Genomic DNA, 110018 nt, shown 5'->3' on the forward strand with positions numbered 1-110018 from the left:
GAAAAATATAGAGTATATAATCATTAATTAATTCTTGTTTATGTCATTACAGTAATTGACCGTGGTTCATGGTGCATTCAGTAATGTTTCAACAGTTTCAACTTTGATTGAAAAATTATTAGTAAATGCTAAAATAAATACATTTACAATTAATAAATAATTAATAAAAGATTCATTAAAGGTGGTGATATTCATGTTTTCTTTTTATACTGTATAGTGAGTTATTTAGCTGTTTCGCCTTAATCTGAAATGCCCTGCAAACTACAGCTACCTATATGCCACATGAGACTTCAGTATGGAATTAGCAGACCATCTCTAGTGCTAGCCTTTTGAATTTAATCTACCCACATTTGGCGCTTGGTGGGTGTTAATTTCGGACCCTGATCAGATTCCTTTTTGACTCATCCTTACAACTTAGCTGTATTTTTTGTTATAAAGGCTTAAATGACAAATAAAGTTTTGAACCAAACTCTACAATACACAATACTGTGTTGTCTAGCAGAAATATTTTTTCTATGTAGCCACAGTATGCAGTTTTAACTTCCTGTTTGTTTTTAATTCTTTAGATGTCTTACAATAATCAATGAAATTTGGAGTATGTCCTTGACAAAAATAGCGATGTTATGCCTGTGAACGTATTGTTGTTTTAATAGCCCTGCATTCAGCCCTGCGTGTCTCGGTTTAATGAGAAGAAAATCCATCACATTTGCATCAAAGGAGGAGCTTCAGTTACTGAATAGTCCTAAACAATGAACTGTGGAAATGTTTCAATTTCAAAATGTTTCAAAATGTTGTGTTTGTCTTTGAGTTTTCCATTTACAAATCCATTTTGCTGATGTATGTTTATTTTCTAGTGGCAATAATATTTATAATTTTAATTTGTACATTTTGTATTTTATAGTAAATTTGTATCATACAATTGTATTTTACTATATGCATTTAAATTTACTTGTGATATTTCCTGTTTAAACTGTGTGAGTGCATAAATACACATTTGCACATGTAAAGTAAAAAAAATTAAATTTACTCTTAAGTTAGTGACTTTTTGGTTTAAAGTATCTTAATTGTAGCCCTACATGGGTCTGATTTTGAAACTACTCAAAACACACTTGATTTAGTAGCATTGAATCCTGCAGTAGATAAAGCTTGATTTTTCAATGTTGATATAATGTAATTAATTAGATTTATATAATTAAACTATTGAAATTATGTTGAATAAACATTGGTTTCATATCCATCTTGATTGATTTTTCAGCATTGAAATAACATTACACTGTAAAAAAAAATCTGTAGAAATTGCAGCTGGGTTGCCGGTAACTTACCGTAGATTTAAATTTATGTTATTTACTGGCAAGAGTTTGTTCAAAGTTAAATACATTTTAAATATTAACAAGTCTTTATCTTTACAGAATAAAAAAATACAATATCAGCCCCATGCAAAGCATTCTGGGAACCAGAAATCATCATCAACCTTTTTCTTTTTTTTTGCTTCAGATTTTGTTTCACAGAATGTTTTCCTTGATGCTGTCTTTTTAGTTTTACTCAGTAAAAACAAAGACTTGTAAATGCTTAATGTTAATTTAACTTTGAACAAAATGTTGCCAGTAAATAACATAAATTTAAATCTACGGTAAGTTACCGGCAACCCAGCTGCAATGACCCTGTAATTTCTACGGAATTTTTTTACAGTGTATTCTTGGGTGCATACCTGATGAAAAAAACAATGTAATAATAATAATAATGCATTTTATTTATATTGCGCTTTTCTTATACCCAAACCGCTACATCAAGTGTAAAACAAAAGTAAATACATTAAAATACATACAAAAATAAGAATGCAACAATAAAAATTAAATAAAATACAACCAGTTTCACCAATCAAGACACCTATACCATCATAAAAAGATGGGTTTTTAATTGCTTTTTTTGTAATGTAAAATTTTTATGTTGATTCAATGATAATTTGGTTGATGCATTTACATCATTTCAATGTTGATTAATTGTTGGTCTGCTATCTGGTACATGTTACTGCCAAAAGTATATAACAGAAAGGACACCACATACTAGATGCAGAGCAAATACTCGGTCAATCAGGAAATTATATTTTTTTTATTGTGTTTTTGAAGGAAACTGGGTTAACAGGTAGAATATAAATATAATTTAAAAAAATTAAATGGGTAGTTACTCTGGTCCACAGTCCAGTATAGATGACGGTAATGCACCTTAACGTTGGATGCCACTTGCCATAAAACATAAAGAAGAAGAAGATTTTGGTTTCCGAAACAGTGGAGCATGCATAGACATTATATATGTAGACACCTCATGACGTGCTGAAACGCATCAAGCGTCAGCGCCATATTGGATGGGTCTCCTCACTGTACGCTAGCACCAGAGTCAATGGGAGTTAACGGAAGGAAAGCCATACTATGGCCGTATTTTGTGCAGCTTACGGTTGCAATAACCGGCGCAGTATTGATTCCAGATCACATGAGATTACATTTCACAAGTAAGATTGAACTATCATTTTGGTTATTTTACGTTATTATTTATAATATTATGTCAATGTTCAGCAGGAACTGGTACTCTCTCTCATGATCTCTCTCTGTTTTTTCTTCACATTTGAAGGTTTCCCAGTGATACAGGCATGAGGAGGCAATGGGAAGTTGCTATAAAACGGGAGGGTTTTGTTGTGACAGAGTCGTCAAAGCTCTGTAGCAAAGAGTATAGAAGAACAATAGGGGAAACTCTGATTTGTTTTTAGCAACAGCCACTAGATGGCGCTTCAGAAGCGCGGCCGCTATTTGGAATGAAAATTCTCACAGCCAATTCATTCTCAATTCGCTCATATTAAAATTAATTTAATACCTAATTACATAAAATACCTAATTACGTAAAAATTACATAAAAATTGGGTACTAAAGTACTTTTTAAGTAAAAGTAAAAAAAGTAGACGTTTAATGTATTTAAATATAAACCAAAAACTTGAAATTATGAAATGTAGTGGAGTAAAAATCATGATAATATGCTTTGGAATATAAGTTTTCCAAAGAAAAACACTGATAAAATACAGATACTTGAAAATTTACTGTTATGTAGAAAGTAAAATACTTAAGTAGTGTCTGCCTCTATCAATATGCCATACTTAAAGAGCATAATACAAAGTATTTTAGCATGAAAGCAGTATTTTTTAATGTGTGACAGCGTCATGTATCATAACTAAATCTCTGCCGCTTATAACAACTCAAACCATGTGATAATCCGGTAAAAAGTAGAGGAGTTATGATTATTCCTCTTTAGAAATGAATGCAAGGGAGCGCACTGGAGACCCATCCAAGATGGCGGTTGTTCTCATTTTGGATGTTAATTGTCGTCATTTAGCCCTGTCCTTTATTTAGACGTTCGTTAGTCAGGCCTTACACATTCGAGTTAAGTTACGTGCTCGAACTGTTGAAAGAACGTATAAACTATGACAAAGGATAAAAAGCGTAAATCTAACTTGGTGCAAATGTTACTGTGGACTTCGACTCGTGCTTGGAACTCAGTTGTTCCTCTGCCTGAAACTCCGATAAAGGAACCAGCGCACAAAAAAGGCAAAAACGTTGATGATGATGATGAAGATCTGCATTCCCCTTTAGCCATGATGATAATAACATCACTCAAGTCTGTCATCAATGAAAGAGCCGACATCCTCGATAAAGGCATCGAAGAGGTTAAGGTCTCTGTCGAATTTCTGACAGAAGAAATTAAAGATGTAAAGGGGCGTGTGAAACGAGTGGATAAACGGATCACAAATGCTGAAAAACGAATCTGTGAATTGGAGAATAAAGTACAGGATCTCTCCAGATACAAAAGAAGATGGAATCTACGTCTCTACGGTTTACCTGAACAACCAGGAGAAAACATCAGGCAGAAGGTTCTGGATATATGCGATGCGGTTGTCCCAGCTTTTGCTGGTAAGTCTCACGAGCTGATTGATGTGGTACACCGTTTGGGAAAAGTAAGGAGCGACGGCACTCTCCCATCTGGTCCAAAAAAACCTCGTGGAGTTATTCTTCAGTTCTCAATGCGTTATTTTCGGGATGCGCTCTGGAAAGCTGCAAAAAACTCTCCTTATCTTGCTACTGATCACTTGCGTTTTGCAGAAGACTTGTCGCCCGAGGATCGCGTGCAGCGTAATAAACTTTGGCCACTTGTCGAGAAAGCCCGGCAGCAAGGGAACCGCGCCTACTTCGTTGGTCCAAAGGCTTACGTTGATGGCAAAGAACTTCTTTTGCAAGACATGGAGGTCGCTGATTGATTTGATTTAGATGGTGTTGCTAGTGGCATTGCTCTGCCTTTGTCGTCAAGGTCTTTGACTTAAGTTACAGCTTTTATTGTGATTTTCGACTTAAATTACAGCCTTTGTCATGGTTTTTGACTTAAAAGACGGCTCTCAATTTTCAAAATCCACATTGAAAGGTTAACAGTTTATTAGAAAGGAAGGGAAAGAAAAAAGGGAAGAGAGAAAAAATATCTATGTTATTATTATTATTTTATTATTATTTACTCATTTTTTCGTTCTCTCTCTCTCGATTTGACCCTAATCTATTTGTTTACGAGTAATCTTCTATTTACAGGTTGTCATGGTCTGACTCACTTGTTACAGTTCTGGTATTATATTGTTCTAATGTTTCCTAAACTTTCTGTTTGCTCAATTAATGCACGTGGGTTACGTAATGATGTAAAACGTAAAGCTATCTTTTTGTATGCTAAATCTCTTAGCTCTGATTTTTGTTTCATACAAGAGTCTCATGCAAACTCAAGTGATTTAAAATTTTGGAAATCACAATGGGGTGATGATTTGTTTTCTTCTTATGGTTCTAATCTTTCAGCAGGAGTCTTAACTTTAAAGCACAAGTTTAAGGGTAAAATTATAGAGAAAATATCTGATCCTGAAGGTCACTTTCTTTTTCTATTAGTTACATTAAATGATTGTTTTTTTGTTCTCTGCAATGTCTATGGATTTAACAATGCAAAAAATAAATTGAAACTGTTTAATTAAATAGAAACACACTTAAACTATTTTAAATCTAAATATTCAAATTTGTATATTATTGTGGGTGGAGACTTTAAACTATGAACAGCTCTTTGGATAGATCACCACCTAGAATATCTAATGGATCATCAGGCCTATGTGAACTGATTTCTGGTTTTGGTCTGACTGACATTTGGAGGGAAAAACATCCTCATGCTTCACAGTTTACCTGGTCTAACAGCTCTGGTTCATTGAGGTCTAGGATTGACTTCTGGTTAATATCTGACTCTCTATCTGATTATGTTGATAAGGTTGAAATTTTGCCTACTCCACTGTCCGATCATAAATCTATTTTTCTATCCTTTGATAACTCATCTTACTCAAGAACATATAGTTCATATTGGAAACTAAACTCTGCTTTATTAGAGGATGAGGAAACATGTCTATCTATAATTTCTAAAATTCAACTCTTTTTTTAATAAAGCTCAAGCTGAAAATAATTTTTGTTCTAATTGGGAGCTATTAAAATACAATATTAGATTAATGTTATTTAAAGTTGGATCTCTAAAAGCCAAGCAATATAAATCAGAGGAACGTAATATTGTTAAGAGAATTGTCTGTCTCTCCTGTATCCCCTTTGAAAATTATCAACTGTTCAAAAAGTAGAATTAGCTGAACTTCAAAATTCATTAGATAACCTGTATATAGGTAAAGCAAAGGGTGCTTTTGTTCGTTCAAGAAGAAGATGGATGGAAGAGGGTGAAAGAAATTCCAATTTTTTCTTTAGATTAGAAAAACAGCGTAATCATCTTAATTCCATAAATAGTCTCAACATTAATGGAGTGATTATAAAAGATCATAAAGACATTTCTAAGCATTGTGAAGACTTTTATAAAAATCTCTATCGTTCTAGACACTCTCCACAAAATTTTGATTTATTTTTTAATTCTCTTGACACAGACCGTATCTCTAAAATTGATGATGTTGGAAAAAGTCTTAAAATATGTTTCTGAGGCAATTGACAAGTTGAAACTTAACAAATCTCCTGGAAATGATGGTCTGACAACAGAATTCTATAAGAAATTCTCAAATTCTCTTTCTCCATTTCTTCTCCAAGTGTATTTAGAAAGCCTAAAAAAAGGAACTCTCCCAAGTTCTATGACTCAAGGTGTTATTAATTTGATTCCTAAACCTCAAAAGGATCATGCTCTACTTGATAATTGGCGCCCGATAAGCTTACTAAATAACGATTATAAAATACTAGCCATAATTTTTGCTAAAAGAATTAAATGTGTATTAGATAATATAATAGATGATTTTCAGTCGGGTTTCATGAAAGACAGACTTATCTCAAACAATATTAGACTTGTTCTTGATATTTTAGATTATTCGGATCTGATCCCTGATGACGTTTTTTTACTTTTTCTTGATTTTTATAAAGCTTTTGATTCTGTTGAATTTCCTTTTATTCTCAAATCTTTGAATATTTTTGGCTTTGGCCCCAATTTTATCAATGCAATGCAAACTTTGTACAATAATGCCAATGCCTCAATTAAATTACAACATGGCACCACTCAAAGATTTAATTTAGGCAGAGGCATCCGTCAAGGTTGCCCAATATCGCCATATCTGTTTCTGCTTCCTATGCAGTTATTGTCATGACACCTGTTTGATCGGTAGCATGTGTTATGTTACCTTTGTTTTGGTGACGGTCCCTTATGTGTGCACTTGCCCCTCCCTCTTGTTTTTCTCATTGTCTGCCAGCCGTGTCTTGTCATCTTTTTCCTATTTAAAGCCTTTCTGTTTGTCCTGCTTCACGTGCTCGTTGTCTCCGGTAGATCACTGCCTCGCTACCAGTCCAGAGAGTTTGTTTATGTTTGTTTGCCGTGTTTCACGCTCTTCTTGTGTTCTCGCTCCCAGGACCGGTCGCTGGTTTCCGGACTATTTGTCTCTGCTTCAGGTTTCATTATTTCTGTTGCTTCAGTTCTCTGTTTGGATTTAGTTCCTGATTGGACTCCTGTCTTCACTCTTCGGCCGGTTGTTGGTTGCTTCGTTTTTAAGCAGTACACCAACGATCGCGCCGGATTGCTTTGTGGCTCGTGATTCGCATCGGCGAACGTGTGTGGATTACGTCAGCGAACGTGTGTGGATTACGTCAGCGAACGTGTGTGGATTACGTCAGCGAACGTGTGTGGATTACGTCAGCCACCTGTGTGGATTACGTCAGCGATCGTGTGTGGATTATTTCTACTATCTCTTGTGGATTAATTTTCTCTCCAGTGGACTTGTGGGGTGCTTTGACTTTAAGCAGGAAGCCTACGGACACTGGCTGTGAACATTTTCTATCTGTTGCACTCTCTCTCTCTTAATAAATTACTCACTTGCATTAGACTCCGGCTCCTTGTATTTTCTCCTGACAGACGAGCACGTCAAGATGGAGTCTGCGAGTGAGGAGAGTTTGAACACTTTGCATTCTGCACTGAGCCAGCAGGGGGCAGTACTAGACCAACATTCCACCTTGTTGGCTTCGGCCTCTCATGACTTTCAGCTCCTCTCTGGCCGGCTCACGGAGCTAAGCAACCGCCTGGATCAAGTCAATCTGTCAGTCAGAGAGCATCAGCTTCCATCACCCAGCGAGACTTCTCCCAGCACTGATCGCGAACCTCATACTGCTACACCACCCACCTATGACGGTGACCCTAACACCTGCCGGGCCTTCCTAGCTCAGTGTTCCCTGGTCTTCGCTCTCCAACCCCGGAGATTCGCTTCACAGATGTCTAGAGTGGCATTTGTCCTCACGTTGCTTACCGGGAGAGCGAGAGACTGGGGAATGGCTGTCTGGGAGGCCCAGGCCCCGTGCACGACCACATTCGAGACCCTCAAGGAAGAGATGGTGAGACTTTTTGATCGGTCATTGCAAGGCGACATGGCGGCCGCTGAACTGGTCAGATTATTGCAGCGTGGGTCTACTGTTACGGACTACGCCATTTCTTTTAAGACCTTGGCAGCCACCTGCGGCTGGAATGATGCTGCACTTCACGTTCAATTCCTTGAGGGTCTCGACGCCCACATCCAAGATGAGGTTGCCGCACAGGATCAACCCACGTCTTTAGAGTCTGCAATCGATTTGGCGTTGAGAATAGAGACCCGACATCGTCAGCGAAGTATCCGCCGATCGTTTCGTCAGGCCATCTTGTCTCCACCCGAGGCTCCAGTCACGTCGTCTTCTTCACTCGAGTTGGAGGGGGAACCCATGCAGCTGGGCAGGCTCCGTCTTACCAGCAGCGAGAGGCAACATCGCCTGTCCAATGGTTTATGCCTTTACTGCGGCAAGGCGGGGCATATGGTTATTTCGTGTCCGGTAAAAGGGGTTGCCCGCCGGTAGTTTCGGGAGTATCGGTGGGCATTTCATCCTTTAACAAGTCTCCCGTAAGCCGCACCTTGTTACCTGTTATTATCAAGTTTAATAACTCAGACTTCTCCTCACAGGCACTGCTGGACTCTGGGGCCGAGGCAAGTTTTTTGGACGTCAGTTTGGCTGAGTCCTGGGGCATTCCTGCCATTTCTTTAGTCTCTCCGCTTTCTGCCTGGACATTAAAGGGTCAGCACATGGCAGTGATCTCCCATCGCACACCCCCTGTGAGTTTGTTTGTTTCTGGCAATCATCGTGAGGTAACTGAATTTTATTTATTAAAATCATCCCTTTCTCCCATCATTTTGGGTCATGATTGGCTAATAAAACATAATCCTCACGTTGATTGGCAGAACAATATTGTCTTGTCTTGGAAATCTTCGTGTCATGTCTCGTGTCTTGGTCCTGCTCCCTCTGCTTCTGTCTGTTCTACCTTTCAGATTCCTGCTGCTGATCTCTCAGGGGTCCCGACGGAGTATTCTGGTCTGCACCGGGTGTTCAGTAGGGCTCGGGCTACCTCCCTACCTCCTCACCGGTCGTACGATTGTGCCATCGATCTTCTCCCAGGTACTTTTCCGCCTAAGGGTCGTGTATTTTCCCTTTCTAAACCAGAGAGAGAGGCTATGGATAAATACATCAATGAAGCTTTAAATGCCGGCCTCATTCGCCGCTCCTCGTCTCCAGCTGGTGCTGGATTTTTCTTTGTTAAAAAGAAAGACGGTTCTCTTCGTCCGTGCATTGATTATAGAGGGCTAAACGACATTACTGTTAAGAACAAATACCCCTTGCCTTTAATGTCTTCAGCTTTTGAATCATTACAGGGAGCACGCGTGTTTACCAAATTAGATCTGCGCAATGCTTATCATTTGGTACGTATTAGGGAGGGCGATGAGTGGAAGACAGCCTTTAATACACCCTCGGGACACTGGGAATACTGCGTTCTGCCATTCGGTCTTTGTAACGCTCCAGCTGTCTTCCAAACTATGGTAAATGAAGTGCTGGGAGACATGATTAATAAATTTGTCTTTGTGTATCTCGATGACATTCTCATCTTTTCTCCCTCCATGCAGATACACACCCAGCACGTTCGCCAAGTTTTGCAACGGCTTTTAGAGAACCAACTGTTTGTTAAGGCGGAGAAGTGCGAGTTCCACAAGGAGTCGGTTTCGTTTCTGGGGTTCATAATTGCAGAGGGAGAGATTCATCCTGATCCCGCAAAGGTTAAAGCGGTCGCCGAATGGCCTGTCCCCGACACTCGTAAGGAGCTTCAGCGATTTCTGGGGTTCACCAATTTTTACAGGCGTTTCATCAGAAACTTTGGTCAGATCGCTAAACCTCTTACCGCTCTCACTTCCTCTAAAGTGTATTTCCGCTGGAATAGAGAAGCTCAGGAAGCCTTTGATGAATTAAAGTCCCGTTTCATTTCTGCTCCTGTGCTCTCTATCCCTGACCCGGCTAATCAATTTATAGTGGAAGTGGATGCATCTGATGTCGGGGTAGGCGCCGTTTTATCTCAGCGGTCGTCCATTGATGGGAAAGTGCATCCATGTGCTTTTTTCTCTCACCGGTTAAACCCTGCAGAACGAAATTACGATATAGGTAATCGGGAGTTGCTGGCGGTCAGACTTGCGCTGGGTGAGTGGCGTCACTGGTTGGAGGGAACCTCGGAGCCCTTTCTGGTCTGGACGGACCACAAGAATTTGGAATATATCCGTTCAGCCAGAAGGTTAACATCTAGACAGGCTCGCTGGGCACTTTTCTTCGACCGTTTTAACTTCACTCTCTCGTACCGGCCCGGCTCTAAGAATATCAAACCTGATGCTCTCTCTCGTGTGTTTGGTAACTCAGAGTCTGAGCAGACCGAGACCATTCTTCCGGAGGGAAGAGTGGTCGGTGCTCTCGTCTGGGGAATTGAACAGCGGGTGAGAGAGGCCGGCCGAGAGGGTGAAGTCCCGGAGGGGTGCCCGGCGGGTCGTCTGTGGGTTCCCGAGTCATTACGTTCCGATGTCATCCGGTGGGGTCATGAATCCAGGTTTGTCGGCCATCCTGGGGTTCGGAGAACGTTGGCTGCCGTCCGCCAACGTTTTTGGTGGCCCTCTATGGCTACGGACGTCAGACAGTTTGTATTAGCCTGTCATGTTTGTGCTTGCAGTAAAGCCTCCCATCAAACACCTGTTGGTCTGCTTAAACCTTTGCCCGTGCCCTCCCGCCCCTGGTCTCACATAGCCCTTGATTTTGTCACTGGCTTACCGGCATCTGAAGGTAACACTGTTGTTCTGACGGTGGTGGATCGTTTCTCTAAAGCGGTTCATTTTATTCCCCTACCTAAACTCCCTTCTGCCAAAGAGATGGCTCAGATTCTGATTAATCACGTTTTTCGGTTACATGGTCTTCCGACTGACGTGGTGTCAGATAGGGGTCCTCAGTTCATCTCTCGTTTTTGGCAGGAATTTTGTAGACAGATCGGCGCCACAGCCAGCTTGTCTTCTGGTTATCACCCGCAGACCAATGGGCAATGTGAACGGGCTAATCAGGATCTCGGTCGAACTCTCCGCTGTCTGTCGTCTCGATATCCGAACTCTTGGTGCCAACAGCTTCCGTGGGTTGAGTATTCACATAATTCTCTTCCCGTCTCCTCTACTAATTTATCTCCATTTGAGTTGTCCGTCGGTTTTCAACCTCCCCTGTTCCCTTCACAAGAACCCGATGCAGCGGTTCCGTCTGCTTTGGCTTTCGTTCAAAGATGCAAACGCACTTGGAGGAGAGCTAAGACCCTTTTATTACAGACTTCCAGGCGAACCAAGGCTGCGGCTGATCACCACCGGCGACCTCCACCCCGTTATATTTGTGGACAGAAAGTATGGCTTTCCACCAAGGATTTGCCTCTCCGTGAGCCTTCTCGTAAGCTGGCTCCTCGTTTCATTTGGGCCATACAGTATTGTTAAGGTCATCAGTCCGGTAGCAGTTAAGCTTAAGTTGCCACCTACTCTTGGTCGGGTTCACCCTGTTTTTCATGTATCCAGGGTTAAACCAGTGATTTTTGCCCGTATTAATACCCCTGTGTCTGCCCCTAAGCCCCCCACTCCACTACTAGTGGACGGTGCTCCTGCCTACACGGTTAGGAGATTACTAGATGTTCGTCGCAGGGGTAGAGGTCATCAGTATTTAGTGGACTGGGAGGGTTACGGTCCGGAGGAGAGGTGTTGGGTGCCGGCTTGTGACATACTGGATCCTGGTCTGATCGAGGATCTTCGTCGGCGACGAGGTGAGCCTCCTCCGGGTCCGTCTGGTGACGGTCGTGGGGGAGGGGGTACTGTCATGACACCTGTTTGATCGGTAGCATGTGTTATGTTACCTTTGTTTTGGTGACGGTCCCTTATGTGTGCACTTGCCCCTCCCTCTTGTTTTTCTCATTGTCTGCCAGCCGTGTCTTGTCATCTTTTTCCTATTTAAAGCCTTTCTGTTTGTCCTGCTTCACGTGCTCGTTGTCTGCGGTAGATCACTGCCTCGCTACCAGTCCAGAGAGTTTGTTTATGTTTGTTTGCCGTGTTTCACGCTCTTCTTGTGTTCTCGCTCCCAGGACCGGTCGCTGGTTTCCGGACTATTTGTCTCTGCTTCAGGTTTCATTATTTCTGTTGCTGCAGTTCTCTGTTTGGATTTAGTTCCTGATTGGACTCCTGTCTTCACTCTTCGGCCGGTTGTTGGTTGCTTCGTTTTTAAGCAGTACACCAACGATCGCGCCGGATTGCTTTGTGGCTCGTGATTCGCATCGGCGAACGTGTGTGGATTACGTCAGCGAACGTGTGTGGATTACGTCAGCGAACGTGTGTGGATTACGTCAGCCACCTGTGTGGATTACGTCAGCGATCGTGTGTGGATTATTTCTACTATCTCTTGTGGATTAATTTTCTCTCCAGTGGACTTGTGGGGTGCTTTGACTTTAAGCAGGAAGCCTACGGACACTGGCTGTGAACATTTTCTATCTGTTGCACTCTCTCTCTCTTAATAAATTACTCACTTGCATTAGACTCCGGCTCCTTGTATTTTCTCCTGACAGTTATTAACCATCCACATTCAATCTAGTCAGTTAAAAGGTATTTCTGTTGCAAACCAATCTATATTAATAAGCCAACTGGCTGATGGCACGACTTTATTTCTTAAAAATAAAGAACAAGTTTCTGTAGCCTTAAATATAATTGATCTCTTTTCATCTGCTTCTGGTTTAGTTCTAAATATTCACAAATGTGAACTTCTATCTATAAAAGATTCTGCCGATGATAAAGTTTGTGACATTCCAATTAAATCTGAAGTTAAATACCTGGGTATAATTATCTGTAAAGATCAAAAAGAAGATCAAAACTGAATTTTGATCCTCTTATTCTCTCTATTCAACGCAAATTTAATTCTTGGTTACAGCGTGATCTGTCTATTGCAGGTAGAGTGTTACTTTCCAAAGCAGATGGATTATCTCGGGTTATTTATCCTGCAATGGCTCTGGATGTTCCTGTGGAGATTTGTAGAATGCTGGACAAAATGATAGTAAACTTTGTTTGGAAATCTAAAAAACATTTAATTAAAAAGAGTGTTATGATAGCTGATCGGACAATGGGTGGATTTGACTTAGTGGACTTTTCCACTCTGAATAATTCTTTCAAGGTTAAGTGGATAAAATCTTTCCTGAACAATCCTACATCTTTTTGGAACATTATCCCAAATTATATTTTTAGTTCAGTTGGAGGTTTGCAATTTTTGTTGCGTTGCAATTATAACATTTCCAAATTACCTTTAACTTTGTCCAGTTTTCATAAACAGGCCTTAACTCTTTCCCCGCCATTGACGAGATATCTCGTCAATTAAGAGAAAACGCTTCCCCGCCAATGACGAGATTTTCCGTCTTTCCGCAATACCGCTATTATCCACCAGGTGGCGCCCTTTTTTGTATTGCCCTATGGCAAGCTGATGCATGTCCGTGTCTGTTTTAAAGATCGCTCTGAATGGGATCTCTATGAAAAGTCCGTCATAGTTCAATAAAAAAAAAGTAAAAAAAAAGAAAAGTCCGTCACAAAAATGGAATTATCTCTGCTTTTTGCTCAAAATATGGTGTTTTTGCAAAAACCTACCCATATTCAAAAGCTGATTGCAAAAGAACCACTAAAGGTAGGATGAATCGTTTTTTTTTTTTTTTTGAAAGCAGAGGGTCTGTTCTTTTATTTGGTATATTGTATGTTTATATATTTAAAGAAGAACATTTTCTGGAAGGCATTAAACTTTGTTGAAAATCATGAAAAACGCTGGCGCTGGCTGGCAACTTTTTTTTAAAACGCTGGGAAAGAGTTAATATGCTGGTCCCTGATATATAACTATTAATTTTCTCCACATAACTATTTTATCTGGAACAACCAAAATATTAAATATAAAAATAAGTCTCTTTTCTTAAATAATTGGTTTGATAAAAATATACTTTTAGTGAGTCAACTGTTAGATGAGAGGGGTGTCTTGCTCTCTTATGAACATTTTATGCAAGTTTTTTCTTTTCCAGTCCCCCAAGAGAATATGCCATTGTTTTTGGGGCAATTCCTAATTGTGTGAAACATTTAGTCAATCCTGGCCCTAAAGGTCTGTTATGTTCTTCTTTTATATTTAATAATACTAATCTATTTGTTGATCAAAATCTTTATAGTAGTTTATCAAACAAAAAAATTCGCTCAATTCTTAACAGAGATCAGATATCTTTACCTGCTTGCGTAAGCTTTTGGAATAATAAATTTGATGATATAGTATGGGAAGATTTCTGGCTCCTTAAGGAAAAAATATTTTTACCTAATAAAGTGGTTGAGATTTCCTTTAAAATTATACACAACTGCTACCCAGTTAATTATAACTTTGCTAAATTTAATAATAATATTTCCCACTTGTGCACCTTTTGTCATCAGGCTGATGAGACAATCCTTCATTTATTTTGGGACTGTATATACTGCAAAATATTTTGGGTTGACTTTTCAAATTTTGTTAAAAGATGTCTTTCTGTAAATTTCTGTTTAAACCAAAAAATTGTGTTCTTTGGTGAAACTATGAGATTAGACCCTTGTCATTTTAAATTTATTCTTAACCTGCTGCTTCTCCTTGCTAAATTTTATATTCATAAATGCAAATTCTCAAAGAAAACTCCTTCTTTTTTATATTTAAGAAAGATGTTGATATATATCTTATTTCCTTGAGGAATTCAAAAAATACTGTTGCTTGTAAGACTCTACAATGGTGTCAATCTTTTCAGCAAACTTAATTATCTTTATGTTTATGTAATGTAACCCACAATGTTATGTACTCTTTTTCATATATTGTACTGTTCTGTATATTTTTTGTTTAAGCATAATAAAAAAAATTAAATAAAAAATAGGCAGCTCAGTCTACGAGGTGTCTACATATATAATGTCCAGTGTTGGGTGTAACTAGTTACAAAGTAACGCGTTACTGTAATAATATTACTTTTTTCAGTAACTAGTAGTGTAAGGCATTACCCGTCTGAAAATGGTAATATTATTACAGTTTTCCCGAGCTAGTTACTTGCGTAACATTCGCCAGTGGCACCTTCATCAGACAAGGCACACAACACAGAGAACAAAAGGGAAGGGGAGGAGGGCGTGAATGGAACAGTGATTGGTCTAAGTTTGGCACGAGGTATCATTTACCATCACCGATTGGTCGACACCCGGCAGCCAGCAGCACAGAGCGGCACACTCAAAGACAGATCGGGAAAAATGGAAGCGTCAACAACAGCAAGCTCTTTTTCAGAAGAAGGTTCCCAGCAACAAAAAGCTAGTTTCGACGGGTGGAGATTCAGTCATATTTTATTCAACGGAAGGAAAATAACTTGACGGTGAAGTGCACACTCTTTAATGTTTCTCCGAACGCTGTGCCCCGCGTCCGGTAGCGGGTAAGGAAGCCAGCAGTAATTTTTATGTTGTATTAAAAGGTGGTGTATTTACGGTGGGTTTTCTTGCCGTGGAGACCTTGATGAATGTAAGGTTCTCCCGGAGCTCATTTCATTGTTTGTTTGTATGTAAACGGGGGTTGCGTGCAGGTTCTTTATTCCATCAATTTTGTATATCAATTTTACTGTAATTGACGAAGGCTGTGTCTTTAGCTTGAGTGATATTAATGATACCCAGGTCAAAAAGACGTAGTATTTAATGTATTAAAAATCTACTTAAAATACAAATAGTATGTTTATAATACATTTGTATTTCCAACATACTTATTTGAAGTGTATTAAAAATATGTTAAATTGCATTTAAACATATTTTTTAAAAGTATACTAGAAGTACACTGGAAATAAATATATACTTTATTACATTTTAAGAAATATGCTAAACTTAAGAATATTTTTAATGTATTTATATTAAGTGTACTAGAAGTACATTGGTAATAAATATATACTTAATTACATTTTTAAGAAACATGCTATATTTTTATGTATTTATATTAAGTGTACTAGAAGTACATTGGTAATAAATATATACTTAATTACATTTTAAAGAAATATGCTAAACTTAAGAATATTTTTAATGTATTTGTATTAAGTGTACTAGAAGTACATTGGTAATAAATATATGCTTTATTACATTTTTAAGAAATATGCTAAACTTAAAGCTCCACTGTGTAAGATCTACTCCCATCTAGCGGTGAAAGTCTATATGACAAGCAACTGAATAATACTTTCTAGCCCCCCCCATTCGGAACGCGTTTTAACTCGTACGGTGGCCCGGCCGTGTCATGCCAAGGTTAACATGGCTTCCAGTAGCTACAAAGCAAAAGCAATGAGAAAAAAATGAACAATTTGCAATGTCCTTTGCCTGTGATCCATCAAAGCACACAGATTTATGTTTAACATGAAAAAAGTCTGATTGTCATGATATGTCCGCTTAAAATCACATACAAAAAGCAACCATGACAGGTTTAAATGGACGCGAACTAATATTATGTCAAAGTACAATGCTTATGTTTTAAGTAAACATTACATGTCCGTGTATATGTACTGTAAGAGCTTTCTCTCATATTGGTGAAAAAAGATCGCGCAACTTTCACACGCTTGTAAAATGAAACGAAATACGCGCAGATCAGACGCTTTTATCAGAGTATTATGTCAGACATTATGTCAGAGTACAATGCTTATGTTTTAAGTAAACATTACATGTCCGTGTATATGTACTGTAAGAGCTTTCTCTCATATTGGTGAAAAAAGATCGCGCAACTTTCACACGCTTGTAAAATGAAACGAAATACGCGCAGATCAGACGCTTTTATCAGAGTATTATGTCAGACATTATGTCAGAGTACAATGCTTATGTTTTAAGTAAACATTACATGTCCGTGTATATGTACTGTAAGAGCTTTCTCTCATATTGGTGAAAAAAGATCGCGCAACTTTCACACGCTTGTAAAATGAAACGAAAGACGCGCAGATCAGACGCTTTTATCAATGAAAGGCTAAAAATAGCGCTGTCACCGTGTGTTTGTGCTAGAGGTCAGAAAAGATGAAAAACATTTTTCTCAGTACCTCAGATTACATAAATGGGCGGAGAGACGGCGTGTGTCTGTTCGAACACATTAAACCACATGCATGTTTACACTAACAAGTGTTATGCATAATCATGCTAAAGCCAAGGAACTATAAAACTTCAAGTTTACAACATGGACTGTATAGATGTAAACGAATATGCTGAATTACCTGTGGAGAATATAGAAAGTGCAACTTCAGTGTCCCTTGAGCACCATCTTGGAAAACTAACTCCAATAGTGACTTTGGTCTTGATGTTTTTCCTGTCACGTTGTCGTTTAAAATCCCCGTTTCGCATCCTTGGCGATTTGTTTTAATGTCCTCGAGAATATGTCTTCAACAGGCTTTCAAATCAAAGCATTAGATCGCAGGTCAGGGTGTGCGGTTGTTGTAAAATCCGAAGGATTCAGCTACGCAGGTCACAGGCTGGATACGTCATCAAGCCTGGTTTATTTAAATCAACTGAGCATTACATTCGCAAGTCATACGCATATTACATCAATTTACAATTAACTAAGAATAATTGTCAGCTTTATAATTGTTAATATTCTGAAATAAGTCTGTCTTGATGACGTATACCGCCTACACATGCAACCTCCGAAGGCTTCAGCCAGCAGCCAGCGTGAGTGTAGAGTGAAAGCGCGAAAGGTGGAGCTTGAATTTCAGGAATGTCCCTCGTCGGCGAATGTATTTCAAAGATGGAGGCACAACATGGATTCAGCCAGAGAGCGCTTCGACGGTATGCATTTTAAATAGCAGATTCTACACTTACGAGAATACTTTGATTAGTGGGTGGGAAGTAATTACACATAAATGAGCACATACTTTTGAAAGAAAACATGGGTTTTTGTTAAGAATTAACTCAATAAAGTACACAGTAGAGCTTTAAGAATATTTTTAATGTATTTATATTAAGTGTACTAGAAGTATGCTGGTAATAAATATATGCATAATTACACTTTTAAGAAATATGCTAAACACAAATGTACTTCTAGTGAAGTTTTAGTATATTTGGATAAAACATACTTTTTTCAAAACATGATTCATTAATTGTAATAAGCTAACATTGAACTTTCCTCAAGCATTTCAACATTATATCATTCCGATTGCATAATAAACTATTTTTTCAAAGATTTGCTTAAAATCTTACGTTTGCTAGTGTTTATTTTCAAACAACACACGTGACACACGTGACTAAACCTGATTGGTTGTTGTCATAGTAACACGTCACGGTGCTATTTGAAAGCTGTTGTTCAGTTCAGTTCACGAGGTGCATGCGGTTGCTTGCATTAAACGTATAAACTGTTAAATTAGATGGCGACTCTGCATTAAACGTATTTATTTAATTAATCGGCGATCATATTTCACCAGAGAACTAAGATAAAACAACTCGATTTAAAATGTGAGCAGTTTTAGTGGATCTGACGTTGAGGGAAAAAGTATTTCGCTTTTTGTTTGGAGATGAACGAGACAACACGACATTACATTACATTTAACCCAGCTTCTTTATGTAACGTTATGTCTGTGTTGCGTGTGGTAATTGGAACATCTTTATTTTCTGACTAACGTTAGGCATTTCTCTTAAGCATTTCAGAAATCATTAAAACCTTTCTTTTTTTTTTAGCACCACGACATAAATATGACCAACCAGATCCCAAGTAGACAGGAACAAATGAAGATATAGCGCATAGAAAGACTTATTCTTGGTGTCAAGTTTGTTGTTGCTATTTGTTTTCACGTTTAAGTTTTTCTAATGTTTCTCTTGCAACGCTAACATTAGTTTAAAATGAATGTTTGAGCTGTCTTACCTGAAAATACCATGATATGACCATATGGTTATTATAACTCCAGTAATGTTCAATGGCTAATGTTTATATCAGTTCAGTCTTGACAACCTTATTGTCTTTTTGTATATTTTTAAATGTATTTCTAATTACATATGGACACAAAAATGACATTGTAAGAAGGGATACTTTTATGAGAGATTGTAAAACTGCCGAGGCTGGGTTTGATTATATTATATTGTCTTAATATATTGTACTCGGGGTAAATAATTCTTAAAACGAAAACAAATAATTAATCATCATTTACCTGCCTGTTGTTTTTCAAATCAACTGCTATTGACATTTTTAAATCGGGACAAATGTGGAGTGTTTCGGAAAAAAACTTTTGCAACACATCCATTCCAGGTGGCTTTTTCTGTCCTTTTGAATTATTCTTGTAAAAACCGTTTTTTTTATTGTAAAGCTGTAAGGGACTTGGCCTAGTCATCCTTGCATATACCATTTGGCAGGGCACCAGACTAACTTTTTTTACTAGGAAACAGTGGCCCCCAACTGAAAATTTTAGGGGCGCAACCAGAAAATTTAGGGGCACACACGGTAAAACAACATGCTAACCAAATATTCACATGTCTACTAATTTATACTGTATTACTAATAAATACTTTAATTATAGATTCAGAAAGTACAATGTGCTGTTTCAAATTCAGTGTCATATCACAAAAAAAAATTTAGGTGGCAAAATGCCACCATTTGATAGCAGTCTGGAGCCCTGTTTGGCATCATTTCTGATTTCCTTAAATCTCCTTAAACAGAGGTGAACCTTAAGTTTGCAAGACCACAATAGAAAAACAATGGAAAATGATCTAGGTTCAAATAAAACACAATTATCAATGTAAAACATATCCTGTAATACACACAGGTTGCTTTATATCATGAGCCTGTTCTAATCCTATCTTCATTCCCACTTGTAGAGTGCTGTGACACATAAACTGACACGCTTGATGAGGACACAGTCAAAGCTTTAAAAGGTAAACTGAGAAGTTAACAAAACTTTCATACATGCATATCTATGCCAATTTATTTTAAACATGGATAGCCCAATGTTCATTCATTATTGGTTTATTGGTATATTCTGTTTCCTTTTCACAGACCGTGTGATAAAGCAGTCTTCAATTACTACGGTGTCTGAATTGCAAGAAGAAGTGACCCTCCACTTAAACATGTGACATCTAAACTGTTTTGTGTTTTAGTTCAGCTTTTTATAGGTTTATCTTAAGTTGGTTAAAGGCGGAGTGCACTATTTTTGAAAGCCAATGTTAACATTTGAAATTACCTAAACAAACATGCCTCTACCCCAATAGAATCTGGACCTTCTTTTGATAGAGCCACCACACACATACGCAACCCCGGCAAGGATGTCGGTTAGTAGACACGCCCCTTACTGCTGGTTGGCTACAAGTGTGTTTTGGTAGTCGGCCCAATTTCCTTTTCCAAAGCGTTTTTCAAACATTGTGCACTAAATTGCACTTAAACATTTTTTTTTCAGTAACTTTTTATGCAGAGAATTACATTATGATTATTATATAATCATTCCTTATGAATATTTAGTGATTGCATATTCAAAGTGTACTTTTTATTAATACATTTAATGTTAATGTTGTACAATTTGATAGAAGTAGCTCTGTAATTGCATTTCTCTGATATTTGTTTTATATTGTTTCTCTTTGGTCAAGAGATTATGTATGTCTCTGTGCTTGATTAATTTACTTTAGATATTTTTGAATGTACACAACACAATATGAAGTATATTAAATTGTTCTGTATTCAAAATCTGTGTATGTGTCTTAATATTTAATGATTTTAATATAACATTTTAAATATTAAAAACAGCTTTATAATAAAATAGTAGTGTAATGCTAATACATTTCTATTAATGTAATGCTAGTATATTTCTAATATGCTGAAGTACTATTAAAGTGTTCTTAAAGCACAGTTAAATTAAGCTTTAAATGTATTCTAACTGTATTTTTAAGTGTATGAGAAGTGCATTTTAAATTAATTTTAAAGAAGTACACTTAAATTGTACTAAATATATTTGAAGTTGTTCCAATTTAACACAATTTCAATATATTAAATATAATGCAAATAGATTAAAATTGACTTTAAATATATCTTGAAATGCATTTAATATATTTGAAGTGGTTTCAATATTTCAATTCAATTCAATTTATCTATATAGCGCTTTTCACAATTGTTTCAAAGCAGCTTTACATACATAGAAGCAGTGAAAAGCACAGAAAAATGACAGATAGCACAACAAAATACATGATAGCATGAGCAGTTAAATTTGCTGCGGCTATGACTCAATATTATAAGTGCGCGTATTACTAAAGCAACGTCTATAAAAGGAGGCTAGGTAAAGCCCAAAAAGGCTGCCTCCCTGGGGTGAAAAACCCCCTAGGAGAAAAAAAACCCCGGGCTTTTATCCGTGGAAAAATAAGTCCTAGGAGGGAAAAACCCTTGGGAGAACGGATAAGGAGATTTAGCGGAGATTAAGCAGTTCTGCCGGTGATCGTTGGTCAGGCATCAGCTGGGCATCACGTTGAAGGACGGCCAGTAGATCAGAGGTGTGCCAACTTTTACATCTACCGGGACTGGGTCTGTTTGTCTCGTTGTCCTCGGGGTCGAGACAGGGAGAGAAAAACTAAATCGTATTAGCGTAGCGGCCGTTCATATATATTGAAGTGTCACACAGTGATGTGGTTTAACTCAGCTTAGTTCCAGACAGACTAACTATTGCGGCATAATTATATTATCCACAGTTGAGGATTTAGCAAATTGGGGGCCCAATGCGAGGGTATATATGGTAAATAAGGGTCACCTTCCGATGTTTAAGAGAAAATGAAACCTGACGACCCGTTTGACTAAGGCCTAAAGCCCTAGCCTGGCTCCGCCCTCCTACGTGCTTCCGCTTAATTTTCATTTCGCTTCAGCAGTACGTCTGGGATTTCTCTATAGAGTTTCGTTTTCTCCTGCAAAAATCTGCAGGACCAATCAGCGAACAGATGGGGGTGGCTAAGAACGATGACGTTGAGGTCGTGCGTCAGTTTGAGTTGTAGTTCAGTAATGGCAGCAGAGAAAGACGTGAGAAAAGCTCTTCGGTCCGTTGTTGCAAAACTGCCGAATATACAGAAGTTAAAGCCGGAGCAAGAACCAGGTTTGCTAAGTTTTGTTTGTCTGATTATTCTGACTTATTGTTTCCGGACGGTTTCGGTGCATGATATACATCACGACCACACGTTAGTGATTGGCTTTGGCAGATCCTGAGTGACTCTGGGCAGGTCCAATAGTTTTAAACTTCAACAATGGACCCTCCTTAACGGAAGTAACGCTTTGCAATGGAGCGTGGCCAGACTCTCTGTACAAATGAAATGAATGTACGAGAGTCTGGTTGGACCAGGCTACTAAAGCCCCACAGTCGTCGTTAATGCAGGTTCAGTGGCAAACGGTTCTATATTGTATACCATTTACAGGACCAGGAGAAAACGCCAAAAAACATTGCAACCCGACCATACGTGCTAACCCGTTTGACTAAGGCCATAAGCCCCACTGTCGTCGTTAATGCAGGTTCAGTGGCAAACGGGTAATTATGGCATACTATTCACAAAACACACGAAAGAGCGAAAAACGCAACCCGACCATATGTACCAACCCGTTTGACTAAGGCTGGAGTCCCCACTGTCGTCGTTAATGCAGGTTCAGTGGCAAACGGGTATGTATGGCATACTATTCACAAGACACACGAAAGCGCGAAAAACGCAACCCGACCATACATACCAACCCGTTTGACTAAGGCTGGAGGCCCCACTGTCGTCGTTAATGCAGGTTCAGTGGCAAACGGGTCTGTATGGCATACTATTCACAAGACTTACGATAGCGCCAAAATTGCAACCCGACCATACGTGCCAACCCGTTTGACTAAGGCTGGAGGCCCCACTGTCGTCGTTAATGCAGGTTCAGTGGCAAACGGGTCTGTATGGCATACTATTCACAAGACTTACGATAGCGCCAAAACCGCAACCCGACCATACGTGCCAACCCATTTGACTAAGGCTGGAGGCCCCACTGTCGTCGTTAATGCAGGTTCAATGGCAAACGGGTCGGTATGGCATACTATTCACAGACACACGAAAGCACCAAAATCGCAACCCAACCATACATGCCAAACCATTTGACAAAGGCCGGAAGCCCAACTGTCATCGTTAATGCAGGTTCAGTGGCAAACGGTGGCAAACTATTTAATGCAATTCATTTTAAGTGTTCATGCAGAAAAGGTTTTTATTTATTTATTTGGTTGGTCTGTGTTATGACCGTGAGTGCTTTGTTCCGTGAAAATAACTATTGCGAGTTAAGAACCTTTACTAGACAAATTACGCGAATGCTTTGTTGAGGAGAAATGTTTTAAGTCTAGATTTAAAATGATCGACTGTGTCTGATTCTCGGACATCGGTTGGCAAATCATTCCAGAGCTTAGGGGATAAGTAGGAAAAGGATCTTCCACTTTTAGACACTTTTGATAGTCTAGGGATAATCAATAGACCATAATTTTGCGACCGTAGTGTGCGTGATGGATTGTATTCTGATAGTAATTCTCTAAGATATGAGGGTGCTAAGCCATTTAAAGCTTTGTAGGTGATTAGTGATATTTTAAATTGGATGCGATATTTAACCGGTAGCCAGTGTAAAGATGCCAGAATTGGGCTTATGTGGTCATACTTCTTAGATCGAGTAAGTACCCTTGCAGAAGCGTTTTGAACTAGCAGAAGCTTGTTGACCTGATTTGAATGGCATCCCCCGAGTAGCGAGTTACAATAGTCTATTCTAGAGGTCATAAAAGCATGAATAAGCTTCTCTGCGTCAGATGTAGACAGTATATGGCGTATTTTTGAGATATTTCTAAGATGGAAGAATGCTGTGCGGCAGATGTTGGCGATATGACTATCAAAGGATAAGTTGCTGTCGAACATCACACCTAAGTTCCTAACCGTGGAAGATGGCACTACAGTACAGCCATCTATGTGCAATTTGTAATCTGACATATTATGTTTGTACCGATTTGGTTCAATAATAAGTATCTCTGTCTTATTGGAGTTGAGCTTAAGAAAGTTATGTGCCATCCAGTCACTAACATCGCTAATGCAGTCTTTTAGCTTAGAAAACGTGTGTATTTCGCTGGGATGCGAGGAGATGTAAAGCTGGGTATCATCCGCATAGCAGTGAAAACTTATGTTATGTTTCCTGATAATGTCTCCTAGGGGTAACATTAGGGCTGGGACAACGCGTCGACGTAATCGACGACGTCGACGCAAAAAATACGTCGACGCAAAATATGCGCGTCGATTCGTCAGACCCAAAAAAGCGGCGCAGTAGTAGCAACGCGAGTTGCTTCAGTCCACGCCGGTTTCACACAGCAAGGGTGAGCAGTGGCTGCGGCCGCGCGGCGCGTGGTTTTCTCAGCGCCCATGTTAACAAGCATGCACCCCGCTGCATAAGCAGCGCGAGCTCGCGGCTCGAAACGGATATAAACGGAGGTCGGAGCCAGCCGCAAATACTTGGGCGGCTCTGTAGCAACAGTGCTGCAATCGTTTCTGCGTGGTTCTGCTGCGCTGCTCACGCTCAATTAAAGTGAAAGTGCTTTGTTTATGGTTTAAATGCTCGTGGATTTACGCGAAAAAGTGTCATTTTACCATAAAATCATGAATGTGATGCCAAGTGTGTTTTAAACAGTCATTTGAGCAATTTAACAGAAAGCAATGAAATATGTCACTGTTGCCAGAAGACTGCGCTTTCATTCACTCTCTGTCCAGCAGTAAATGAGTCCTAATCTATTTGAACAAACTTAAGAGAAAGAGATTTAATAATATATGTGCTTCTTAAGTCTATAATAAGTCTATCTTAAGTTTATATCTGTCATTAAATGGACTAGAACAGCACGAAAACAATGTGGATTAAACAAATCTAGTTATAAAAATTACACAGACCATCAAAAGGCACACTGAAGAGGTTTTGCTCATAAATGCATGTAAAATAAAGTAATTTGAACTTGAGATTTTTATACGGTTACTTAACTGCACAGTATGCACTGCAAATGCTTTACTGAATGCTACCTCTGTCTAAGAATGCATTATTTTGCACTTGTATAGTCTTTTTTTATTTTGAAATTTTAAGAGCAATAAAGATATATTGAAATGTTTACATTCAGATATGTAAATCAACATGTATAACTTGCTATTAGTTAATTAATGGGGAGATAATCGAGAATCTAATCGAATCGAAGTCGAATCGGACTGACAAAATGAATCGTTAGATTAATCGATGCATCGAAAAAAGAATCGCTAGATTAATCGTTAAAAAAATAATCGTTTATCCCAGCCCTAGGTAACATGTATAACGAGAACAGGATAGGACCTAAAACTGATCCCTGCGGTACACTGTATTTAACCAGGGAGTGATATGACTCTTCCTCATTTACATAAACAAAGTGATAGCGATTGGTTAGATATGACCTAAACCAGGCTAGCGCCTGACCACTGATACCAACATAGTTTTCTAGTCTATTGAGTAAGATTGTGTGATCTATTGTGTCAAAGGCTGCACTAAGGTCTAGTAATATAAGAATTGAGATTTCACCACGATCGGATGTTAATAGGAGGTCATTTGTAACTCTAAGCAACGCTGTCTCTGTGCTATGGTGGGGCCTGAATCCTGATTGGAACTTTTCATATGTACTATTATTTGTCAAGAATGTGCGTAACTGGCTTGCCACTACCTTTTCTAATATTTTCGAAAGAAAAGGGAGATTTGAGATTGGTCTAAAGTTATTAAGTTCTCCTTGGTCAAGCTGTGGTTTTTTAATCAGCGGTTTAATAACTTGATGTCACGGTGATCCGTGTCATGTTTTGTTTGTCTCTCCGATTACGTCACCTGGACAATTCACGGACTGATTCATCACACCTGTTCCCTGTTAAGTGTTGTGTATTTATACTGCTGTCTGTTTCTCACCACTCGCCGGATCATTGTCATTGTCGCCTTTCCACGTCTGTTCCTGTTGTTCTCTGTATTGGATGTTCCTGTGTTGCTGTTTTACTCCTCGTGTTTTGTTTCTGTTTATTTTATATGAAATGTTATTTATTTCATGGTGAACCCTGCACTTGCGTCCTGATTCCTGTTCCCAGTCGTGACAGAATGATCCGGCCAGACTGGACGCAGCGGGTTCACGGAGGGCAGCTCCCCCTGGAGTTTCGTCGAGGGGGAGTAGTGACATCGGGGTTCATTCCCCATCAGCCCCGATGTCTCTTGGGGACCACCGTGAGCGATCGCTCGCTCCCGCAAGCATGCGGGAGGAGGATCGGCCCAGGCGGTCCCCCAACGGTTGAGTCGTCGTCGACGGTCCCTCGGAGAACCACCATCCTGCTCGCAGGGGGATCCGGAACGGACCACGCCCGATCATTTCCCCGGGGTGGCTACCGAGAGAGGGTCTCCGTTTCCGCGAGGGGATGGGAGATGACTTCCGGGGGCAGCTGATCGTCGGCGATTCCCAGGAGGGGGGTAATTCGTCTGCCTCGGTTCTCGGAGCGATCGCTCCGGTTCTCCTGGCGCAGTCCGGCCTACCGTTCCTGTTGGTCTCATCCTGGCGGCTGCCGGCTTCGCCAGGGTCCCCAAGCCCTCCACCCCTCCCTTGGACTCTCGCTACCAGACTTTTGTGTTGGGTTTGTTTATGTGAGTGTCTGGTAGCCACTCGTAGAGGGAGGGGTCATGTCACGGTGATCCGTTTCATGTTTTGTTTGTCTCTCCGATTACGTCACCTGGACAATTCACGGACTGATTCATCACACCTGTTCCCTGTTAAGTGTTGTGTATTTATACTGCTGTCTGTTTCTCACCTCTCGCCGGATCATTGTCATTGTCGCCTTTCCACGTCTGTTCCTGTTGTTCTCTGTATTGGATGTTCCTGTGTTGCTGTTTTACTCCTCGTGTTTTGTTTCTGTTTATTTTATATTAAATGTTATTTATTTCATGGTGAACCCTGCACTTGCGTCCTGATTCCTGTTCCCAGTCGTGACACTTGAAAGCTGTTGGAACGTATCCTATTTCTAGCGATGAGTTAAAGATATTTAGAACCGGGGTTGACACTACAGGGAATACCTCTTTAAGTAGTTTTGTGGGAACGGGGTCTAATATACAGAACGATGATTTGGATGATGTGACTAGTTTAGAGAGCTCATCTATTGTAGTAGGTTTAAATGAATCAAGATGTTCGTATGGTAGTCTAGTGTTAAGTGAACTAATGGGTAGAGTGGTGGCTGCCTGGGTAGCTACGATGTTTTCCCTAATAGCCGAAATTTTGTTAGAAAAGAAGTTCATGAAGTCGTTACTATTGTGTTGAAGTTTACTATTGGTTTCTGTTTGTTCTTTGTTTCTAGTCAGTTTCGCAACTGTGCTAAAGAGGAAACGAGGGTTATTATGATTCTCATTTATAAGCTTGCTAAGATATATAGATCTGGCAGTTTTAATAGCCTGTCTGTAGTGTTTAACACTCTGTTTCCATGCTGCACGCCATACTTCTAACTTTGTGCTTCTATAATTCCTTTCCATTTTTCTAGCTGCCTTTTTAAGGGCTGCGGTGTGATGGTCATACCATGGAGCTGGCGGTTTTTCTTTGAATCTCTTTTTTCGAATGGGAGCAACGGCATCCAATGTGTTAGAACAGACATTGTTTAGGTTTTCTATTACAATATCTAGATCGTCACAGTTATCTGCTACATGTTTCATTTGGGACAGGTCTGGAAGAGTGCTAATAAAGCTATCTTTAGTGGTGGAAATTATTGTTCTGGCTAGTCGGTGGCATGTTGTGGATTGAGTGATCCTATCTAGAAGTACAGTGTATGACACAAGGTAATGGTCAGAAACTGCATCACTCTGAGGTGATATTTCGACGTCATTAATATTGAGTCCGAGTGACAGAATTAAGTATAATGTGTGCTTACGAGTATGCGTTGGCCCTGTCACGTTTTGTCTAATATTGAGAGAATTTAGAACATCTATAAACGCATGTCCTAATGCGTCTTTTGGGTTATCCACATGGACATTAAAATCACCAACAATAAGAGCTTTATCTACAGTGACTACAAGCTCAGATAGGAAATCTGCTATTTCTTTAAGGAAATCTGCATGGTGGCCCAGTGGTCTATAGATTGTTGCTAAGGCAAAAGAAAGCTGTTTGTGGTTACGATCAGTTATTTCCATATTGAACAACATTAGTTCAAATGATTTAAATTTTAGCTCAGATTTTTGGTTTACTTTAAAAATTGTGTTGTATATTGTAGCTACACCACCCCCTCTCCCCTTTAATCGAGGTTCGTGTTTATAATAATAGTCTTGTGGGGTGGATTCATTTAAACTAATGTAGTCGTCTGCTTTAAGCCAGGTTTCTGTTAAACAGAGTGCATCTAAGTTTTGGTCTGTAATTATTTCATTGACAATAGGTTCTTTATTGGTAAGCGATCTAATGTTAAGAAGGCCGAATTTTAACATTCGAGATTCATCTGTTAATGTATTGTTTTCTAATTTTATATTACTCAGATTTGTACCTGATGTAACAAGCGGTGCCCTGTATTTATTTGTTCGGGGAACAGATACAGTTGAAATGTGCTGATATTTCGGTAAGATTGACTCGAAGTGCTGGGATATAAGTGGTCTTGACATATCACGGCAGCTAACAGATAGACGGTTAAGCCGATCCGTCTGTTTCCTGACCCGGGCCCTGGATACCCTGCTGAAAAAACCAGCATACCAGCAAGACCAGCATATGTTGTGTTTTGGTGCTGGTTTTCTAGTGAACACCAGCTAAACCAGCATCAGCACCAGCATTAGCACCAGCATTAGCACCAGCTAAACCAGCACCAAACCAGCATTAGCACCAGCTAAACCAGCATTAGCACCAGCATCCCATGCTGGTCATACCAGCATATGTTGTGTTTTGGTGCTGGTATGCTGTGACCACCAGCTAAACCAGCATAGACCAGCATAATTCCCATGCTGGTCCATGCTGGTTTGATGCTGTTTTTTTCAGCAGGGTAGTCAGACTATATCAGAATTAAGACTATTGATCAGATTTCTAGTGAGTATAGCACTTTTTATAAACACTATGCGCGCTCGATACAGTATTTGTAATATTTACATTAGCATCTGCATCTGATGTCGGAACCGAGCCATTAGTCTTTTCGCTCGATAGATTATTTGCAACAGTAACATTAGCGGTTTTGCTATCCTCAACTAGCGTTCGGATGCGCGATTCTAGTTCAGCAACCTTCTCAGTTAACCTTAATACTTCAATACACTTAGTGCATGTAAACCCCTCTATGCTAACAGCAGAAGCTAAACTATACATGTGGCAAGTAGTACATGTTACAATAACAAGCGGAGTCTTACCGCTTTCATGCTGGGCGATGGCGTCTTTGTTTACCCGAACGCGGTCCCCATTATATAATACATTTAATATGCATTTAGTATAGTAGAATTTAAATATATTAAGTATGTCCCAAAAATACTATTTAAATATATTTCTTTTTCACCTGGGTATTTATTGAATTGATTGTGTATTTATTACTTTGCGCTGTTAAATTTATATATTTATATGTTTTGGTGTTGGATGAATTTGCTGTGCATTGCTGTGTATAGTGGGTGGGTAAATAATGTGCACTACTATAACATCATGGTATCCCCCTGCTAAGAATACAGAACTCTTGAAAGTCTTTATCAGGAAATAATTTATTGTGAACCATCATTATTTCATCAGCTGTCCATTTAAAGGTGTCCATCTAAAATAAATTGCAACCTATTGTCATCCCTGTATTTTGAATGAGTAAATTGTTGTCAAGTTTAATCTAATAAAATTGTAACTTTTTATTGATTTGGGAGTTTTGTGTTTGGATATTTTCTTGGCCGTGGCTTGCCCAAATAAACATTCTTGTCCAGAAAAAAAATGTAACTAGTAATATAACTAGTTACTTTCTCCAGGGAGTAATAAAGTAAAGTAAGGCATTACTATTTTTGAGAGTAATGTGTAATGCATAATATATTACTTATTTGAGTAACTAGCCCCAACACTGATAATGTCTATGGGAGCATGTGCTTGTTCACTGTCAAGGGTATAATAATGAACGAGTTCAACTTGTGGATGGACAAAAGAAACTGAAAGTTCAGTTAACAATAAAAGATTTATTTCAGGGTGCACAGGTACAATCAAAAGTGTACCCTATATTATTTTATTTGAGGATTTAAGGTGTTACAAAAAGAAGTGTTTAGTTTTATTTAATCTTAATTGGTTCATTTATTTAAGTATTATCATTTATTATTTATTTATTATTATTATTAGTATTTTTATTATTATTTTTTGAATATATATAGTAGTTTATCCATTCCATCATCCTAGATATTCACACTCCATCCCAGTAGGTGGCGGAAATGCACCAAAAAGCTGGTTTGCCAACCGCCAATAAACAATAAAGAAGAAGAAGAAGAAGAAGATTTTGGTTTCGGAGGGTGTTTCCGGTGGACGGAGTTTTGGGAAGAAACGCTGTTGGATTGCTGGTTGAGCAAGTATTTTGGCGGATTTGCATAAACTGTACTGTGACTGTATATCATGTCAACTAGTTCAGATGGAGATGAAATGGATTGGACGAGAGCCAAAACTGCAAAAATGAAAAGGGCTTGTAAAGCAAGAAATAGGGGGAAAAGTTGGTCAGAGTATAGCGAGACTGGCGAGGGAAATACAAATAAGAAATTGAGATCTAATCAGTCTGAAAAACAAAAAACTGATCATATGGAGAGTGATCAAGGATACACATGGAAAGTTATTATTGAGTTTGATCGGGATGGCGGACATTACCACCCGATAAAGCTTACTAAGGCGATTGAGAAAGAAATTGGAAAAATTATATTTGCTAGGTTTATGAGCAATAAAAGAATACTGATACATGCAACTAGCAAACAACAACAAGAAAAGATACTGAAAATGTCGTCACTCCAAGGGGAAAGAATGAAGGCACATATACCAGGAGCAAAGGCAAAAGTGAGAGGAGTTATATAAGGTGTACCACTAAGTATGTCAATGGAAGATGTTAAAAATGAGATGCAGTGAGGTAAAGTGATTGAAGCCACACGGCTTAAAAGTAATAGAGATGGATTACAAAAGGAAACACTATCAGTTGTAGTACAATTTGAGAAAACTCTCCCTAAATCAGTGCAAATAGGGTATATGAACTACAGTGTGAGAGAGTACATTCCCAAACCTATTCGATGCTATAAATGTCAAAGAATGGGACACATAGCACAGCAGTGTAAAGGAAAGTTGAGATGTGCTAGATGTAGTGGTCAACATGAGTACGGTAAATGTGAAAAGGATGCAAAGATTAAATGTTGTAACTGTGGTGGGGAACATAGTGCTGCGTTTGGAGGATGTGAAGTACAAAGAGAAGCCAGAGAAGCCCAGAGGGTGAAGATATTAAGTAAAGTTTCTTATGCAGAAGCACTAAAAACAGTGAGAGAAACGGCATCAAGTCAAAGCCCCAGTGGAATGGTACAAAGAAATGTAGCATCAGTTAATCAAACGCAAAGGCAGACTCCTGAGCAAACTCAGGTATTATGTGATCACAAGTGTGAAGTTGACAAGGAGATATTAGTAGTTAAAATATAAATTTCCTGGTTTTCATGTGTCACACTAACAATGTTGCATCACAGTTAAAAAAGAAAAGTGATAGAATCAAGGCTATTGTGGAGGCAGCAGAAAAAATACTGGATATAGGAGACATTAAAGCAGATCAGATACATTAGTTGTTAACAGTACTCGGAAATGAGGAATGTACTCAAACTGAAGGGTTGGAACACTAATTATGGTAATGCACATACTACAGTGGAACGCCAGAAGCCTCATAGCTAATGGGCAAGAATTTTAAAAATATATTTATGAATTCGAAGTAGTTCCAGATGTAGTATGTGTACAAGAAACTTGGCTACAACCAAATTCGGATTTTATTATACCAGGGTTTAGTTCTGTAAGATATGATAGACCTAATAATCAAAATGGTGGAGGGTGTGTCACCTTTCTCAAGGATGGGCTGGCATATAGAGAGCTCCCTTGCCCAGAGGATATGGAATGTGTTATGGTCGAGATTTGTAGTCCAAGGAAAGAGGGTCATATTAAGTTGATACATTTTTATAATCCATGTAAAAATTTGATAACTGACAGATTAAATGAAATGGCAGGGAGTGTATACAGGAAAGAAATATGGTGTGGAGATTTTAATGCTCATAACAGTCTATGGGGTAGCAATCATACAGACAGTAATGGGAACATAGTTGAAGATATTATGGAAGAAAGAGAACTGGTATGCCTTAATGATGGACAAGGTACAAGAATAGATGTGAATAGGGGTAATATGTCATGCTTGGAAATAACACTGGTATCAGAAAGTTTAGTTAAAGCGTGTGATTGGCATGTTAAGAGTGAATCTACCATAGGAAGTGATCATTTTCCAGTTCTCACTGTAGTTGATACACACATTTGTATTCAAGAAGGGATTTCTATTACCAGATGGTGTTTTGAGAAAGCAGAATGGGAAAATTTTAGGGCATGTTGTGAAGAGACAGTTAATCTGGTTACATTTGGTGAAGACATAGAAGAATGCACAAAGCAAATTACAGAACACATTATAAATGCAGCAAAAGAGAGTATCCCACAAAGAACAACAAAGGGTAGGAAGAAAGTGGTACCTTGGTGGAATGAGGAATGCAGCAGAGCTGTTAAAGACCGAAATAAGGCATTTAGAACAATGAAGAAAAATCTTTCATATGAAAATGTCATAGATTATCAAAGGAAAAGGGCTGTGGCGCGTAGGACAATTAAGTATAACAAAAAGAGAAATTGGAGAGAATTCTGTTCCACCATAGGCAGAGGAGTAGAGTTAGGGGATATTTGGTCTATGTTCAAGCGAATGAATGGGAAAAGGACATCGGTTAAGATACCAGCTTTGATTGATGGAGAGAAGATGATAGTATCAGATAAAGGAAAGGCAGAAGTGCTTGGGAGGGCATTTATGGCAGTACACAGTTGTGAACACCTTAGTGATATCCATAAACGGCAGAAAGAACTTGCACTCAGAGAGAATAAGGAAGTGAGGCTGGAAAAGGAGGATGGTATGTCAATACTAGATGTGGATTTTACAATGTCAGAACTCAACTTAGCTCTTCTAGGCACTGGATATACAGCACCTGGGCAAGATCAATTATGTTATCCCATGTTCCGACAGCTACCAGTTGAATCATTTAAGTTAATTTTAAGACTTTTTAATAAAATATGGAAGGATGGAATAATACCACATAGTTGGAAAAGTGCAGTAATATTACCATTCAACAAGCCTGGGAAGGATCCAGCTAATCCTGATAACTATAGGCCCATAGCACTGACATCTCACTTATGCAAATGGATGGAGAGGGTAATAGTTCGTAGATTATCATAAATATTGGAACTGAGAGGATTACTAACAAATATACAAAGTGGATTTAGAAAAGGTCGCTCCACAACAGATGCTCTAGTTAGAGTAAGTAATGATGCGGAGAAGGCACTGAAAATGAAAGAACTAATGACAATTGTGTATTTTGACGTGGAAAAGGCCTATGATACCATGTGGAGGGAGGGTTTACTTATTAAACTAAGTAGGATGGGTATTGGAGGAAGGTTATATAATTGGGTCATGGATTTTTTAACTGGTAGGAAAATTAAAGTTAAAGTTGGATCAGAGATATCTATAGAATTTGATGTAGACAATAGTATCCCTCAGGGCAGTGCAGTTAGTCCGTTACTATTTAACATCATGATAAATGATATTTTTTCCAAAATGAATGGATGCATCAAATCAGCATTATATGCGGATGATGGGGCCATTTGGATGAGAGGAAAGAATGTATCATATGTATTAAGTAACATAAGGAAAGCAATTACGGAAGTAGAGATGTGGTCATATAAGTGGGGATTCAAGATGTCGACAAGTAAATCTTGTTATATGATGATTACCAAGAAGCGCAAGTGCCATGATGAAAGTTTAACATTATATGAACAGACAATGGTAAAAGTAAATGAATTTAAGTACTTGGGACTATGGTTTGATAGTAGGTGTACATGGAAAACACATATTAAGCATTTGGAAACTAAATGTAAAAAAGTTATAAACCTACTGAAAGCTGTGGCTGGATGCAGGGGCGCCGTAAGGGGGGGAAAGTTAGGACGATTCTAAGGGCCCATGAACTTTTGAGGGCCCCAGCCAAGGACTGTGCCGCAAACGCAACCCACTTAAGCTGAGCCCTCTTAGCTCCGCCCCGTCTTTACTCTGCGTTTTAGCGCCGTCTTTAATCCATGGTCTCCAGTGCACGTGAACTTCAGAAGAGAGCAAGGTGTGTGTATTTACTGCTATTTGCTATGATATCTGCATATGTGCGCTTCCTTACTATAAATGCAGTTTACACAATGTGACGCTGGATCAATACAATGCAGTTTTCTTTCCACTGTAAAGTTCGCTCTGTTCACCTCAGTTTAAAAAAGCACAAGGCGATTTACGTTCTCTGTTTTATGTTATGATTCTAACGCGAAGTCAGCCCTTATAAGCTGTTTTAATTAACATAGCCTGTATAATCTAATTAACATAAATTAGAAATGCGATCGGTTACACACTTCAATGTTTTGTAACGCAATATGCCAAGGAAGTATTTTTATGCAGTCGTGAATCGAGTTGATTGTGATAAAACTAAAGGCTAAACTAGTCCGGTTATGTATATTGAAGCTTCTCACTGCAACAGGTTTAAGAAATCAATGGAAATCTATGTTGCAATCTGCTATAGTTGTCATTCATTTCATTTTAGAGTCCCGTTGATAAAAAACAGTCTGAAGAGTCATTTACGAGTATAGCTGTTTTCTCAAGTTCACAGTTTCAATGATCTGTCGTTATTTTTGCTTTACTGAAGCTGCTGGTGTGTGAAACTTGTTCTTTACTTTATAAATAATGCTAATAATTATAATACAGGCTTTGGTCAAGCATTTTTTACCCAGTCTTATTTGAGGCATAAGGTAACTGTATAGAAAAGATGCATTGTTGTTGTTCGCCATTTTTAAATGCTACAATGTTATTGGTGTGTGTAACAGCTCAAGTATACAGTATGTCACTGAGACCCCCTGTGAAAATCAGACTAAAGTCTCAAATCTTATTGTGAAATAAAAAACATCACAGTTTAATTTCAAGCATTAATTTCACTTTGATTTCAATCGCTGACATGACATTACTCAGTCAATATTAAAGATATCAAGTTTATATTTTCACAAAATGTTCTTTACATTATGTAGGATGAATTTATGTGGAAAACAGTAAACCACAAAGAAATACTTCAGCTGGGTTTTCACAGGTATGGTCACATTTATCTTTAATCTTTAAGAACGTAGCATTTTCTCTGAATATTCGATTAATGTACTGTATTTTTCAATTACATTTACATTGCACAATAAATTATCTTAGTTTCAGTCATTGTAGGTGTCAATAAATACTGATAATTGTGGTCATAACAATAGCAAAATAAATAGTTCTGTATTATTAAATTACAGACAAAGATTTTGAATAGCTACAGTAGGTTGGATTGTATGTTTGGTGCGAAATGGGTATGGTGGGGGCCTGACCCCCTATTCTTTCATAGGGCCCAAAATTGCTAGCGGCGCCCCTGGCTGGATGTGACTGGGGTGCAGACAGGCAGTCGTTAATTAACATCTATAGGGCTTGCCTAAGGTCAGCAATAGACTATGGTTGTGTAGTTTATGGAGCAGCGGCAAAAACAACACTAGGAAAAATTAACAGATTACAGTATAGAGCATTACGTGTATGCATCGGAGCTATTAAGACAACCCCCATTAATGCTATACTTATAGAAGCAGGAGAGATACCTTTGGAATTAAGAAGAGAAAAACTGGCAATGGCGTACTGGATTAGACTGAAAGGAAGTGGGAAAGAAAATCCAGCAAAAGAAACAATACAGGAATGTTGGGAGTATTCCAAGTTTCAGGGTTTTGGGTTTGGATGGACTAGAGAAATGAAAGTGAGGGAGTATGAAATGGAAGCTTTAAATTTCACCATGGCCAATCCAGTTAGTAGAATACCACCATGGTTTTTTCCAGAAGTAAAGGTTGATATTAATATATTAGAAATGAAAAGAGAATGGAGAATGGAGGAAGTAGGAGTTAAAACAAGCATGTATATAAGAAATAGTTATTTTAATTATTTAAAGATTTATATAGATGGAGCTAAGAATAAACAGGAATGTGTGGGAGTTGGGATATATCAGGGGCGTAGCCAGTAATGGGCCAGGGCGGCACTGGCCCGCCCACATAACTCCCTGGCCCGCCCAGGCAAGTTTAACCAAAATACATTTTTAGTTTATTTTTATTATTCAATTGTATTTAAGAAAATATATTACTATAAACCGGATTTATTGTTGACTGGTGTGTGTTTAATTTGCTTTCTAAATAAAATGGAATTGTTGAAGAAAGTTGTAGGAAGCCTCCGAAACGTAATTGGTTGCTTGGTTGCTAGGAGTTCTGACAGATAGACTCTGTGGGGGGCGGCGGCCGGCGGGCTCTGTCAGTCTGCCAGCTAACTTTGCTAACCGCTTTTTTAGCTAATATTAACATTGCCACAATAATGGCTAAAGTTTCTTTAATGTGTTATTTAAAAAAGCAAGAGTTGATGAAGAAGATACGCCACTGCCTCCATCTACCGAGCCCAGTTCTTCAGACTCATTAACCCACAAGAAGGCTAGTCAGGCGCTGGTGGCGCCGGCTACCGCTTGCTCCCTGGCGGCAGTTCCAGTGCTCTCTCCCGGTCAGTCTGACACAGGTTACCCGCCGATCTAACTGCAATTGATGAACCACCTTCACAACCCAATTTGCATCCATGAGTTACTACCCGCCTCAACAACCTTTTGTTTTTTGAAAAAGAACTCTGTGACTCTTTGGACTATAATGAGATCATTTCTGTTTTCAACATTAAACCCAGGCATTTGCGTCTTGTTTTGTAGAATGAAAACAACAAAGGTAGGCACTAATTTCCTTATTTTTTGCTTGTGAAGTGATTTAACTAAGTGGTGTGTTGTGTATAGATGTATGCCAGCCTTATAGGTTAAACTTACATTGTTTAATTTAAATGAGTTGCAATTTTTGGCACAAAAGCTTAATTTCCAACAGGCTGATTGCACTGTATATGGTTGATTTAACATAACTTAGGCAGTGTGTTGTTATTTATTTCAAACCGTGATCTGCTGAGAGTTTTCGTTATTTCAATTTATTTTTAGCCTACTTTATTTCAGGTGAACTGTTTTTGCACTGCTGACTAGCCTGAATAAGCCTGGTTTGTCCAGCCTTTATTGAGCTCTGTTGGTTGAACATGTTTAGACAGTGTTTTATTATTCACTATTGAAAATAAAGATGTCACTGTTTTTGCAGTTTGTCTATTCTTTTTTTCCACTCTAAGGTTTAATTATTATTTAAGTAATTTTATTCTGATAAACTATAGGCCCACTCACTTTTGCTCCGGCCCGCCCAAAATACAATTTCTGCCTACGCCCCTGGGATATATATTCCAGAATTTAAAATCCATGTTTCCAAAAGACTATCTGATCGGTTATCAGTATATACAGCAGAAATAGTAGCAGCCATTATTGCACTACAGTGGGTGGAAGAGGTCAGACCTGATAGGGTGGTCCTGTGCTCAGATGCTTTGGCCATAATTAAAAGTATTCAGTCACTAACATCAATCAGAGAGGATTTACTATTAGAACTTTTTAACAGTTTATATAGATTACAAAGGGGTGGCATAGATGTTCAGTTTTGTTGGGTGCCAGCGCATGAAGGGATTAAAGGGAACGAGATGGCAGATAAACTGGCTAAAGAGGCACTACTAGAGGTAATTACTAGGCCTGTCACGATAACAAATTTTGCTAGGCGATAAATTGCCTCGGAATTTATCGCGATAGGCGATAACATTGATGCTCCGGGACCATTATAATAATGCAGATACACCTTTTCAAAGATCTATAAACTTTTATTTCTAAACAATAAGTAATACTGGAACTGGAAGACATTTTAAATATCCACAAGAAATGAACAAAATAACAGGATGATTGCGTTTTAGGTGCATATGCATGTTTGTCGTGTTGCCACTTTTAAGTGCTACGTTATTACCACAAATGCGACATAACGGCTCGTTCAGGTTTAGTGGTTCGTTCAGGTTTAGTGGTTCACCTCGGTCATTAGGTTTAAATCCAAAGTACTCCCACACTGCAGCTGTAGCGTTTGGTTTTGAAACTTGGCTGTTTACACTTGGTATCAAGATGTGTTTTTGATCAGATCACAAGTGGACGAGAGAGACATATCACATTTACACCTGGTATTTAAATCCGTCTCTTTTGTCCACTTTCGACCGCTTCTGTGCTGAATACTGTGAGGGGACGGTCCGTGAGACGGTGGGCGAGTCTCTCCGCTGTCATTTGAACGCCAGCGGGAGTAATTATGAGTTTATATGGACGCAAACTAATATTATGTCGGAGTCCGCTGCTTGTTTAGCAAGTATACATGCTGCACAGTGTTTTGTACGTTTATATGTTAGAGCTTTCTCTGAATTTTCAGCGCAATTGATGAAATAAGATCGCGCAACTTTCACACGCTTGCAAAATGAAACTGCGGAGATCACCCGCTTTAGTTTATCAATGAAAGGCTAAAATAGCACTGTTCACCTTGTGTCAGAAAAGTCAGAAAAGACGTAAAACATTGTGATCCGATCGATAAAAACGCATGTTAATGACAAGTGTAAACAGCCTCTAGTAAATCCATCTTTTTCTCCAACTCTCGTCTTAACTAGTGTTTTCTCCTGCTACACTTCTCACGCGGCTCTCATCCTCCTCAGTACTCCTACTGTGATAGGCTACGCCAGGAGTCCCCCCTCCCCACACAGATCATGCGACTGACAAATGACTGACGAGGGTTCACTCCTTGTCACTCGTTGCACAGAGCGGTCATCCAGTCTCTTTGGTAGAGAGAGAGAGAGAGACAAGGAAAACAAACAAGCATGCAAATGTGAATTATCGCGGCCTAAAAAATGATCGAGCTCATTTTATTTACCGTGCGATTAATCGATTTATCGTTTATCGCGACAGGCCTAGTAATTACACTAACAATTCCATTAGGAAAAGGTGAAGGTAAAGCTGTGATTAAGAAGAAAGGCTTTGAAATATGGCAGAAATGGTGGGAGGAAGACAGGAAAGGTAGAAGATATTACAAAATACAAAAAAGTGTCAGTATAAAGAATCACATGGAAACGACTAGGCGTGAGGAAATAGCAATAACACGATTAAGAGTGGATCACACAGGATTGAATGGTACATTATTTTTAATGGGGAAAAGGAATAGTGAGAACTGTGAAAATTGTGGGGTTAAAGAAAATGTTGAACATTGTATTGTACATTGAATGAGGTGGAAAGACAGATATTTAAAGATAAGGTTCAGGAGGTAGGACGGGAATGGAATCTGGTAGGGATATTGGGATCCGAAGGAGAGGGAATTAGAATTATTAGGAAGGCACTATTTACCTTTTTAAAAAACTCAGGATTGTGGAGTAGGATCTAAAATGAAATGAGACTTCCGGCAAGATGGCGGACCGGGTGCATCCACTGTTTTGAGCTCTCTAGGCAGGTCCCGTTTTTGATAAAGTTTTGATATCCACTCGCCAATTTTTTGCTCCATTTAAGTGATATATAACAGAACATTGAGTTATCTTGCAAGAGAAGTTCAACATGGCGACAAAAAAGAACTCCGTTTCATCGCGGTGTAATGACGCCAATTACCATGAATATGCTATGGATGACTCCTCTGAGAGATGCAAACGAAAAGATTTCTCGCCGATGAAAACCCCACTGATAGCAAAAAGAAAAGATACTGGAAATGAAGGAAGAGAAGACATGAGTGCGGTGTTGGAAGCAATAAAGCAACTGACAGATAAAGTGGATACACTTGACACCCAACTACAACATAACTCTGTTATGCTAACTAGCATAGCGAAGGCAGTAGAGTTTTATGCGGCTGAGATTAAGGACTGTAAAACGCAGCTACAGACAACGGTTCGCGATGTGTCCATTGTGAAGAAAGACAACGCAGAGTTGATGGAACGCGTCTTAGAACTTGAACGCTACAAGCGCTGGTGGAATCTAAGAATTCGTGGAGTCAAAGAAAAAGAAGGTGAAGATATACGAGAGACGGTTTTTGGTTTGCTACTAAAAATCTCCCCTTCATGGTCCACAAACATCAACCAAATAGTGGACTCCGTCCACCGAATAGGCAGACGGGAAGATAATAAAACACGGCACGTCATCATCCAATTCACTCAGAGAATACACAGAGATGCGCTGTGGAGGATGACGAAGGATCATGCTGTCTGCAAGGAGCTTAAAATTAACTTTATTGAAGATCTCTGTAAAGCTGACAAGGAGATGCGAGCTGCGCTGTGGCCAAAGATAAAAGAAGCTAGAGAAGCTGGAAAGCGTGCGTATTACAGAGGAGGAGACGGATACATTAATGGTCAGAAAATCACTTAGGAGCATGTAAGGTATTCAATCAAAGTCTGAGTTTTAAGTTCTGAAAAGGCTTTTGAATGTTAATATCGAGTGGATCGAACATTTGAAGCAATTGTGCACAGACGGGACACTGCTTTTCTTTTGTTTTATACTTACTTCCTTACTAGTCTATTGGTATTAAACTATTAGCGGTTGCTAAGTTGTTATGAACGTTCTTTTTTCATGTATTTCACTAAATGCTAGAGGCTTAAGAGACATTGTAAAGAGAAAATCTATTTTTCTTTTTTGTAAGGGCGAAAAAGCGAACATTATTTTTTTACAAGAAACGCATTCAAAACCTGAAGATGAAAGATTTTGGATAAACCAATGGGGAGACAAAATTCTTTTTGACCACGGTTCAAGTAGATCAGCAGGGGTTGTCATTTTGTTTTGTAACTCTCCTGGTAAATTAGTGACATCCAAGTGTAGTAACAATGGTCACTGGCAAATTTGTGTTTTAAACATTGATGAACAATACAATATTTTGGTCAACATTTATGGTTTTAATAATTTGGTACAAAATAGACAGCTGATTACAGAAGTTTCTAATGCCATGGAAAATGTTAAGCTCAGGTATCCAAATGCGAACATAATTATGGGAGGTGACTTCAATATGGTTAATGATGAATGCGTTGACAGATATCCCCCCGGTTGTACTCATAACTCTAATAACACAATCTTAACTAGCTTGTGCAACACACACAACTTAGTGGATCCATGGCGCTTTAAACATCCAAACTTAAAACAATTCTCCTGGTTCAAACCCAACCATGTTAACAAATCAAGAATAGATTTTTGGTTGGTTTCTCTCTGTATTTTAAACTTTATTTCTGACTGTAGTATGTCTGCTGCTCCTCTAACGGATCACTCTGTTATTAAGTTAAATTTCAGGAATCCTACCGTTTGTTACAAAAATAAAGGATACTGGAAATTTAATTCTAGATTACTGAAATACCAACTATTTTATGATGGCATCAAAACAATAATCTTAAATGTGATGACTGATGATTCTGTAACATCTTATGTTTCAAAATGGGAATTCCTTAAATTTAAAATGAGGGAATACTCTATCCAGGGGCGGATCTAGAAAATTATTTATGGGGTGGCAAGGGGGTGGCATGAGAACTACAAGGGGTGGCAATGAAGTAAGCGTCCTTGCATGGTTGTCGTGGATTCAAGAAATTATATACTGTATATACTATTTTCAGTGAACACTGGACCTCAAATTTTTATAACATTAATAAACGCAACAACAAATGTTCCTATAAGTAAGTACCCAAGCAGCTACCTTAAGCATCTCTGTAGCACCCTTTGTCTTAATACTAAGTTAATACATACAGCTTATCAATATCTAAAAACACTGACTGGTTGAACATAATGGTATAAAGACTGTTATATAAATAAAATAGGATTGCCTAGTTTATATTCATGTAAAACATATTTGAAAGGCACACATCTCTTTCTCTCATAACCCTCTTCTTTAATCCTTTCACTCACTTCATGATGGATTTCTGTCTTTTCACTTCTTTTTAGCTCTTTGCCATCCATATGTTTCTTTCCTTCATTACTTCATCTATTCCTTTCCCTTCCACAACATATTTTTCTGTTTTATTTGTACCTTCCACTCCCATAGTATTTGATTTTTCTATTATTTTTGGTAAAAAGAATGGATATCAGCCTTTCTTTTCATAATATCCTGGAAAATGCGGCATTAAGTTGTCTTTCAAGCTTTCTTAACATACACAACACTGAATAGTTTTGTCTCCTTAACGAAGACAAATAAAAACATCAGACTATATCATAACGAGCGATTTCATATACACGTATGGAATATTTTGATTGCTGCAGTAGCTAAGACATGACGGGCTAACTCTAGAAAGAACTGCTTAAAATATATTTACTCCTTACACAAACCTGCAGTTCAGTTGTTTTAACTACCAAGCAACTACCTCGTGCAATATTTAACATCAGTTTAATTTTTGTATTTTTATCCTGATGCAACATTAATCTATAAATATGACCGTATTTAGTAGGCTACTCTGATTTGCTGATGTGATGTTCAACTTAATCACTTTAAGACACTAAAGAGAATTTGTTTTGGCAGCATGTGATGATGTGAGGTGCTTTATTAGATCAGAATTCCTCGCTACAGACGTGAAGAGACTCTTTCTTCATGGGCATAAGTTGCACGTTCATAATCATTCTTGCCTTTAACCTCATTGATGGAAAAGTAACGTTTGTGCTTTTTATACTTTGTGTTTGCGTCCGCTACCTTTGTTTTGAGCTCGTTGTACTTTCCATCGCTCTGTTGTTGTGGGTTTGTGCGGCTCGGAAGGGATGCACTGCAGCGCGAGAACCGGGCTGCATGTGAGTGCCTTGGATGGGGCGATGCATCCTTTCACCGCAGTTTCCAAACGTCTCCAACCACGCCAGAAAAGATCGCTAGATTTGTCCTAGTCGCTTTTTTAATAAAGTCGCTAAAGGGGTCTAAAACGTTTCTTAATCTAGCGACAAAGTCACCAAGTTGGCAAATCTGCGCGGACTTTTTTTTACACTGTAAAAGACTTTCTGCTCGGACTGACTGCATGCTTGTGTATGAACTCTGCTGCCTCTGGTTGGCTAACGATGGAAATTAAGCCAATCACCATCAGCTATGTGGTTGTCCCACCCCGTCTAAGACACACACACCAATCATCGTCAGATATGTGTCTCCCACCCCCAAACACACGCAGAGAAAAACTACATTGCCTTTCTGGTTAAAAGAGCCTACTCGGGTATAAATTATATATATTAGGATACCCGCGCTGGGGTGGCATATGGGGTGGCAATGCTTTTATTTAGGGTGGCAACTGCCACCCCGTGCCACCCCGGTAGATCCGCCCCTGGAAAACAATTAACAAAAGTAACAGAATATCAGAAATTAACATCATTAAAGAAATAAATGAATACTATAACAAAACATCACCAACGGAACCTGATAAACAGAAATTACAGACTCTTCTATCAGAATTAGATGAAACATATCTTCGAAAAGCTGAAGGAGCTTTCATTAGGTCCAGGGCAAAGTGGATCGAGGAAGGGGAAAGAAGTACATCCTATTTTTGTCGCCTAGAAAAAGCAAGACAAGAAAAACTTTCAATTAAAACCCTATTAATTAATGATCATCTCATTAAGGATCCGGCAATAATAGCTAAGGAAGTTGTCTCCTTTTATGAGAAACTTTATTCTTCAAACTTTTCCTCGGTTGATGCAGATTATTTTTTCAGCTGTATCAAAGACTTAGTTCCACAAATAGATGACGAGTATGTGGCTCTGTGCGACACTGATATTTCTTCAGTTGAGTTGGATGCTGCAGTTGAAAGTTTGTCCTTAAACAAATCACCTGGTAGTGATGGTCTCACAGCCAATTTTTACAAACATTTTTGGGAGTTACTGAAAGACCCTTTCCTTCTTATGATAAATGAAGCCACAGATAATTTACAATTCCCTCATACAATGAAACAAGGTATAATAACGCTAATTCCTAAAGCTGAAAAGGACCCTAAAATCTTGGATAACCTTAGGCCCATCACGTTATTAAATACCGATTATAAAATTATAACTCTCATTTACGCCAACAGATTAAAGACATTTCTTAATAAAATTATAAATGAGTCCCAATCTGGTTTTATGAAGGGTAGATCCATCCACAATAATATTCGCTTAGTGCTAGACATTATAGACTACAGACATCTAATAGAAGATGATGATTTCATTCTTTTTCTTGATTTTTTTAAAGCCTTTGATTCGATTGAACATCCTTTTATTTTTCATTGTTTAAAATTATTTGGTTTTGGAAATAAGTTTAGGAGCATAATAGAGTCTCTTTATCTTAATTCAAACAGTTCAATCTCTTTACCAGGAGGAACATCACCTAGATTCTCTATTAAGCGTGGTGTTAAACAAGGATGCCCTATTTCCCCATTCCTTTTCATATTAACTACAGAAATGCTTTCTATCTATATTAAAAATTCAAACATAGCTCCCTTAAAGATTCTAGGACAGTCAATAATCATTAGTCAGTTCGCAGATGATACCACCATTTTCATGAAGCAGCTTGCAGAAGTACCAAAAGTATTACAAACAATTCATGTTTTCTCTAAAGCTTCCGGGTTAAAACTAAATTTAAACAAATGTGAATTAATGCCAGTCCACCAAAGTCAATTAACTGAGGCTTACAACATTCCCATTAAGTCCAAGGTTAAGTATTTAGGAATGGTTATCTCTAAAGACTTAACTGAAAGAGAAAACACAAATGTATGGAAAGTAATTGATAAATGCACATTAAAGCTCAACTCGTGGCTATTGAGAGACATTAGTTTACTGGGTAGAGTTTTTTTGACCAAAATGGAAAGTATTTCTAGATTTATTTATCCTGCATACTCAACAGCTATATCTAACAGGGCTATAAAAAAGATAAATCAAGTCAACTGTGGTTTTTGGAAAAAGAAAAGTCACTATATTAAGAGGGTAGAGATGATCAAGGATACTAAATATGGAGGTCTAAATGCCATAGATTTTGACTCTATAAATGGAACCCTAAAAATCAAGTGGTTAAAATCCTGCTTAAACAGTAATAGTTTCTGGTTCCATATCCCCAGAGAACTATTCAAAAAATTAGGAGGATTAGAATTTTTACTTAGATGTGATTACAAGGTTCAACGCCTGCCAGTCAAATTATCTAATTTCCACCAGCAAGTACTGTTTTATTGGAAAGTTTTATACAATCACAATTTTATTTAACCCCATAACACACCAATATGGAATAACAGATATATTACTGTTAAAAACAAATCAATATATGATAATGTCTGGATGGAAAAAGGTATTTGGTCTGTTTGTCATCTATTAGACAATAGTGGTTGTATTATGTCATATGAAAGTTTCTGTCGGAAATATGATTTCAATTGTAATAGGTCTACATTCAAATCCATATCAAAAGCGATACCCAATACTGTTATTTGTCTTATCAAGGGAATCCTTTCTTATTCCATTCCTGTTACCCCATATCTTCCATTGCTATTAATAGAAGGTTGTAATTTTAAAGAAATGTCTATATCTAACAAAACTATAAGAACTATTTTTGACAACATTTCTTATCCTCTTGTAATGTATAGAAACTCAATTCTACAAAATTTTGAAAAAGAAATTTTGTTACGTACAAATTACCTTAAATTTCCCTTGTCTCCCAAAGTAAGAGAGATTCATTTTAAAATATTAAATGGTGTTTATCCATCCAGTGAATTTATACAAAAAATATTCAGAATTGTAACAAACAAATGTGTATTTTGTGATGATAATGAAACCACTGAACATTTATTTTACTACTGTGTCAATGTTGAAAAACTTTGGCTGGATGTTTATGACTGGCTTCACCAAAAAATACCTCATCTGGAAAGATTTTCCTCACAGGACATCATATATGGACTGATTCTGGACAATAAGAACAATGAATACTTGATTAATAATTTACTCATGCTGGTAAAATTCTATATACACAAATCTAAATATATGAACGTTAAACCTACATTTCAGGCATTTCACAATGATTTTGTTTTCTTTACCAAAGCCCTTACTATTATGCAGAATAAAAATGGCACTAAACTTTTCTCCATTATTAAGAAATATGATTTAGATCAAAAGCCCTAGCTCTTAATTTTGATGTTGTTTATTTATTAGTTGTATTGTTTTTGTTTTGTTCTATTTTGTTTTCCTTTTACTTGAAGTATGCGCCTGTTCCATACAATGTAATGTGAAGATATATTGTATATTGAACTCTGGTGCCTTGTTGTTTGTACATGTATATTTTGAATTAAAAAAAAAAAAAGGATCTAAAATGAAATGATATACACACTCCAGTACAGTAGGTGGCGGCATGCACCTAAACGTTGTTTGCAGTCCGCCATTAAATAAGAGAAGAAAAAGAAGATTTTGGTTTCCAAAACAAAACAAGGAAGTGTAGTTGTGAATGTGCAAAGAAACTAAAGTGTTTGTACATAATCAACTGGCGTAGGGCCGTATGATAACAGGACAACTAGACAGAAATGAAAACAGAAGTGACAGCATTTCTCTACATTTAACTTGCGGAAGTGTAATCGAAGAGACCGAGGCAAACAGTGTAACGTTACTTCCCGAGCAAGGTAAGACTGAGTAGAAAGACGAAACAGAAACCATTCATGAGCTTTCTGGTGTTGTGAGGCAGAAAAGAATAAAAGTAACTTCTGAAATAAACTGGCAAAGACCAACGGAATGTGTCGTTTTGGTTGATGGCACAATATTTTGGATGGCTGGGTGGGTTGGTGGTGTGAAAAGTTTGTTAAATATCTGGAATAATTTATGTTGCTCTTTCATAACTCGGAGATCAAAAACTTGCGAATCCAGTTAAACAAACCCAGACTTTCAGAGTAAGTTTTGAGTTCACAAAACCAAACAAATCTACCCCGTTTCTGCCCTAAAGCAGATTATAAGTGGTTGAGTGGTTCATGTAGGTTGTCTACAAATCGGAAGGTTGGTGGTTCAAACCCCGGCTCCACCTGACCAAGTGTCGAGGTGTCCTTGAGCAAGACACCTAACCCCAGCTGCTCCCGTCGAGCTGGATGGCGCCTTGCATGGCTGACACCGCCGTCGGTGTGTGAATGGGTGAATGTGAGGCAAAATTGTAAAGCGCTTTGGATGGCCATTGGTCTATGAAAGCGCTATATAAATGCAGTCCATTTACCATGTGGAAAATGGGTAATGTGTACGCATTACTGTTTATTCATTATTGCGCCTAAAGTCGTAATTTCTTTTACAGACATCAGTTTTTTGTTCAATGGCGAATTCAAACGTAAAAATGTGCATACAATTGTTTTAATATATAATGGTAACGTAAATGTTGCTGACAAAACAACCAAGTCATTCATGAATAACACATTTAAACGTCAAGAGACTGAATCGTGCGTGGCATTGCACATCAGCCGTTTCTCAATACCAAGTTCGGACTCAAGTGTTTAAACGGGAAAACCCAGTCCAGCTATATTGTAAAGGAACATCAGAGATGTTCGTAAAGTTGGCACCAAACGCAAAACGTCGCCAATCTAATTCCGTTTTGGCTGGTTGTGCTGCAACAGTGTTCGTTGTCGTTATGAAAAAATATCCAGGAAATAAAAAAATGAAAAACCAGCCAGGAAATAAATAAGGAAAATATACATGCATTAGTAACAGAAAAATTATTATTGTGTCAATCTGTTACTTGTTGTTGATGTTCATTTAGGTCTGTGGCTGTTAGTCTGTTATTGTTTGTTGATCTTGTCCATCTTTCTTTTAGTGATTCGTTTGTTAACAGCAGGTATTATCATTAAAGGGGGCTAAGTGTTTTTTTTTTTGTAAATGTTGTTGATATGTGCTTTTTTGTGCGATAGACTACAGACTCTATACTACATTTAACAAGTATTTATTATTTTATTTATTTAGAAAAGGGATAAGTGTACATTAATTAACATTTGTAAATGTAAATGAACCCAAATTAGCCCTAGGGCTAGTTTTTATTGGTAGTCTCTTTGCCAGATGTTATTGGGCTCCAAACAACAACAAAAAATGGTTAAACATTACAACAATACATTACAACAATCAACAACTAAAATTCATGAACACCTCTATTAAATACATTTTAATACAACAGGTCTATACTAAATTTATTATAATAGTAGTACTCATAATAATAATAATAATAAAGGTTTTATCCGAAACTTTCACATATGACTCGCGTCATAACCGTCATCACCAATTCTGAAACCGGCACACCCCTAGTCGCAATCAAGTAAAAAAAATTCAATTTTAGGTTAATACCTAGCCACTCGGTAGGCAGTCTCAAACAAACTTGGTATAAACTTTAGACAAAACTAGACACACGTAATAACACTTAAAACGCTTACAAAACAAACAAATTGGATGCACGCTCTCACTGCCAGTTGCATGCGTACGCATGGGCCCGGTATGCCTAAAGTAGTGAACCTAAAGTCCACTTTACAGTCATGTGCAAGGTACGGCGTAGCCTCAGGTGTAGCCTGATGTGCACCTCGCTAAATTTTTAATAGTGCGTCAGTTCTACGCCTGCCGCAAGCGTTGTGAATGGTCCCCTTAAACCCTTCCCGTCAGGTAAAAAAACTGCGTCATAGGTATTTCTGTTTGCGACGTGAGGAGAAAGATGGACCAATTGAGGACTGATTTTACTCAAACTGCAACATTAGTCACTGTTTATTTACTTCCATCACTGCTGGTCAACTCAAAACATACACAGAAGTTGCTGTTTCTCCTTTGCTTGTGGATTAAACTTGCCAAGCTGCTTCTTCGTTGACGGTCAAGCTTCTACTGTGGTAACACGCGTGGATGCTTCCTATCAGCGGTCTGCATCTGTGTTCGCACGGAGAACAATGCAAAAGTTTAAATAAAAACCGACGCGCAACCTACGCCATTGCGGCTACGTCGTAGGACTTACGCATAACTATAATGAGCCCTTAAAACTTTTGCAAAGTACTGTATGTATTAATGAAAAAAGTTAATTATGTTATATTTTTGACAGCAGACGTGGGCACAGAGGGGGGATGGAGGGCTGAAATGGCATGCGGGCCGGGTGTTTGAGTCCACTGCCATAAAAGTTTGATATAACTGAGTGCTCTATTCTCCACATCATTAAAAGACACACCCCTTACTGGTGATTGACTGTGTTCTGGTTCTCTCCCGACACACTTTTAAAAAGCATTTTTTTTTTAATCGCTTGCCCTACCTTTAATGTTCAATCATCACTTCATTTATCACTTCATTATCTCTTAGTGTCACTTTATATACTCCATAGCAGTGGTCTCCAACATGGTGCCCGCACATTCTACTAACTATATTCATTTATAACACATTTTATATTACCTTGGCTTTTCTACTGTATGTTAACATTTTTAACAATGATAAAACATATCAACAAAAAATAAAATAAAATCAAACTACAAAGCCATATCAAATGCAGACTATATAAAAAAGTAGCCCTCCAGATTCTTTTATGCATTGTGGTAGCCCTTGCTCACAAAAAGGTTGGAGACCCTTGCTCTATAGACACTAAGCAGTGCTCATTTAACACAGAAGACTTAAATAAACTGAAAGCAACAAAGTGACTCTGTTCAGATGATTCAACTGAATCAAATAAACAAATCTTTTTCACAGTTCAGTTGTTCCTTTAAATTACAAACGGGCAGTGGCACAGTGGCTCAGCGGTAACACTAAGGGTGTGACAATATCGTTGAATCGAGATACCGCAATATAAAATATATTGGTGATGTGATTTGTGATAGTTAAGATCTTTGTAGTCCATAATATACTTATACATGTTTTTTTGTATTTGTTACATTTCGAGTTGTCTACCATACCTGACAATCACAGCACTTTCAATCTTTCTTTATATTACGTCTCTTTGTGTTCCACACTTTGTTTGTCATACTTTGTGCTGCGAGATGATGTGGCTCAACTTATCAGAGGCTATTGATTTGGCCTGAAATTAACTTTCAGTCTCTGTTTATTTAATGATCTAGCTAGTGGCTAAACTGAATTTTAGAACAAAGAACCTTGTGGAAAATAAAAAAGTTTTGGTTTTCTAAAGACGAGGGGAGACATCAAGCATGGCTAAGCGCTAGGTCAGGGCTATTCAAATCTTACCCTGGAGGGCCAGAGCACTGCATAGTTTAGCTCCAACCCTGATCAAACACACCTGAGTAAGCTAATCAAGGTCTTCATGGTCACTAGACAATCACAGGAGGTTAAGTTTGATAAGGGTTAGAGCTAGTGCTCGGCCCTTCAGAGTAAGATTTGAATAGACCTGCGTTAGGTGAAGAGGGGTTTGGCATCCAATCTGTAGCTAACATTGACTGCGTCTGAAATCGCAAATTTCTCAAGAGTGCTTGTTATTCAATTCAATTTTATTTATATAGCGCTTTTCACAATAAGTAATTGTTTCAAAGCAGCTTTACATTAATAGAAGCATGGGAAACACAGAAAAATTGATAGACAGCATAAGTAGGAAAATACAGCGGCTGAGATTAAACTCAACAAGCAAGCGTAGTAATATGTAACGTATAGTACTTATGACGTCATGTGGCTGGCGGTAGGTTAATTTTAATTGATACAGACCTGTCAATCAATTTTAAATGTATATTGTAGCAGTTACATTGGTGTCGTCTTCAGATAACAAAGTATAATAAATGGAGCAGCGGGTCATTTGGTTGTGAGGCCACGGGGGTCTGGTGCATAAGGGACTGCAGACTGCACACACGTCGGTGCGGTTTACATTCGGGTCCTGTCTGTAAATTTGTAATAATAGTAATTTTGATGCGCTTTGCGATAAGAGCTGTGATCGGTTTCATTGTTCATCTGAAGCGAAAGTGCTTAATTTCAAGGGATGCTACCCAAAATGAAAGCACTAACATCATCTAAATACCATATTGCATTTAGTTTTAGCAATATGAATATTCAAGAAATTAACATGAATTAAGACCAATATATGCTTTGTCTAAATGTTTTATTTGTCTTTTAATATAAGCTTGCTTGTCAACGTAGGATTGTAGGTTTTTACTGTCGATCTTCGTCACTCCTCTTCTCATCTATAAACACTCTCTCCCTCTCTGTGCATAAGCATTTAGCAGACAAGTAGAATCGCCGCTGTGTCTTTCTCATATGCTGCATGTTGTTCAAGATGTCTTGATTTTAGATGATAAATGAAACTAGTTATGCTGTATGTTTGCTGCATTTATGAAGCGTGCCTGCCTCTTGCTCTGTGCTGGTTGCTATTTGATAGTGTCATCAAATACCTCGTTGTTCGGTTAAATTTATTTGGTCTTTTCACTTGCTCGGGCCAAATGCCGAAAATGAGTTTTTTTGCTTTTTTCAGAATAGAAAACAGAAAATCATGAATCAAATGAATGAATTTCAATGAATTATGGTGAAATACCGGCACATCCCAAAGCCAGGGGGCACTCTCGTGCAGAAACTCCCTTTGTGCCACAGAAGTAGTAGTTTACAAACGCTATTCCACTAAATGTCTACAGGAATATTTATATCGCTGTTCTTCAGATTGTTTCAGGTATTTTCATGATAATAAAGAATATTGTGAATGATTTTGTTTAACGAGTGTTGCTTTTTTAAAATCACGTTATAAATAGTGATGCACCGATGTATCGGCCGCCGATATTTATCGGCCGATTTTTGAAGAATTTGAAACCATCGGCATATCGGCAATAGCACGAGAAAGGCCGATACCGATTGTTTATTAATTAACTGCATAAAGAAATCCATTATACGTAAAAAATTTGTTAATGTTGTTAATAAAATAAACGCTGAATTGCAAAAACCATTTTTGAAGGTTGTCATGCTGTCTTATTATATTTGTTTTAGCTTAATTTGTGCCTGTCTTATTATGTTGGTCAGTTGAATGTTAATTAGATCCAATCCATGTTCAGTAAAAATAATTTGATGCAGAAATAAACTAGCTAATAGACCAACTGTATAGTATTGTATACAAGTGTTTAATATCGGCATCGGTATCGGCCAGAAGTTGTCTGTTTAAATCTGTATCGGTATCGGCCCAAAAAAATCCTATCGGTGCATCCCTAGTTATAAACGACTCCGACTCATAATGATTTTAGATTGATACTGACCACAAGCCGTAATATAAGCACAAGCTGTGCATGAAACACAGAATCGCAACCTTGCGATTCTGAATCGATTTCAGACAGGCATTTTTAATGGGACACGCGATTAATCGTTACAGCCCTAGAATTAAGATAATTATTTATTTCTTAAATGCACTGTAAAAAAGCAGCATGACAATCAAGAAGTCAATTATTATTTTAAGTTTTGGCTTGTGAACAGTTGGCATAACTTATAAAATCAAGTTAAAAATTGTTTAACTTAATTTTTTTAGTAAAAGTAACAAAAATGTATGTTTGACACAAATGCTGAATATTTTTACATGGCATACTGAGAATTGCATGAAAATTACGCTACAGAACAAGTTTAAGGCTTTCCCTGACATCCATGGCCCTGTGCTTATATCTTTTTATGCTCTGTTTGAAGTCCGACGTGGAAAGAAAGTACTTACTGTGTTTTGTGGTGTGGCCGGGTCGCGGTCTTTATGTCAATAAATTGTTATTTATGTATGGAGGAAATGGATCCTGATGTTGGATAACGGGTCAGGTGTTCTGTTAATCACTGCGTGTGTAGGTTTTCAAACAGGACTGTGCATGACTCTGCAACTATAACATGTAACATGAGCACGAACTTGCACATAACATTAAAACTACTATGAAATAATATTTCATATTATGCTAACAAAGCTCAGTGTTTCCCACAGGATTTTGAGGAGACTGTGGTGGTGATGACGTCACCCGCTTATTAGCATAAATGTGACGTCATCATGTTGTGTTTAAGTTTGATCTAGTGTTGGCACCTGAAATATGTTTCACTTCTACTCTTTGATCTGTATCTGTATTTGGTCTGTATTCTATATCAAATTATATTTTAAGCCGAATTAAGCTGTTTCAAATGGTGAAATAAAAATTTAAATGGGAATCATGAAAATTCTATTTGTGGGGGCCAGTGTTGATTCTGTGGTGGGCCACCACAAATAAATCAATGTATGGGAAACACTGAAGCTACAGTATGTAGACTAAGAAGACATATTTTTAGAAAATAGATTTTAGAACAAATATAGAAAAGCAATAGGCTATACATATAAGGAAAAAAGAATCGCATCATGAAAATTACAATATACATGTTAATTTATATTTGTAAACTTAACCACCATGGGCGCTTGTAAAACTGCGGTGTTAAATGCGATGCAGTAAAAATTTGAAATAAATCAAGTTAAATTGAAATGGAATGAGTGATGTCATACCTTTTGCTGATATGTCTTTTGTTCACAATTAGGTTTCTTCTCTTGCCCACCCACTTTCCCCCTTGACATGGATGCATCAGGAGGATATTGGGACAGTTGCCTAAATGATGAGGACCTGCCTCAGATGGATGGTACATGTGATGCTTGTGAGCCGGACGAACCTCAGCCAGCCTGTCTGGTATGCACACTATGTTGCTTCGCCTTCTGTGTCAGCCATGCAGATGAACATTCACAACGCTCTGGTCACCCGCTCCAGCCATACCTTCCTCTAGACCCACAGCTAGAGAAAGGACCCTTGAGAGATCAAGAGGCATCTGAAAACAGTGCAGAGGGGGCAGAGGCTGCCGGAGGTGAGGAGAATAAACTTCAGCATGGGGTTGGCAAAAGAGACACAGTGACGGTGGAGAGACTAAAATGTAAGGAGCATGGACAAGAGGGGTCACTTTACTGTAAAAACGATGAGAGGATCATTTGTGTGGTGTGTGCTGTGCAGGGAGAACATAAGGAACATGAGATCATTACTCTCAAAGAAGCATACCTGTGGCAGAAGGTCAGTAAACAGATACAGATTTTAGTGCTGCATCTATTGAAATAGATCTCATCTTTTTATCTTTTTACTTTCCTGTATTTAGTTTTGCTTAAAGACATTAAAATATCAATCAACCACTAGCACAGTTTTATATATTTTGTTCATGTGTGTACTTTACATTATCCCATATAAATGGAGGACTGGATAAACCTTAAATACTGTGCATAATCTATGCATCCAAGACATAACCTATAAAAGACTTCTTCCTGTAGTCATGGAAGAATGCTGTGCCATTTTTTTCTTGTTTGAGATTGGATTTATTCATAGTTTAACTGTTGGATACACGAATACCCATGTTCTATGGTAAAGCCTTAAATGATGCATAGCGAAGGTGTAAGGTAAGCCAACCTGCATGCTTATTAAGTTTCATGTTTATTTCGTTTTGTTTTATTTGATAATTAATATGAAAGGATCTTATTTTAGAGATTTTGTTTAAGCTGCTAGAACAGAACTTTTGTAAACCAAGTTGGCTGGAAAGTGGAAAAGTAACATTTTAATTTGTGAGAACAATATAAGAGGAAAATATGTTATACCTACCTTTTTTTTTTTTTTTGCTGTGTGCATAGTAAATCTCACTTTCTGAATGTGTATCTTTTGTTTTTCAGAGCAAAGAAGGCATTGACCTTTTGGAACAAACTCAAGTAATGGCTGAGAAAATTAAAGTTAAATGGACCTGTCCAGATGTGAGTCACAATTTATTAATTTCAAATATTCGTTAGTTTATGTAATTAAATGTTGCTGAACACACCTTGTTTTTCAGACCAGCACAAATGGTCGCAAATGCATTTGCTATTTAAACAACTGGACATGAAAATGGTAACTGCGCTGTGCTGAAACTATCAATAAACACTTGTGTTGCGCTTTGCGCTGCATTTCACCGGGTGTATGATAGGGCCCTAAGAGATTAACATCTACAGTGGTTTGAAAAAGTGTTGGCCCCTTCATGAATTTTTTTTCATGTTTGTCACACTTTAATGTTTCAGATCATGAAACAAATTTTAATATTAATCAAAGATAACAAAAGTAAACAACATGCAGTTTTTAAATGAAGGTTTATATTATGAAGGGAAAACAAAATCCAAACCCACATGGCCCTGTGTGAAAACATGCTTGCTCCCTAAACCTAATAAATGGTTGGGCCACCCTTAGCAGAAACAACTACAATCAAGCGTTTGTGATTACTTGCACTGAGTCTATATAGCTCTGTGGAGAAATTTTTATATTTGCAGAATTGTTGTAGTTCGGCCACATTGGGTGGTTTTCGACATAAACTGCCTTTTTAAGGTCAAGCCACAGCATCACAGTAGGATTGAGGTCAGGACTTTGAGTAGTATGTGTGTTTGACTTGCTGATGTGTTGTGGATCATTGTCATGCTGCAGAACCCAAGTTCGCTTTAGCTTGAGGTAGGGATGTTAACAATGAATCGATCTTCGATTAATTGTCGATATCAATTAAATTGTTAAAACGTAACGATTGTCGAAAAAGCAAGCACCTGTGCGCAGCGCCTGCGCAAAGCACATACACCGGTGAAAACAAGCTGTAGAAGTGAAACTAGCCATGATTACAATGATGCTCGATGCCAAACACACACCTGGGCTTTTTAACATCATGCGAGATGAGGCTGGCTGCTAACGCAATGAAATAGCATCCGCAGTGGATCTGAGAGGGTCTGATACAAAAATGCAAATACGGTTAGGATACTGAAAGCAAAGAACCCTCTTCAGTGAAGCCTACAAGATTAGCATAGCAACACTGCTATATACAGGGAAAGAGACCAGAAGCTGTTTTTAATTAAAGGTAGGGGAATCACATTTTGAAAAAATGCTTACGGTAGCTGCCAAGCAATGAAATCACAATCCCACCCTCCAGTCAAATCGCCATCCAAAGTCACGCCTCTTTCAAACACATGAACACGCACAGATTAGACAGTCACATCTCATGTCTCATTCACCAGTGAGAAAACTTTGCAGTACAAAGTGAATAACATTTCCAAAATAACCAACATAAACAACGTGTTTACTTCAGAATTAGTTTAAGCACACTTTCGGTTGTGTAGACCTATGTCTAACTATATTGTTACGCTAATCCTTAAAAGAACACAAATTTCATAAGCAACACAATGTTTCATCAAAGTAGAATATCTGAATCCATCTCATTACAAACATATCGCGTACCTACCTTACCAAAATAGACAGTGCAACGACCCTTTCAGACCCTTTTCCTCCTTAAGCTGTTTGCATCTCGTGGTAAAGCAGTAAAGTTACCGATGTTGATTTGGGTTTTTGCTCTTTGCTGATCCAGACAGTTTTTGCTGTTGTTGTTATAAAACATGTGTTTCATTTTGTGGCTCCTGTGCAGGTTGTCAATTCACCAGAAACATTTGCCATTCTCCCTGCTTACAGGAGGGGAGTGCACGTGAACCCGCTGATGACGTATGGTGTCTGCGTGGACTAGCTGCGCGGTGGGCATTCAAATTACGCTTAAGGATGAGAGACAATAAAGGCAACGTCCGTTCAGACCGAAATCTGTAATTGGTTGAAAATTTTTTGGTCCTATGCCTTTCACAGATGACATAAATTTCTACAAATAAATGTTAACAACATAGTGATTGCTATCAGGATGTGAGGAGACTTTTAACCAGCATAACTAAAAATGTTTCAGGATCAAATCTGTTACCCTACCTTTAACAGATTAAAATGTAATTTTATATTCTGGCAAGAATCTAAAATGTAAACTGTAAATGACTGTCGTTACACTCTGAACACCAGCAACATATCATTGATCATCATTATTGACGCTACACGCTAAACACTGTTGCAGGTTTTCTTATGGAAGGTTGAAATCTTCATAATATAAGCATCTTTGCTGAAAGTACGCCACAGGTCTAAGTTGAGGTGACAACATGAAAAGTGCCTCTTGTGTGCTTCTTGGAGAATTACAACAAACTGTGTATCAACGACTCGGAAAGCGAGGTGAACAACTAGAAATTTTTTCCCTGTTTTTAATCAGAAACATGGTTCAAGAAACACTAAATCCAAAATAAACCTTTCTTTTTGTCAAAGTGGACAGAATTACATTTTTTTTACCCCTCATGGGCTATAGTAACACACAGTTTGGTTTAGGAGACATTATAATGAAGCCATTCCAGACATTATAATGAAGCCATGGCAGAAGATAATCAGCCAACAAAAAAAAAAAGTACAGTACCACAAGTTTAAGAGGTGTTCTTCTCGTTTCTTTTAAAACTGCACTAGCCAATATGTGCGTGTGCCCCGCGTACGTTCTCTGTCACCGCCGCTAAGCGTGAGCTTCAATGCACGTGAAAATAAGAGCGCGGAGTGTGAAAAGACTCTTGCGAGCTCATTAACTCTTTCCCCGCCAATCTGCAATACTGCTATTATCCTGCTATTATTCTGCAACTTATAAAACCCGGGCAAACAGCTGTATATCCGTGTATGTTTTAAAGATTGCTCTCCATCTGATCTCTATCAAAAGTCCTTCACAAAAATTTAATTATCTCAGCTTTTTGCTCAAAATTCTGTGTTTTTCATGAAACCTACACTTATTTGAGAGATGATAAAAACAGAACACATGAAGGTAGGATGAAATTGATTTTTTTGTTTGAAAGCAGAGGGTCTGTTCTTTTATTTTTTATATTGTATCTTTATATATTTAAAAAGGAGCATTTTCGCGAAGGCATTAAAATTTTGTGAAAATCATAAAAAATGCTGGCGGGGAAAGAGTTAAGCGAATCACACCAACACCTATGCTGTGAAGTTGGGGGGAGAGAGACACCGGCCATAAAAATGACAGCCAAAATAAAAATCTCTGTACAACATTTAACATTTAAAAATAGAAAACGAGAAACTGAGAAACGGGAACGAGACATTGCGTCAGTATGGGACGCTATGGGAGAGGTCCTCCTCTCTTCCGATTCTGAAGCTTTTTTATAGAACAACGCCAGTGTACTGGCTAATGCCTGTCATGACGACGTATAGAGGCGTGGCTTTCGCCGCTATATAACGACCGTCTCTAAGGCATATCGTCAGATAATTTCGACTGAACAACAGAAGAGCTGATCTGAGCAGTGACACGGCAGCTTACGCAATGTCTCGTTCCCGTTTCTCAGGGAACCGAGGTTACGATAGTAACCGAGACGTTCCCTTTCGAGAACAGTCTCTTGACATTGCGTCAGTAGCTGTATAGAGACTGTATAGAACCGTGCCGTGAGAACAGCAAAGAGCAGCCCCAGTGGAGTTTACTCAAACCCATGCACCACAACGCTTAGCAGTAGCACATAGCACAGTCCTAGCCCAGTCGGCGTAAGCCAACGTGAAAAAGACTGGATGCCAATCAGAAACTCGCCCTGACCCAGGGCAGAGTACATACAGACACAGCCAGCATATAGATCTTATCGCTGCACTACCCAGGGCTATAAGCACAATGCAACAAATGACCAAATGGTCAGGCTTAGCACAACGCAAGCTATAGCAAGCATACCTGCATTCGGCATCTGCTGGCGTAGCATAAGATGCACATCAGGATAGCTAGTGTGAAAGAAACGAAGATGAAGTGAATACAGCTCGACATCAGCAGTAACACAGTAGTACTGGCAACATGCGGTACACACTGTGAATACACGTTAACCACGGGACTGCCGACACACACCACAACCTGAGAGCGGAGGCGACGTGTCGCCCTCCCTCAGCACCCAAGCAAGCAGCTGACTGCAAGATGCAACTGGTAGAAGCACAAAGCGTGTATTCTCTCCTTGTTGTGCCAGATCCAGTAAGCCCGAATCAAACTCAAATCAGCTTACACCCTCAGCCACGTCGGTGCCGCATCTGTGGCGGACGTGACATGAGATACCAAATGGGGAGCAGATAGGCGAGCGGCTGTCAAAGGGGGGTCAGGGCAACATGTGGCATACTAGGGGTGTCCGCCACCAGCAAAATAGTGCCCCGGGTGGAACAGCTCAGAGCAGACACACAACTTGTGGGTGCTCCTGAGAGAGACGGGTTCGCATCGAGCCCGAGTCCGAACCACAACCAAGCACACAACATATAGCTGCCGTGCAGAATGTCCTCCTATGCCCACACACACAAAGGGAAAATCACTTAAGAAAAAGAGTGCTCCTGCAGCCGGTCAGCAATATCTAGGAGTATGAAGCACAGCTGCCCACTCTTAAATGAGAAAGCGCCGCAGCCAGTGAACATGTGCGTCCAAACACTACCATCATGAAGCACCACCATAAGTGCACTAAAATGTGCACTTAGGGCTTCGATCCCAATGGAACCGTCGCCCTAGGCCGAGATAGTAGCAGCTATACAAGCCGCTCTAACCCACTCGTCAGGCACGTACTCCGATGCACAGTCACAATTGCTGGACCAGGTATATAAGAACCCGCCGCTAAACACAGGCATGTGGGGTGGGTCAGGGATGCTATGAACCCATGGCAGACTGAGCGAGGCATGTATGTGCCTGGAGCTACGGCTGAACCACAGAGGTTTATATGTCGGGCACGACCAGTCAAACCTGCCACAGCACACCACTTGGGAAGGCTGGATGCAGGATACAAACGTGGAAAGATTAGATTCCACGCACATAGGAACACTTAGCAACAGCTTGCCGCGCACACGCAGGGTGCCAGTTGCACACTGTGTTTGGGAAACTATGGTGCTGTGTAACGCAGGAGTGTGGGCAGAACGTCACCGTAGTGCGGGGACATACAGGGTGCCAGTTGCATACTGTGTTTGAGAAACTATGTTGCTGTGAAACGCAGGAGTGTGCGCAGAACGCCACCGTAGTGCGTGGACGTTATGAACTCTTGAACTGTACTGCACAGTGCGCAACGCTGACGTGCATGAACAATGTAGCGGAGCGATCCGCTATTGGGCACAGGATATGTGCTGTAGATACACAGAACTGTAGAAAGAGCCAGGGTCTGCAGCCGCTCGCTGTTGGACGGAGCTGGATACAGAACTCAGCGGAAAAGAGAGACACATTCTCATACACTGAAACACAAAGTAACGGCCAGTTACATACTGTGGAAAACCAAGTGTGGGTCTGCAGCAGCTCGGCACTTGGACTGAGCCGTGCGCAAAACCCGAGCAGAAAGGAGTGACATCTCCTTATGCACTGAATACGTAGGAACGGCTCACCGCGCGTACGCCGGGTGCCAGTTACATATTGTGTGCTGTGAACTTGAATTACTTAACTGAAACGCACAGAGCGTAGCACCGCTGTGTATTAACAGAGAAGTGAGCGAACACTGTTGCGCACAGGCTTACGTGTATTGATATACAGAGCCCGTGCATAAATGAATGTAATCTCCTTATCCACTGAAACACATATAAACGGCTCGCCGCGCGTGCGCCGGGAGCCCGTTACATATTGTGTGCTGTGAACTAGCCGTGAGGAATGCAGGGCAGAACGTCACCGGCTGTACAGTGACGCAATGAACTACCAAATTGTACTGCACAGTGTACAACGTGGACGTGCATGACAAAGTAGCGGAGTAATCATCCGTAGGGCGTATGCATACATGTTTAGGTACTCAGTGTAAAACCATGGTAACCACAAATAACCATTGTTTCAAACACCCATGGGTAGTATAGTAATTATGGCTTGGTGATATTAATCAATACACCATAAGACCATGGTTACACTTTACTACAATTTCGTAGGGGTAGGGTCTACATCAGTACGCTGCTTGACGGGGACAGACCCAGCACTCGGAAAAAGGAGAGACATCTCCTTTAACACAGAAACACTTGCAACAGTTGCCACGTGCACGCAGGGTGCCAGTTACGCATGTTTTTGAGGGGTGACCGCTGTATATCACAGGCGCGTGAGGTAAAATATCGCTGAATTACGGGGACATTGTGTACTTCACCTACTTCCTGCATCCTGCACCGACGTGCAATACATGGCAGCAACCCGCTGCTGCACAGCTGGGGCATAACCCTTTAAAAGTATGCATCCGTATAAGCTTGTCGTTGCTTAACTAGACACAGAGCGAGGAGAGAGAATATCTCTCTCCTCGATGCAAGTCTACATAACAGTTACCCCCTTCGTTATGCAGCCCGTGTGACGGGCATATTTGCGAGTAGGGTTTAATGTTATGCATTAAACATCGGAAAGGATCGCTAGGCTGGGCGAGGGATCACACTCGATATAATTTGCCTTTTTTCTCTCCGTAGCGCGTGTGTAACGGGCACAACGAGAGCGAGGCCGGGTGCTATGCCCTGTGTTTTGTCCGCAGGGGCTTATAAATTGTATATATTATACATATTGGTTCGCCACGTACACATAGTGAACTGAATATATGCTGCTTGAATCTACGACGGTCCGCTGAGTGTCAGCGGCCATCAGACGCAACACATCAGAGCCGACTTGTGAAAGGGTTTGCAATGTACAAGGGGGCGCGCGCAGTGCTCGTCCACGACAGGCCCCGCTGAAATGAGGTCTGTCATGTCTGAGCAGTGACCGTACCGCGCAGGGAAGTGGCCGAAGCACGCTGTGATAACATAATACAGAGAAACCCCGGGATTTAGTTTATTGTGAATGTATTGTGCACACTGTGGCATATTCCGCACTGCATATGTGGGGAAAGGATGCTTATGCACGTCTCGCACTGCTCGGTCTGCCCTTCTCTGTCTGCAGCTTGTGTGTGACGAGCACATTCAAGAGCGGGCTGAGAGCTGTGTGCTGAGACGGGTCGTCGACGCACCAGAGGTTTGGAGGGCACTTGGTGTTCTCTCCAGGTTGGCTGCGACCCACCAGCGGCATGCTGGCGGTAGGCTTGTTGCGATAGTCGGTGAAACGGTGATTACCGGTGCTTCAGCCTCTCACCGGTTAGATCACTTGCCCACCGCGACACCGTCTTTCACCGTCGTTTTGATATTTTCTTGTAATTAAATAATTTAGTTTCGTTAGAGAGAGCAAACACTTACAACTGAATGTGTCTGCTCCCTGAATTCAGCCAAGCTGAACGAGCATCACGTCACAGAGCAGCAGGTGTCAGATTTCATTTCTTTCAGTCAGAGTTTGCTAGGCTCGCGTCATCACAGAGCAGCGGCTGCGGGTGTCAGATTTCCTTTATTCCTGTCAGACTGCGCCGAGCAGACGATGGCAGAAGCCACGTGCTTACTCGTTTTTGTTATAAGATACATATATGATGTTTAATATAGGCGAGATTGTTTTGTTGTTGTGTTTTTCATTAAGAATAATAATAAACCCATCATTCAAGCAGCGCTTTATGGAGGAATAGCCGGTTGCTCTGCTTGGGACTGGCGGGTTTCTGTCAGAAGTACCTGCGCACATTGACTCAAGCACTTAAACCAGCTGTTGCACTCGCATTTGCATGCAAATTCATACGCGATTTAACGCAGCGTACGCAAGCGCTGGATTTAAACAACAGTTGCATCTAATTCAAAAGTGAAAGTAAAATGCGAACTTCTGTGCATTTATAAGCCCCTCCCACCGGTGGTCCGCTGCCAAGAACAGTCACGTGCGAAAACCTCCGGCGATTCTCTTCGCTTACCTGTTTTCTCGAGGAGCGAAGCAATATATCCACGTAAATTTCAGCTGGAACGCGTATAAGGGACGCTACGTCTGTTACGGGTGCGATACTCAACGGCGACGCTTCAGTATCACGAAGTGAAGAGAAATGATCTGACGATAAGCCTTAGAGACGGTCGTTATATAGCGGCGAAAGCCACGCCTGTATACGTCGTCATGACAGGCATTAGCCAGTACACTGGCGTTGTTCTATAAAAAAGCTTCAGAATCGGAAGAGAGGAGGACCTCCAGTGTCGGCGCCACGAGCGGGCCCTAAGGGGCATGGCCCGGCCACTTGAGTCACTGTGCCCCCTTACTTCTCAAAATAATAATGAACTTAATATTTTAAACAAATGTGCTGCAAATACATTTGGTTATACAATGAATACTGATTAAAATTCGGAGTATAATTAATAAAAACATAATAATTAAAATACTAACCCACAATGCAATGCTAACATATAGTCAGCCAGTTACATACACGCAGCCACTACATTTGAACAACACAAATTCTTAAAGCTATCCCCCAGTGTTTTGTCTGCACTGAAAGTTACTGTCACGTTCGGGGTCTCAATCGCCATGCGTGAGAACTCAATCTGGCTAAATAATGTAAACTTGTAATTCTTGGCATTTGAGCAAGACGAAGAGATTTCGCGACAAATAAAAGGACCTTCTTAAAAAGATTTAAAAAGTCCTCTCATCGCCTGCAGCTCTTCTTAAGGTAAAATGCATAGTTCATTCTGGTGTTAGATATGTCAGTAACATTGTTTTCTTTTGCTGTTATTTGGTTATGTACTGGTCTTTATGATTTGCGTGAGTTATCCAGTCTTGCACTTTAACGTCATTATAAGTTATGTTTTTACTATAGTGAGGGATTTATTTGTGACAACAACTTGGCTGGCTGTAACAATCCCGCTAATTTCACGGCTAGTTGCTATATGAGTAAATATGTAGACATAACATTTTGATTTGATGTCTTTTATTAGCTTATTTTTAAGAAATACAAACCTTCTGGGAAAACGTTTCTTAATGGCTAAAAGCCAGATGCGTTAAAACAAGTTAAAAGTCAAAATACGAACATTCGGTTTAATCATTCTAAATACAATCTCATATATGTTATTAATTATGCATATTTATTCTGTATTAATTTGTAGATATTAAACTGTCCCTGTTAACGTGACTCGCTCGCAGTAACCGGGTGAGGCTGTGTTTCAGGCGGTTGTTCAAGGAATAAAATACCTTTGAATGTTGCGACTGGCCACTCAGTACCAAGCATTTTACAGTGCCATGTAGTAATAATAATAATAAAATAATAAGATGAACCTGGTGCCCACCCAGTGAAACAGGAGGCCCCCTCATTCTGTATTCTCTGGCGCCGACACTGAGGACCTCTCCCATAGCGTCAGCTACTGACGCAATGTCGAGAGACCGTTCTCGAAAGGGAACCTTTTGAGTGACACATCAATAAAAATGACAAACAATCGTGCGACAACTAACAGATACAAAAATGAATGCCTCATCCGCACATCCGGCTAAGAACATCAAAATGTCACTCAAAACTGGACAGTGCGTACAATTTTTTGATTGACAGGGGTGGGGCACCACCTGCCAAAAGATGATTGACAGGGGGCCATAAATCATATTTTGACACAAAGGGCCCTATTTTAACGATCTAAGCGCATGGTCTATAGCGCACGGTCTAAATGGGCATGTCCGAATCCACTTTTGCTAATTTAACGACGGGAAAAATGGTTTGTGTGCCGAGCGCGCAGTCGAAAAGGGTTGTTCCCATTCTTTAAATGAGTAAAGGGAGTGTTTGGGCGTAACGTGCAACAAACCAACGAGAGTCTCAGCTCTCATCCCCTTTAAAAGCCAGTTGCGCTGGCGCTATGTCTAATCCCCATTTAGATGACTGACTTTGTAAACTGAAAAACTAAGCGGAGGAATAAGACCCCCAGTAATTAATTGTGTTGTTTTTCACTTGCATTGAAATTGATATTTTTTTATTTAACCCTTGTGCTTTGTTCAAATTTACTACCTTTCGTGTTGTTAGTGGATGAAAACATCCACTAAATTCAATGGCTATAAAAATGTATCAGATTAATATTTTTTCATTTTTTTTACATAAATCTGTTAATCAACCTCAGTACTGATCAAAACTACCAAATCTTCACAAAAATTTCATGATTTTAACTCTTTAATTGCCAAGTTTATAAGTGGTGTCACTGATTTGGGGAAAACGCACACAAAATATCCGATTTTCAATATAAAAAGTGATTGTAAACTGGATTTTTTAAACCTTTTTCACAGTCTTGGGCATGTCAAAGATTGGTAAAAACATTGGCTTTGAAACATTTTTAGTTTTTGTGTAGCATCAGTTTTTATTTTTTTCATGTATTGTTAGTGGCTGTTTTTGCCCCATTGACTTCCATTATAACCACATTTTTGGATTGCAGAGCTATGACACCTTTTTATCATGCATTTTTGAATGTTGGTATTTTTTCCTTTTTGCTAAGAGGTCAAGTGTGTGTGTGTGTGTGTGTGTGTGTGTGTGTGTGTGTGTGTGTGTGTGTGTGTGTGTGCACACGTGAAAAAAGATTTTCTGTAAAAATCTTTTCTGCATCAGATTTCTGAACATCATCTATTATGAACCTCAAATAAATTGAACAATGAACTTAATAACGCACACACACACACACACACACACACACACACACACACACACACACACACACACACACACACACACACACACACACACACGTATACACACACACACACACACACACACGTATACACACACAATAATATACTTTTATTATGGAGTTATACTCCATATAACTCAATGTACAAGCCAGAAATTAAGCTCTATTTTTGCATAGGCCTACTAAAGGGTTACATGGTGATTAACAGTAAAAATTACAATTTGATCTCTTAGCAAAAGGAAAAAACACAGGGCTCGAAATTGCGACTATTTTGGTCGCATATGCGACCAAAATTTAATCTGTGCGACCTTAAAATATATTTGGGAGCATTTGTGCGACTGCCCATTTTGTTGTGGTGCAACTTCATGTAGATTTTGTTGCTGCGTGATGCTGTTCCAGGTTCAGTGTTCTCTCCAACATACATAACCAATCAAATTTCACCATTTAAGCTCTTGCGTTTAATGAAGACCGCAGATTGGCTAATATGAGCGTCAATCATTTCTTGTTGCCGTGCTACGTTGGTACGTGAAGCGCGAAAATGTGAAAAAAGACGAGAACGAGCAGATTACAGTCAATGTTACTACTACTGTAATTATTGACGACGATCCGGATTCAAATGCGACTCTAATAAGACTTGACGTTAAACCTTTTGGAGAGAGTGGCTTAAAGATTTCAAGTTTCTCCGCTATAAAAATGGCTCGATGTAACTTACTGTGTTTACTGTAAATCCTGTGAAACGGCGTTGGTGTCGGTATCAAAACATTTTAAGCGCCATACCTTGCATAAACATGGCAAAAGTGCCAAAAACACAAGAAGTGTCGTGACAAATGTGTTCATTTTTGATGGAGACACCGACCTGTCTGTCAAAGAGTGTTTGATATGCGCTGGTAAATGGACATCCAACAAACACACTTGTGGTCCATGTTGATGTGGAACACGACAATGCTGATGGTACAGTATGTTTTTGTTGTATTTTTAAAACATTGCCTATTTAGTAGTAATAGCATCCTGGTTATGCAGTTATCAATACGAATATATATTAGCCTTCTATATTAAGGTCACTTTTGTAATGTCACAATTAATCAGTGTTTTACATGTTTGCTAGATTTTCTATTGTAATCTTAATCATGTTACCTGTAATTGTTAAATTATTATTGGTGCTATACTATTTCAACAGCATTTAGGCATTCATTTAGTAATCTATGTTGCCAAAAAAAACCTTTTTAAAATAGAAGACCAAAGTTTAAATGCTGGCCATAGGATGTGTAAACCCTGGTGGTGGTGTTTTATTTTTAATAAAATAAATCTATTAACATATACATTGTAGTTGTGGTGCTTTTGAATTTTTGGATGGATGCACCTACATTTTTGCTGGTGCTCCTAACTAGGGATGGGCACTCGAACGTGGCATCGATGATCGATCACGAAAACGATGATCATGTGTGTTTATTTATTTATTTATTGTGGATATGGCGGCATTTGGATGTCTGCAGGGCCGGCGCCACGAGGGGGCGTGAGGGGGCGTCGCCCCCTCACTGGCACTATCCCGCCCCCTCAGATCACCATTAATGTTGAATGGGATTTTAATGATAAAATGCGCTATTTAAAAATTACGTTTGCCTTGTGTATTGTCTTCCTAAACTGAATTTTAAAGTCTAAGTATTTAACAAAACAAAAAAACAAGTGTGCATGTATTCTACCGTGACACACGCCCACTCATGTGTAGCCTATAGGCTTGTTCGAATTCATTAGGCGAAGACGTCAAAATGCCGCGAGAGCGAGACGAAACGACACTTAGTATGATTTCTCGAATCGTTCTCGCGGTACTTTGACGTCATGTGGTTGTTGGTTCTTGCAGCCGCGCCTGAAGTTGAACAAGTTTGTGTTGACGGCTTGAGGCACGCCGACAATGAGCCCGCGTTCTGAGTCTCAGAGGGAAATCAAGATGTCGAAGTGGGAAATTATATAAAAATTTACAGACAGGAGTGTGAGAGTGACCTGGGCCTGCCCTGTAGCAATGGATATATGGAAAATAGCATTGGAAGTTCTACAAACCGGACTCCGGATTGTCACACATCATTTAATGCCGTGGTGTGGATGAATTATCGGAGCATTTCAGGTGCAAAGATCCAAATGTTCGGCTGTCATTAAGTCAATTCGGGCACCATGAACTTCAGCCAGACTGTACATAGTTTTGAAAAGTTCAGATGTTCATGTTCTTCAGCATCCTTGCAAGTCAACGTACAACCAACAGCCTATTATTGTTCTGCATTTAACGTTAAAGGTAAGCCTGTACGATCTCTCTCTCTCACACACCTGTTTATCAGGAGTAAATAGATAAAAAAAAGACATTGTTAAATTTATAATTAACGAATTTGAATTAGCCTATCCTACAGCATAGCTGTATGTAAACGAGTTATTGTCATTTTGCTATTGTGGTACTCTAAGTTAGCTGCTTAATCGCTAGCTTTTGGTGCATTACTTGTGGCAGTTAAAATAACTACGTTATATGATCAAATTGAACCAAAATGTTGATAGAATGTTGCGTTTGGACCGTTTTTGGGCTGAAAACCATCAACTCTATTTGCCAACACTGCCCCCACCATTACGTAAAATGTATTTCTACCTCTGGGTCTGAATATCAAATGAGTAGTGTTGTGCTAATATGTAACGTTAGGTATGCGTTTTTTTGTTGTTGTTGTTGTTGTTGTTGTTGTATTGTTTAGAGCTATGTACGTTGCTCACTATAGCTGTAGTTTTTGTGGTTGTATTACAGAGATGTTTGTTTATAACACTTTAAAACTTAATGTACCAAACCTATGTATTTTCTGGCTGGGGGAATTATATGCATTCATGTGATCGCCCCCTCTGGTATTTTAGACGCCCCCTCATCAGCGCTCGGCTGGCGCCGGCACTGGATGTCTGGTTAGCATTACAAGCGCATGTGGTAGTAAAGACTGGGTCTGGAGATGCGTGTTTGACGTTGTGTCAAGCTACGCAGACCGACGTATGACATCAGTAACATTACCATGCGTGATTAAAAAACAAACAGATAATTCCGCGCGACCGCACAGCAGAAATCCGCCGATCCACGCAATGCGCGGCAGCACGCCAGCCCGCCGATCCCGTGAAGCCAGCCACAACTCACATCACTGAGGCACTATGGTTTAAAAGGATGTCGTGATTTTCGGAAACAGTCAGTCAGGTGCAAAATGTACAGCGCCGTCAAAAGTTCAATGGATTATCATCTCATATTTAAACATCAAATGTCAAGAGATACCAGAGAGCCATACGAGCATTACCATTACATCTTGACTGAGGTAAGAGGACGAAACGACACAGCTAAACGCTAAAATGATAGCAAAACACTTAAAGCTGCTTAATGTTATGAAGCTTGAGCTTTGACTGGACGTGTTTAAAAGTGCGCTGTTTATGATGCACATCCACAAAGGGAGTTAAACTTTCTTTTTTTTTAGATAACTTAGTTGAAACCTTAGTTGAAGTCTTGCATTTTATGCAGATAGATGCACGTTGTATATTTATGTTGTATAAAGGCTTAATATTATGCAGAGTGAGTCAAATAGAAAGCGCTTCGGTTTGTGTTTATTAACCCTTTAGTTTCACTTCATCACGCAGCTTTTCCTGTTAGAGGTTTCTGTTAAAAACATTTAATTCATTAGGAATCTAGTATGTGTTCATTGTTCTGTCATAGTTTCTTCAAAATTAAGTTTTAATCAAAATATTTTCATTTTCACCATGACGTCTACGCCCCGCCCCTTTGATTGCCCCGCCCCCAGTTAATCGAGTACTCGTTCTTCAGACTTATGGATTAATCGAAATGAAAAAATGACATAAATGCACATCCCTACTCCTAACTCTTTAAAGTTGGGAGCACCAGTGCTACCAAATAAGTTAATTTTGAGCCCTGAAACACCAACCTTCAGAAATCCATGATAAAAATGTGTCGTAGCTCTGCAATCAAAAAATGTGGTTATAATGGAAGTCAACGGGGATAAAACAGCCACTAACAATAAATGAGGGAGAAAATAATAAAAACTGGTGATACACAAAAACTAAAAATGCTTCAAAGCCAATGTTTTAACAGTCTTTGACATGCCCAAGACAAGAAAAAAATCCAGGTTACAATCACTTTTTATATTGAAAATCTATCATTTTGTGTGTGTTTTCCCCAAATCAGTGACACCACTTATAAACTTGTCAATTAAAGAGTTAAAATCATGGAATTTTTGTGGAGGTTTAAAAGGTTATAAAGCTGCTCTTTATGCCCTCTAACGTCTCTTAATCGGTCCTCATTTATGTCCAAGAGGCTCAATAATAATCTTTTACATTTTAGTCCTTTCATATTATAAAAAGGGTTGTGTGCTGCTGCGCATTCATGATAAACAAACGCGCATTGTCGTCCCATTTGTAGGCACATATTGCGCTCATTAAATAACAAAAAACAATTTTGCGCATTGACTTTAGACCTTAGACCAGGTTTTTGTTGGTCAATGGCATTGTCTATTTTACTTGCCTCAAAATAGCAACGTGCCAACAATGCGCCTAAACACACCTCGTTTTCAGACCAGGACGCCCATGGGTGCAAAGTTGGGCGCAAATGCATTTGCTTTTTAAACAACGTGGCGCTAAACGTGAAAATTATAATTGTACCAGGTCGAAACTAGCAAAAGACACTTGCGTCGCGAATTGCGTTGCATTGCGCCCGGGTGTATGATAGAGCCCTAAGAGTGTTTTCACATATGTTGGTGCGCACCGTGGTGCGGCCTCGGAGCGCACCAAAATACATTGTATCATTTTTCAGTTAGTGCTGGCCGTGTTCACATTTTTTTTTTACTGTACTCGAAATGCCGCACCGTACACCATGTGACAACGGTCAGCGCTGTCATTGGTCTCTGACAGCTCTTACCGTCTCATGACCACCCCCACGTTTCCACGACAACCAGCCTGACAGGGACAGCGCAGCTATCAAGATGTGGAGATAAACGATGCACGTCTTTGCGAAGTTTCTTTGCTTTAACGCGAAATTGCATAGCTGTTCTATTAAAGCCTTTCTCACGAAGCCGTTTGCTAAAAAGCCCGTAATGTCACTATTTGTGTGTGGAGGACAGCTATGCATTTATAAAATCATCAGCTCAAACGTAAAGGAGACAGCGAATCTCAGCAACGGACCAGGATTGGCTTGTTTGTTGTTAACCCACAATATAACACCCGGCTCACGTCACGACGGAAGCCCAGTGGCTCAAACATGTGGAGAACTTCCTGTATTTGGTTCGGCCCGAGGTCGAGCAGCGTTCACACCACAGGTGGGTCGCCCCAGAGTTCGGCGACAGCCGCTCAGAGACCACCTGTTTAGAGCGGTCTCGGAGCGGCCGTTTAGTGCGCACCCAAGTGCGGCTGTTGTATTCACACTGACCCAAACGAACCGTACTCGGAGCGACACGTCATTTGGGCCGACCTAAACAGTGTATATGTGAAAACACCCTAAAGCCCGGTGCACACTGTGAGATTTCAGCCAGGATTTAGCTGTCTGGGACAAATTTCTGGAATTCCAGGCTAAAATCTGCCGTCTTTGATCGCTAGTTTGACATGTTCACAGACAGCCGATTAATGACTGTTGCGATCAAAATTATCCTCCAACAAAATTCTGGCAGTGTCAGAAATTTTGAGATACAATCCTGCTGTGTGACATCTCCCTACGACAACCGGCAGCTCAATAACCAATAGAAGCACAGAACCCGATGACACAATTAGTGCGGCGACAACAACAAATCAACGCAGACGAATGTAAAAAAGAACCAGGTAGACTGTACAGCAGGAGGAGAAACTTGTGGAGTTATGGAAACAATAAAGAGTGTTTGTACAACGTGTCATCACCACTGTACGATGATAGGATAAAAATGAAGCAGCCTGGAGAGAAATCGCGCTGGAAATTCAAATGCCAGGTACTCGTCTCCTTTCTTTTTGTCTTCTTTTTATGCTCGAGACAAGTCATGATTAAAATGAACAGTAGATGTTGTTCCGGTTTGTTAGCCTTCGCTTCATCGTGTGTTTTCCCAGCCGTCGTCAATCGATGACGTAAAACTGCGGATGCGTTTGTTTGCGTGCGTCCGATTTTTAAAAGTCTTTAAACTCGTACATTCTGACATTGATGGAAACTGAGATCATATAGTGTGACATGGACTTAATTACGATCTTAATCACAGTGTGGCAAGCAACAATCCTAAAAGACTATTTAAAATCGCACAGTGTATACCGGGCTTAAGACATCAACAGTACACCGTGTGCACAATTATTAAGTTGTATTTTGAGGATTACTTTTGTTATTGTACAGCTACAGTTCTCTTGGTCAATTCAAAATGTTAACAAATCCTCAAACCTGAACATTTAAGTAGTAAAAGTGAAGTTTTGGCTTTTTTAAGAGAATATTTATATGTACACCGTTATTAGGCAACTATTAGTGTGCAGAATTATTATGCAACTAAATGAAAAACAAAGATTTTTCCATCTCACTTGTTTATTTTTACCTGTTAAAGTGAGAATATTAAACAAACTAAATTTACAAATAATCATTTCTGAAATTTAAAAAAAAACTCAGTGACCAATATACCCCCCCCCCTTCTTTTCTTTAACAGTCACAAGCCTTCCATTCACGGAGTCAGTCAGTTTCTTTATCTGGTCAGAATCAACATTTTGAAAACTGGCCTCCTGGTCGAGTCTGGTTTCTTGCGAAGTTATTTTCTCCACTAATACACCTTTCAGAGTTTTGGTTTCTTGCTACAGTTTTCTCTAGGTATTTATTCTGGTGTTTTGGTTTTACCAGCCAATCTAAGAGTGAGCTGTCAATGTTTCAGATGAGTACAGAAGAACTGGAGCAGTATGTGAATCGGCAGTTTGATGAACTGCACAGGCTTGTTCGACTAGAGGAGTGGCGAGTCCTGCACCTGGTGGATCTGAAGGAGGCATTCCTTACTGCCCAGGCTGCTGAAAGTATTTCTGAGATCAGCGTCCACACTGAAAAACTTCAAGAAGAAATGGATTCTATCACTCAGCAGCTAGTCATGTTGGATAAAGCAGAGCAAGATGGAGTTGCCCCCAAATCACTGGCCCCGCTGCTGACTGCCAGAACACCACCTTCCCTTGCTGCTGTCATAGAGCCTGGACGACTGGTAATGTCATATTAAGTGAACTCAATCTACAGTAGAGCTGTAATGAAATATTTAATGAATACTACGCATGATGCCTTTTATTTATGTGAAATAAGAAGTTCTAATAACTAATTGAAAGATGGATTGTGTCTAATTTAGTCCCCAGTGCTTGTGAAGCTTGCTTTTCATTGTTTTGCTATTTATGTTTCTATTGCTGTGTGCAGCAAAACATTTAACCCAGTTATTCAGGTCAATAAAAACAGTACAGACTTTGTCACACTGCTCTTAACCCCAGGTTGTATTAATCTAAGCCTGCTTTTAACCCTGGGTTAAGGAATGCTTCACACTTGTAATTTTGAAGGGAGGTTATCATCGTATTTTAGTGCTCTAAATCAGAGTTAGCACTGCTTTTACGGGGTTAACCTCACATTGCGTTGCCAGACATGTACAGTGTGAAACTAAGTGCTTATGTCATGACTCGAGGCTTAGCCACATATAGCCAAATAGAAACAGAATACCTCATAGAATTCTTTTATTCATTTATTTATATATATAGTATATAAGTAGTATTGGACTTTGGAGAGGCTAAGTTAGGTTTTATATGTGTCAAAAAGAATAGTTTCATAATGAGATGCATGCTTTGTGCACCACAACTTACTGAAAACGCAGCATACAGGAATTATAGCTCCAACCTGAAAAAATATGTAATAGTAAGTGTCACAGTAATGCCTGTTTGAAAACTATTAATGGTAATTTTTTTATATATGCGCTCTTGTGCAAGCAGTTACAATTCCTGCAAACCTTAGAAACAACACATGAACACAAAACTAAAAAATTGAACAGCATAAAGTGACGTCTTGCATTTATACACAAATCCGGACACCTCACTAAAGTGTAGAAAATGCGTACAAATAAAAATGGGATTATATTTTATTTTCATTTGTTCCCTTGATTTGCAAAAACTAGGGCTGTAACGATAAATCGCGTGTCCCATTAAAAAGACCTGTCTAAAATCGATTCTGAATCACAAGGCTGCGGTTCTGTGTTTCATGCGCAGCTTGTGCATATTCTATGGCGTTTTGGTCAGTAGGAAGTCCTTATCAATCTAAAATCCGTCGTTTATAACGTGCATATAAAAAAGCAACACTGGTCAAACACAATTATTCAATATATTCTTTATTATCATAATAATACCTGAAACAATCTGAAGAACAGCGATATAAATATTATTTTAGACATTTCCTGGAATAGGTTTGTAATGCTACTTCTTCTATGGCACAATTGAAGTTTCTGCATGAGAGCACCCTCTGGCTTTTGGATGTGGCGGCATTTCACCGTAATTCATTCAAATTCATGCATTGAGAAAATGCTCATTTGCACGATTAATCGTTACAGACATAGCAAAAACAGATCCATATGAAATTCTAAAAATAGCATTTTTATCAAGCACCTATGTTTGTTCAGTAAAATGAAAATAACCTATTCATATAAAAACATTACTCTAAACACATGTTCTTTTTTGTTCACTGTTAGCTTGTTTAACTCTTTCACCGCCAGCGTTTTTAAAAAAAGTTGCCAGCCAGCGCCAGCGTTTTTCATGATTTTCACCAAAGTTTAATGCCTTCCAGAAAATGTTCTTCTTTAAATATATAAACATACAATAGACCAAATGAAAGAACAGACCCTCTGCTTTCAAACAAACAAAAAAAACGTTTCATCCTACCTTTAGTGGTTCTTTTGCAATCAGCTTTTGAATATGGGTAGGTTTTTGCAAAAACACCATATTTTGAGCAAAAAACAGAGATAATTCCATTTTTGTGACGGACTTTTCATAGAGATCCCATTCAGAGCGATCTTTAAAACAGACACGGACATGCAGCCGCTTGCCATAGGGCAATACTTCCGGGTTTAAAAAGTTGCGGAAGGGCGCCACCTGGTGGATAATAGCGGTATTGCGGAAAGACGGAAAATCTCGTCATTGGCGGGGAAGCGTTTTCTCTTAATTGACGAGATATCTCGTCAATGGCGGGGAAAGAGTTAAAGGCAGATGCTGACAAGTTTGTGTTGTGAACGTGAAAATAAAGATGGAGTTAACTGTCAGAAAATGTTTAGTAGGGGTGGGAATCGCTTGGACCCTCGTGAATTGATTCAGAATCGATTCTTAGGGTCTCGATTCGATTCAGAATCGATTCTTGACGTACTAATTTGCATATCTTTGACGTCATTACGTCACATTTGCGCTCAAAGCCAGGTTAATGTTTGTGCTTTTGCTACTAGTCTCTGAACTGTCATATACTGTACTTTAATGCAACTAATGGATAAATAATGTCATTCTTATATACATATATGTCCTGTTTTTGTTGTAAGACATTAAAACCAGTAAAAATAGTAATTAAACGTGACGTATTAATTCTATATGTTAACCGGCAGGGGCGTCACTAGGCCCTTTTGAGAAATTCTGCCCAGCCCCCCTAAAAAATTATTTGATTCATTAATTTGTGATCGCTTCAGTCCCCTATAAAAACTCTTTAGAAAAGGCGGCATGCTGCGTCAAGTTTCGGCTCCTCCCCTGATCTGAGTCAGCATGGACTTAGCGCGTTTTTAAATCCGCAGGGGGGCCGAGCAGAGCGAACATCAGTCGTATAGGGGGGGGGGTGCAGGGCGTACTGGCCATTTTGGCCTGGCGGCTGTTCTGACCCGCTGTGTAGTCAGCTCAGGTTGACATGTGAAATTATATGATATGAATGAATGACGGACCACTTAAAATCCACGAGTCAGTCAATCACGGTGCGAAAATGCCACCAGATGACCTAACGGCGGCAACCTACTGTCTTTTTGGCTTTATCTTACAAATATGCAGCGCAAAGGAGAAGCAGAGAGAGACAGACGCAGCGAGGTGTTGCAAAATCACAGAAATATTCGCCAAGAAGGGAGCAGGTCAGTCAAGTTACCATTAAAAGACACGCGCCTATATATTCCGGATTAACGTTACATGTTTTAAAGTCAGGTGCTGGTGTGATGCATTGCTTTATGTACAGTTGTTGTTCTGAACACATCAGGCAGATAATTTCATGCAGCGAAACACTGGGTGATTGTGAAGTTTATCCTTTTATAAACTTGTTTTTTGTGGAAAAACTGGATCAAAAGTGCAAATCAAGCTTTTTATGGCCATTTCACCTTATATTTGCAGTTCTTTAAAATAACTTTTTTAAATCGAATAATATGTGACCCATCACGGAAACCAGGGACACAAGTCGGCAGCACAAGTTTCGAGAAAATGAGAATCAAAGTTTTTTTTTCAAAATTTGTGATTTTTGTTTTATTGCAGAATCTGTTAGTTGAGATCACGAAGAAGCCTCTCCATGTTTGAGATAGCAGTTTATGTATATTTAAAAGCGTACATTTTGCGGTTAAAATAGGCTTGTTTTTCCAGAGATTCTAGCGTGCAGCGGGGGGCGTCATTGTCTGTGTGTATATTTACATACTGGATAAGCTTGTGTTTTCGCCTCCGCCCCCACAGGGAACAGCGTAACTACTCAATAAGGATAGTTTGCCCAAAACTGAAAATAATGTCATAAATGACTTACCCTTATGTCGTTCTAAACTCGGAAGACCTCCGTTCATCTTCGGAACACAGTTTAAGATGTTTTAACTTTAGATTTAGTCTGAGAGCTTTCTGTTTCCTCCATTGTAAATCTATGTACGGTTTCCATGTCCAGAAAGGTAATAAAAACATCATCAAAGTAGTCCATGTGACATCAGTGGGTCAGTGAGATTGTGATGAAGCATCGAAAATACAGTTTGGTCCAAAAATAGCAAGAATTACGACTTTATTCAGCATTGTCTTCTCTTCCGGCTCGAGCGTGAAGTCACGTGACTTGTAGTGACGCGGCTGCCATGTTCCTCAGACATGTTTGCTTAGTTTTATTTATTTTTTTCAAACTTATAGTGTGCGTCTCCCCAGACTGAAGCTCGGGTGCACAAAAGAAAGATAAAAGAAGCTGGGGCGGAACAAATAACAGTCAGCCGCATCGTACGTCAGCCTTGTCACTGACTTTATGGGGCGCTGCAGTCGGATGACGTCAAAGTACCGCGTCTTGCAGCGCAGCATGAGGTCAAACTCATAAGTTACACAGAGACCCTATTTTAAATACAAAATTTGAAGGCGTGTTCACGTGTTTAACGGAACGCAAATACCGGACTGTAATCTGATATACTCTTACATGTTACGATCTAAATAGTCCTCAGATTGTATATTATATTGTATTGCCAGAAGTTCATGCGAAATCTGATGTAAACAATAGACTATATATCTATATTTCACGGATTATACGCATTTGTGGACAAAAATCATTGGATGATTCACACATCTGTAACAGACTGGATTCGACTTGTGATCCCCACAAAGGTAAAAGTCCTGTTTATTTTTGCATGTTGTTCATTCAGACTTCTGTAATAAAATACTATATATGATGCTAGAATTCTAGAATGTTAACATCTGTACCTCAAAACGGCTTTACAGGGGGTATGGCTTAGCTAAATGAGATGTAAATGAGCCCTATTGTCTCTCCAGCCAGGGAAAAGGGAGAGTGTTAACTTTTTTCTTTCTCAAATTTCTCAGCATTCTCCTTCTTGAATGTGTTACATTCAAATGGCCACAACTTCTCCAAATCTTATCAGATTTCCTTAGAAACTGCACTTTCAGAATCTATGAATAACTCAAAATGCCCCAGATCCGACTTGTGTCCCTACTTTCCGTGACTGGTCACATATAAGCAGTGTTGGGTAAGTTACTTAAAAAAAAGTAATCCACTACAAATTACTAATTACTACTTTAAAATTGTAATTTGATTACATTACTGATTACTACATGCAAAAAGTAATCTAATTACTAATTACTTTTAAGTTACTTTGACAACATCAAATGTAAAAAAGCTACAAAGTGAAATTGTCAGAAACAAGGACGGATGAACCCAAACGCAGGCGATGACGGGGGTGAACAGAAAACACTTTATTATAACACAGACAAAACAAGAGCCCACGTGGGGGCAGAACAAATACTGACAGATGACTTAAACTAGACTTGACTATGATTCTAACACTAGACAGAATCACACAGTAACAGTACAAAATGAACGAGCACAGGACTAAGAACACAATGGCATTAAATATGAAAAACTAAACAGGATAAGGAGAAAACAAGTGAGGGTAATGAACTAATGATTAAACTATTAACAGGGAGAAGAAGGGGGTGGAGACAAGAGACGAGACAATGAAGGTCATATTTGAATGCTTAAAGCTATTTTGGTGTGATTTGCACACTCCTAAAATTACTGGTCATAATGATGCAGAAATATTTGTAGCTTTTATAATAAGTTACACATGTTTAACATTTCTCATTAAACATTCTACATTTATTAACATCTATCTATCTATCTATCTATCTATCTATCTATCTATCTATCTATCTATCTATCTATCTATCTATCTATCTATCTATCTATCTATGCACATTCATTCGCGGTCGCGGAGACAGAAACTAGAGTTACGTCATCGCATTCGCTAGGCTTTTTGGTCAAGTTAAAGAATGTTAATATTCATGTTAGTTCGTTAAATATAACAATCAAAAGTTGTTTTGGTAATTGTTTAAATAAACATATGATTAATTAATGCAAGTGCACGCATTGAGCTCATGATTAAATAACATAGTTAAATAATGTTAACAAAGAAAACCTTATTGTACATTAGTAATTTAAAAACACACCTGTACAATCGCTTCTGGCAGACCAGATGTCATCGCGCAAAGCCCACTTTTTTGGACATGTATTGTCTGTATTCCACTTGAATGATCAACCACCGCTCACACAGCATCCATTTGCTTGCGTCTCCATGACACCGGTATGCACATGCTCGTTAACTGACGCTGCGCGCATGCTCGTTAACAGACTCTGCGAGCATGCTCGTTAACAGACGTTGCTGAGCAACGGCAAAACGTCATTTTAAAATACATTTCAATTAATTTTTCAACACTTAATTTGTAACGCTAGTAACGTAATTTTGTTGTCATTGGTAACTGTAATCAAATTACATACATTTAAAATGTAAAGCGTTACGTTACTGCGTTATCAGGAAAAGTAATTAGAGTACAGTAATGCGTTACATAGTAACGCGTTATACCCAACTCTGCATATAAGTGAAGTATAGATTATTAAATATGTTTGTTTCATTTAAAATATTAATATTTCAACATTTGAACTCCTTCCTTTTAAAAAGTGTATGCCACCTGTGTATTTGTCTGTGGTATGGTAGTATACATTAGGGCTTTTCACACCTGAAATTGTTAACCCTGGGTTATTCTGAAACCAGGGTTAACGGAATCCTGGGTTATTTTTTGCATGTTTCACACTGTTCAAACTTAACCAGGGGTTAAGAGATAACCCTGGGTATTCATAATTTGACGTTTCACACTGTGCATTCCTAAACCCTGGGTCAGGAGTCTCCAACCCAGCTCCAACACACCTGTCTGTAATTATCAAGCAACCCTGAACACCTTGATTAGCTACTTCAGCTGTGTTTAATTAGGGTCATAACATTCTAACCCTGCTTCGTTTCACACTGCATGCCTTTGGCACCGCAATGCGGGGTTAACACCACAAATGTGGTGCTAACCCTGCTCTGGAGCAGGGTTTCATAACCCTGGGTAAAAAGCGGTGCTAACACCGCTTTCAAATTACAGGTGTGAAACGCACCTTAACCCAGGGTTAAAAGCGGGGTTTAGAATGAAGATAACCCAGGGTTAAGCGCAGTGTGAAAACCCCTATTGTGTATTCCTAGTAAGTTTTTAAGGGTTCACCTACTACAGTATAGACATAGGGCCTGTTTCCCAGTTCAAGACTAAAATGCCTGTTTGAGTTTTAGTTCTTAACTAAAAGTAGCTTGCACAACATATCTTAACATATCTTCAGTCACATTGTTTTGTCTCAAGATGGACACCTGTACTATTTTTGTAAGGCATGCTTGTAAAAACTACATAAGCATCCTAATAAAACTAAGGCCTAGTCCTGGATTAATCTAAATCCTGTCCTGAAAATCACATCATACTGCATCTTGACAACTCAGTATTAAGGTTGATCACTTGTTGGTCAGTCCCCTTTTCTATATTTTAGATGTGTATAAATTTGTTCCCAGATTAACACAGTGGCTATATCAACTAATAATATTAACCTATAAGATAAATGACAATCAAACAGTAAAAAAAAGTAAAATAATGTGTTTGTACTGGAAACGTGTGTCGTGTATTTGCACAGTGAATAATGAATCAGGAACTCTTCATTGTAAAAAAATCTCCATTCCCAACTGAAAATGTTCTAGTCCCATATGAAACACAGGGAATACAATGGAATAGTGGGTTGCAATAAGGTTAGTAGTATACAACCCTACCCTAATAGTCAAATAATATTTTTTTAATCATACCCTTACTGGGGGCTGAGCCCCCCTAAAATGAAAATCCTAGAATCGCCCCTGTTAACCGGCATTAACTTCCACAAACTGAAACGTTAAGCGTCTAGCATCATCATTATACACCGTGATCGGCAGTATTACTGTATTTATATAATGCAGCGCTTCCAGCGACTGAATAACAAACTTTGTGCATATTTTTACAGAAGTATATTCGTTTTATAAACGCTATTGCACAGTCAGAAGAGTCATTAAATTAAATGCGCTGTTTCTCCCTGCCGCTCACTGAACAGAGAAAAGGCAGAGCAAGACTATCCCAAAGTGTATCTTGTTTTCTTGCAGTTTAGAATGAGTCAAACAGGGCTGTTATAGATCTTATTTCTTTCTCTTTTGCTCTTGTAAGCTCTGCTATGCGCTCGTGCAGTGCGCACTCTCTTAACTCTTTCCCCGCCATTGACGAGATATCTCGTCAATTAAGAGAAAACGCTTCCCCGCCAATGACGAGATTTTCCGTCTTTCCGCAATACCGCTATATCCACCAGGTGGCGCCCTTCCGCAACTTTTTAAAACCGGAAGTATTGCCCTATGGCAAGCTGCTGCATGTCCGTGTCTGTTTTAAAGATCGCTCTGAATCGGATCTCTATGAAAAGTCCGTCACAAAAATGGAATTATCTCTGCTTTTTGCTCAAAATATGGTGTTTTTGCAAAAACCTACCCATATTCAAAAGCTGATTGCAAAAGAACCACTAAAGGTAGGATGAAACGTTTTTTTTTGTTTGAAAGCAGAGGGTCTGTTCTTTCATTTGGTATATTGTATGTTTATATATTTAAAGAAGAACATTTTCTGGAAGGCATTAAACTTTGGTGAAAATCATGAAAAACGCTGGCGCTGGCTGGCAACTTTTTTTAAAAACGCTGGCGGTGAAAGAGTTAAGTTGTCCGTGTGCAGCACCGCTCCCCCAGTTGAGTTCCGCCTTTTGGTTCTGATAACGTATTTTGTAAAGAATCGATTCAGAATCAGCCCACGTCCGAATCGCGATTCATCTAAGAATTAACTAAATGCACAGTGCAGTGTAATACAATAGAGAGTATGACGGTGAACTAACCTAACGCACCGTGACGCATACATTAATACAACAGCAGGCATACAGGTGAAATCAATGAGTAGGGCTGGGCGATTAATCGAAATCGAACCGCAATCGCGATGGGAAACGTTGCGATTAGCAAATTGTGAAAGGATGCGATATGATGCGAATTGAGAAATATGCTTTGTGACAGTCTAACCAATTGAGCGAGCGCAAGTATGGCTGTGCTTTCTCCGTGAGAGGCACGTCAACCAAAACAGTGCTTCTCCTAAACTGACGAGGGGTTTCAATTTAAAGCATGCGCGCAGCCTGTGTCTCTCAATGCTTGTTAAATACTCGCGCCTGTTTCCGCATTGCAAGACTTTGCGCGCGCGTCTTCCACAACATACAAGGTGTTTAAACTTGATGCACACGCGCAGCCTGTGTCTCGCTTATTAAATACTCCCGCCTGTCTCCGCAAGTCCGCTAGGGTTGTAACGGTATGAGATTTCCATGGTATGATAATCGTCTCAGAAACTATCACAGTTTCACGGTTTGGCAGTATTAAACACTTACTTTATTATAATCATTAGCTACAATGACCCTTAAATTAATAAAAAACAGATAGGGGGTTTGGGTTGAACATATGGTTTATTATGTCAAACTTTTTTGGGAAAAAAACACTTTTGAAAAAAATTAACTTTGATTCTTCATTCTTAATTTATTACTATTTCTAATTTTATTTTTTTAAATAAAATAATGAAATACTTATTAAATTATCTCAGAGCTACTCTGGATATATTCATTTGTTCACATCATCATATAGTGAGTGAAATAGTGAGTGAGTATAGTTTTTATTATATATCAACTATAATCAAGTATAGTCAACTTAAATTGATCTGTAATCACTTAAATGGGCTTTAGTGTCTCCTTTTGCAGCCACTCTTCGTCCACATTTCTTGCAAACTGGATATCCATCTTAAAGAACAACCCTGCATTTGTTTTTTGGATACCCACAGTATTTCCATCCTGTAGATTTTAACTTTTTTCTGGTGGGGGATAGAGGTTAGAATTTGTAGTCTCTGACATTTTCTCTGCTGTACATAAAACGAGTGGAGGAGTCTAGCAGTCAAGCCGAATTAAGTTGCGTGTGTGCAGTAGCGCAGGTGAGATCTGCTTTATTATTTTTTCCCAAAACTGTGTATAAGCAAATGTTTAAGGTATGATAATCGTGAAAGTTAATATCATGGTATACCGCCATACCGGTATACCGCTACAACCCTAAAGTCCGCATCGCAAGACTTCACGCCCGCGTCTCCCAAAACGGATGATGCGTTAAAACTTTACACACACACGCCCAACAATGCTTACAAGCCCGGCTCCTTATTTAAAACTAAAATACCATTTAACTGGGTTGCTAATGTCACTTGAATGAAATGACATGACATTGAACGCATTTGGATTTTATATTCATTTTAAAAATCCCAAATGTAGCTATTTAATATTTTGAAGTTGAGTATTACAGTTCTTTGTTTACAAAAAAACAAACATGCATACAAATCTTTCCAGTAAAACTCAGTTACCCATTTAAATATTTTAACTTGTTGTTAAAGTTGCAGCTATAATGAAGTGTTAGTACAGTGTTAGTCCAAGCTAAAGACCATTTTACATTTCATACAATAAGAAGTGTTAATTATATTCTTAATTTCTTTGTTTTTGTTTCCTTATTTTCACAAAAAAACAAAACAAAACAAAAACATAAGAATGCAGTTAAATCACCAGACCCATAAGCAGTATCAGTATGATCTAACCATCTAAAGAGGCAGATGCCCATTGCATCTGCTCGAAATTTAATCGCAAATCGAATAGCAATTGCAATTCCTGGCAGAAAAAGTGCAATAAGATATTTTCCTTAAATCGCACAGCCCTATCAATGAGTGCACCTTGATGAGTGTGTGTGAGTTTAAAGGGAAATTTAATCGATAGAAACATTAATCTTTATTGAAAGTGGGTCATATTTGTAGTCGAAATGTAACATAAATTTAGAATTTTGTGCCTATTTGACCGAGAAAAGACAGAACGTATGTATGTATGTATGTATGCATATATACATATATACACACACACTCCCCGGCTACTTTATTAGGTACACCTGTTCAGCTGCACGTTAATGCAATTTTTTTTTATCATCCAATCACATGTTAGCAACTTGATGCATTTAGGCAGACCTGTAGACATGGTCAAGACGATCTGTTCAAACGAGCATTAGAATGGGGATGAAAGGTGATTTAAGTGACTTTTTGAATGTGGCATGGTTGTTGGTGCCAGACGGGCTGGTCGTAGTATTTTAGAAACTGCTGATCTACTGGGATTTTCACACACAACCATCTCAAGGATTTACAGAGAATGGTCCGAAAAGGGAAAATATCCAGTGAGCGGATATTTTTGTGGGCACAAATGCCTTGTTGATGGTAAAGGTCACAGGAGAATGGCCAGACTGCCTCAAGCTGACAGAAAGGCAACAGTAACTCAAATAACCACTCGTTACAACCGAGATATACAGAAGAGCATCTCTGAATGCACAACACGTCGAACCTTGAGGTGGATGGGCTACAGCAGGAGAAGACCACACTGGGTGCCACTCCTGACAACTAAGAACAGGAAACTGAGGGTACAATTCACACAGGTTTACCAAAATTGCACAATAGAAGATTGGAAAAACGTTGCCTGGTCTGATGAGTCTCGATGAGTTTCTGCATTCAGATGGTAGAGTCAGAATTTGGTGTCAACAACATGAAAGCATGGATACATCCAGGATGGTGGTGGTGGTGGTGTAATGGTGTAGGGGATATTTTCTTGGCACACTTTGGGACCATTAGTACCAATTGAGCATCGTGTATTGTTTCTGACCATGTCCATCACTTTATGACCACAGTGTACCCATTCCCTGATTGCTACTTCCAGCAGTATAACGCGACATGTCACAAAGCGCGAATCATCTCAGACTGGTTTCTTGAACATGACAATGAGTTCACTGTACTCAAATGGCCCCCACAGTCCCCACTTCGTGCTCTGGATGTGCAGCCAACAAATCTGCAGCAACTGTGTGATGCTATCATGTCAATATGGACCAAAATCTCTGAGGAATGTTTCCAGTACCTTGTTGAATCTGTACCACGAAGGATTAAGGCTGTTCTGAAGGCAAAAGGGGGTCCAACCCGGTACTAGTATGGTGTACCTAATAAAGTGTCCGGTGAGTGTATATAGATATAGATATATAGTCTATCTATATCTATGTACTTATCTCTAATCTGCATACTGTACAGGGTTCCCGCGGGGTCTTAAAAAGTCTTAAAAAGTCTAAAATTCAGAATGTTAAATATAAGCAAAAATCTTTTTCGGGTTAATTTATAAGCCCGTGGCTTACCTGAGCATTTGCCAGGTTCTGAAACATAGAGGACACAGAAGCGAACAAAAATCAATGCTGCTTTATTGAAAATCAACTTAAACAGTCGGGCCGTCGAGTCACGAGCCACCAACAGCGTGTCAACTTTAGTGTTACACAGTTTTATATTTAAGACTTTAATATTGCTCTCTGCTGCAATGCACTCGAACCTAACGCGCTTTCCCTTCAGCTCTCCACAAACACAGCGATTGGCAGACGGAAAGCAAGAAAGTACCGTAATAAACCATATATTTCAAAAAAGTGCAATTATCGTCTTTTAGGAACAATTCATACTTTTTGATTGCGCAAATGCTTCAGGAGTTACGGTTAAATGAACAGCGGTAGAATCAGAGCCCTTGCGCATAGGCAGGCTGCTGCATACGGCATCGCCTGGTTTATTTACGTTAACTGAGCATTACATTCGCAAGTCATAAGCATATTACAACAATTAACCATTAACTAAGAATAATAAGTTGAATAATGTTTTAAAGTTAATTTCAAAGTTAATATTCTGAAATGCGACCCTTCGGAGGCTACAGCCTTCGGATTGAGAAACGGTCTTAGTGGATAACGTTAGCAACACATATCAAACAGGCTTTTAATGGTAAATTTCATTTTCTTAATGCAGATTAATCCGTTATTGTGTAATTAGAGAGGCTATTAAACCTGATGGCGGTATATAGTGCATATTTATGCATAAAACGTATGGGTGGAGTGTTTTTTTTTGCTCTGTGATTCTGTATTCAATAAAATGCAATACATTAATTTATTAATAACTTGTTTAATAAAATGCATATATTATTGCTTTTAGGGATTAATAATAATTGAAAGTGATCTTTTGTTCTTTGTATATTTATAAACAGGCACAAGATATATACACAGCACACAGTCAGTTGTACATTAAACATTATGGGGTGGTTTCCTGGGCAGGGATTAGCTTAAACCAGGACTAGGCCTTAGTTTAATTATGACATAATTACTTAAACCATTACTTGTGTGCATTTTGATGTATTTTAAGATATGTCAGTGCAAATTGCTCTTAAAACTAGTCTAATCCCTGTCTGGGAAACCTCCCCTATAAGCTTACGTACTACAGAGTGTAATGCATTTTAAAGCTTTAAAGTTGTATGAGGCAGTGTAAAACTAAGCACAAACCAGCAGCTGACCATACTAACTGATCTAATATTAGTGGATTTTATTTATCAAAAAACCTTGTTGATAGAATTTTATAAAAATACTACTTACACATATTAGTGTGATGTATAAATAATGTAAATCAATGCATTTCTTGACTATTAATTAAGAAAAATCACAGCTCTTTGCCTCTAACTCAATGTATTTCAATGGCTCACTATGAGCCATTTTAGGGCTTCTATTGTCAGAAGTCTCTTCCTAAAGGGCTATGGGTAAAATTTGTCGGTGCTAACACTCGCAGTCTAATAGAGTTAAGCATAATGTATTTCCATGTATTTTGATTATCTGTTTTAAAACTGCGTTCATTTTATATTTTTCTATAACTGAATCAATAAAAATAGAACGTTTTGAGAATTTCTGAGATCATTTGAATGCTTCTAGTAATGTGTCGTGTTGGTCTTAAATTTTACTCATAATGGTCTTAAAAGGTCTTAAAAAGGTCTTAAATTTAACTTGCTGAAACCTGCAAGAACCCTGACTGTCTCTTCTCGTCTCTCTAGTCACTCTCAATGCTCTAAAGGCGGGCTTTGTTAAATTCTCTCCCCAAGGTGACTTAATGCAATGCAATGTGTGGGAAAGGAGAATCGTTGCAAACTGCTTTACTTTTTCGTATTATATTCTGTTTTGTGATACCCAACAACATAAAATACAGTGGATAACAGTTTAAATGTTTATTACCAACAAGCAAATTGCACAAATTCATTGAAAAATTAACCCTGCAACACGCCCTTTAAACTTTTGTGAAGTTCTGGCTGGCAACTTTTAACGCTGGCTGGGAAAAAGTTTATAAACAACAATGCAACATGTAAAATTTAACACAAATATTTCACATTGTTTACATAAGATGTTTTGAATATTTCAATAAATGTTGAATGATTTCACCTATATTTGCTCTGTTTTCATTTTAGGACCCTGAAGTGAGGCTGAGGTAAGGCATCTGTATTAGTAACTGTTTTAGTAACTGTCAGGTACTGTTAAAGATCACTTTTAAAATGTATACTGCAGTTACATTTTGCATTTTATGTATCCAGCAGATGATTTTATTCAAAGTGACTTAAGTTATACTTTTTATCAGTACACTTAAAAAAATCCTGGGTTATTTTCAACCCAGAGTTGGGTAAAAATTGGATAGAACACCAAGATGGGTTAAAATTTACCCAATGCTGGGTTGTTGTTACCCAACCATGGGTTATAATAACCCAGCAGTTGGGTTGAAATAATCCAGCATTGGGTCATTTTAAACCCATCAATGTGTTCTGTCCAATATTTACCCAACGCTGGGGTTAAAAACATCAGACCATTTTTAGAGTATATGTCAGGCATGAAAATCCCTTACCTTTCGGCGAAATTTGCCGTTTTGAAGCCAAAAAAGGTGACCCACGTGAATCATGTAGATTCGATGAGAAAACATTTTTGGATGGGGGGTAAACGTGTTGTTTGTAGACGCGCCCTTCGCCGTCATCCAACATGTATCCCAGACATTAGGTTTGTTTGAGTTCATGCTGCGCTGCGAAAACCGACAGGCAGGTAACATCAAAGTATCACAAGAGTGAATCGAGAAGCCATAAAAGGAAGTCTGCTTTTGAACGGCTCTCGCGCTACTGTGATGTCATCCGTCTTTCTGTGTTCTTCATCATACACGCTTGTTGAAGATGCATAGAGCGACTGCCTTCGGGACGTAAATTCAACACAAAACTCTGTAAAACTATAACTGTAGAATTCTAAGGCGTCAATCAATTAAAACAACATCTACACAGACTGACACTGCAAAGTGACCTAAAAGATTTTTTGTTGGAATGGATTGGTACGAATTATGGACATACTCCTCGCTTGTAAGTCCCATTGGTCTACTAGTCTACGGCTGTAAGTACTTAAATGTAAATATGGTAAACCTGCTAAATATTGCATGAAATACTGTTAATTAGAACATACTGCTACTAATACTGTTTATAAGAAAGTTTATCGTTTACAGTAACGTTTAAGACTATTTAAGCGACAAAGATGCTAAAGTGATTTGTTTTCGGTGGGCATACGTGCACAAACTCAATAGCCCACGCACTGAAACGCGCGTTTCAAAAACCACACAAACACATAACCTTTGGGCTTGACAGGAGATATACGTACAAATTAACTTGTAATACCACAGTCTCGGCAAATATTCTCATAAAAACAGTCGTATATTATAAGTGAGCAGTTGATCATATGTGTCAGTTTATAGATCAGCGCTTCTCCACCGGTGTTAAAGGGACAGTTCCTCTTATTAGAAATGCTTATGTTTGTGTCATTATGTTAATAAAACTACAGAAGACAAAAGTAAAATCACCTTTATAGCTTTAAAAAAGATCAGTTATATTTAATTTATAGAATGAAAACAGTGTTATATTAATGTGATACTGTTTCTCTACCTAATCAATACTGTTGTATCTTACTTTATTTGTAACTTTGTTCTTTTCTATTTTATATGCTTGTAATTTCTTGATTTGTACTTTTATTTTCCCACATCACTTTCTTGCTGATCTGAAAATTATTCAACCCATCACTCAAAAACCATAATGTAGTTTGTAAAATTATAATGTAATGTATAACCATAATGTATATTGTAAAATTAAGTAATTTTAAATTATATGTAGGCCTGCAGGTCCACCCTATTCCAAGGCCAACTTAAAATTGTATGGCCTTGTGACTGATGGTCAGATTATGGCAACATAAAATTATTGCAGATGTAAAATTGTAAGGGAATGCTACTTGTCACAGCTTTCCATATTTATTAACCCATTTAATTAAACATTGTTTCTGCTACTAGTCAAATGTTTACATTTGAAATTTACAATCTAAATTATCCGTCAGAATTAAAAATTGAAATAATGGTCATAATGTATTTTTTGCTTATGTTATGGTGTGCATTTTGTTTCTGCTGGGATGTTGGGTTCCTTCCTTCTTTCCTTCTTTTTTGTCCTTGGCCAATCACATGCCTGAAGAATAAACAAGTTAAGTTACAGCATGTCCCCTTATGAGGCCGTAATATTTATTCTGGGGGAGTCCTCCCACCTCGCGGCCCCATCAGAGGCCATGTCGCCCCTTTCTTCTCACCTTTTTTACCCCTGACCCGTTTTCATGCCTGATATGTGCGATCAGTGGGATTGAACCCATGATCTGTGAGCTAGTACAACTGGTAGTCTGTTAGGGTATTGCCGTTTTTTCCTTCTAATATTTCTTTTTAGTAGCCTAGATGTAAAGATCATGGATGTGTTTTCCCACTTACAGAGTAGGCAATCAAATGAGGGTCCCAGAAGATCATTCAGTTGATGAAGAGAAAAAAGAAGATGCACATATGGGGCATGTACCCTAAAACTAATGGACATTGAGACGTTCTTTTCAGCATGAATTAAATTACACTAGTCTCATTGTATCATAAAAATGTATATGGATAATACTTGACTACCATTTTTCTTAAGAAGGTAATGAAATAATCAAACTATCAGGTCAAAATAGGATGACATTTTTTTCCCCCACATTTAAGCAAATATAACAATTTAGTCTTATTTTCCAGGTGTTTTTATATTAACCTCCAGACATTTGTTTATTGTTTGCACCATAATAATTAATTTTGTGTAACTGTAACCTGTTGTACACAAACGTGAACAATTACACTGCTTCATGTTCAAAGAAAAATATTTGGTTATTATATTTACTGGTTCTTACTAACTCCAAATAGCTAAAAAAAATACAAACCAAAGCTTGGGTCTTAGGAGTTTAAAATAAAATTTAGATGCAGTACTGGTGGAGGGATTTAATTAAAGGTATGTCATTAAATACAGTTTATGGACCATCACCACATCATGCTTCTCTGATTATTTTAACTATTAAAGGGACAATATGAAGTATTTTATTAGTCAAAATATGTCCTCATTGGTGTCAAATTACCTCTGTCAATTATCTGACTTTTCTTTGTAAGCTTAGCATTTCTTCTCTGTATTTACATTGAACGGTTAAGTCCAAGAAGGCTTTGTTGTCATTTTGCCATATTTAGAAACTATAATAGCAGAGAGGAACAAAAAGCACTAGCCTACCGCAACGCGTTTCCACAACGCTTTTTCGTTCAGAACACGTGAAACCGCTGAAACCGACAAGGAGAACGGTGAGTACATAACGGCTACCGTAGTTGCAACACGCATTTGGAAAAGAGAGGCACTAGAGAGCACTATTTGTTTGAATCCAAAATACAATTTCACCACTAGATGGGGGAAATTCTACTTACTGTCCCGTTAAACACAGTATACGATTAAATGTTTGGCATAGTAATAGCTCAATGTTTTTAGATTAAAACATCTAGGTACTGTACAAATAGACCCAGAGAATCCTTCTACTTTGTAACAGAAAAAATAAACTTATAAAAACAAGTCATAAAATATTTGCATGTTTGTATTCTGTACACAAGAATCAAGATGTCCAGGACCTCCAGCAGAAAAATAGACCTACAACATTAAAGATACAGCGGTACATTTCATTTTACACATGGGGTACATTTTAAAGTTTGAGTGTTGTAAAATGTACCCCATGTGTAAAATTAAATATACTGCTGTATCTTTAATGTTGTGGGTCTATTTTTCTGCTGGAGGTCCTGGACATCTTGATCAGATACATGGCATCATGGATTCAATGAAATACCAACAGATAAAAAAATCAAAACCTGTCTGTCCCTGTTAGAAATCATAATGGGCCATGGTTTGATCTTCCATCAGGGCAATTATCCAAAACTAACACAAAAATGAGTCACTGAGCACAAAACAAAGCTTCTGCCATGACAATCCAAGTCCCCTGACCTGAACCCTAAAGAAAATTTGTGGGATGAACTGAAGAGAAGAAGCACCAACATGGAGCTGGAATCTGAAGCATCTGGAGAGATTCTGCATGAAGGAATGGTCTCTGATCTCTTGTCAGGTGTTCTCCAAACTCATCAGGCATTATTCAATTCAATTCAATTTTATTTATATAGCGCTTTTCACAAAAGTCAATTGTTTCAAAGCAGCTTTACATAAATAGAAGCAGTGAAAAGCACAGAAAACGACAGATAGCCCAACAAAATACATGATAGCATGAGCAGTTAAATTTGCTGCGGCTATGACTCAATATTATAATTGCACGTATTACTAAAGCAACGTATAGAAGAGGAAGCTAGGTAAAGCCCAAAAAGGCTGCCTCCCCGGGGTGAAAAATAGTATTATAGGTGAATACTCAGAGCGGTTCTCTTGGGAAAAGGGAGGTTGCAAAAAGAATTGAATTAAAGGGTATGATTAATTGTGAGAAGTGTTTATTAGAGAAAAATATTTCTCTCATAATTAAATTTTCCCTCATTTTAAAATTATTATTCTCCAATGAAAGGTTGGATTTTTCTAGATTTTTTAAATTAAAGATCAAAAGTATTAATGATGCAGATTTATTTTCACAGCCTTCTTTGGTCATATTTACAAAGGGTATGAATAATTTTGAGCTCGACTGTAAATACACACACACACACACACACAGGGACGTGCACGGGGGGTTGCTCAGGTTGCCCGGGCAACTGACCATATGCCCTTCTCCACTCAAGTTGCACAGGGACGTGCACGGGGGGTTGCTCAGGTTGCCCGGGCAACTGACCATATGCCCTTCTCGACTCAAGTTGCCCTTCCGAGGTGAAAAAAAATAACTAGTAGTTTTACTTCATTGCACTGTGTGGCATTCCTTCGTTACTGTATTTTAATTAATTACGCAATGTGTATTTAATTTTTAAAGTGCCGTCTTGTGTTTCTGGCGCTACCTATAGGCAAAGTAAGCAAATGCCTAGGGCCTCAAGCTTGAAGGGGGGCCTCCATAACTTCTAAATCTATGTGCGCTAGTCCGAAAATTACAACTGACAGCAATAAATAAAGTTTTAGGTGAGTTAGACTTTATGCGACGCCGCCCCAAGAACTGCACGTGGATGATTGATAAGCAGACTCATCTGTATGATTTCTCGATTCGCTCTTGCAGTGTTTTGATATCATCCACCTGTCAGTTCTTGCAGTGCCTCATGAAGTTAAAGGAATAGTCTACCCTTTTGCCATATTAAACTATGTTATTACCTCAACTTAGACGAATTAATACATATCTATCTTTTTTCAATGCGTGCACTGTACAGCACGTCGTGAATGTGTTAGCATTTAGCCTAGGCCCATTCATTCCTATGGTACCAAACAGGGAAGCCACCAAACACTTCCGTGTTTTCCCTGTTTAAAGACTGTTACATGAGGAGTTATACTAGTAAGTATGGTGCCACAAAATAAAACTTTTTTTTGGTACCATAGGAATGAATGGGCTAGGCTAAATGCTAACACATTCGTAATGCGCTGTACAGTGCACGCATTGAAAAAAGATAGGTATGTATTAATTCGTCTAGGTTGAGGTAATAACATAGTGTAATATGGCAAAAGAGTAGACAATTCCTTTAAAGAAGCCTAGATGAACAGCATTCAAATCTGTGCAGCTGACCGACTTTGAGTAACGCTGAGCCATAAGCGGCTATCATGTCCTTTTCTTTTCTGCTTATAGCGGCATGCAAAGACAGTTCAGCGCATGATGCAGGCATTTTGAAATAATGCGTTTTAAAAATAAACTTAGATTTGTTCTGTGTATCAACGTTGTCAATTTCAGGACAGATCAAACCTGAGTGCTGGTTACTCTGTTTAGACATTCTGAATGCGTGTGCACAATAGCATTGCGTGGGGAGCTGACTATAAAAATAGTCAAGTTAAAAAAGTTTGTATTTAAAGTCAAACAGCAAACAAAATTGGCGTTATTAAAGTATAATGTAAACTGTCTGTATATGAAGAGTTTCGTTGCCAAACGAGATAACTCCGTTTTTTTTTTTCAGAAATCTCGTTTTTTGGTTGTGCATTCCAATTAATATCAATTCAACTGCAGTTGGTTTGTTTTGATTTAAACCTTCACAACTTAAAAAATACCAAAAGTAGCACCATTAAACAAAATAATGACATGATAACATAATAATAAACATGTATTGGCAAAAATGTTAAAAACGGAGTTATCCTGTTTTGCAACAAAACTCTTCATATATTGTACGTCTTCTACACTTCATTTTAATTTTCAAATCATGAAAACATGATGCATATTTATTGATAAAAAACAATTTAATTATTCTGCTTAGTATTTTGTCTATTTAACTTCCAGTGGCAGCTGATTTGTATGGATATTTAAGGTATAAAAAGGAACTGAAATAAATATGAATATAATACATCTGTAAGGGGGTGAAAAATATGTCCCCATCTGTTTGCCCAACGGCGGAACCAAACGGCATGGCGAAGGATTATAGCGCGTTCGGTCTTTTCCGGCGCTTTGCAGATGACGTTTTGGCGTTACGTAATTTAGGTATATTTATCTCTTATCTGACTCCAAAGACAAATATTTAGTTTATATTATATTACAAATCGGATTGATTATTACTTTTAAAACTTACAGAATTTAGATGGATGTTTGTTTATTTATTCTGATAAAGCTCTGGTATTACACTCGTTCATTCGGTTCTCACAGTCGCACATGATCCTAGTATGGGCCTCATAATTAATATACTGGTCAACGGTCATAACCGAATCAGTGTTGGTCGCTGCCAGAGGTTGGACTATACGCTTAAGCGGCCGCTCTCTGCGTGCTCAATTTTAAGCATACTTTATTTAGTCCCCTTAGAGGTGATACTTAATTATTACAATAATTATTTCTAGTCAAAGTTAATGAATAGTATAATATTGAAATAAACAGAGGTTTAGGCTGACCCTATTTAGAGTAATCAGAAATGTTACTCTAAACGGAAACACAACCTCCACGCTTCTAAGTACATTTAAACTAACGCCAATTGCTAGTCGTATCTCTCAAATCCTCAGCTGATGTATTATTCACTATCTAACTGGGATTGGGCTGATCCTAGCCTGATTTCAGTCCTTACGGTAACTACGGATACAACGATATTACTTGCAGTGTCAACACTTACCGAGCAACACAGAATAAAATCAAACATAACAGTTTATTAACCAGGTAGGAAAAACATAATTCAGAAGCCAATTTGCATTCCAATTTAAATACGAGGAAACAAATATAATCAAATGAGAATAATGCATACCTGGCAAATGATTAATATCTGGTTACAGATTTCTCAAAGTAAAATAAAATACATGATGCTGTATCAAAGATACAGCATCATGGGGGTGAATTTCCATGAACAGAAAGACCCCCTGAACCATTTTACATCATTCCCTTAAATATCGAGAGACAAAGCATATAGGAGTTTGGTACTGATTGGTTGTTGTAAAATTCAGGGGTGATGCCTAATATACATACAGTGGGTGATTGGTCAACATCTCTAAGGTAGGAGTTGTCTCCCAACATTAGGTTAAGTTTACTTATTTATTGTCACAGATTAACATTGAATCCTGTTGTCATATTAATAAACCCAAATGTACCACTTGCATTAAAACACTTCATATAACATCAAACAAAACCAGTTTCAGATTCTTTGTACATGTAGAATGTATACAGTTTGCTTTTAGAACATGAGGAGAGGGGGACGAGAAAGTGTGGTAGGGTGTGTGACTCTTCTGTCTCACCCCATGGGGTAACTGTCTTGGGGGGTAGATGTGAATTCTTTTCAGAAAGGTTTCAGATGATAATTCAACAGGAAATAGGAAGCGGTTCCCTGTGGATTCAGCCATTTGCTACTGGCTTTAGAAATACCTTTTGTCAGGGTTTACAGGGTTTACACATCCATAGTCTAATATATAACTTTATACTGTACACAGTAAATTGGAAATCCGGAAATCAACACCTATAGAGTCAATTTTAACACTTTAGAAGTGTATATAATGGAACCACCCACAAAGTGTTATTTCAACACCTTACAGAGTGTTTACCTTTAAACACCAAGACAGTGTTACAACATTAACACCAAGTGAGTTAAATATTAACACCAATGCTGATTTTCAACAACACCAGTATAGAGTTGGGTGCAGCTTTGAGGAAACACTGACAGAGTTAATAACCTACTCTGTCCCGGTGTTGATTCAACAATTTAGAAGAAATGACCATCTATTCTAAATAACTCTTCAAGAGTCAAATTTTACATCATCCTGGTGTTGATACAACACCTTTAAAGAAATAAAAACAACACTAACAGAGTTGCCAGTCTTTTGTATTACTGTGATTTCTACAGTTTTTTCCCCTTTTTTTTGCATACCTGTAAAATTAAAAAAAAATTATCTAAAAACAAATGCACCAAGAACACATCACTCTGTTACTTTAAAACTTTATTTAAGCACAGAACTTCATAAAATCCATAAAACCTGCATCTTAAATGTATTACTATAAGTAACAGTCCAGCACAATGTAAAAAAGAGTATCATTGCCATAGGACATTTGTATATCAAATGGCTTGTAGAAATACAAGTCCTGAGGTTTTTTGAGAACAAGATTTTCTTCTTGCACAACAACATTATAAGCATGGAGATGTTCAACAAACTCTGATTCCATACACAATAGTAACAAATAAATGCCATCTTTCAAAAGAATTTGATGAATTTTTCCAAATACAGGTGCATCATCAACAAAGTCTAAGCAAACAACAAGACCACTGCGATACTCAATACCTTGACTTTTAACCCACGGTGTGACCATTAACTGGCTGGAAAGATCAACATCGAGTTCCTCTGATATAAAATCACAGTTTTCAAGATCACTCAACAATTCATTTGACACAGGTCCAGACTCAATACCTTTGATAGAATTTGACTCCCAGTGGTATGCAATGGCTAACTGGTGTTTTCTTGCAAGAGATTTGGTCAGATTTTTAAAATTTTTTAGATTTTTCTTAAAAAACCTGTGTTTTGCTTCATATCGCATTGTCCATACGTGGACCAATGGGCCAATTAGCCTGATGCATTCAGGGTAGTGAATCATGAGGTGATGCTTTGGAATTAGATTCTTTAAAGGATATAACTCCTTGAACAACTGATGATGCTCCGCTATGAGATGCTTTAAAAATATTGTCATTCCTTCAGAAATGCAAGAGGAAAAAACAATATTAACAATATGTAAAAGGAGCAACATCAAATTCCAGTGTTTATCACCAACTGGGACTACATCTCCAAAAATGAGAGGAATGTTCCTAATGAGACATAAGGTCTGACTTGCATTGAGCCCAATGCTGTTACCTGCTTGTTGAAGGTTAATCTTGGTTGGACGGTTATTTTTGTCCAAATATCCATAGTTGAAGGCATACACTCTTTGAAGAATAGAAGCTTCAGAAATTAGGCTGTGACTCATATACTCGAAAAGCAATTTCACTTCATATTGCGCAACTCCCTCCAAGATATCATGCATAATATCCAAAACAAAATTATCCGATACATTAAAATAAGTCAAGGTATTGAGTACAGTGTTTCTTTTAATACCAAAATAGGAGTTTTCATTGGGATTGTCAGCAAGATACTTGTAATGTTCCTCATTTAGGGTTCTATTACGCAATATCACTCGTGGATCATCCACACTAAATACAGTCTGTGCCAAAACCTTGTCAGTAAGGCAAAGCCTGCAATAATGTTTTGCAGAAAAAGATTCAACGTAACCAAGAATACCATTAAGACCTAGGTTATCACCAGTAATTTGCGCAATAGTACCAAAAATAGGCTCCTCAGAAAATGATGCTTTCATTCCTGTGTGCTCAAGTATTTTCACGTCTTCAACCAATGGGCCAAGTATTTTGTCCATTCCATATTTTCTTTCATCTTGAGAATGGAACAAAGATATTAAATGAATGTTCATTAGGGAAGAATTTACACGTGGTGGTAGGTTACGAAGCACAAAATATAAACAGCCAAGCTTGTGTATGCCTTGTTTAGACCCCAAAGGGTTTGCAGTTTCAAAATCGTCATAGTAAATCTGGATCTGAAGAGCATTGTTATGGCTGGAGTACAAAGGATGTTTTTTGTAATACTGTCCGTCACAAAAATCTTGATACATGTCACTTTGTTGTTTCTCTTGCATAAGATGGCAAATTTCATCATTTCTAAAAATAAACTCTAGAGTCTTCAGAAGAGGGATATATATGAAACTCTCATTAACTGGTATTTGCTCATACATTCCTGAGATTTTATTTCTCCTTAAATCATATCTGACACCCAGATGCACTTCAACAGGTTCAACAACCCCCCATTTCTCACTAAAATATTTTTTCCATTTGCTATCAGTATTAAAATCTGAGAATGAATTATGAAAACTATTAAAAACTTCTTCAACTGAACTCCTAGTTGTGCCATCAACAGGCAAAACATTTAAAATTTTTTCCTTTAAACTTGTATGGAAATCATTAACAAAATTCTCCATGCTTTCAATTACTGACATTATGACACTATTTGCAACACCGTTACCCTGCAATTTAGCTATTAAGGATGCACACATTTCCCTGGAATGGTCCCTTGCCACAGCAGAACAGTCATGGAAACTTGGAACTGGTAAATTTTGTTCATCGTCAGACACAACAGGTGATACTGCTTCATCAGGATTTGGAACATGCTGATTAGGCAGAGATTCTTCTGCACTGCTTGATGCTACACCACTCGAATGAAACCTAACTAAATGTTTTTTAAACCCTGCGTAACTCTTAAATTGCAAGGAACAGCCATCCTGGCCACAAACCAACTCAAATTTCTTTCCAGGATACAAACCATGTACAAGTTTAAGGTGCCTAAATAATTTTGTAATAGTATCAAGCAGTGATTTGCAGATGTAGCATCTAAAGATCATTCAAAAATTTGGCTCTGATTTCCTTTACCCTTGGGCTTTCACTGGTTGTGCCGACATCAATTTTGTAAACTGTCGTTTGGAGAAAAGTGTACATGTTTTTGAGTGGCAGATCATAACTGATGCTGAAAACAAAATGGACCTTAAAGAGTTCATCTAGTGCTGCTAGCGAAGAGGATTCTTGGCAAGGGATGATCTTTTTATCAACCACAATGAAGAATCGACTGATGGCTTCCTTGCTGCTCCCGGAGGCAAGAATGTAGGGTTGACGATTCTCTTCAGTCTCAAGGTGTTCCTCTAGACTCCGACATGCCTGAATAACAGACAGCAAAAACTAGAATGAATGCAAAATTATCCGTTTTAGTCTTTTTAACTTATTTGAACATGTCATCTTAAAGGAGAGAAAACACTCAAAGAAACGCCACATGGACCACAGGAAGTTCTGTTAATTTATGTTTAGGTAAACACAATTTAATCAAATTAGTGCATAACCTCCCATTCTACAAATTATGTAATTCAAACAACAAGCTGGAGAAATGAATTTGCCAATTTTAAGAACAACACTCATAGCCCTAATTCAATGTCACCTGTGCATCAGTTACCTACCTTGTGAAACACCACAAGATGGTCAACAGCCTGAGAAATACTGATCTTATGGGTTTTCTTTCTTCCAGAAGCCTGTGGTGATAATAGGTGCAGAAGTAGAAGGAAGGACGATATGTCACTGTCCCATTCTGAAAAACACAAAACGGTTGTTAAATGTGTACACTAAAATAATTTAACTGCAAAAAAACTGCAAGTTAGTTCTGTCCAATCATACCTGGGGAATCCTGTGCGCTGCTGCTTTCTCTGTTCTGTTTGGCAGATGACAATAATCTTTTCAACAATGGAGTAGAAGGCAAAGGCTCTGCTAGCTTGATAACCCTCGATTTGAAAACAGTTGGCCACCTTTCCAAAAGCCTGGAAGCAGTTTCTGACCCAAAGAGGAGTGTGAAGTCCTGAAGAATCTGAAGTAATTTGCAGAGAAAACGTAACAAAATATAAATAAAAAAAAAACACTAAATAATATGTCCTCAGCTTCATTCAATTCAGATAAATATTTTGAAGTATTTAAATGTGTTTTTAAAATTCCATACCAATCCTTTAGTATCCAGAAATCTGGGGAAAACTGATAAAATGGTGGTGCATCTCTCTGGATCATGGACAAGGCGCTGCCTATATTCAAACGTTGCCCTCATCTTCTGCATGATGACCTCACGGTCGCTTGTATGACTCATTAAAGAAATTGCTTCTAGGCTTTGATTATCATCTAGCTGATCTTCATGACAACAGATCTGTCTTTCAAGCAAAGGGCCTCCCTTTTCCTCCATTTTTGGATCATCCTTTCTCCCGGAAGGTTTTGTTCCTCTTTGTACTGTCTTTAGGCGCCATGACAAGAATCCAGTGTTTCTTTGGCCATCATAAAAATGTTCCTGACAAAATAACATATTCAAGAAAGCCATTTCAAAAAGAGCACAAAAATATGTTATCTTGTTAATGATAATTACTTACATATCCAGTCCTCCCTTGGGGATCTCTGAGTGAGGGAAACAAGGTGATAATTCCCAAACCATACTTTTGTTTGGTAATTCGATGCGGGACCCTCCTGAAGAATAGAAGCACTCAATGTTACTTTACATTGAAGAACATTAAGAATATTTTTCCTTTTAAAAAGTCTTTCTTCCAATACAATCAACAGCTTATCTACTTTAAAGGAAAAGTTCGGTATTTTACATTTAAAGCCCTGTTTCAGTTTGTTTATGATGAAATAGAACGGTTTTGACTAAAATTTGGACATATGATGCTGGCACGAGAATTTTCGGGTGTTTGTTGTATCACCCCCCACCTCTACAATGGCTGCATAGGTGCACTGGAAATTCCTTCCTAAAATGCATTAAACTTTCGTTTACAAAGACGTGAAACTCATCGAGGGGTCAGGGGTGTTCACTGGTATGCTCACACAAAAATCGCTGCAAAAGATGCTTTCCAACAGCTGTTTTAGCATTCGTTGTAAACTTGTGGACCTATTTTTCCAAACGCCTTACACCCGTACATTCTTCCGTTAAGAGCTTGAATAATAGACACTCCAGCCCAGTTGGTGGCGATAATCCGCCTTTGCCAATTGCAAGAATACAAACAACGTTCCCGGCGCGGAGTAATACCGTACCTCACAGCACATCTAATACAAGTCAATGGAGTTGGACAAACTACGATAAAAACTGTTGGAAAGCATCTTTTGCAGCGATTTTTGTGTGAGCATATCAGTGAACACCCCTGACCACTCGGTGAGTTTCACGTCTTTGTAAATGAAAGTTAAATGCATTTTAGGAAGGATTGTTCCAGTGCAACTATGCAGCCATTGTAGAGGTAGGGGCTGATACAACAAACACCCGAAAATTCTCTGGCCAGCATCATATGTCCAAATTTCAGTCCAAACCGTTCTAATTCATCATAAACAATCTGAAAACAGAGCTTTAAAGGAATAGTCTACTCATTTTCAATATTAAAATATGTTATTACCTTAAATAAGAACTGTTGATACATCCCTCTATCATCTGTGTGCGTGCACGTAAGCGCTGGAGCGCGCTGCGACGCTTCGATAGCATTTAGCTTAGCCCCATTCATTTAATGGTACCATTTAGAGATAAAGTTAGAAGTGACCAAACACATCAATGTTTTTCCTATTTAAGACGAGTAGTTATACGAACAAGTTTGGCGGTACAAAATAAAATGTAGCACTTTTCTAAGCGGATTTAAAAGAGGAACTATATTTTATAGCGTAAAAGCACTTTTGGGAGTACTTCGACTCGGCGCAGTAACACCCTCCCTCTCCCATTATGAGAGTGAGAAGGGGAGCGGACTTTTCAGGCAAGTCAAAGTACTCCCAAAAGTGCTATTACGCCATAAAATATAGTTCCTCTTTTAAATTCGCTTAGAAAAGCTCTACGTTTTATTTTGTACCACAAAACTTGCTCGTATAACTACTCGTCTTAAATAGGAAAAACGTTGATGTGTTTGGTCACTTCTAACTTTATCTCTAAATGGTACCATTGAATTAATGGGGCTAAGCTAAATGCTATCGAAGCGTCGCAGCGCGCTCCAGCGATTACAGGCACGCACACAGATGACAGAGGGATGTATCAACAATTCTTAGTTAAGGTAATAACATATTTTAATATTGAAAATGAGTAGACTATTCCTTTTAGTGTAAAATACCGAACTTGTCCTTTAATAGTTTTCAGTTACATTTTTAGTATCAAACCAAACCAATATACTTTCATAATCACTTAAAGTTAAAATAAACAATTAAAAACTATTTTATTTTAAAAATTACCCTTCTGTCTCTGTCATGTGTGCAACTAGGATGTTCACCATCACTTTTCTCATTTCATCGCTAATTGTCCCTGTATCTTCATATTCCTTCAGTACATTTGCCCCACCCGGTCTTTTCTGTAGAATTTGTTTTATCAACTATAAAAAAGAACAACACAAACAAGATACTATCATGACAGGGACGAGAAAAAGCAGGAATGTGTAAATGCCCCTGAACTATGCTCCTGATCTGGAATAAACAATAGTACACACAGGCAATAAAAACCACACTATGGAAACTTATGATGCTCAAATCCTGTACAATGAGATGTAAAGCTCAAGTGAATGTTAGGTGCAATGCCCAGTGTCTGTGTAAGGCTACTGGGACTCACATCTCTGGCCTGTGAGCTCTGTGAAGCCTCATCCTCATCCTGTCTGAATCGTTTTGGACTAAACCAGTCACTGTCCTCACTGCTTTTTGAAGTTACAGACACTGTATCTGTATCTAAGCTGACTGAAGATCGAGGTGTGGAAGGTCCTGTTAATGTTCAAAATGGGGTTAAGAGATTTCCTGTTTATCAGTTAATACTAAAACCAATTCTGGCTGTAGGGATATAGTTTGGTTTGATTACTTTTAGTAATACATATCTCCCTATCATTAACATGGCATTTAACATTTAAAATAATTATAATTCTTTCAGATATTGGAATACATTTAACATTCTCCATTATCACTTACCATCACCCCGCATTTCATCATTTATGACAAAAATTAATCCACTGGTGGTTGCCAGATCCGGAAACACATCTTTATCCACCTCTGTTCCAGTTTCATCTGTAACTGTAACTGCAACATCTTCAGGTATTGAGAATTTCTCTTTCACTGCAAGGCAAGAAGTCAATTTTATTTTCCTTTTAAATATATATGGAAAGAAACTGAATAAAAAACAAGTTTTCTTTGTACATCACTCACCCTCCTCTATGAATATGTCAAAGCAAGCCTCTGGGATTTTGATGAACTTCTTCTGGTTCCGAAATTGTGCTTTAATGAGCATCTCTTACCTCTGAACTTGGATGGAACAGAATACCAATATATAAATGGCTTGCTATAAATTCTATTATATGGTTTGATTTTAAAAATATGATTAATACTTTACAATAAGGTTGTATTTGTTATCATTTGCTAACATAAACTAACAATGAACAATACTTCTGCAACATTTATTAATACTAATTCATGTTAAATCCAGCATTTCATTTTTATTTAAAACTTGTAACTGTTACCATAAGTTAATTCACAATGAACTAACATAAACAATAATGACTGTACAATTATTGTTTTCGCAATGTAAACGTGACAGTTATGCAGCATTGCAACGCAGAAAGCGCTGGAACAACAAAACAACAAGCACATTATTAATGTATACATTAAGGGGGAACGAACATTCACAGTATACTATGGCGAAGGCCGTTTTTTTTTAAACGTAGTACTGCATGTACTTAACAAACGAGTGCGATGTAAAAAAACACGAACATACAGTGTACTATGGTGAAGGCAGTTTTTTGAACGTAGTACTGAATGTATTTAACAAACGTGTGCGACGTAAAAAAAAACGAACATGCAGTATACTATGGCGAAGGCCGTTTTTAAACGTAATACTGCATGTATTTAACAAACGTGTGCGATGTAAAAAAAAAAACCCGAACATACTGTATACTATGGTGAAGGCCGCCGTTTTAAATGTAACGGTACCGCATATATTAAACAAAGTTGTGCGATGTAAAAAAAAAAAAACCCACAAACGAGGAGCACATGCAATATGATAAACGGATGTGTATTAAGTTAAGTCCATATAACAAACTTACGCGATTTAAGAGACGAGCTCATACCTGATAACAATAACTTGGCACCGAGGCGGATCCGTAATGGGTCCAACTATGTCCAAGGACATTGTTGTAAATGTAGCAGTAGCACCGCATATTTAACAAACTTTAACAAACGAGCTCATACAGTATGGTTAACGTTGGTGTTTCACAATTAGTACCTTCAACAAACTTTCGTGATGTTGGGAGATAAGGAACATACCTGTCCAGTGTGTTTCCGTCAAATTTATTACACGACAACTATTCACACAAGTTTAACTGAAAACATAAACTTATCCAAAAAGAATCTTTAAATAATCATTTTTAAATGTTCATCTTGTTTGGTCAATTTCTTTAAAACACGAAGCTTCTCACTTAACAGTTTACCCACTAAAATGGCGGACGACGTGCTTCGCACGTGTAACTTACACGGGTAGTTACTGATGACCACATGTGCCGCGTGTGCGTGGAATATGCACAACATTTAGCGAATTGTCATGATATAGAAATAAGTGTAAAAATCTCTGTGCATGAGACACGATGACCAACATTACTACTATTTTGCATGATTACATTATGAGGCCACGAGCTAATAATTATTAGTTATTTGAGCGTGCAAACAATAGAAACTTACATAAAAAAATACTAAGCAATGAATTAATATTAAAAACGTATTATCTGATTTAACTGTATTATCAGGAGAAAATATCGAACTTACCAGTATCTTCCATAGAAAGAAAATGGTGTCCGGGTCCGCACGTGCTGGTCTCTGCTGGTCTGGTAGGACGTTAGCACGTAAACGGAGGTGTGGCTTGATTAACTCCAAACCAGAGTTAATGCTTTTAACTCCGCAGAATTACACTAACTCTTATTTAAAACTGACACTTCTGGTGTTAACTTGAACCTATATAGTGTTGAATCAACACTTTTCTTTAACACTTTATTGTAACACCGCAAAATCAACACCAGATAATTTACTGTGTATATTGGTTCAGTAAGAGGGGAATTCCTCTTCATACCCAGCTTATATAAAAAATAATAAAAGTTTTCTAGGAGGTGTTCATCTGAAGTTTTTTACAGTTAGGGTTTTTGCAATGTAGTGTTGTCTTTTTAATTTTACTCTTTGGAGAAAGGAAAACTGTTATCCTGTGTTATCCCAAAAAGGTGTTTTAAAAAAATTACTGCATCATCATCATCAACAACAAATTTGACCTGCCTTAAAATGTTTAACACACGTGGTTTTGCATAACTTCTAATTAAATTCTAACATAAATTTAATCAATTTGTTAACTTTTTAAAACCGAAAAGTAATGAGGAAAACATGTTTAATCACTGTAGTGCTTAACCCCCAGGGGTCCAAAAACGCGGGGACGCGTTTTGACGTGTTTTCTCCTTATCATAGCAGAATCAACTTAAAATACTCCATCATTAATAATCAAACACTTACGTGTTTGACATCATTTGAAACTCTGAAGGATCCTCTTTAATTAGTGTACATTCACAATAACAAGACATCTTTGTGTTTTTGTCAAATAAAGAAAATAAACAGGGTGCGCATTCAGACATTTCTTTCTCCGCCAGCTGTCTCTCAAATCACGTTACAAAAATCAGTTGAAACTCAGCGAATACTCGTCACACAAACATAATACACATATCCAAAGAAAGCCTGAAATGTCTACTTTTAAACAAGCTAATTATAATCAAAAACAAATATTTCCTGTTTATATAATCTGTGTTGAAGTAAAGAGAGTATCATTTTTCCTGGCTGAGCTCAATATCTCTAATGCGGTCACGCCCACAGGCTGTTGACATGGTAATGAAGAGACCAGCAGTTCCAACAATAATAAACAAAGTGTAAAGTTTTATCAGATTTAAAGACTTTACCGCATGTTTGGATTATAAACTTTATACACACACGTGAGGAATATCTTCATTTATGTCTGGACATTGAGGAAGAGAAGTTACCTAAGAATTTGATTAACGTTACCTAAGAAAAAGAACAATGGAAGACCCAATGGAGGAGGATATATTCCTGAAGAAACTGTAATTCATTTGTCTTCATTATATTTGCTATCATGTAATATGTTATGGCTTGTGCAGTTCAGCCTACATAAGCAACCTCAGCAGACTGCACGCTTCGGATTGAAAAACTTTCTGTAATGCTGCACTGCTGTATCTTTTAAGTGTGTGCTGTAATATGATTCCATGTTTACATGCTTATTTACAAACGAGTGCGCGTGATCATGTATAATGGCGGATTTCATTGTTACATGCTGTACAGTGTTAGACACAGTTATTCACTTTCGTATCCTTCATGGCAACTTTGAGTAATGCTGCACTGGGGGATCTGCTGTTATATGATATTGTTTACATGCAACGCATTCCATACATTGGGCTTTACACGCGACATCGTTTTATTATGAGCTCCACGTTATTTACACGGAGACGCAAGCTCGCGCACATGGACGCCATATGCGATGTGTTTTAAAGTTCAAACTCGCTTACAGAAACGCATTTAAAACAGAAGCTAGACGATAAGAGGATGTTTATCTGAGATACTAATTTAGTTTATGTACATGATTTATCTGAATGTAGTGCTATCATTTATCCATCAGTTATGTATGTAAGGGTATTTCTGTGGACAATTTATGCTAACAGCTGTTTATAACTCTCTTACAGGTCTGCATCCCTCTCATCAGTACAAAACTATGAAGTGGAAAAACATATTCACACTTTTTGGACATAAAGCTATATGGTAACATGAGCCACATGAAGTTTAAAGCTCTGTTGTTTATCAGTTTCTTATACAAGTTGTTTTTGAATAGGGTTTGTTTCCAAATAAACTGAATGTCCTACTGACCTTCATTTCTATTTTGATTATATTGTTAGCTTCTTAATAAACCTCAAACAAACATGTATACATTTGTCCTCACATTCTTTACTGTAGTTCCCTCCTGCCTCATTATGCAGCTCATTATGCAAGCCTTTGTTTGCTAGCTGTCAATCAAACCTTCTTGCATATGGCCCCTCTAAACAAAAAGTGTCTTACAATTTCTAAATCAATATATTGGTTTATGTGAATGAGCAGGCAGGATGATTTTCACATCATTTAAAAAAAAAACTCTAGACTACTAGATTCTGTTTAGGAAAGTCTTGTTAAAACATGTTTAGTATGGGTTTTTCTCTCAAAAATACAAACATGTAGCTCATATAATATTTTAGCCCAGTTTGTGCTGAACACAGAGGTATGAGACACTTGCCATTATTATGTTTTAAAGCAACTGAAAAAAGACCAAATGTAAGAGCATGTCAGAACCTCTGACAGTGTCCCAAAATGGTCGGACCCCAGAGGGTTAAATGATTTCTTACAGGGTAGAAAAAACACTTTCTCAGAATATTCTGAAAATTAGAGGGGTGTGAGGGGCCTCCAACATAAATTTTGCCTAGGGCCTCCAAATATCTAGAGCCGGACCTGGACATTCGGGAATTAATTACTTGTTTGAGGTGATTCCTTACAAAGTGCTGCAAATAAATGAGTCTTTTGAGTCGATTCCTTACAAAGCAAAAATGCCATACGTTTTGAATTGGTTCGTAAATCAGTTTAAATGAATTGTTCAGATCGCTGCAAAAACTGAATCCTCTGATGCTGTTTTACTCATAGTTTGTGACACCTTCACACAAGAAACATGTTGTACCACTCATTTTATACATTATATTGTGGTTTTATGTATATTTGAGTTTTAAATAGGTTTTACATGTTTTCTTAGCCATTTTATTCCATTTTATTCCTTTTGCTATTTTATGTGTTTATAGGTGTGTTCAACTTCATGCGGTGCTGTGCAGACCGATCGGCGGCTGACTTGAAGCAGTGCATTCCGGTTAGTAACTTTGTCCGACTTCAGCTGGCATTGCAGGCACGTGACTGTGTCATATGTTTTTTAAGTACCACGAGATCGTTTCGAGAGTAGCCGGCTAGCTCAGCCCGTGCAGCTTCTCCAGAGCCGCTGCACTGAGTTGTGATGACAACACAGCTTTACTTGATTGGTCGCCTCACTGATGACAACGATCCCGTGCGTTTCAAGTTTAATCCAACCTTTAGTTCCACTAATAAACATTATAAATTCATGTTTTAAAACAGGAAAAAACACTTTAATATGCTAAAATATGTTATGTTGTGTCGTGTAATAAAATAAAAATGACAATAACAAACTCTATTGGTATTTTAATAATATAGGCTTGTTTCCCGTTATTTTCGGGTATACAGTATAAGCAGCAATTAAAATATTCGATATAAAATGTTTCTGGTTGCAACTTTTTATTAAAAGGTTTGTTTTATCAAATTCAGCATCAAATTCACTTCATTTGCGATTAAAAACAAGGAAACACGGGCGCACACGTCACTACGGCAAGCAGCAGGTGTCCGGCTTGACGGCTCCATCTTCAGTTCCTCCCTCGACTGCAAGCGGCAAACCTCGCAGATCGGTCTGCGCAGCGCCGGATGATCTCGAACACACCTGATAGGTGTGTTCGACTTCATGCGGCGCTGCGCAGACCGATCGGCGGCTGACTTGAAGCAGTGCATTCCGGTTAGTATTTCTGTCCGACTTAAGCTGGCGCTGCAGGCACGTGACTGTGTCATATGGTTTTTAAGTACCGCGAGAGCGGTTCGAGATCAGCCGCCTGAGTTAGCCAGCGCAGTTCCCGAAGAGGAGCTGCACGGGCTGTAATGACGACACAGCTGTTTCAAGATTGGTCGGATTCACCACATGACAACAATCACGTGTGTTTCTTGTGTATTTTCACGCCCTCAGTTCCACAAATGCTCACAAATCTGTATTTTTATAACAGTTACAGCTCTTTTCATGTAGTCGCGATGTTATATTGTGTCATCTTCATCAAAATAAAATGGATACAAAAACGTAGACCCCACTACATTGGTATTTAAATAATTTATGCTTCTGTTAAACTTTATTCTTGTAAAAACAGATGCTGTAAGCCTCTTCAGTTCCACTCATGCTCATACACGGACATTCAAAACAGTATAATTCACTTTTTATGTAGTTTACATCTTACAAATCATGTTTAATGCGATTAAGCAAGCAAACGGCACGTGATCAGCCATGCCTGACGTAAATGCAGCAAACTACGGGAACCACAGCGCGTCCGACTTCACGTCTCCGTTTTCAGCTCCTCCCCGCCTGCACGCGGCTAATCTCGCCGATCGGTTACATCCAGCCACAGCCGATGTCGAACACACCTAGTGTCTTTTATTTTTTTTGGGCTGCAAGTCATGTGAGTAATCACATGACAGGAAACAATGCCAGTATAAAAGGAAGCAGCAGAAGCACATTGATAGCATACACTAAAGCTACAAACTGTTTGGATTGTGAGTTTCTATTTGTGGACTTACCCTTCCAAGAACATTTGTGGATTACACTTTAACTGTATATACACAGGAGGACACTTTGAACACTTGGACTTTTAGCACACTTGGACTTTTAGATTGTTTTAGGTTTGGTTTTTATATTCCTTTCTTTTAACAGTCTCGAGTTTTTAGTGTGTTGTTTTAAGTACCTTGTGTTTGTAAATACACTTATTTAAGTTTATCACTTGTTTGTCTCATCATTTTAACTCTTTTAATCTCACACAGTAAAATCTGACCCCTTATATATATTTTGTGACACAACCGCTAGGGCTGATTGTTACAAGTTTATGTAGAAACACGCAGAATATAAACAGTGTTGGATGACGTGGATATGAGTTTACTAATCTTTTAATTAAAAGCAAAACTTCACACATGTACCAGCCATTATATACATGTGACCTGTTCATCGTTGTTAAAGGCTTGCAACCTCCAGAAACACTGTAGCACAGATTGAAGAAAATCCATCGATGACTGACGTTTGATTTGCTGTATACTGTACTGTATGATGTAAGTGCTTCTCACAACCCACACAGATTTACAACATATGAAAACATGAGTTTTGTCTAAAATCAGTTTTTCATGTATCATGTAAGTGTAAACTGTCGATGTCCTCAGACCATTTTAGGAGATTATCTAACTTAGTCAGTGCAAAACTCTTGTCAGTTTACTTGTCTGATATATACGGTGGCCGTCAGGGTCACTGCCTTGCAATGAAAGAAAACACATGCAAATAGAAAAAACACCAGCAAATCAAGAAAACATCTTCATCAGTTTGACAACACATATGCTGCAGATATCGCAACACATCCAAATACAGAAACGCGTTGCAAATTCTTACAACACGAACAATAACAGAAACGCGTTCCAATTCTCACAACACGAACATTAACAGAAACGCGTTCCAAATCTCACAACACAACGGAAGTGTTTCAGGGGGGTCACAAAACGTGATGCACCGGTCTGAGAAGTGTTTTCGGTTTACATTCAATTCGTCCGTGGAGCTTTTGTGAGTTTACATCAATCAAATGTAAGTTTTTCTTGTTTATTTTAATATCCTAATTGCATATTTTTTTTAGCCTTTCCATTTTTAGAACATAGACTCTATTAGCCTATAGACTCAAATAACTTGACGAAATACATAATAAACTGTGAAACGTTGTGTTATATGGCTTAGTTACACAAATGTCACTAGATAGTGTTCTAGGAGGACAATAAATACCACATTCTTCATTAAAACAAGTAAAAATAACGTGTGTGTGTGTGTGTGTACACGCATGTTTCTATGGGAGGTTTTTGTGCTAATAATAGCTTATTGAACGTCTAACCAAACGTCGTGTGTGTGTGTGTGTGCGTGTGTGTGTGTGTGTGTGTGTGTGTTTTTGTGACAGTATGTTATATATAATTTTGTGTTTGTGTGTGTAATTGTGTGTCTGTGTGTAGTTGTGTGTCTGTGTTTAGTTGTGTGTGTGTGTGTGTGTGTGTGTGTGCGTGTGTGCGTGTGTGCGTGCGTGCGTGTGTGTGTGCATGTCTTTGTTTTTGTGACAGTATGTTATATATAACTTTGTGTTTGTGTGTGTAATTGTGTGTCTGTGTGTAGTTGTGTGTGGTTGTGTGTCTGTGTGTGGTTGTGTGTCTGTGTGTGGTTGTGTGTCTGTGTGTGGTTGTGTGTCTGTGTGTGATTATGTGTGTGTGTGTGCATGTCTGTGTTTTTGTGACAGTATGTTATATATAACTTTGTGTTTGTGTGTGTAATTGTGTGTCTGTGTGTAGTTGTGTGTCTGTGTTTAGTTGTGTGTGGTTGTGTGTGTGTGTGTGTGTGCGTGTGTGCGTGCGTGCGTGTGTGTGTGCATGTCTTTGTTTTTGTGACAGTATGTTATATATAACTTTGTGTTTGTGT

General features: G+C 38.5%; 2 protein-coding genes across 2 annotated transcripts; one reads left to right on the forward strand and one right to left on the reverse strand.

The window, feature by feature from the left end:
- Window positions 1-46477: 46477 nt before the first annotated feature.
- trim44 (tripartite motif containing 44) lies at window positions 46478-89491 on the forward strand. Its single transcript, XM_065291138.2, has 6 exons — window positions 46478-46702; window positions 53508-54025; window positions 54670-54747; window positions 72205-72519; window positions 86568-86587; window positions 88924-89491. Exons 1-6 carry the CDS (start codon window positions 46582-46584, stop codon window positions 89006-89008), a joined length of 1137 nt encoding a protein of 378 aa, XP_065147210.1. The 5' UTR covers window positions 46478-46581; the 3' UTR covers window positions 89009-89491.
- Window positions 89492-95006: 5515 nt separating this feature from the next.
- Window positions 95007-101575, reverse strand: LOC135780851 (uncharacterized). Its single transcript, XM_073813278.1, has 8 exons — window positions 101569-101575; window positions 101226-101371; window positions 100856-100992; window positions 99034-99127; window positions 98619-98954; window positions 98303-98489; window positions 98089-98216; window positions 95007-97795 (listed from the first exon to the last, which is right to left on the reverse strand). The coding sequence occupies exons 1-8, from the start codon at window positions 101573-101575 to the stop codon at window positions 97475-97477; spliced, it is 1356 nt and encodes a 451-aa protein (XP_073669379.1). The 3' UTR covers window positions 95007-97474.
- Between the last annotated feature and the right edge of the window lie 8443 nt (window positions 101576-110018).

Source organism: Paramisgurnus dabryanus, chromosome 23, assembly GCF_030506205.2.
Source record: "Paramisgurnus dabryanus chromosome 23, PD_genome_1.1, whole genome shotgun sequence".
In the NCBI taxonomy this organism is placed as follows: domain Eukaryota; kingdom Metazoa; phylum Chordata; class Actinopteri; order Cypriniformes; family Cobitidae; genus Paramisgurnus; species Paramisgurnus dabryanus.

What these genes read in the sequence shown, in the direction of transcription:
- trim44 (XM_065291138.2), top strand. Translation starts at nt 46,582, where the DNA reads ATGATAACAGGACAACTAGACAGAAATGAAAACAGAAGTGACAGCATT. An exon ending in AACGTTACTTCCCGAGCAAG is followed by an intron (nt 46,703 to 53,507) that starts GTAAGACTGAGT and finishes GTTCACAATTAG; the next exon opens with GTTTCTTCTCTTGCCCACCC. An exon ending in GACCCTGAAGTGAGGCTGAG is followed by an intron (nt 86,588 to 88,923) that starts GTAAGGCATCTG and finishes TCCCACTTACAG; the next exon opens with AGTAGGCAATCAAATGAGGG.
- LOC135780851 (XM_073813278.1), bottom strand. An exon ending in TTCTGGATACTAAAGGATTG is followed by an intron (nt 98,490 to 98,618) that starts GTATGGAATTTT and finishes AAATTACTTCAG; the next exon opens with ATTCTTCAGGACTTCACACT. An exon ending in CAGCGCACAGGATTCCCCAG is followed by an intron (nt 98,217 to 98,302) that starts GTATGATTGGAC and finishes TGTGTTTTTCAG; the next exon opens with AATGGGACAGTGACATATCG.